This window comes from Anopheles coustani, chromosome 2 (assembly GCF_943734705.1).
Source record: "Anopheles coustani chromosome 2, idAnoCousDA_361_x.2, whole genome shotgun sequence".
NCBI classification, from domain to species: Eukaryota; Metazoa; Arthropoda; class Insecta; order Diptera; family Culicidae; genus Anopheles; species Anopheles coustani.
This window is the reverse complement of record NC_071289.1, coordinates 78,619,057-78,740,952: the sequence shown is the minus strand read 5'-3', so window position 1 is coordinate 78,740,952 and position 121,896 is coordinate 78,619,057. Positions and strand designations below refer to the sequence as shown.

At 44.6% G+C, this 121,896-nt stretch overlaps 6 protein-coding genes and 15 non-coding genes across 22 annotated transcripts; 19 read left to right on the top strand and 2 right to left on the bottom strand.

Annotated features, from left to right (window-relative positions):
• The first annotated feature begins 10,252 nt into the window (after positions 1–10,252).
• Positions 10,253–12,881, top strand: LOC131265105 (intraflagellar transport protein 88 homolog). The gene is made up of 4 exons (XM_058267366.1): positions 10,253–11,215; positions 11,291–11,635; positions 11,692–12,520; positions 12,586–12,881. The coding sequence occupies exons 1-4, from the start codon at positions 10,253–10,255 to the stop codon at positions 12,879–12,881; spliced, it is 2,433 nt and encodes an 810-aa protein (XP_058123349.1).
• On the bottom strand, positions 12,879–15,210 carry LOC131262750 (uncharacterized). Of its 2 annotated transcripts, XM_058264818.1 has the most exons (4): positions 14,144–15,210; positions 13,901–14,075; positions 13,301–13,829; positions 12,879–13,246 (listed from the first exon to the last, which is right to left on the bottom strand). In XM_058264818.1, the coding sequence occupies exons 1-4, from the start codon at positions 15,124–15,126 to the stop codon at positions 12,978–12,980; spliced, it is 1,956 nt and encodes a 651-aa protein (XP_058120801.1). In that variant the 5' UTR covers positions 15,127–15,210; the 3' UTR covers positions 12,879–12,977. The 2 variants fall into 2 exon arrangements, with proteins under 2 accessions (XP_058120801.1, XP_058120800.1); XM_058264817.1 differs by having other exon boundaries at positions 12,879–13,829.
• Positions 15,211–19,080: 3,870 nt separating this feature from the next.
• LOC131266178 (adult-specific cuticular protein ACP-20) lies at positions 19,081–20,014 on the top strand. Its single transcript, XM_058268556.1, has 2 exons — positions 19,081–19,098; positions 19,421–20,014. The coding sequence occupies exons 1-2, from the start codon at positions 19,081–19,083 to the stop codon at positions 20,012–20,014; spliced, it is 612 nt and encodes a 203-aa protein (XP_058124539.1).
• Positions 20,015–21,130: 1,116 nt separating this feature from the next.
• Positions 21,131–21,203, top strand: Trnav-cac (transfer RNA valine (anticodon CAC)). Its single transcript has one exon. It is a non-coding gene; the product is annotated as a tRNA-Val (tRNA).
• Positions 21,204–21,879: 676 nt separating this feature from the next.
• Positions 21,880–21,952, top strand: Trnav-aac (transfer RNA valine (anticodon AAC)). The gene has a single exon. It is a non-coding gene; the product is annotated as a tRNA-Val (tRNA).
• Positions 21,953–22,079: 127 nt separating this feature from the next.
• Trnav-aac (transfer RNA valine (anticodon AAC)) lies at positions 22,080–22,152 on the top strand. Its single transcript has one exon. It is a non-coding gene; the product is annotated as a tRNA-Val (tRNA).
• A 78-nt stretch (positions 22,153–22,230) lies between these two features.
• Trnav-cac (transfer RNA valine (anticodon CAC)) lies at positions 22,231–22,303 on the top strand. Its single transcript has one exon. It is a non-coding gene; the product is annotated as a tRNA-Val (tRNA).
• Positions 22,304–22,719: 416 nt separating this feature from the next.
• On the top strand, positions 22,720–22,792 carry Trnav-aac (transfer RNA valine (anticodon AAC)). The gene has a single exon. It is a non-coding gene; the product is annotated as a tRNA-Val (tRNA).
• Positions 22,793–22,919: 127 nt separating this feature from the next.
• Trnav-aac (transfer RNA valine (anticodon AAC)) lies at positions 22,920–22,992 on the top strand. The gene has a single exon. It is a non-coding gene; the product is annotated as a tRNA-Val (tRNA).
• Positions 22,993–23,070: 78 nt separating this feature from the next.
• Trnav-cac (transfer RNA valine (anticodon CAC)) lies at positions 23,071–23,143 on the top strand. Its single transcript has one exon. It is a non-coding gene; the product is annotated as a tRNA-Val (tRNA).
• Positions 23,144–23,359: 216 nt separating this feature from the next.
• On the top strand, positions 23,360–23,432 carry Trnav-aac (transfer RNA valine (anticodon AAC)). The gene has a single exon. It is a non-coding gene; the product is annotated as a tRNA-Val (tRNA).
• A 79-nt stretch (positions 23,433–23,511) lies between these two features.
• Positions 23,512–23,584, top strand: Trnav-cac (transfer RNA valine (anticodon CAC)). The gene has a single exon. It is a non-coding gene; the product is annotated as a tRNA-Val (tRNA).
• A 138-nt stretch (positions 23,585–23,722) lies between these two features.
• Trnav-aac (transfer RNA valine (anticodon AAC)) lies at positions 23,723–23,795 on the top strand. The gene has a single exon. It is a non-coding gene; the product is annotated as a tRNA-Val (tRNA).
• A 79-nt stretch (positions 23,796–23,874) lies between these two features.
• On the top strand, positions 23,875–23,947 carry Trnav-cac (transfer RNA valine (anticodon CAC)). The gene has a single exon. It is a non-coding gene; the product is annotated as a tRNA-Val (tRNA).
• Positions 23,948–24,026: 79 nt separating this feature from the next.
• On the top strand, positions 24,027–24,099 carry Trnav-cac (transfer RNA valine (anticodon CAC)). Its single transcript has one exon. It is a non-coding gene; the product is annotated as a tRNA-Val (tRNA).
• A 234-nt stretch (positions 24,100–24,333) lies between these two features.
• On the top strand, positions 24,334–24,406 carry Trnav-aac (transfer RNA valine (anticodon AAC)). Its single transcript has one exon. It is a non-coding gene; the product is annotated as a tRNA-Val (tRNA).
• A 78-nt stretch (positions 24,407–24,484) lies between these two features.
• Positions 24,485–24,557, top strand: Trnav-cac (transfer RNA valine (anticodon CAC)). Its single transcript has one exon. It is a non-coding gene; the product is annotated as a tRNA-Val (tRNA).
• Positions 24,558–24,791: 234 nt separating this feature from the next.
• Positions 24,792–24,864, top strand: Trnav-aac (transfer RNA valine (anticodon AAC)). The gene has a single exon. It is a non-coding gene; the product is annotated as a tRNA-Val (tRNA).
• A 24,837-nt stretch (positions 24,865–49,701) lies between these two features.
• LOC131265104 (cuticle protein 8) lies at positions 49,702–50,508 on the top strand. The gene is made up of 3 exons (XM_058267365.1): positions 49,702–49,707; positions 49,999–50,142; positions 50,236–50,508. Exons 1-3 carry the CDS (start codon positions 49,702–49,704, stop codon positions 50,506–50,508), a joined length of 423 nt encoding a protein of 140 aa, XP_058123348.1.
• A 3,179-nt stretch (positions 50,509–53,687) lies between these two features.
• On the top strand, positions 53,688–57,284 carry LOC131265103 (uncharacterized). The gene is made up of 3 exons (XM_058267364.1): positions 53,688–53,708; positions 55,850–56,018; positions 56,089–57,284. The coding sequence occupies exons 1-3, from the start codon at positions 53,688–53,690 to the stop codon at positions 57,282–57,284; spliced, it is 1,386 nt and encodes a 461-aa protein (XP_058123347.1).
• Positions 57,285–60,136: 2,852 nt separating this feature from the next.
• LOC131265101 (uncharacterized) lies at positions 60,137–118,237 on the bottom strand. The gene is made up of 7 exons (XM_058267363.1): positions 117,640–118,237; positions 90,504–90,695; positions 88,488–89,587; positions 86,969–87,101; positions 83,667–83,894; positions 61,782–61,903; positions 60,137–60,313 (listed from the first exon to the last, which is right to left on the bottom strand). Exons 1-7 carry the CDS (start codon positions 118,235–118,237, stop codon positions 60,137–60,139), a joined length of 2,550 nt encoding a protein of 849 aa, XP_058123346.1.
• Between the last annotated feature and the right edge of the window lie 3,659 nt (positions 118,238–121,896).

Sequence of the window (121,896 nt, the reverse complement as noted above, 5' to 3'; positions counted from 1 at the left end):
ATGCATGGTAGTATTTGAAATATCGACTTCCTTAGCCAATATCCGGATCGATCTGATACGATTTTGCCTCACTTAATCTCTCATTGATCCAATGACACACACACACGACCACGGTAAAATTAATGTTTGTAAAGGTACCCCGCATTTTTTTATGGGACATACTGTAGAGTGGTTTAGACAAGGAGTCTAAACTTTAAACGACGAAGAAAAACCAAAGGGACCGGGAGTCCTCCAACATGACGCACGAAGCATGCAAATCAATGACATACGAAACCACTCGTTACGCACGATCCTTGTTTATTGCATCGATCGAGGAAGCGCAGCAAGTGCAGATACGACGCATGCACACAAACCGGCGTGCATCGAACGTCTCGACGCTAACGCCACACAAGATAAAGGACACCGGAACAATCTGGAACGTAGGAAATTAGTGAGTGGAAAAGCAAGGAAAAACCCATCCAGAATGGTGTCCCGATACTGTCAGTCAAACGTCGTCGTCCGGAAACACAATACAGGGCGAGTGCACTGGAAACCGCAGGGATCGACTATCGACTCGCCTCCGGTTTTCCTTAACCCCTCCCCAACCCCCACCCCCCAATCTTGATCCATCGAACTGCGTGTAGGGTTCGTTCGATCGGATGATTCATACACATGTCCGGGCCTGGCAGGGGGTGGTTTCGAAAAATGCCGCTCTAGAGGGGTTTATCCCTTCCGTAGCTTGGGGCAGGCGGTTGAATGTTGAATGTGAAAAAGTTAATTAGAAAAGAAAGCATAGGCTGTCAAACCGGAACCAACACCATCGTTTGGAGGGGGGTTCGGTTAAAAGAAAAATGCGGGAATGTGGGGTCCTGTTGACGAAAAGTGCAATAAAACCTCACATCACATAGGACGGGGGGCTTCGAGAAAATGGGAGCTTGGCACGACATCGCCCAAAAGGACCAAAGGGAACAACAAACACACACATACTGCAGTTGCTGCACAAAAACGTACCGGCTGGCTTGCCGACTATTTTCCGAACTGGGCCAGGGCCTCACCGCTGCACGGTTTATTATATTTTTTCTTTTGTTGTGTTTTTCCACTCGTCACACCCCAATCATAACGCTGCTCCCTGTTTTCCGGATCCCTGTTTTTTATCCACCCGAACGCCTTGTATATTACTCCCCCACCGCTATTTCCATTTTTCCCTCCTCCATGGAATGCAAAAGTCGAAAGATTGTCTAGCGCACGTGGCAAGGAAAATGTCCCCTCCGGGGAAGCGCTCTTTTTTCCATTTAATAACCAACCTTCGTCAGAAGCGCCTTCGCCAACCCTTCTCCTGCCGTCCGTGGAGGAGGACAGGAGGATATCGGGAGGCACAAATCTTTTCGGATCGATAAAACTATATCCATAAATTGATTGGCGAATGCCACGTAAACGAGCCGAAAACGTGTCCCCCACTTTTTCCTTGTGAGGTGAGCTCACGAACCGGACGGATGTCAAAGAGGGAGCATAAAAAAAGAAGGCGCGCTCGGTTGTGATCGAAGAAAACCGAAAAGCCCCGACCGGAAGCATCCACCCCCAAGGATTGTGAACTAGAACATGCGACAGAAGGGAGGAAAAAAGGACATAATAATAGAGACAAGGTAAGGGCACCGAAAATCTCCTCGGCCGAGCCCTTTTGGTGCGGCTTGCGACGTAAAGAACAACAACACATAAGTAGGACCCTCGCGGTCGGTACCACCTCTCCTTCCCGCGCGCGAAGAATTTTCTTATCCACCTTTCGCAATAAAATATTTAATCGATTCCCACACCAACCAGTTTCGATGTACACGTCCTAAGGGGCTTTATGTGTGTATAGTAGTGATGAGAATAACAAGTCTTTTTAAAGATTTGAATCAGAGTGAACAATCATCACGATGATTCGAATCTTTAGTGCACTCTTTTGTGATTTAAAACCTGTAAAATGATTTATTAATCGTCTAGAAGATTTGAATCCTTAACAGGAACACAGGAATCTCAAAAGAGTGAATGAGTGACTAAAGGAGTTGCTAGTCGTCATAGAGATTTGAATCCCAAATAAGGATTCGAATCCCAAGAGTGAGTCCCAATTAGGGACTCGAATCTAAAATAGGGATTCGAATCCCAAAATTGTATGTTCAATTATATACAGTTCGTATATCAAGTCCCAGTTTGAGATTCGAATCTCCATGGCGACTAGCAACTCTTTTACTCACTCTTGGGATTCGAATCCTTATTTGGGATTCAAATCTCCACTTGGGATTTGAATATTCACTTAGAATTCGAATCTCTCTGACGACAAGCTACTCTTCTACTCACTCATTCTCTCTTCAAGGATTCGAGTCCCTGTTAAGAATTCAAATAAAAAAGAGTAACAAAAACTCTCTGTTAGGATTTAAATCAATCTTTCATTAGTAAGATTCAACTCAATCATTCATTCTTACTCAGTACGCACATCACTAGTGTGTAGGTGTTTGGGTCACGAAAACCCCCTTAAGAAAGTGTGCCAGGCGACGGTCGAGGCGAAGCGAGAAAAATGGTTCCACCGCCCCGGGGCATTGGCCGCTCGGAAAATGACCTAATGGGGGAGCATCATTTCTGCTGCATGGACAAAATCTATTACCCAAGAATAGAACACCCCGTCGGCCATTTCTTGTCGCACCAAGCGCGTACTTACCGACCTTTTTTTTACTTTTTGTTTCTAGGCGATTCGCACTCCCCAAAATTCGGTTCAAGATGGTAGGGAGAGAAATTCTACATGCCTAAGGAAAAACAAGCCTGCCACCGAAGAGTAGTAAACGCTCGTTGGAGCCGAGCATTTGGGATCAATTTCGCCATCGATCGAAAAGCAGACTACCTTGGAGCGATTGCGGGGGAAGTGGGCTTTTCAAGGGAAACTGTGGCTAGGAAGGGGGAAGCTTGTCGTACACGGTGACTACGAGTTAATAAACCGTGGCCCGGTCTGTGGGCCTTCCGGAGAGAGCCAACAAACCGACACACGATGTAGCTTTCAATTTCTGCCCTGCATAAATCATGCGGGCGACCTCTTCTAGAGTGTTTTGCTTTCGGGGTGGCAAGTTTATGAGTTCACTGTCACACCGGAATCCTGGGCAATTCGATCGAACCGGCGCGGCCACAGGACGTCGTCCTCGTCGTCGTCGTCGTCGTGGATGGCAGGTGGCTTTGGTACCATCTTTGGCACCGGCCCACCTTCTGCTTCACTCGAAACACTTACTTCCACCCGATGCGAGGGGCTTGACGTTCGATAATTTGCCCCGGTCCCGGTCGTACGGGAGCGCATACAATCGGAACATGGGAACAAGGCCCGCACACGTTACGCAGCGTTATAGCGCGGGCCACAAATTGCTAGCGGCACGCACGACGGCCAAGCCAAACTGGCGTACGCTGTTGTGTTCGGAAACCTCCACCTCGTAGGCCTGGCAAATGTTCACAGGGTTCGCAGGCACGCATAAATTGCTCGCCTAACGCACCCAACCCCCCACCCCCCCTCCGAACCGAACCCAAGCCTACTCCGACAGCGACAGACCAGTTCCATGTTCGGGCCGGAGCCAAAATGTAAATCAGCTTATGGTGATTAACTTAGCAGGAAACAACGACGCTTTTCGGCGCTCGGCCGGTTTCCGCCACGGTTTGGGTCCACGTGTGCGTGTGCGTCCACACGAAAGTAGAAGTGGCATTCGATGGCCACAGCCGGAACCGGAGAAGTTTGCCTAGCCCGCAAGCAAAACCCCCGAAGCTCCGAGCAAAACCATCAAGCCCGATTGCAATCGACGGGGCGAAATGTGTGAAGTTCTCGTGCGCAGATTCCCTGATAGCGGGTGATCCGCGCGGCTCGTATCATCCAATCCGGTTCCGGGCTCCGGAGATTATAACAACGCAGGGCAAAAATCGGGAGTCATTTGTCGTTGAAAAGCAACGAGTTGTGTTTATCTTTCACATGCGAACCGGTACAGTAATACACACACCATCGATCGTGGGAGGCACACGAGGCGCACGGTTTTTGCACGACCGAAGTAAACCGATTAATTTATTGACTTTGTTCCTAGCGCTTTGATTTATAAGTATTATTAATCCAATGTTTTACCATCGCAAATGCGGTTCGATAAGAGGAAAACAAACTGCTTTCAAAAAGGGTGCTGGAGTGTGAAGACCAACCTTAGAACGTGATTCTGAAGCAGGTTAAAATACTAAAAAAGAAGAAGAAGCAAATTAAAACAAGGAAACATGATTTAGAAGTAGCTTAAAATACCAAAAGCGACCAGCATACCGAACACTTTATCAACAGCGAGACAATTCGCCGAGCGCGCGAAGGTCAAATGCACTTGACTCGCAGGCAATTCGGTCTGATTAGCAAACTCCTACGTTGAAATGTTCTAGCGAAAAAAAAAGCTCATGAATTATTAGTCTGTGGGCACATTCCATCTGAACGTCGAAATAGTAAGGAGGAGAGTGTATCAACATCAAAAGATACATAGAACGAGACATGATACAGGGTGTCGATCCATATAATGGAATGTGTCAATAAGTAGAGGGAATATGTCAAAAGCATAGGTCATATTTTCAACCGGTAGAGAGAACGTAGCAAGCATATAGGAGAAAGTGTCAGACAGCTAAGGGAAATGTGCAAACCAAACCGCGCCGGTGCGTTCACACAGGAAAAATACATTATTTACTGTGTATTTTTACTCATCTTTTAATGCAATTAAAATTAGTACCTTCGAATGTTTCACCTACTTATTTATACTCGTTCATCAAGAATATCGATAGAAACATCATTGTCTTGCAAAAAACGATGAGCTTTGCGAAGTTTATCGCTTGCTCCCCTAATTGATTGCAATGTTCCAAGATGCATTTGCACGACTCCCCTGGCTGTTTGTTATATTCCCTTGTACGATTGCACAGTTTCCAGATACGTCTGTAAACATCCCTTTTGTCGATGAAACCTTTCCTTTACCACTTGTAACACTCCATTATTTAGCTCGAAACCCTGTCAATGAAACACGATCACACGTTGCCGTTTCTCATACAAAATACACTAATTGATTTAAATTAAATGGATCGACTTAAATGCGTCAGCATGCTTAATTTAAAACAAATTAACATGACTAGCGTTATATAATGCGACTGACTTTTTTCCATACATTCTTGCAAATATCACCTCGAAAAAACCCCCACTTGAAGATCAACGCCAGGGGGTGGGGTTTGACGTGTTGCCTCATTTTTGTAAGTAAACAATTTGCCCTCCCACTGTTACGGTAATAACTGTCGGATTTGTGATAAAACAGAATTCAAAAAAACGCAACCGTGCCGATCTCATCTCCGCTGTGAAGTGGCAAAATAAAACCTCTCACCGCTTTGTGTATTGGGTCATCGCGGGTTCCGTATGCAAAAAAATCTCTCAATATCACTTCGCTGAGGCATATTTGTGGCAAACACATCTATTTTTACCCAACATAGCATCCCGGCCGCTTCGGGGAGGCCGGCAAAAGGAAGCCGACCACGCGGTGTTGTTGGTCAGTGGTGGCCAGTATCAAGGTGCGTTTCACGATCGACTTCGAAACCAAGTGGTAGAAAGTAGTAAAAGTAAGAAGAATTTGCATAAGAGGTCGACCCTGGCGAAGCGCGTGGTTTTCAGACCAACAGATTGCGCTCTACATAACTTCTCGCGCTCATCTTGAGCTAAAAATGTTTCACAAAAAGTCAAGCTAATCCACTCGCTGATGAGTTCCGCGGACCTGGTCGACGATTTATAGGCTCTACTCGTTTCCAAAAACCACACAAACGCTGCCGTGGGGTAAATATGTTTAATCGAGTTGTTCGAAGCTCTTCCCGAACCCTTAAGCCAATCGGTTCTATGAACAAAACTGACTATTTTATAAAACAACCCCGTGGGTGGAGTTTAATTAAAGGCTCTATTGCTTTCTTTTCGTAGAAAGATAGATTTAGAGACAGCGGCTTTCCAGTGAAATAGCTACGAAAATTTAATTAATCAACCGTTTTCATAAGGCAAAAGAAAAAGAAACAAGTAATTATTATTTTTATATACCTAAAATAAATTTCCTTAAACAAAAATAAGAAAATTGCGATAAAGTTCACGAACATTAAGAACATTTACCTTTTTATAAAAGGTAACTTTTCCATCATCCATTCGTAACCATTTGCTTTCCAAATCGAAATCTAGGCATAATTGACAATTCTCAAGTGGAAAGCTTACACAACATCATCCAACATTACACCAGCATGGTATACCAAAGTTACCGAAATGAAATAATGGGATTCGGTGAGATTTGGGTCTAACTTTCCCTACGACCGGCCGGTGACCTTTGCCCATGGCGCCGCCCCAAGCAAAGATGAACTTATTTCCATCTTCGAGGACATTTTCCATCGTTACCAGCCAGCCGGTAGGTCCAAACTTCTGCGCATCGCTGTCGTTGGAGGAAATCACTTTTCGCTGTAAACACTTGAGGCATACTTGGGGCATTGTTTGTTTTCCGTAAGTGTATGTGAAAGAAGTAACAGTATTTTCGAACAGGCAGCGACAAACACTGAAAATGAAATAACAACATAATCCGCTTTTGGAAGCTTTTGCACAGCAAAATCGGACAGGTTTGTTCCATTGTTTGGTCTCGGGTTTGCGCAATATTTTTACAGCACATAATAAGGTTCTTACAACCCATAGGAATGTGTTTGCCAATTGCTTCGAAGCAGAAGAGACTACACGTCAAAAATAAATAAAAGTAAAATGATAATACATTTCGTTTTCAGCTTCATTCAACCTTCAGCACGGCACAGAACCCGGCTGATAAGTGGACTCACGGAGCAGGGACACAACAAAGTCAACAAGCACAAAACCAGAACGGGTCACGTTTTGCAGAAGCTCCCAATTGAATCATCCGGAGAGAACGTAAATACACGTAAGTAACGTGCGGTGTGTTATCATTACGACGAGCACACAGAACGCTCGCGATACGCTGCAGCATAACATATTTGTTTGCCCGTTCTAAATGCTGCAAATTCGCCTCTGTTCGTCGCGTGAACCACATTCATATTCTTTCAGCGAAATGTTCACCCCACGGAAAGCGGCCTGCGCGTGGGGGTTTACGAAAACAAAACCTGCTGTGGTGTGGTGAACGGAAATGACATTAGTCCAACGTCACAACAAATTCGTGGTTCCCGCGAGTTGGAGTTTGAATTTGCTTCTGTTTTTTTTGCATACTGCTTTTTTGTTATTTATTAAACACAAGCTGCTGGGTTTCGACCAACGCGAGGAACACAGGCCAACGCCAGACACAGCGACCAACATGTGCGGAATGGTACGACTCGGATCAACCCCGCGGGGTCGTGCAATCATAAATCGTGTTTAAGCGACCGTTTCACGAAAACGCTCTGATAACACACACACATACATACAAAAGGATGCAGCGCAGCGGACCGCTGGGGCCGTTGGAAATCTTCGATGAATTATTCCATGGGGCATCTAAAATAGAAGAAACACCACCAAGACGATAACCTTGACCACATCAGCGTATTTAAACCTTGATGAAGCTTGCTTATCAGTGGTCGTTTTAAATTAAGTTACGGTGATTCAAATCGAAACACCCCAAAATCTTGTAACAATAAAACATGCTTAAGTTGAGCTATAAAAATAGAACGATATGCAAAAATCAGAAAAAAAACCAGAGATTGCAAAATCAAGCTGCTGAAACAGAACCGGCTCTCAGCGTTTCTCAATACCCCAATACTTCCAACACTGTACCCTTTTCTGAAAAAAGGCATAATTGATCGAGGCGGATCGGCGAGTATGTTAGAAAACTCGGATTAAAAACATATGTTTCTTTTGCGTTCCAACGGCAAACTACTGGCCTGGCAAGATGATGAATGTGTGGCAAATGGAAATCCGTCTTTCAAACTCAGTCGCAAAAAGGCGCTTTATTGATATTTTTTTCTTTTGTGACCGACTTCCTTCCAAAAGCGACTGAGTTTGATAAGGAAAAGGTTTATAACCTACGCACACGTGGTGATTATTTCCTCAATGTGACATAACCAGTTCTAACGATATACCAAAATAGGATAAAAATAAACTTTCAAAGTCCAGATGTCCCGTTTAAAGTATGGATCATGGGGAGCATAAATTCCACCGATCAAAAGTTGAAGCGGTATCTTGGGTAATCTGCGTGAATCCACGATAAATCCGTCTACACTCCGTCCGCAAGAGAAGGGCTCTTGAAAACGGTACCGGCTAATCGCGCTTCGAGGACACGGCCCGGTCATCGGGCAGGGACCATCATCGTGGGTTGGCCGGGTGCCGGCGCGGGAGCCAGAAATCACATAGCACACAGGGCGCCTCCCACGGAAATTTCACCCCGTTCCGATGGCCACCAGGGTGGAGGCGTGGGAGGCGGTTAATACGCCGTGCGCTGCCCGAGAAGTGGAAACCTAAGCCGGTCCCTTTCGAAAAATAAGTGGCGCAAAGGTATGCGAAGGCGGTACTCGCGGAGGCGGCGCTTTCGGTCACCTGGACCGGCCCGATGGCGGTGGAAACCTACCTACGCAAAACGGGGCGAGTTTTCTCATCCCGCTCGACTTAGAAGCCCTGTTTTCGGCACAAGTGGCCTGGGAAAAGGGCACATTTTCCTTCCATTTCCGGCGCCGGCGGAAGGACGGTGGCAGTGAAAACCGATCATTTTCAACGCCATCGACCGGCCCGCGAAAAGCGCCCCCCACTAGCGGTCCGGAAATGACCTTAAATACTTACATAAACATGCAGCCGTCGAATTTCGTGGCCGTCATACGACGACGCGCCGCCGATTGCGTTCCCCTGCACCCGCACACACGTCCGCCACCGACAAGGGGGCAATGAACGAACGGGAGAAACATAAACTGACGCGCTCTGGCACACTTACACGACCTATCACTCCGTTTCACTCACTCCACCGCTCACTCGCGCACGAAGATGCCGACTTATGCTTTTGTTTACCTTCCTTTCGTTTGCTTCTGGCGGAAAAGGGAAAAAAATAAACAAACCAGTCGATGACGACTTCGGCTGTCACTTGCGCATCGCGAAATTGCGATGGATGATTGCAGGGAAGGGCTTGCTAAAACATCACTACCTACCGTTCTACAAGGACCAATGGAATTTTCTAACAAGCACTGGATCGAAACTGGCCATTTCGGTACAACGCTGCAAGTCGGGTGACTTCGAACGGAACGATTGATAAACAACACTGTTCCACGAACGATGCGAACAACATAAACAAACCTTAGTATTTGCAAACCCAAAGTGAACAATCACGTTAGCACTGGCTCAACAACGAGTACACAGGTGCACTGAACACGATGGTACACTGCACGGTAAAATCAGTAAATCACGAATTTCGATGCCTTTCCGGCAATTATCAGAAACATTCTAGTTGAGAACGCGCACGATACTCCGCTTCGGCAAATTGACACTTGTCACGTACCATAACAATTCACATCGATTGATTCTAGATGCTGCATCGGAATGCAGGCAAATCGAACAGGACGCGCATCAACACTGGCAAATAGACCATCGAAAGACACCCGCACTCCAGGTCAGCGTTCAATAACAGACTTGCATTAAATCTACAGACCGCTTCGAAAAGCACGTTCCCGCACAGCTACTGCATGTGCGTCTCGATTGACGGTTCGAACGATACAACATCGCTTCGCGAATTTGTTGATGCTAGTGTGGGCAGAATCGGGATTTGGAAGACTTGAAGATTCGATCCCTGACGGATTCCAAAGATACGAATCCAATTTTCGTATCGAAAGTCGCCGAATTTGACGTTTCTTGTGTTCAATGTAAGCATCTTGACAGATTTTTCCACTAGCTACCTTGGTATTTGGTATTTCGCTGCATTTTTCTAAACAATATCGCTTTCCTGCTCTCACATGGAGTACTGCTATCTCGTTTGGCGGGCGAAAACTGTACCTGTCGGGCGAAAATTTAAAACAATCGTTGTGAATTAACCTTTCGATAGATAAGATATTTAATTATTCGGCAGAAAACAAACAAGATGGCCTAAATTCCTCTAAATAAAGAAAAAAAGTCCTGCACAAAAGTGTGTTTTCATATTTTCTAACAACATCAACAAATTTGATTACTTGTTCTGATGGTTGCCAAGGAAACGTGAAGTATCAACAAAAGTTCATCGTAGACAAATTTTTGATACATTCTCGTGTAAAAGATTAAAATATTGTGTTGAACTACGATATGGCTAATTTCGACGATGATATTTACGGTGGTTTTAGTGGTGTAACGAACAAACTGTTCAACTACGATCCGAAAGAGGATCAGGCATTTCAAAATGCGATTCGCACCTCCAGCTACGGCAAAAAGGCGACGACACCAAAGTTCTTTTGGAATGGCGATAAAATCGGCTCCGCGGAACCGGCCACAGCAATGGCGAGGCCATCGACCGCTATCCGACCGGTCGGCTATTCGTCGCACAATTCCAAACTCTTCGATCCGTTGAATCAGGCCTCGAAGAAGATTGTCGTGATGGAAAGCAAGAAGGAAGAGACCCCCGAGCAGCGTTACAAGAATCTAGAGACCAAGATATTCTCGTTGCTGGAGGAATCGATCATTGCTAGCACCGGTGCGAAGCCGGACATGGCCACCGGATTGGCGAAGGCAAAGGAAGCCTCATCGTTGGACCGGACACTACTTCGGATGCGCGATCAGGACGGCGGCACGTACACGCACAATTTTGACCTAACGTTCTTCGTGCTGTTCAATCTGGCCAACGTGTACGCCAAGAATGAAATGTACATCGAGGCGCTCAACACCTACACGCTGATGACGAAAAATAAAATGTTCCCAAACGTGAACAGGCTGAAGATCAATATGGGCAACATTTACTTTCAGCTTGGCCTCTACACGAAGGCCATCAAGATGTACCGGATGGCGCTGGATCAAGTGCCGGGTAATCAGAAGGAACTGCGGCTCAAGATAACGCACAACATTGGGATACTTTTCATAAAAATGGGCCAATATTCCGATGCAGCGACGAGCTTTGAGTTCATCATGTCGGAGAAAGGTGACCTGAAGACGGGACTGCACTTGATTCTGTGCTACTACGCGCTGGGTGACGTGGAGAAGATTAAACATGCATTCCAGCTGCTGTTGGACATCCAAATTGATTACAATGAAGACGAAAAGGTTTACCAGACGAATGTAAGTAATGAAATAATGTAATTGTATCAAATCTTTCCTTACTTTACCTCCGCTCCATTTGTGAAAATATTCTAGTCCAATCCATCGTATGAATACATCTACGAGCTTATCAAAACGGACGAGTTGCACAACTACGAACGAAAGCTTCGCCATTTGGCGGAGAAAAATATCCTCATTTCGGCCAACTTGATTTCGACCATAATCGACGATTACTTCAACGATGGCTACAGTTGGTGTGTGGAAACGATTAAAAATTCCTACTTTTCATCGCTCGCTACCGATTTGGAGTTGAAGAAGGCCGTGATCTATCTGAAACAGGATGATTTCCAACAAGCGATCGACACGTTGAAGTACTTCGAGAAGAAGGAATCGAACGTTGCCATTAATGCGGCAATTAATTTGAGTTTCATTTACATTTTGGTAAGGACGTGTCGAATGACCTTCGTATGGTCTGGCTAATTATTTTTCTCTTGTAGAAAAGGGATGTGGCTGCGGCGGAAAACTATACCGAAGTGGCCAAGAAGATCGACAGCTATTGTCCAGCCGCATTCATAAATAGTGGAGTTTGCTACTATATGAAGAATGACTACGAAACGGCAAAGTTGATGTTCACCAGTGCGCTCGACATCGATTCTACCTCATTTGAGGCCCTCTACAACATGGGGCTGATATTTAAGAAGCTCGGGGACTACAACAACGCCCTGCTGTACTTTCGCAAGATCATTTCGAGCCTCGGCCACGAGCAACATCCGGAGGTGCTGTACCAGATCGCCAATCTATACGATCTGCTCGGAGACGTTAGTACGGCGCTGGAATACTACCTCCAGCTGTTGAGCTTGGTCCAGCAGGACAACAGAATCATACAGAAGATCGGCGAGCTGTACGAGGCGGACAACGAGCGACAGCAGGCGTACCACTATCACCATGAATCGTACCGCATCTATCCGATCGAATCGACCGTCGTCAACTGGCTCTGCTCGCACTACATCGAGCTGCAGGTGGTCGAGAAAGCGATCGGGTTCTACGAGAAAGCGGTCTTGCGCAACCCGCAAGACCCGTACTATTTGTTGCGCATTGCAGGCTGCTACCGGCGTATCGGTAATCAGCAGAAGTCGATGAACCTGTTCAAGATGATACATGAAATCTACCCGGAGAACACGGACTGCTTGCGGGCACTGATGCATCTCAGTCAGTCGCAAGGGAACGGTGAGCTGTACGAAAAGTATAGTGCCGAGTTGCAGAAGCTAGAAAAACAGAAAGAAGTACGACAACGCATTGGTACGAGTCGTCCGCCAACTTCGGGGAGTAAGTGTCCGATAGCGATTCGAAGGGGAAACAAATTTTGCAATTAAACTTACACAAACTTCCAGATTCACGGATTTCCAGTGGCGACTACAGTGTGCGCTCGGGCAGTGGAGGACTTGCACACGAGGGATATCATCCTTCCGGCAGCGGTTCGGCACATTCCTCCTCCGGTCTGGGAGGAACGAAAAGTGCCGATGTGTCACCGGACTACAGCAACAACTTTACCCACACGGGAGGATATGGCTATGCGGATCCGCTAGGACCACCACAGGAACGTCCCCGAACGGGTGTGCGAAAAAACCTTACATTCGAGGATGATTCGGATGAAGAAATTAATACCATCGATCTACTACCGGCATAATGATGATTAAATACTTTTTTGAATTGACATTAAAGACATTTACAGTGCATACGATGCAGCTTAAAATAACAACTTTTGTGTATAAAATCACGCTGTTCAGTTAATGTTTATCTTTAACGACGGATCAACTTCCGAGAGGAACGTGATCCACTTTCGGAATAGTCCCATCTCTTCGGGAGATTTCAGTTTTTTTAGCTGCTGTTCGATCAGCATCAGGTACTTGATGTCTTCGCGGTACTCCAGAACTAGCTCTCCGTTGACGGCGACCCCTTGGAAAATCATCCGCTCATCGGTTACATCTTCTGACACAATACGCGTACTACCGGGAAACCTGGACACATGTTTGCGGAGGTGCTTTTCCAATCCTTTCGGCGTCGTTGGTAAGTTGGCCGGAAGTAAATCGGATGCCAAATTTTCACCTGATGCTACCTGATTGTCATTCGGAGACTGTACCATGATCGCCCGGAAATACGCTGGAATCTGATACACATCACAGTAGGCACGCAGTCCAACAAAAAGCAAATCAACGTATTCCTGTTGCGTTATTTCGCTAGTTTTTGTCCGGATTTTCTGACGATTTAATACCGGATAAGGATTGTTGGACTGATCTCCAGCGACGGTTTTCGTGGCCCGTTTTCCCAACCCACATTCAAGCCAGTTGCTCGAGAGAAGGTGTTGAAAGAAGCCGCGAACGTTCGTCGGATGATTGTGGCGGTGGAGCTTCCGGATTAATTCTTCCGATAGGGACAGCAGCACATAAGGTGTTCGCGTATGGTGGATTGTTTCAAGGCAAACGTTCACACTGTAGTACGGTGAGGTTTCCACCGTTTTCCACAGTTGCTTCGCAAAGTACTCGCTATTGGTCTTCAAGCAAGGATACTGAAGCATACCATCGTTGTGTTGAAACTCGCTCAAATTTACGCAAACCGCAACGAGATTTAACAAACGCTGAAAAGAAACATACGCACAGGTAAGTTTTAGTATTTTCAAAATGATCAGTTGATCTCTCACTGACTCACCGAAAGGATAGCGATATTCTCCTCAGGATACTGTAGAGCAATGACGTGGATAAACATCTGGAATAGTTTTTTGACGAACAGGTTAACACTACCGTAGTCTCCGTCCCACACGAGTTGGGCCACCAGTGGACATCGTGAGGAAAGGCAGAGGTTTTGTCTGGTTTTGGTCGGGTTTCTAAAAATGAAACAATTCAAATAATTAGTAGCTTATCAGCAGGACACTCCCTATTAGTCCATCTTTACCTAAAAATCCACATCGCAAGATCCATTTCGAGCATCGTTACTATAATTCGTAAAGATGTAAATAGCCTCTCGAATCGCTCTGCTCTGGACAACTTGTCAAAATCATAGATTTGGCTGTTCTGAGTCATCCATGAGTTGTAGTTCGAGAAGAAAATATCCTCCTCGTGGTCAGCTTTTTTCGTCCCTTTACGATGCTTGGACCGACTGCTTGATTGCTCCGGATCACCGCTTTCGATGCAAAACTCGAGAAGGTGAATAATGTTCCGAAAGAGACCCTCCTTTCGGTCGCACTTTTTAAAACAATCCGCGTCCAGGTGAGCGAATAAAATGTCCTGATACGCAGCACGCAAATCCCAACGACAAGGAGGAAACCGCTCCAGGCACTTCAACAGCGCATCGGTGGTTCCACTCACGATGTTCAGCACATCGTAATCGACCTGGAGCTCCGTCGACGGTCGATTGATGGTAAGAATCAGCTGCAACCCGGCCCCGAACAGCTCACTGTCGATGAATTCGTTTCGCATCAGCGCTTGGTAGAGGAATTCAACAAACTGGTCCGGTCGTTGTTCCGGAATTTGCTCGAGCGTGTGGTTCTGCCGCATCAAACCGACGCGTTTCGTCCGGGGGCTACGTTTGTTGGCATGGAGCTGCGCACATTCCGTCACCTTCTTAACGCACCGCGGCACGTAATCCAGCACAAGCCGCTGGCAAACATCGAAATAGTGACGGCCCAGCACCACTCGAAGCTTTTCGAATGCTACCAATTCCGGTTGGCTGGTGCTCTGTCCTGCGATCGAGTTTGGTCTTTTCTTTTTGCGAGGCGGTTCACTCGGGTGTTTACTGGTTGGTTCGTCCGCCTGTTCGGTTGACATCCTTACCGTGTTGGTAATGTTCTTCAATTTTCCGGAAGCTTTGACCGCTTTGTTTTGCGTCACAGGGCTCGGCTGTTGATCTTTGGTAGAGGATCGAGTGCGACGTAACATTTTGAATCAATTCAATCTGTATGTTTTATTACTTCAACAGACTAACAAACTTACACGAATGTTTGAACATGTTTGCTACGATTAAAACTGGATTTCACTTTCCGAGAACTGCACTTTGTTCCGTTTGTTTATAAAATGACCGCGCTGTCAAACAAGCTGTCACTTGAATGACAGTTGGAAGTTGAATTTGAATTTCTTAGGTTTTGAGCAAACGGTTACATGATTGTTAAAAAAATTATTTTTTATTTGAATTCCTCACCGTATATTATGAATAATTTGGCTTACAATTAAATCCCAAATTATATTAAACAGCCTTCAGGTTTTGGTGGCATGTGCGTTGTACTGAAAAGTGCGAATTCGTAGGCAAGCAATCAAGATTTTTTCCAATCGTGTCAGTGTACCGGAAATAGGACAAACCACATAAATTACTTCATGGAGTGCCATTGAAGATTTGCTGCTCCCCTTCGAATCCTCAACTGGTGGCGTAACGCGGGCGTGTTGACACCTGACCGATGTTAATTTACCGAAACTGTTTCGATTTACCGTACGCAGCATAACTTTTGCAACTCCGTTCGTCATACGCCAATTTTACTTACCGCGTGGCAACGACCATGGTTAGTTGTAGTTTGTTTATTATAATTAATAATGCAACCATTCGGAGCAACGGACCATTTGCACTCGTGGCGCCATTGCATATTGCGCTTGAATGCTGTCCATTTTGCGTCTCAGTGCGCAACAACAATTGCACCTCGGTGCTACTAGTGCCGGGTCGGCCGGTTGTACCGGGGCGAATGGAAAACCGGTGGTACTGTTGCCTAGCGGGAAACAAGAAAAACAAAGTAAGAAATAAACAAGGAAAATAGGCTGAACCGCGAACGCATTTATTACGCAAGCGTCGATCAAATGTCGAGATCAAGATTCGTACGAATGATCATCAAAGTAGCATGATGAAGCTTGTGCAAAACACTCCCAAACATTCTCTCCAGCGGGCGTCCCGTCCCGAACGTCGTCGTATGAGGTGGCGTGATTTGCAGTTTTATTCGAGGCTTTTTTTTCTCTTTTTGAAATTGCAACGGGCGGCTGTCGCCTCTCGGGACGTGAAATGGGGGAAAATTGAGTTGAGAAACTGGCAGCATCATGTGGTCGGGTTCGTTGGATGTGCTCCAGATTGACAGAAATCAATTTCCCCAGTATCGTGGACACGGGTGATTGGCTGCAACCCACCACCATCGTACGAACACTTCACGAGGTTGATTGGATCATCGTTCGAATCTTTCCGGGAATGAAGTATAATTTTCAAATTTGACAAATCTTCAAAGTGTTTGTTTTTATAAATATTTAAACAACAAAACTGCTTGCATACATCCAAAACATATTACCACAGAAAATGAAAACACAAATCTTAGATTGATTAACAGCCCTTGCGCATCGTTCATGCTCATCCGGGAAAATTGTCTTAATTATATCAGGATGTACTTTACTTGGTAACTTCACGGTCAACGATTTGAAAGGAAATTCAAAAGAGCATAGAGAAAAATTAATTAGCAAAGTTAGCGTTTCCTCCGCAAAACAGATTCCAAATTTCTTTTTCGATCAATTTCCCGATACACTACGGTACTCTTTCCAGCGGTAACGACCCCATCGAACGATCTCGTAGCGAGCGGTGATTAATGCACGTTGTCTGGAAAATGTGTCTGGAAAATTGCAACCTACAAAATGGCACAGGCTGCCGCAAACCTCATTGCACAATCCCACACAATTCGCTGCGATTCATTATCGCAAAAAATGGTAGCAATAAGATTTCCGCTTCACGCACCTACACGCTACATAGAAAAATATCGACCCAATGTACGACCATAGACGCCGAACCGCATACCGCACGGCGATGCAATGACCAAAAGGCTGATTATGTTCATGATCGATTGGCTACCCGATTGTCCCAAAGGCAACCGTCGTTTCCCTTGAGTGGTTCTGCGTAATGGTCCGTGCTTCACAGCTTTACGGCCCTGTTCGCGCTGAAACAATAACATATTTTCAATTAACTTTGTTGCTAATGCAGAGTTATGTTTTGAAATGGGGCTTTACCAGAGACATACGGATGATTTTTTATTTTGAGTCTAGTCTAAAGCATTTGCTTCCTTGCGGAGGATTATACACCTTCCCGGTTAGATTATTTTAATGAGTTCATATATCGATGGAAAAAATAATATGAATACGGATAACAGTCTGCTCACAAGTGCATCCATCGCGGCTAACGGTAAAGTCATAAAGAAAAATCATAAACCATAGACGCTCCTGAACTACCGATCAACGATGATCGTGTAACAACCGACAACGATTACTGCCATCTTATGTACATACATTAACCGCGTGGCGCCAAAAGAAGGAGTACATCGTCCCCGTTGATGAATGATAATTAATTTTAGTCAAGTTTATGCTACTGCTAATGATGTGCATTGTTGCGCTGTGCTGCTGATGAATCTTTATACTCACAAGGAAGTCTGTACGTTACTTCCGAAGCGTGTTCGGGGCGAATGGGTTTGCGGTAAAGCGGGAACACTGTTTACTGCTTTTACTTTCAAAAATAGGCGATTTTCGAGTTATTACAGCCATCTTTCTGCGATGGTATGATTTATGGTGTCTTCTTCTTCAAAATTAGGAACGCATAATCAGAGCTTCGCCAGTTCAAATATACACCTTTACGTGGGGCAATTATTTGGCCCGACGCACATTACGTGTCGCAGGGCATTAGCTGGACGTGCCCCAAACAAGCAAGAAAAAAATGGCACATGCGTTAATGGTTTGTAATCGTTTAAATCAAGGCCTTAACGTCTACACCTACTTTGTTGGAAAATTGTAATTTTTTGTCCAAACTGGAAAATGAACTCACATTTTGTTCAAAGCTTGCTGCCAGTGTTAGAGATTTTAATGTTTTGCAAAATCAAATATTTATTTTCTTTCTATCTTATTTACAGGAATTGGAATGCTTACTAGAGGTGCTATTTACTTTTTTTTCTTTTCCCCAAAATTACCCTTTCTAGCCGCTAGGCCTAATTTATAGTATCGTCAGTTTGATCGACCAACGCTCAATGAACAGTCCCCGATCATTTTGGGCAATTTTTCTTTCTCCTCCTTGAAGAAACGCCAACCCGCCGGTGGTAAACTTTGTATTGTGTGTTTGCTTCATGCTCACATGCCCCAACCTCCCCGTTTGGCTCCCTGTCTTATCCACCGATGGGCCATCATTTCACCGATTCACACCGCTCGTCACAACGTCACACCGGTTCGATTTTCCTTATGCTTTTCCACATTAAATAACCAAAACTCGACATCGATATGCACCGGCCCTTTGTGTGCCCTTCCCCAACTGTCCCTCCGCCCTGGCCACCCGAATCCGATGCCTAAATGTTTCACGGGTAATTCGCGGCTTTTCTTAAATAACTTTTTTTCCCCTCTTTTTTGATATTATTATTTCACGCCCGTAACAACGCGACTGCGTCCCCGGGGTTCGTCGTCTGGCCGTCGATCGGCTTTTCGTGCGAGCGCGAAATCACCGCCCGATGTTCTTCGCGCGGTGTGGAGAAATTTCGTGCCGGTGGTTCGGCGGCGTGGGGCCGGAGGGAAGGGTTGTTTTTCTTTTCGCTACCATTTTCAGGAGGTAGAAGCGCCACATTTTCGGCACACGGTTCGTTCCCCGCCGATTGGCCGTGGCCCTTTCCCTTTCCCGGTGTGGCGCGGGAAGCGCTGGAGGGTATAAATATTGTTGTTCGCCAACGGCAAAGGCACAGTCGAGCAGCGTTTTCCATCGAGTGAGAAGCAATAGTCAGCCAGTCGAGCCTGTCGTTGCATTGTGTGTGCGAGTGTGTGTCCGCAGTTCAAACCAAGTTTCAAAGTTGCAGCCGTTGGGAGAGTTTTGAATCGAGAAGAAAAGACAAACAAACTACATCGAACAAAATGGCTTTCCTTTTCAAGGTGGGTTTTGTTTTTCTATTGTTCAGTGCTAAGAAGGGGCGAGGGACTGTTCGACGCAGAGTGGCTGATTATGGGAGTGAAAGTGGGAGGATATGTGTACGGGACTGATTATGAAGTGTACAGTGTTAAAGAAGCCACCATTGTTGGGCCATACAAGTCCATTCTGTTATGCATTACCGTGTTACGTAAATGTTACGGCGATCGACTCGTTCGACGCCTGATTCAGGATGAAATAGGACGCGTCATGCCGTTGTTGATGGCATGCATGAGCAGTGGAATGTGCCCTTATCGTGGTTGTTTTCTCTATCTTCACCCCTTGCAGACCTTCGCCTGCCTGGCAATGGTGTCCCTGGCGGTGTGCGAGTACGGTGGTGAGGACGATCACCATCACGGCGTCGGCTACTCGTACGCCAAGTTCAGCGGCCCGGTCAGCGGTCCGGCGCACGAGGTGCACGTCGAGGACAAGCACGGCCACGGGCACAAGATCGACTACGTCGCGAAGCCCGACTACCTGTTCGAGTACGGCGTCGAGGACCCGAAGAGCAAGGTCTCGCAGAGCCGCAAGGAGCACCGGCACGAGGACGAACTGCACGGCGAGTACAGCCTGCACCAGCCCGACGGCAAGCTGCGCACGGTCAAGTACAGCTCGAGCAAGCACAGCGGCTTCCAGGCTGAAGTGTTGATCGATGGAAAACCACTGCACGAGGAGGAGCTGGCGAAACTGGCGCACGAGGCGGCCACCCAGAGCGCCCACGGTGCCCAGCAGCAGCACCAGCACCAGCATCAGTTCCACCACCATCACCCGCAGGACGAGCACAAGGCGTACGGTGGCGCCGAGCAGCAGACCTACGGCGGTGAATCGTCCTACGGTGGCGGAGAGGGTGCCGAGGAAGGACAGGAAGAGTACTACCACTAGGATCCTCTCAGTGTCCGCCCGCTGGCAAGCTGCCAGCAGTTATACGATAGGAGCCCCAGGAGGACATAAATCACCTACGAACTATACAGCATAACCATGCTACCCCGCACTGGAAAAACGGAAAACTCATTCCGAGATGAAGAGAGCGAGAGAGAACTTCTCCGATGCGGGCTCGAAATAGAACTGATCACATATCTTTTCCTACACGTGACACTCTCGGATCAGGGCATACTTTATCCTCGAGGCGTCAGTTAATGTTCCTATCTTACTTTTATAATTTCTTTTAATTAGTAGGAAAACCTCAAATCCTTCCTTGCCTGAACGATATGTTTCGAAGCGAAAACTATCTGATTATTGCTAGCAAGCTTTCCTTTAGTTTACTACTTTTCCGCCTTTTGATTTTGAAATGATCGATTTCTGCAAATCACAAACACTGCGTAAAGTCGGATGCGAATCCCGACGCGCCTGTTATGTGCACCTCAATGCACACTTAGCTGAAACAAAATGTTAACTAGTGTAGTAAAACCGTGTCAAACCAAAAGCAGAACAATCTTCCTCGAAGGGAGAGGTCGATGCAAAAAATGAAGTCAATAAAAACATCAAATGTACTGAAACTACCACAGAGTTCTATTGATTCTGTCGTGTATTTCATTGTGAAAGCTACTCACAAACACTTACAGTTTCCGTAGTGTACACGAAGAAAGTCCCCGGTTCGAACCCGAGGGGAAACAGAGAGACACAATTTACATCCAAGAGATTTTTTAGAACGACCCTCATGACGATCACCCCAAATAAGATCGATGTTGCATAACAATAGAAAAAGAAGGACAACAAGCACACAAGTTCAATGGGCTTCAAAGTAAATGTGTAGGTTTAGGAATTTCCAAAAACCAACAGGTTTAATTTTGGGGATCGATGTGACATGTGAGAGGACACAGTGGTGATTACTAACCAAAACAATAGAAGTTTCCGTGGTGTAGCGGTTATCACATCCGCCTAACACGCGGAAGGCCCCCGGTTCGATCCCGGGCGGAAACAATTGTTTTGATCTACGTTTTTGGAACTGAGCTGGTTTGAAGCTTTGGCAAAAGGCTGGAACGAGCCAAAACAATAGACGTTTCCGTAGTGTAGCGGTTATCACGTCTGCTTCACACGCAGAAGGTCCCCGGTTCGAGCCCGGGCGGAAACAGATAGACACAATTTACATCCAAGAGATTTTTTAGAACGATCCTCATGATGATCACCCCAAACAAGATCGTTGTTGTATAACAAAAGAAAAAGAAGGACAACAAGCACACCAGTTCAATGGGCTTCAAAGTAAACGTGTAGGTTTTGGAATTTCTAAAAACCAACAGGTTTAATTTTGGGGATCAATATTACATTTGAAAGGACACAGTGATGATTACAAACCGAAACAATAGAAGTTTCCGTGGTGTAGTGGTTATCATATCCGCCTAACACGCGGAAGGCCCCCGGTTCGATCCCGGGCGGAAACAATTGTTTTGATCTATGTTTTTGGAACTGAGCTGGTTTGAAGCTTTGCAAAAGGCTGGAACGAGGCAAGTAAACGAGGCGGTTATCACGTCTGCTTCACACGCAGAAGGTCCCCGGTTCGAGCCCGGGCGGAAACAGATAGACACAATTTACATCCAAGAGATTTTTTAGAACGATCCTCGTGATGATCACCCCAAAGAAGATCGTTGTTGCTTAACAATAGAAAAAGAAGGACAACAAGCACACAAGTTCAATGGGCTTCAAAGTAAACGTGTAGGTTTTGGAATTTCCAAAAACCAACAGGTTTAATTTTGGGGATCGATGTGACATTTCAGGGGACACATTGATGATTACAAACCAAAACAATAGAAGTTTCCGTGGTGTAGTGGTTATCACATCCGCCTAACACGCGGAAGGCCCCCGGTTCGATCCCGGGCGGAAACAAATATTTCAATGGGCTTCAAAGTAAACGTGTAGGTTTTGGAAATTCCAAAAACCAACAGGTTTAATTTTGAGGATCGATATGACATTTGAGAGGACACATTGATGATTACAAACCGAAACAATAGAAGTTTCCGTGGTGTAGTGGTTATCACATCCGCCTAACACGCGGAAGGCCCCCGGTTCGATCCCGGGCGGAAACAATTGTTTTGATCTACGTTTTTGGAACTGACCTGGTTTGAAGCTTTGGCATAAGGCTGGAACGAGCCAAAACAATAGACGTTTCCGTGGTGTAGCGGTTATCACGTCTGCTTCACACGCAGAAGGTCCCCGGTTCGAGCCCGGGCGGAAACAGATAGACACAATTTACATCCAAGAGATTTTTTAGGACCCCAAAGAAGATCGTGGTTGCTTAACAATAGAAAAAGAAGGACAACAAGCACACAAGTTCAATGGGCTTCAAAGTAAACGTGTAGGTTTTGGAATTTCCAAAAACCAACAGGTTTAATTTTGGGGATCGATGTGACATTTCAGGGGACACATTGATGATTACAAACCAAAACAATAGAAGTTTCCGTGGTGTAGTGGTTATCACATCCGCCTAACACGCGGAAGGCCCCCGGTTCGACCCCGGGCGGAAACAAATATTTCAATGGGCTTCAAAGTAAACGTGTAGGTTTTGGAAATTCCAAAAACCAACAGGTTTAATTTTGAGGATCGATATGACATTTGAGAGGACACATTGATGATTACAAACCGAAACAATAGAAGTTTCCGTGGTGTAGTGGTTATCACATCCGCCTAACACGCGGAAGGCCCCCGGTTCGATCCCGGGCGGAAACAAATATTTCAATGGGCTTCAAAGTAAACGTGTAGGTTTTGGAAATTCCAAAAACCAACAGGTTTAATTTTGGGGTTCGATATGACATTTGAGAGGACACATTGATGATTACAAACCGAAACAATAGAAGTTTCCGTGGTGTAGTGGTTATCACATCCGCCTAACACGCGGAAGGCCCCCGGTTCGATCCCGGGCGGAAACAATTGTTTTGATCTACGTGTTTGGAACTGACCTGGTTTGAAGCTTTGGCATAAGGCTGGAACGAGCCAAAACAATAGACGTTTCCGTAGTGTAGCGGTTATCACGTCTGCTTCACACGCAGAAGGTCCCCGGTTCGAGCCCGGGCGGAAACAGATAGACACAATTTACATCCAAGAGATTTTTTAGGACCCCAAAGAAGATCGTTGTTGCTTAACAATAGAAAAAGAAGGACAACAAGCACACAAGTTCAATGGGCTTCAAAGTAAACGTGTAGGTTTTGGAATTTCCAAAAACCAACAGGTTTAATTTTGGGGATCGATGTGACATTTCAGGGGACACAGTGATGATTACTAACCAAAACAATAGAAGTTTCCGTGGTGTAGCGGTTATCACATCCGCCTAACACGCGGAAGGCCCCCGGTTCGATCCCGGGCGGAAACAAATGTTTTGATCTACGTGTTTGGAACTGAGCTGGTTTGAAGCTTTGGTAAAATGACTGAAACGAGGCAAAACAATAGACGTTTCCGTAGTGTAGCGGTTATCACGTCTGCTTCACACGCAGAAGGTCCCCGGTTCGAGCCCGGGCGGAAACAGATAGACACAATTTACATCCTAGAGCGTTTTTGAAATGATCCTTATTTCGATTATCCGAAAGATAATCTAGTTTAATTTCTGGGATCAATATGACATTTGAAAGGACTCATTGATGATTACAAACCAAAACAATAGAAGTTTCCGTGGTGTAGTGGTTATCACATCCGCCTAACACGCGGAAGGCCCCCGGTTCGATCCCGGGCGGAAACAAATGTTTTGATCTACGTGTTTGGAACTGAGCTGGTTTGAAGCTTTGGTAAAATGACTGAAACGAGGCAAAACAATAGACGTTTCCGTAGTGTAGCGGTTATCACGTCTGCTTCACACGCAGAAGGCCCCCGGTTCGATCCCGGGCGGAAACAAATGTTTTGATCTACGTTTGTGGAACTGATCTGGTTTGAAGCTTTGGTAAAATGACTGAAACGAGGCAAAACAATAGACGTTTCCGTAGTGTAGCGGTTATCACGTCTGCTTCACACGCAGAAGGTCCCCGGTTCGAGCCCGGGCGGAAACAGATAGACACAATTTACATCCAAGAGATTTTTTAGAACGATCCTCGTGATGATTACCCCAAAGAAGATCGTGGTTGCTTAACAATAGAAAAAGAAGGGCAACAAGCACACAACTTCAATGGGCTTCAAAGTAAACGTATGGGTTTTGGAATTTCCAAAAACCAACAGGTTTAATTTTGGGGATCAATATGACATTTGAAAGGACACAGTGATGATTACAAACCAAAACAATAGAAGTTTCCGTGGTGTAGTGGTTATCACATCCGCCTAACACGCGGAAGGCCCCCGGTTCGATCCCGGGCGGAAACAATTGTTTTGATCTACGTTTTTAGAACTGACCTGGTTTGAAGCTTTGGCAAAAGGCTGGAACGAGCCAAAACAATAGACGTTTCCGTAGTGTAGCGGTTATCACGTCTGCTTCACACGCAGAAGGTCCCCGGTTCGAGCCCGGGCGGAAACAGATAGACACAATTTACATCCAAGAAATTTTTTACAATGATCCTCATGATGATCACCCTAAAGAAGATCGTTGTTGCTAAACAATAGAAAAAGAAGGACAACAAGCACACAAGTTCAATGGGCTTGAAAGTAAACGTATGGGTTTAGGAATTTCCAAAAACCAACAGGTTTAATTTTGGGGATCGATGTGACACTTGAAAGGACACATAGATGATTACAAACCAAAACAATAGAAGTTTCCGTGGTGTAGCGGTTATCACATCCGCCTAACACGCGGAAGGCCCCCGGTTCGATCCCGGGCGGAAACAGGTGTTTTTTTTCATGAAGCAAAGTATTTCGCTGGTGTAATCTTTTGTGGTGGTTGTAAACGTTTTGTTCAGGTACGGCCTAAACATGAATGCAAACGGATAGAGTACATTCATGGTTTGGTTGGTCGCCTAAATGTATGCTCACGAAGCTTTTGCAGTTTCCAGCTTTTTAGCGTACAACTTGCATTCGGTTTATGTGGTAGCGCCAGCATAAAACATCGCTTGCATAAAAGCAACATATTGGGTATGCAAAAAGTACGATGGGGATTTTTATTTATGAGTGATTCAAGCAACTCGCTAAGGTTTTTTGAGGTTTTTGTTTGTGTAAACGAATTTTTTTACTCGATCGGTCATTTAAATAAGAAAGGTTAGTCATCAGCGGTTTGTTTTCGTTTGGTATACTCACTTAAAAAAAGGGTTCAGTTCCAAATTCTTCCAAAAAGCACCCATCACGGTGTCCCGCTTCAACCCGCATCTAATTGCCGGTTGTTGTATGCCATCTCATTGGGGAAAACGGTTAGGTAAATAGCATTGCTTGTCAAACTAATTAAGTGAACGATAATCAGACGATTGCGACGAAAGGTAGACCTGCCACCCAACAGATAAGGGCAGATCCTTAGGAAAGTAATGCCGAGCAGTAAACGATTTGAGCAGGAGTTATGCAGCTGATTTGAAATTCAGGCGATAATTAACGGTCCCAACGGTAGCAAAATTGACAGCCGGCTCTGAGCAGGAATGTTAATCGATATTTCCATCTGCATGTGATCTCACCATGTTTGTTAATTAATTTAAATGATCGAATGCATCCAAGCACATACGAATCAGATTAAGTAGAACTCAAATAGGAAAACACGTCGGCAAAAGATTACCGTACATAACATAAGCTACAGTTTTAAGCAAGCTGTAAAAGACCCTCAGAACCGAACGGTAGAAGATTGCCACCGGTTTGCTCGAGAATTAGCTGGCCGACCATTTTGGCACGTTACAATTTAGTGATCTATAGCCGAGAGCATCGCGACGTTTGAAGCATTCTCACCAACACCGGTGGAGGCATTCGCAAATCAAGCTGATCGCGTATCGACCGACGAATAAGGTAGTAATTAGTGTTTGACTGGTCGCTTATTATTATTTCGCAACTGCCGCTACCATTCAATAGCTGTTCGGCTTCGATCTTTGTAGTATCGGAGTGGTTTTTGCCTTCCTTTTCCCTGTCCAGCTTGCCGAAGGCATCACAAGATGGACGCAATACCATTGCTTACAACACGCTTCCAAATAAGTTTGCTGAGTAGATCAACGACTGTTTGTGATATATCCAAAGGGTTTGTTTAATAAAATATGTGCTAAAAATATAAAACTACAGAAAAGAAATGCGAACCATACTAAATGTGTTCTAAGGAAATCCGTGATGGTTGAATAATTTTATTTGGTACGATATTTACATGTAAACTGTCGGACAAATACCTCCACTTGGATGCGTTGGCATGCAGACTCACGCACTGCTGGCTGATTTATTATGACTTAATTAGAGCAAAATCTGCAACCCGCTCTCGATGCGTGGCGTGCGGTAAAGTTTTGGTACCGCTCGGCGGACAATTTCTTTCCATTACTATAATTAGTAAAAGCTGTCACTCGCGCGGTCAGTGTGCTCATGCAAGGCGACACATTCCGGGCGCAATCGAGCGTAGGGCCGTCGAAGAAAAGCTGTCCACAACTGTGCGTTGCCATCACCTTCTCCGCTGGACTGAAAAACTTCTCCAACGAAACCGAACGATTCGTTAAACTAAACCACTAACCTGGTTGCTGAACTAGCTAACTAAACCAAGCCGGTTTTTGTGCGCGGGGAAAAATGTGAAAAAAGAATTGAAAAGAAAATTAAACGGGACCAAACCCAGACCCCATTGCTTGGCGACCGACCCGATCCGGCCCACGAAGAACTAAAGCCGCTGGTGGGCTCGGGCGCAAGGAGCAAATCTCAGAATGCAATGGGTGCCGGGTTGTTATTTGTTCACGTTTTTCGCGTCGCGCTCGTGTGATGGGGTGGTTATGTAATTTCACTACAGCACATGGGTCACCGTTTTGGCCGGTGCTGTGGTGGGCCGATCGGTTGTTTAGAGTCACCATCGACACCGTGTGGAATCTTAGCAATGAGCTTCGGCATGTTTCTGTCGGCAGAGGGCAACGGGACGGCGAGCGTCAGATTCTTCTGTCGATGGTGAGATAATTCATTGGACATGAGACATTTTGCCTATCGGTTCGATGCTGCGATCGTTGTTATCTTTCGGTTAATAAATGCATGTAAATGACTTCGTTTGAAAATTTTCCGTCTATCTGATACCAGGTCGGAATTTAAGAAAATCACTCTTTAATAATTGGTTGTAAGGCTTGAGAATCAAAAAAAGTTTTTAAATTTAAGAATAAAATAAGATTTAAAAAATAAATAAATAAAACAACACATATTATCATCAATATAAATCGCGGGGGGTCCGCGACAGCCGAGCGGTAGCGCCGGTTAGAAAATCGGCCCATGAGCGCCGAGGCTCACCACCTCGACGGCGTGGGTTCGAATCCCAACCGAGACCGGACCCTCCCCTGTACGAGAGGACTGACTATCCACGTACGTACAACAGGGAAACAAGTCTCGTAAGCCCTTAACGGGCAGGCATGACCAAGAGGTCGTTTACGCCAAGAAGAAGAAGAAGAAGATATTATCATTAATTAACATAACATTAAAACATTATTATCTTGGAAACAAAGTGTAATTACAACAATTGAAAAATTTACTCAAAATAAAATGCTTGAAAAATTTACTCAAATTTGAAAATTAAGGTATGGTAATTGAGGATTTCGTTTTTTATAATGTAAATTAATGTGATGATTAATTCATGTTAGTAAAAAAATCTCTAAAATCCAAAGAAGCTCAATTAGAAGAACTAGAAGATCGCCAAATGGGCACCACGGGAAATGGGCGATGTCGGAAGAGAAACAATTGAATAGAAATCGCTATTGCTGCTTCTGTCTTTTTCTATACTGGGAGTCGTCAGAATAACATTTTATGGAATAGGAATTCAAAGTTTTCCGGAAATATAGTTGTTAAGAATTAAACAGACACCAATTTGAACAAACATATTTTGAAGTTTTCTTCGTTGGAAAAAAACGAACTGATTTAATTGCCACACCAGGTCCTATTCAACAAAAACGTGATGATCTTCACAGCACTATCACACTAGGGCTGATTAATGATACACACTGTCAGCACGATAAATACCTAAGCCACAACAACGCGATGAAAAATTATGTCCCATCCCACTATCTTATTCTTCGCCTCGGCGTGGGTTGCAATTTTGTAGCAGATTTCGATGCAGACCCAGTGGCTCGCGGTTCGCCAACAGAAGGCCATCGGAATCTCGCAGGGCGGTACGTTTTTGATGATGATTATGATGAACGTTGGAGCGGACAGAGGTGGTAGCGTTTGGGTAGATGCAACCCCGGCCCCCGATCGCGCTCCGATTGCTCTCGTTTCCATCTCGCCTAATGGTCATTAGTCGATACCTTTTAAGTGTCTTGGCTCGGAAGCCGCCCGGGTGATGCTTTTCCGCTGGCAAAAAGGCTGAATGTGCGGAGCGAAAGAAATGCTGCGTCGCTTAAAGACGCACGAGGATCGGTGTGCATCGTGTGAGTGCACAGTGCGAAGTAAGAAAAAATGGATTCCGACAGTGCAATGTTCCATTTAAGTACTGCTGTTCCGAGACGATTCGTTGCTCTCTCGCTCCAATCGTTCGCTGGCTGCCTCGGATCATATGATTTCCATTTACCGATTCATTAACCTGATTTTTCCCAATCGCATGATGTCAGTGGTGCACTTTCGTTGCAACCGAAACCGGGTAGACGGTTGACCGACCGCAACGAGATGGCTTCACCGGACGGGCTGTCTGGCGAACCCGCGTGAGACAGGCCAAGCCGTTTGACGGCTGTCTAGAAGCAGATCACCACCGCTACCCCCAGTCCTCGCCGTTGCGATTGTGATCGTTGGGTGAGTTTTTCATTTGCTTTCTGCCTCGGATCGGATCGGACCGATAGCGGGAGAGAACGCGACTTTGTGACACTCCACTGCTGCTCCACTGACCGACTCCGGCACGGACAAGCACACGCGGTGGGAAACCTGACCCATTTTCCCCGCAGTTTCGTTCGTTAAAGTTCGACCCCGCCGCGTGCGTTCACCGGCTCTCGCACGACGTATACGATGTAGTATATTTATACGACGGCACCCAACGCCGTTCGCTGGTTCCCCTTCAATCGATCGCTCATCGCGTGCGCTCGGATGCGGATTATGCAATGTCCGCCCGCGTGACACTGTCACACGCGGCCTCATACTGCGGGCCCTTTTTCCCTCCCCCCCCCCCGCCATCCCCTGCTCTGGTGCCCTCCGGCACGCTTGCCACGCTGGACCGTCTGGAGCCACCGAAGCGGGGACCTTTGCGGAACGTAAAATCAAACACGGCAGTCGATTCGCATTGTTTTCCTTCTAGACTCCAGGCTCGTTCTTTTGCGTTCATGGAATGGAAAGTGCTTTTACAACGAGGAAACATTTCGAGAAATTTCCTGATTCGATACAAAAGTAAATTAAAAAGGATCATTATTGTGTAAAAATATAAAACATTCTTATTGATCAGTAATGTATTTTTTAAAAACTTGTTAATTTATGAAACGCCATGATGGCAATCGATCAAAATTAAAGAATAATAAAAAGGTAACAGTAACAAAAAACCTCCAACTTTTTTACAAATGATTTCGATTTGCAAATAATAGGAATCGATAAAAACAACCAAACTTTCTGCCAACAGTAGATTGACTTCGTCCCATAGTGAACTGTCCGGAGGCAAATGGACGATTTCATGAATTTATTTTTAACGTTCATCTGTTCTCGCACAGGCTTGGTAATAGTAAACAGAATGGACTAGGAATTCACGCCCACCCGGTGAGTGTTCGAATTGTCATAAACTGGAAAATTATAGATCATCCTGCCCGAGGGACTCTTGCGCATACGGTCTCTTGGTCATTCGAAGTCCGCCCGCCCGTCGGTGGTCGAGGTCGTGCATCGCTCGACCAAAAAGACATCCCAACATCCAGCCTAGCATTCCGTTTGACGCATGCTGGCGCGTTTGGAGTGCGCGTCTCTTGCCGGCGACATTGCGACATCTCGCGTCTGTCTGACGGTGTCTATCATTGATTGGATGGCGTGTTTCGTACCGTGAGTTATTATTTTCCGATCATTTGCAATAATTAGAATCAAGATCTGACGCTGCTGCTCTTGTGGTGCTGCTTGGGTTCGCTACGACGAGAAAAATCAAAGCAGGGGGTGGAATCGGAACGCCTAACGTCGCCGCATCAATTATCAAATGTTCAGAGGCATGGTTGAGTAATTTGCTGAACACCGCTGCACCCAGCTCGCTTTTCGCGGACAGATTCCGTTGCCGGAATGTTTATGAAACGTTGTGTATGACTGTTTCTCAAGATATTTTATAATAAATATCTTGTTTAAATTATTTAGAACTAGCATGTTGGATCTTTTCGACAAGTTGCGTTCGTGAAAACTTGTAGGATTAAATGCTATTTAGTAAAACCATCCTTATAATACTCAATTCATTCTAAATATGATGGCATAACTAAGCATTCCATGTAACCTTAGAAAATAAATAACTAGCTGACAAGCCTTTTGGTAAGGTCAGGTAATAAACGCAATGCCGATGTTTATGAACTGCATTGACCGATTGCATAACTCACGGGAACATGTTCAGTGGTTCTCGTGTTGCAAAACGGTGCAGCGGAGGTTCGCATGGTTTTGCCCCGACGATCATCGGCTCGAAATGGCCGGAGGTGCACGATCAAGCATCATCTCTGGTGCAGGTGAATATGAGTCACGATTTTCACCAGGCAAAGGCAGTTCCAACGCCAACCCCTTTGTCGGGGAAGAACCACGCAGAGGGGGAGGGTTACAAAGAGAGCCTCGGTTCTGGGTGCGAGTTTCCCACAACCTTTTTGTACACAGGAGACCCACGCTAATGGTTCGATGTCTCGTGGGGGTCTTAGTCGCGTTTCGCGTAGGAAAGAGTCGATAGACGAGAATAAGATGCATTGAAATGAAGTAATTAGACACTTTATACGGACAATTATTGAGTTAAAAACACATCAAGCCCTAGGGTAGCGGATCCGTTTTATGATGTGTTAATGCAAAAAATTTCCTTGTTAGTTTGAATACTTCCAATGAATGTCTTCGGTTGCCCAAAGAAAACCAACATTTGTTCGACATACCGCTCGGGTGGCCACGGTGTCAGTTTCAGTGACACATCGCCACACATCGTTTCGTATGACACTAGAACGGACGATAAAAAAATCTAATCATGCTCGACAACGGTTCAAGAGCGCCTGCCTGCCCCATGCCCCCTGCCATAAAAGACGCCACCTGGCCAAGGTTAGTCGTTCACGGGCATGGGAACCGACGTGCGGCGTGCCCAAACCGATCGTGGACCCTTATTCCGTGGCTCGGATTCCTCGGATCTCTCCGCCGGGCGTCCTCCGTTTGTCGGGGTAGTGGTGGTGATTATACCAGCAAATGCGTGTTTATGTATTTCCTCCCCCTTCGCGCCTTCTTCAGCCCGTTTTCAGATGGTTTTCAACTCCCCTCGAAGCCGTTTGCGCACGGACCTTGTTAGCCGTTGCGCGTGTCCGTTGCGTAATGAGGCATCCCTTTGGGCCGAACGAAAACCCCAGGGCTCCGTCGTTCGATGATGCTGGTCGATGGCAAACGGGACGTGACCATCGAACTCGAACGGTGGGCAGATAAAAAATCTTATAATAAACATCAATCAGCGCGTGTCGGTTCTAGTCGTTAGATGTTGCGCGTTGAAGTGTCGCTGGTCCCCGAGAGCGAAATGATGCAAAAGGCAAGCTTCTCCGAAACTATTTAAAAATATATTAGAGGTATTAAATTGGTACAGTTTATTTTAAATTACCTTATCGATTTTGTAAAATTATGCTTGATGATTTCACGTTCAATAGAAGTAAAAATATCGTTAAAATAGGAAGCCTAAGACATCAAAAATGATATAGTATTCAAACGTGTAAACCTGGATCATTGAGTCCTTCACATTCCGAGTGCAGCAGTTCAAATTTAATGCTTAAGCCATGAAGAAAAAACATTGTTCTACCCCATGCCATCCGCAGAGACGACTACCGTACTCCTTTATGCTAATTCATGTTTCGATCTGCTTTGTCCCGTATTTCACTTTGATTGCTTACTTACTACCCTAAGCTCTTTAAGCTGGTTGTGGGAAAATAATGTTTCCATGCGCGTTGCAAAGAGATTTTTGCTCCCTTGCCAATTTCGAATGTTATGTATCGATTGTTTCTGCACCTGAGCAGCATCGTTAGTGAAACCAGGGGATCGTATACCATGTCGTTGCATTCGATGAGATGCAAATGATGTTGCGGTGCATCGAGTCGGTTTGTCGGTCGGTATGAATAAATCGATAAATTTTGCTACCCTGTCGGTTTGTTGATGTGTAGTTTTTCCTTGTATGCGCCTCCGTTTGCTTTTCGTTTGGTCTCTCGATTTTATTTCTACAAACAAGCCACCAAATGACTTCATTCTAGGAGCTAGCTTATAGTTGGGTAGTTTGAATTACTCAAAATACTGCGGGAGGAAAGCAGAACATACCGAAGCCGTTACGAACGCTCTGCTGTCGAGAATTGATGACAACTGATCGAACTCAAGAGCCGTCACGACTGTCAAACTGTTTGCTCGATCACGCTCGTAGATTGATCGGTGGAATGATCGGTGGTTTCCCAATACGCGAGAGAAACCTTTCAAACGGCGCAGTGAAAACTAAGATGTTCGAAGCTATTAAGTACTATTTTTCTGCGTTCGATGATTTGTTTTTCGATATATCATATTAGTTCTTAGGCAATGTGGAAAATAATAATCAAAATGCTAGTAAAATTAAAGGCATACAAAGAAGTTGCACCATGCAACAGATTATTATTACTGATCTAGATTTGCCACAAGAAATCGTTCACTCGGTTCAAGGATACAAATGAGCGAACCACAGTTTGCTTGCCATTTGAGGTGGTTAGCGATACTGGTTCTATCTAATTACACCATTTCCTTCGTTTCCGGCGTCCGCTGGGGGTTGAAAAACTGATCCAACCGCCACGGAAAGGGTAGCATAGAACATACGAACTTCGGAAGGAAAAATACTGTTGTATCTGTGATGGAAATGTTTTCAGGCTTGTCATCATGTGGTTGTTTTCTTTTCTTTTTCTCCACTCTAATACATAAATGCCACACTGTGAATCGCACGTTGCGGTGTTGGTAATGGTGCCGATGATGGTCTTTTGGTACCGGGTCACAAAGATCCTACCCGAATCTCACGTAGCCTTGTTTTCAGCGGTTGATGATTAATAATCAAAATCGTAATGCAGTCACGATTATGATTATTGCGAGCGCGCTTACTGGCGACCCAGCGGGGAACGCTGTGCTGAACGTCGCTCAGTCCACTCCGAGGAGACGCTCCTCCGAGCCCGAACCGTTGCGATGGGGTTGCGGGAGGGCAGCCATTTTCCGCTAGTACTTGTAGCTTTAAATTACGGCAGATCTTACGGTCCCCGAAAGGTACAAGTCATTCGATGAAGCGATTTGCTCGTACCGGCAAAGTAATTATGTCAACGCGAACCTTGAACCGGTGAACGACTAACGGGGAGGCGCGGCAAATGCCGGGGTGGAACATTTACCCGATGGGGTTATTGTTTCGTGTCGGGGAGATTTATTATCGTGTACTCCCATTCGGAGGCTACCATTTTGCCGCGGGCAAGTTTTGGTTGGTTTTAGCGGGGTTTGGTTCGAGTTTGTTTTGTTAGATAGTTCAAACAATAGATAAAAAATGTGTTGACATAGTATTTTTAGATATCGGGGACGCATTAATTCCTATTTTGCTTGATTAAAAATAAATATTTCTAAATGTCGAGGAATTTGAAATTCAAAGCAAGAATAATGACATTTGCTTGTATTTATAAACAGGGTTCGTCGCTTAGAAATAGAACCTAAAACCAAACGGTAGAGTCTTTTGTTTTACAGCCTCCTCCAGCAGAGTGTAAACCGTTCCCAACTTGTAAACCGCTGTAAGAATCGAAATACCGTAATCATTGATATTATGTTTTTAGATATCAACGACTCATTAAAAATTAAAGAATTTTTCGTGTGTTAAACGAAAATCAAATATTACTAAACGTCGAAGAATTTGAGATGCAAAGCATAATTTTGACATTTGCTTGTTTTTGTAGGCAGGGTTCGTCGCTTGGAAATAGAAGTGAAAAACAAACGGTAGAGTCTTTTGTTTTACAGCCTCCTCCAGGGCAGCAGGGTCTAAACCGTTCCCCACTCGTACACCGTTTTAGGAGCGAAATAAAACTAGATGCCAACCCTCGCGGAGCCCGAAATATTTCGCCAAAAGAGTGGGATGGGCAACCAGTTAGTTGGCAGCGTGGCTACAAACGGTTTGACTTGAGTTGCTCACTTGCTTTACATGTTTGCATCCTTGTTGATGCACAAGCTTTAAACCGGGTGCAGCAAAAGAGAGCAATGCCAGTGCCAACCGAAGTGCGGTTCCGTGCACGATCATGCGGCCGTACATGCAAATCGGCTCGCATGCACGATTCGCCGAAACCGTTTTGCCAGTTGCAGTACGAAAGCGCAGTTTCGAAATGCCATAAATCTTCTCATTCCTCCCCGGGTGTCGGCGCGAATGGAAGAGGCCGAGGGGAAGCCTCTCGGTACACCAAATCGTCGGGTTAGATGCAGCCTATGCGCTGAGGCTGCACTCGGGAAAGAGGCGGGAAAGTGCACGCAGCGACGAGTTGGCGGCGGCGCGGGATGAAAGCTGCCTAGCCGAAGTAGCACACTTTTGATGAATGCGCGAAGGCTGACCGCAGTAAGTCATTCTGCCAGTCCACAAATCTTCAGCGCTTGAAGTTGACAAATTCTGCCCACGGACAAGATAAACATACCCACGCCGGCCGTCCGGAGGAGGGCAAAAATCTGCGAAACCTTCGAAAGATGTGTTCGCCGTTTTGGAGTGATTAAAGGTTGGAGGAGCGTTTAAATAAATTAGTCGAAGTAATATGCTAAAATCGTGGCAATTACTGCCACGGTGGATTGCTTTCCTAGTCGTCCGAGGGTCGCTGGGTGCAAAACGGGTCCAGTTACCTGAAGTTGTTTGCGGAATTCATGCTGGCTATCGGCTCCGCAAGGCGCGTGGATGTTTTCAGCCGGTCTCTGGCCGGGGTTTTGGGTTAAATACCATTAAATGCGAATCTTTCCTAGCGTATGCGGGTCGAAAAAATGTAATTAAAATTAAGCAAGGTGTCACTTGTATCACGCTCGTCGTGAGGGATGATCGCCCCGGGGTAAACTCTTCACTCGAAGTACTGATGCAAGTTGTACCCCTCAACATAAACGTCGGTAATTGATTCCTTCTGTTCGGTATGGCATTTCAGTGCAATAAAACAGGACTAACATAAGAGTCGACCGGTGACTGCACGGCATGGCACACGAAATGCCGGCCAAACCGACCAGAGGGGTCAATGAGACGACGGTTGCTCGTCGGTGATCGAGGCAATTTGTACGGAATTGTTCGTGTAATGGCGTGCGCATAATTCACGAGAGTGCAGCGCTGCCTTAGACCGCACTCGGTGTACCGTAATGGACACCGTAATGTTCGTTTGGTTTTTGGGCACGGGCAACTCGGGGATCAATCGGGTCGGTTGTTCACGGTTCAATCTACATCGGAGCAGGTTGGTGGTGTGGATTCGCGGAAGGACACATTCGCTGGCGTATGGACCGTGTCGAGCAACCGTGCTGCTGCACCTGAGAAAACCCGCTGTAGGTTTGGACAAACTAATTGTTGCTTCCCTCGGTGAGGAAAAATGTCCCTCGCATAGGCCAATTTACATTGTTTCGAATGTTAATGTGCTCGTTGGTGTACAAAGTCATTTGGAGAGGTTGGTGTCACGAATTCGTTTTGACATTTATTTGAATGCTGTATGTAATTGTGCCCAAATTGAGGTAATGTCCTATATACTATATAGAGTATTTGTTTGTGATTGCATTTAATACAAAAATATCGCACTGAAGATAAATAAAACACACATAGTAATGCTTTTGCTGGAACATTTAAATGAAAAGACGACAATTCTTAACATTTTATTTGGAGCCTAACTGAACAAGGAATTTGCCTTTTAATGGACCTCTTCCTATTATGTAAAGCACGACTGGAAAACAATTTTATTTTTAAATCCTTTTACCTTATGCTCTGGTTACAAAACGATCAGCGTGCTAGGATGAATATAAAACAATGGCAAACAATAATGATCGGTCGCATATGAACCCACAACCATATGGCAGAGATTCGCGTCACTTGACTAATGTCAGCGCTCATGAATGCAACTCAGCAACAATGTTGTTGGCGATGCACTTCCATAAGTTACGCCGACCGGCGACAGCGTCTGGCCGGCGCGACTCAACTCCGGGTGATGAAGTGAAGCGATGACAACTCGGTGATTCGCGCCACACTCGCGACGATGCGCGCGTCAAGTGAAATGTCAACGTTAGGAAGCGTAGAAACGGAGGCGGAGCAGAAGAAAACGAAATAAAGTCATGCGAAATGCGATGGTGAAGAGGGAAAAAGCATTTGAAGTGCCAGCGTTCATTGGCATCGGAGGTGGTTCAAGAGTGATTAAGAGACACTGCAGCTCTTCCAGCGGGTTGATATCTGTATTTTATGCCACATGCACAATCCTGATGAGCTGTGTGTCAACTTCGGAAGCTCAGCCATGTGATTCGCGCGACGTGATAAGATGTCGGTCCGATGGAGAGAAAAGACAGATTGATTGGATTTGACAACCTGTATGGAATATATAGGCACCAGGGGTGGGTGTAGGCACAGTGGGTGGCGGGTAAATATGGCACAAGTTTTGATTGATTGATTGAGGAGATGAATGGTGCGATTCTGCGATGGCGATTGGAGTTGCGATGAAAATGAATACTATCTATTACATCATTTTTCTTCACTAGAAGTTGATTCGAAATGTCGTGTGGTTGCATATTGTTGCGTAAATGTGTTCAATTTATCAATTGTAGGTGAAAATTATTCTTCTTCTATTGTAAAATGTACTAAAACACAAACTGAACTATCTTACACCTTGCCTAAATGTAAAAAAATACATCCACTTTTCAGATCCAATTATGTATCCAATTATAAACTCACAACACTTGGTTCAAAGGCATAAGATGCGTCTACAATCCTTTGCCCGAGCTGCAAAAGTTCTCCATATTCTCCCTACCCAAGCCTGTTGTCAGCAGCTTACCTATTAGGAGTGGCTAAAATCACCTTACTAATTGACAGGAGCGATACATTTATGATTACATAAAAATATGGCATTACCCGTTTGATAATTACAACGAAAATCACCCACCCGAGCTTCACGAAGCAACGCTGCAACTGGAGGATTATTAAACTGTGCTGCGCAGACCCAGTCCGAGCGGCTCCCAGCGGTGGCTGGATGCCGTACTAAACCGGTGCAAAGTGCAGCAATCTACTATTTTCGTTCGTACCACGCGAATGTTCGGATAACAGGTTTACCTGCCCCGATTAAGCGTGTCTAGGAAGAGAATGAGTAGAGTGTGTATATATACAAGGTGTGTATATGTATTTTCCGAAGGGGGTGGGATGCTGGAACCATCGTGTAGGCCTTCGGGGTTTCGGTTTTATGGAGCAGAGTGTTGCAATCGTGGAACGTACCGTGGTCGCGCCGTTGGATTTGGCGACCCCGGTGTACAAAAACTTGTATGCAATCACTGAACGCCATACATTAGAATTACTGAACGCCATATGCTTGAATTACTGAACGCCAAGCAATAGGAGTCTTTTTGATATATGGCGTTCAGTAATTCGAAAAATGAGAGGAAAGAACTCACTCTCCTTCTTTTATGGGTTACCCCTCCTCGTTTCTCCCTTCCCACATTTTTCCCCATACCCTCCGGGACTCTCAATGCCCACGAGGGAAATGTCATCCGAAAATGTAAACAACAACTATTTTGGAATTTACCTTTAGGTTATGCTACCGTTTTATTAATTTAATTTCTCTTTTTACACTTCACTGGCACTACTCCTAGGTCTACTTCTGGCAAAACCTGCAAAAGAAGAAAGACTATATCACTTATTATGTACAATTATGCACAATATAAAGATGGAATACTTATCTTCTTTCCATTGCCAGCATCAAGTGGAAGAGCGTTGACAATACTGAAGCACGATCGATTTTCATCTGCTTTACATGTTTAAATGAAAGCAAACACTTTATTAACCAATCTTATCTATTAACGAGCTTGGTTAGATTGAAAACACAACTATTTTTCACACTTATATTTTTACTGCACACGACGCACGCCAAGTGCTGCTGGCAGCTATCAACACTGAACTAGAGTTGGAACGTTGGAGCTGGATCGTATGTATTCATTTGCTCCATATAAGAAATTTTTCATTCCAACCGTAAATTAAGTTTTATTGGCTCCTCATATTGCATTATGAAGATTCATTGTGCTTAAAGATTGACCCACTCGTTGGTAAGTGGCAAATGACTGGCATGCAGACAATTTGACGAAAGCTGTTCGCTCCGGAGCAATCATTTACCGGTAACAAATTGTTTGAAAGCTTGTAATTACATAAGCTGTGAAATCATATAGCCACCTGAATACCAGCTCCTTGCTCACACGGAACAGGTAGACTAGCATTAACCACTTGCCAATTTCAGGCTTTACTGCGTACTTGCCTGAGCAATCAAGTTATCTTTTCGACGCACGAGTCAACTATAAAAAGCAGTATTTGATCGAGCAGCGAATATAATTCTAATATTCGTTTTGTCCGTGACTTAATCAGTAGCATAAAATAATGAATAAATGAATAAAGATTATGGTGTGATAATACCATATTTTTTTATCTACGAAAGGACTCGCTCCTTTGCTGGATCGGATGCGAAGATGTCGTTCTTTTCTGGAGCTGTCCCATCACTACACTGATTTGTCTTTAGACAGCAGGAATGCTGACGGCTACTATGGAAAAATACGATGGTCAAAAATAAATCTAATTGGTGAGCAAAAAACGTGTTTGCGAAGAAATAAACCATAAAAAAATATGTTTGATTGGATACTATTTATTTGTAAGTGCGTCCGGTTGTATATATTAATCAATCGCACTAAAAATCGGCAGTAACATTGTAGAAAAATATCCGGAATAAAACTTTGACCAGATGTAAATCAAACCTTCCTACTGTGGCAAATGTAGTTAGGTTTCGAGGAGAGTGAGAGATATTTGAACCATGGACCCCATAGGGGGTGAAGCAGGAAGGCGGTGGGTGAAGAGTAGCTAGCGGTTGTGTGCAAGCAGCAGTTTGTAGGGTAGGGTGGGTAAAACAGTCAGTGAAACGGGTGGAAATTGTGTGCAAGCACTCATTTTGTACCGCGGGGGACAAAGTTTACGAGTCCCATTTCTCCACTCGATGGTGTGTGGATTTTCTGTCTCGAGTGAGAGGTCGGTGGCGCTCGTCAATCGATCTGGACAAGATGCTATTTTAATAAGCCACAAAGTCGGAGCCAGAGCTCCACCGGTGACCCACTGACATCCCCGGTTGAAATCCAGTGCACTTAGTGGAGAGCGTGTCAGGGCCAGACGCGCGTTGGTTCGCGTTCGCATGGTTGACATGTTGTCTATACCATTGCTGAATATTTGCCGGCATGGATAGGATGGTTTTTCTGTTTCACTTTTGAGTGTTGTATATTTTAATAAGAAGTTTAGCTTAAAGGCTCCTAACGTAAGCTTAGAGGCGGATGAAGCGTTCTAGGGGCACTAAGGAGCTATATGTTAAAGGCCCCAAAAACATGTAAAACATTTTCCATGCAGTTTTTTATTTCAAAATTTATAAAATTTCAATTTAGGTTATATTTGTGCGATATATTTGAGTGATGTTATAGTATATTTTTTAGTTTTGCCTGATTTGCAAAGCCTTATTTCTTGAGGAATCATCTATAGCGTTCCAAGTTTAATTTTTCACGAATATCATTTTCTATGAGCAAAACTCACAAATAGTTTATGTTGTAATTTTTTAATTTAATATATTTTTAGCTGATTTTAAATTTACAATTTACAATTACAATACAATTGTTTTAAAAAGAAAAAAGTAAGAGTACTATTTAAAAAAATGGCTATATTTGGAAATGGGTAGGACATTTTTTTTGCTTATCCAATTTTATCTCTTTATACTAATCTATTAATTTACGTTAGTGCATCAATCTCATATTTATTTTCATCCAAAAACCACTCCACCTTTTATGCATCAGAACACAATTCAGATAAGATCGATCATTCGCGCATTTTCATATTCGTCATTTACTTTCTTGCAAAAGTAAATTCACAGACTGAGATAAAATAAGTAACGTTGTTGTAAAATAATAAAAATTATTTCAACATACCAATTTTAATAAATATGGACCAAAAGGACGGTTCCTTTAAAAATTTGAGTCCCTAAGCAGCTGGTTAGTTTGTTTACTCTACGATGCGCCTTTGCAAAAGCTTGAAAAAATGTTTTATTTAAATCGCAAAAATTGTATTGGAGTTTTATGGGATTGCTTTGATGCAATATAATTCTAGGTCTTTAAAAATTCTTTATATTTTATCTTACATCTCTTGCTTGAATCGCTTTTTATATGACTTGGTTACCTTCAGCCAGCTAAGCTTAAGTTTGTCGACAAGTAAAGCATGCCGACTGCATCTAAAAATGTTACATGTTTCAGGTTGGCAAGTGCTCAACCGACCCCATCAAAGAGATGCAAAGTCTCACGGGGAATCGCGCGCGCCGGCATAACACTGGCGAGACCTGAATCCTGGGGTCAACCGGTGTCGGGACCGGCGCGATTAATGCGAACACCAACAGCCGTCTGGGAAGGTTGCAATGTTAATAGTGGCCGATACATTAACTATCATCCAAAGCGATCATTCATTCTGTGCCCTAAGCTTCGGGGTCGGCTGCGGGGACGAGGGACCCATCGGAAGGGTCGAGAGGCCGAGTACCCATCCGTGTCCTGTCCCGGTGGGTGATGATCTGGGACTCTCGTACCGTCGGCTCGAGTGTCGACAAGCAAACCACGCGGATGATCGGTATCGGTTCGTTCGGTCTCAGTCCTTTTCGACGCCGGTGTGTTGGTAGGCAGTCACGGTGTTAACCTTTTGCCGGTTCCTCGCACACCTCCAACACGTTGCTCCGGGGGAAGGTTTATTGATTTGAGTGCCGACCGGCGAGTATCTTCATTACGGGCAGGGAAAAGCATCGGCGCACGGGGGGGGGGGGAGGAAGAAGTTGGCACTACGCTACGGGTGGCCCTCCGGGCGTACTTTAGGCTGCAGAACTGCAAGCCTCCTAACGCTTGTCAAGGGACGGCCGTCGTCGCCTTTGTAGCAACCCATTGAAGCGAGAGTAGTTGAGAAAATTCGCGGAAAAGCTCACCTGGAACCGGGTCGTTGATTCATGCCGTAAGTTAGTTCAAGCTATGGTGGCCCTTTTTGCAAGGAATTCGCATGTAGCAAGAGCACCTAGACACACACACAATAACAAACACACGTATGCACCTGGTGAGAGTGGCCGGGCCGCGGTTCGGTTTGGAGTTATGTAATCCCATTTAATTGTGCACGGAGTTCAAATGGTTCAGAATTTGCATACACCCGGCAAAACACCGATCGATCCGGTGGCGTTCGATCGACGGTCGGTAAGCCTTTACCCCCTTCATCCCTTCCTTGCCCACTCTATTGAAACGCCTGAACAGCGAGTACAATAAGGCGGGTCGAAATGAAACCTTTATTTTCTTCACCAACCTCCCAGCCGAACGCTTTTCAGAGGCCCGTCAAACGGGTGGGCAATTTAGCGTGACACTTTCGGTAAGGGCGTAATTGAGTGGCCTATATAAAGAGGCAACCGCAGCGCAGTTTGACCCGACGCCGTAAATGCAGGGCCTTACGCCAAAAAAAAAATCACCCGTGGTCCTTTGTGCAGGACAAATGGAACCTTTTTGTAATGGGAAATTGTGCCACTGAAATTGCTTCCTTCGGTTGGCCTTTCAATGATCGACAAGAAATGGTTTAGTAGAGTTCTTAAGGTTTGCAGACAGAAGCAGAGAAAACAGTGACTTAAGAGAAAGGATGAGATATTTTTTTTTCGAAAATGTTTATTATTAGCAGTATTGTTTTCTCTCTATTTTATTAATCTCAAAAGTATCAGCAAATCAAACAACTACCAAGTCAGGCCTTGGCAGATCCCACGCCTTTGGGGTATCTAAAACTATCTGTCAACCGCGACGGTCAGTGCAAAAATCACGCGAAATTTTTTCCCGCATTTCTTATGCCTCACTTTGCCGATTCCGACACGCAATGGTTGTTTTTGGGGGTTGGGTCTCCCGAGCTGGAGTTGCGCCATACACTCCGCAGTTGCGTGTCGATCCCATGAGATCGCGAGGGACGCGAAAGATATTATTAATTTGTATAAATCGTCGAGCCGCAACCGTAAATCGGTGTGCAGTGACGTGTACTGGGCTTGGCTTTGGCTTTAATTTGGACGCGACTGTAGTGAAGGTGAGTAACGATTAGTAGAAGGTATTTCAAATATTTGGGGGAAGTATTTATGGTATCGAAAAACTTGCGGTATTTAGAAAAATTTCTAAAAATCTTGAATTTGTTAATACTAATATTTGACAACTTATGGATCAATTCAATTCTTCCGAAATTCATTCCAAATCGGAGCTCTACCAACTTGGCTGGTAACGCACTTCGGTACCTTCGACTCGACCTTTCCAGCTGTCAACCGGATGGAGGCGTTCTTCGCAAAACTAACCCCAAACAAACGGCTAAGATTTCGCAAAGATTTGATGGACGAACGCTCCGAACCGACGCTCAGACAGATAAGCTACTGGAAACACCTTGCGTCTAGCACGGTTTTCGTGCGCGGCTTGCTTTCCTTGGGTTTTTTTGGTGTTCAACTCAGCCGTCTCCCTCCCATTAGTCAGCGCTAGCGTACAAAATTATGTCTCTAGCGTCAAATTTTAATGATACGCAGGATGGTGATGACGGGGTGGAGAAAAAAAAAAGAAATTTGATTTTTTCCTCCTCCTGCCTACTCGCTTCGCTTGACAATCGACAAGGAAACCGGAGAAGAAAAAACAACTCGATTCCAGTAGCACCGGCGCACCATTGTACGCAGCGGCGCAGGAAGTGAACCTCCTCAATAAATCATTGGAAAAAGATATTGCCAAATAAAGGCAATGCCACGCTCGGTTAGATGCAGCGATTATGATCGACTTCTGGAGGGCAACCGTTCTGCTCGGTGGTTGGAATTAGTTTTCAAGGCCGCACGAAGATTGATCACGCTGCATTATTCTTTCACGTAAGCATTGGAGATGTAGGATTGATGGATTGGATTTAGGAAATAGCGCGCTTCCTGTTGAAAAAAAAACCCTCCGATGAGGTACAGCAAAGATTTGGTTACGGAAGTGTATACCTCTTTACAACTGCATGTTGAATATTTTAATATATTTTTTCAATGTTGAATTTTGTTCGATGATTTTTGTTGAATGTCATTCAATTCTGCAACCTTTGACAAATTTCTTCACACTTTTTCAAGGATCGTACGTGAACAAAATCTCGGTTTTATTTTTAACTAAATCGAGGACACGCGTGTTTGAACCTTCACAGCGCCGTTCGGAAAGCGAGCAAAAAAATAAAAAAAATAACCCGAACTAGGTTTATGTCTCGCACCGTCGAGCTAGGCTAATGCAGTGCAATATCTTATGGCGCATTAAGATATCAAACGGTAACGAAAACCGCGCTGATGGCAACCTGTCACCTCGTTGTGGATTTTATATACCCTCCGATGTCGTGCTTTGGGAGTTTGGCACGGTACGGAACTCACGCACCTAACGGCGGCGGGGGGTGGGAATGTATTTTACAAGATTGAAATGACATCCATGTGTGGTTTGGCGAGAATTTGCTATTTTTCTTTTTTGGTTTTGAAAACACACCACTTTCGCAAAAAAAACCCCCTCGTTAGGTGCAAAATCGGCGTCGCCCGGGAATGTGCAAACGAGACGCAATAACCATCTCGGCGGCTTTACGCAAATTGACCTCCCATTGACCCTGAGTGCGGTCGGCCGATTTTCATTGCTTTCGTCCGCGTGCGGGGCAAGATCGATTTTTCTTGCGCCAATGGTAAGATGTGATCTTTTTTTCCCTTTTATTTTTGACTTTGTGCGTCCTCGCGCGATCGTAAGCCACGGTTGCGCACGGAATGGGATCAGTACTGGAGTGGCGTTTTTGGTTTTGTGGCAATCGAAACGAAACACATCAGCCTCACCAAGAGAAGAAAAAATCTCTTAAACCGTGTGTGGATGTGCCGCGAATGGCCGGGGGTGGAGCGAAAATAAAACAACGAAAACATAAAAAAAACTACACACCCGAATCCGACGAGAAACAAGAGAACCAGAGGATGGATTGATTACGAAATTAATTTTTTCCTTCTTCCATTTCAATAATAGTGCACGGTAAGAGCAAAGCCCGGGCCGGCCGTGCGTTGTTTGGCGGGGACCTCGCGAGCTCGGCGGCTAGACGGCGTCGTGCACGTCGGACTGCAGCGCAGTTGGAGTGGCGCAGTTTCACATGGATTGGGAAATTTCGCTGCAAGCACTGCACACCGGCGGTGGCGATTGCCCCGACCACCGGAGATTGGGCACCACCGGAGATGACGGTGGCGGCGGCGGCCAACGGAACCCACGTCCCGGCAGCCTCTGGGGACATAAATAAATCTCTGTTCGGGCCGCCTCACGTACTGCGATTGTTGTGGACCCAGCGGCCCACCAAGTGCCGCTCCGTCGCATTGCATCCGTCGAAAAGCACACGCACGCAAAGGGAGTAGTGCTTGGTGAGGTTGAGGGTCGTAGTGCGTTTTGCATCATGCTTCCTTGTTGCGCCCTTACGGTTCGTTTCATTTTGTTTATTTTCCCCTGTTTTTTTTTTGCCTCTCTCCAAAGCCCTTGACCCAAATTCGATCAATCTTTCGAACGAATCAAACGGGCACAACCGAAAGGAGGTTCGTCGCTTGCCCTAACGCACAAATCTTTCGTCCGTTCTTTCCGTCGGACGACAATGGCGTTTGGCTTTGCGAGCGGAGGGTGTTCGTTTTCCGTAACTCCCGTGCCATAAATGGAGATGGAACGTTAATCGATGGGTTTTTGAGGTGCATGTTTTCTCCACACCCCCACCTCCTCCCATCATCCAGCTCTAGCGCCCGCTTCAAGTTCTCCGCCTCCATTTTAAGCACACCTTTTTTAATGACACCCTGATTCGGGAAAAACGAGAGAGAAAGAGAACTGAACTAAAATAAAAGGGCAGCAAACATGAAAGCCACCGTGAGGTGAACTTGGTCGGCGACGGTATTGCGTCGATTTGGAACGATTAATTATCGAAAAATAACCAGATTTTCGACACCGATACAGTAGCGACCGGGCACCAGCAGCCGACGCATTGTAAAGGCGTGATCAATTACAGCACAAATAATTGGAATATGGGGATTCGTTTTACACAAACATAAACAAACTATTTATTAATTTTGGAGGCGAGATTGTTTCTTCCTTTTACGGGCACATAAGGGTCGATTGAAGGAAAGAAATTAACAAATATTTCAACAAAGATTAACAAATTCATCTACAAAGTGTACAGTACCAGTATAAACACATAATTTGACATCAGTAATCATTAGAACAACAAATAGAGCCCCTCGGAACATTACCCGAAGATAAAATAGCATTGAGCGACACTTACAAACGACGATAAACCTCCCTGCAGCAGATGACTGTGCCGGCAAAAGAAAGACGTTTCGCTGGAAAACGTGACTGAAATTATGCTCGATTCTAGAGAGCCCGTGCAGCCTTCCTCCACGCTCGGCCAATTTACATGCTTGCCCTTGCGCGTTCGACGGTGCCATTTCCTCGGGCCATTTACCGAGCGTTGTTCGTTCAGCCATCAAGATCAAGATCAATCGTGTGGCGGTGGCTTCAATCTGCTCGGGACATCCTTCCGTCCCTTCCGTCCACTTTAGGGTGGCTCGATCCTCCCAAAATCACCGCCAGGCGCTAGCAATCCGACACGTCATTGCGCGCTCCTAATCAACCGTACACTCCTATTAAGTTCCGCTTCAATGTCACCTCGCCGACGAGATGCGTCCCTGGGCGCTCGGTGTGTGACACGTCGGACTGAGGCGACTGCGAGGCGTGCAGAACGCTGCGACCGCCCGGACGTAATTGCCGCACCGGACGCGACGCGCTCGGAATGACGCATCCATTTTGGCCCGGGGAGGGCGCAAAAAAGCGTTTTTTGCTCGAGCTACACACTCATAAACCGTTTATGAGGCTGCGAGGTGATCACAAAAGATCGATCTACGGGAGCATAACTGCTAAAGGTGAAGAAAAAAGAGCAAGCTATTTGAAATCGATACAATGCGCACGAGTGGACCGGGGAAGTCACAACGTCTTGAGTCGTTTATGACACCGATTGCACCGCATTGCATTGGTCCCCCCCTCTGCAAAACCCGCGATGAAGTTCTCACAGTGATGTGTGGCCGTGATGTGTGCGCCAGCGCTTACGGGGAAGTGGTTCACAGCTTCATCTGGTTCGTCGTGCGGAGCTCTTTTTCGGTCGCCTCCGGGGCGCTTGGGCAATCATGCTGCGCGAACGCTCGGACTCGGTAGTTTTGGGCACAATTATGAGCGTTCTAGTGTGCGGGAAGGGAAGCGCGCCGGGTGTTTCGGGCTCGTAATTGAAACCTTGTAGAGTGTGTCTGTGTGGTAAACGCTACACTGGCCAGGCTGGAAGCCGGTACGATGGCATTTGTTATGGGAACTTTTTACGATCGGTCGTGTTTGCGGTGACCAATCGAACGACTTCTAGCCTGGGATGCTGCTTTTTTTACCGATCAAACGACCATCATTAATTATGTTGTTGGTAGATTGAACAAACAGTAGAACGGTTTTTTGTTTGTGGATTCTTCAAAATTCGCTTTTATTATTATCTTTTTGTACTTTAATAGACCAGTATCATTTTTTAATGATTGGAGTATTTATGAAAAAAAAAAACTTAATACATGTATGAATTAATGAAAATGTACCAATTTTTTTGTTTTTTTTTTTGTTTTTTTTTTAGAGCTTTCATTCAGGAACAAACACTATAAATAACAGTTTATATTTGAACAGAGAATTTGAACAAAATGAAAAAGTATGTCTTGAAGAAGTTGAAGAATTATCTTTTAAAATAAATGCGGTTTCCTGATACTTTTATCATTTTTAATCGTTATTAACTACAATCAAGGGGTCCGCGACAGCCGAGCGGTAGCGCCGGTTAGAAAAATCGGCCCATGAGCGCCGGGGCTCACCACCTCGACGGCGTGAGTTCGAATCCCAACCGAGACCGGACCCTCCCCTGTACGAGAGGACTGACTATCCACGTACAACAGGGAAACAAGTCTCGTAAGCCCTTAACGGGGCAGGCATGACCAAGAGGTCGTTACGCCAAGAAGAAGAAGAAGAAGTAACTACAATCAAATACTTAATTACATTAAATTATATAAAACTTGGAATTAGCTAAGTGTGGATATATTTCCATCATCGAAGCTGATTTTGTATTGATGGTTTATATTTTAGCAACCGCTATTTAACACGTTTTTCATGAGGTTTGTAAGGTCAGAGGGTCAATTAAATCAGAAAGGTCAATTAAATCAGAACTTTGTATGATCATTGTTTATGTTTGTAATATTGCTACTTCACAAAATAATAAATTTTCAGAGTATGACATAAAATAGATTATTTGTTAGTATCGCTGCTGATAGATCAAACTATGATTGTAGAATAATTCTCGAGAGACGAATCGTTAAACTAATTTGTCCATCCAAATCTACTTGTTTAAAATAAACTTGTTATGAAATGTGGCCAAACTAATATAACTGTAAAGTTATTGTAAACTATGTATTTGAATTAAGCTCCCTAACAGAGCTTGCAAGAATTCGATTTTAAAACTAAACCATAACACTAAAAAGGTAAACTTAATTTGTCAACCAATACTAACATTTTAGGTACAATTTTGTTTTACCCAAATGCGCACCATTTAAAATGTTTCACTTCAAACGGATAATTCTGATGCAAAAACTTTGGTGCACTTTATTTGGTGTAGTTGGTATTTTTCAAGAGAGAAAACTTTAATAAAACCAATCTAATGAGGCACATAAACCTTTGTTAAAAAATATGTAGAGTTCACTACGCACTTAGCAAATTGCTTCAAACGACGATTGTCTGCTAAACTGCATGGTTTGAGGTAAAGAAATTAAGCCATTCTTTATTGCACACTTCAAACTAACGACCGTGTCCCATTTATCAGCCTAACGATCGAGTAAACGAGGGTCTGATCGTTCCTTCCATTCGGCACCGAAACCTTCCAAACGACCGCCGACGGTGGAGTGTGGACTCCAGCGCGCGACCAAGTGGTCCAGAACGGTCCGCTGGCGGATCGGCTAGAAGATCGTCGCGCTGGAAACCCGCGATCGCATCGTGAAGCGAAGCAGCTCGTGAATCGAAGCTGTTGATGGTGGGGTGACTGTAACACGAACCGCGTCGCCGATCGTTTGGCTGTTCTACGCCTCCCGGCGGGCTTCTCGTCCGCGGACACGCTGCACTACCAGCTGCAGCATCGGGTGTTCGGCGTCTCGGACTCTTCTTTTTCTGCTGCCCCGTGCGCCATTACTCTCACTTTTAATCGCGTTAAGTGCTGTGTGCATGTATGAGCGCGTGTGTGTCTCCGTGGCCCAGCGAGCCTTCTGTGCGCCCCGCGAACTCTAGCTTCGCCGATGGAGGTGCGTGTTTGATTTGCGATTCCCTTCCGCGCGCGGCATGGCAACCGTCTTGAGACGCTCTCACTTTCGCTCTCTATGTCGGCATCTTCCCTTTCTCGCACACGTTTGCGTAGTTGACCGTCTGGTGCCTACCACTCGCTGACTCGCGGTTCTGGTATGGAAAATCTCTGGGGGGGTTTTAAGGAGATTTTCATTGAAAACTCCTGTTTTCACGAAGCTTCGTGCTTGCAGAAAAGAAGAAAACCCCGGCCCACTCCACACACCCTGGCATGTGCGGATTGCGTTGTGGGAGTGTTTGGGTTTTGCGTTTGTTCAATGGGTCCCCACGTTCACACAATCCCCCCCCCCCCCCTCTCTTCTCCCCTTCTCCGCCTGCCTTCTCCACAGACCAGCAACCATCTCCACAGACGCAGTTCGTGTCAGTGACGGAGTAGGAGCGTTTGCAGGCGCAGTTAACCCCGCCGGCACAGGTTCGAATCAAGGTGGCCGAAGATCACCACCACCCGGGGTCCCCCTCTCCACCCTCATCTCTCACCTTCTCTTTCTGGCCTGCACTGAAAAAACCCCCCTCTGGGGACCGTCCTTTTCGGGTTCCGGTGGCATTCTAGTCCCCGGTCTAGGATCGGTTTTCTGCCGCAGGTTAGCGTTTTTCGGTATAAAAGACGTTTTGGCCATTGCAGTAGACATCAGTTTCAGTTGTTGGTTCTCACCTGAAGTGTCACAGCACAGCACACAGCCGAAACAGCGTTAAAAGCGTGTTTGCACGGTTCGAAACAACAGACAAATCCACACACCAAAATGAAGGTACGAAGCGTGAAATGGCGTTCTGAGTTGGAAGTTTAAACAAGTAGAAAATAATAGAACAGTGAACTAGAAGTTTCAAAGTAGTTAAAGTAATGTTTCAAAACGTTCTAGTGCTTGAAACATAGGTGATACTAAGTGACTTAATGGTTGATCATGTGGTTGATGTGTGGATAAAACCTATGGTTCCCTTGAATTGTGCTTCAGAAGATGCCACTATGGCCCCACAAATATTCAGTGAACCAGGAGTCAAACGCTAAATCGTTCGTTTTACCATCTTTCCGCCTCTTGCAGTGCTTCGTTGCCATTGCTCTGCTCGCCGTCGCCGTCAGTGCGTCGCCGGTCGAATACGGCCACTATGGTGCCCCCGCTCTGGTTCACGCCGCCCCGCTGGTGCATGCCGCCCCCGTCCTGAAGCACGTCGTTGCCGAGCCGGTGGTAAGAACAATGCTCTCCCTCGCTGAACCTGGCGTCCAAACTAGTTCATGGTGACTTATGCGTGCTTCTTTGCTTTCGTGTTCCGTGCTGCAGGCCTACCCGAAGTACTCGTTCAACTACGGCATCAAGGACCCGCATACCGGAGACATCAAGTCGCAGGCCGAGGAGCGCGACGGTGATGTCGTCAAGGGTCAGTACTCGCTGGTCGAGCCCGATGGTTCGGTGCGCACCGTCGACTACACCGCCGATGACCACAACGGATTCAACGCCGTCGTCCACAAGTCGGCCCCGGCCGTCCAGAAGGTCGTCGCCGCCCCGGTCGCCCACTACGCCCACGCCCCGGTCCTGAGCCACTACGTGCACTAAGGAGACCGAGCAGCCGACACCATTCGCCCAACTACACAAGCTCACAAAGCCAATTTATCCACTCTTCAAAACTTAGAATCGTAGTCACATCTCTCACTGTCTCCGCGTAGAACGACGAAGTCCGCGAAACGCCCGCGGAAAGGAAGGATCTTGCTAGACGACGACGACGACGCCACGTGGGAAACAAACACACAAACACGTGTGTAGCGCAAGGAACAAACAAACAAACGTACCACGTTACCGAAGGTAGAATCCCAGCTAAGCAATAAGGGCAACGAGTGGAACTGGATATAAATGAACGCTTTGTGGCTTCTCTTCTCGGCCCTTCCCGTCCCGTTCCGTTTCCGCCTGTAACCTTTCCTTGCTTTCTGCCCATCGCCCCTCGCGCCCTTCGATCGCACCGGCTAACAGCGGTAACGCCATGTAACGCCATCAGACGGCGTGTGCTGTGTATACGCCTGAATCGCTACTATCATCCATCCACCTTTGGTGCGCGGCGGTCCTCCTCTCCTCGGGCGATGGACGATCGCCCAACACTCGATCTTTCCGTTCCGTTTTATGTGCGGGTGTCATTTTCCAATGATCTTTAAAAAAAACCCGGCTCCGGGTCCTTGTTACCTCCTTGCGTACGTCGGCGCTCTATGTACACGGCGCGTGAAAAACACACCATCACACAAACACACACTCTATCGCTCTGTGATCACTATCTATTACTACCTACTACTGTTAATGCTACTTCTACTACTACCATTACTATTGCCTTTTGGTTGTTCGTCCCGGTCGGCGCGCTGAGGCCGTGTTGCTCTCTCATATGCGGCCCAGCCGTCCAGGGATGGCAGCCAGTCTGCAAATGTAAATGAAAAACCGTGCTCCCTTGGCTCACGAGCGGAGGCAATCGTGGCGAGTGAGGCAACGGGAGTGCAGAGCCAAAAAAACAAAACACATTACGAAGCAATCATTTACATCCATGTGAAACCAGATGCAAGTATCAGAACTGTAAATAATGAATAAAAACCATGAATTTTTATATAAAACTTATATGACGGCCGATTGTTCGATTGGATTAATGAGAAAGAAAATAAGTTTGCAACAGCATGGTAGAATGGTTTCTTGCGATTCAAATTCAGCCTGAATTCAAAAAGCCTGCCCGATTTGGGGCAAACTGAAAGAGAAAATAAATGGAAAAGACTAAAAGTAATGAATGCGCTGGCATTCAATTAATCAAAAAACAGATAAAGCTGTTCTTGGTTGACAACCTTGAAACAAGATCATGATCCCAGAGAAAGCTTAAGTCACCAGTGGAAGCAAAAGAGTAGATTAAGAAAAAAACCAGTGAAAGTGAAATACCTTTATATTTGAATTGGGCAGGGCTTAGGAATGTTTGGAAAAACCAAACATGTTTTTTTTTATAAATTTTTGGAAACGGTCCATTTCTTCAAAGCACGCTGCACCGCACCTTCTTCACATGAAAAAAGAAAGATAAGTGTAAATTGAACATGAATCATGGTAAGGCATGAAAGTTTCTAGTCCCAAGGTGTAGCAAAGTGTAATGGTTAGCCACAAGAGAAACTCATGCCAGACGAGATTATTGTTTGTCCTCAATTTACAGAGATCTTGTTGAACGTAGTGGAGAGTTTAAGGAAGTAGCCAACGGTTAATTATTCCCTCAATAATAAGCATTGTTTTCCACTCTGTACCTGGCGGGACAGGTAAAATTTATGAATATTTTTTCCGTTGCGAACCACGTGACTCACGACCTCAACGGTAGATATGACTGTTACAAAACGCTTCAAAAGTTTAATCCCGGTTCCGGCGATGGTAATTCGCTCTTTCATTCTGCCGCACTAAATCTCTCGACCGTTTAACGCATCATCAGTTAGCATTGTTCTGGTGGTCGCAGAAAAAGGCACACGCATCGTTTACATTTGTCAAGCTGTCGCCTAAATCTTTGTGCCGTACGCGCAAAAAGCACCGCTTAAAACGGAACCGCCACCGCAGCGTAACGTGGTTTTTCGCCGATCCGTTCTGGGATGATGCAAGCAACGGTAGGAAGATGCAATGTCCGGTTGGGTTATGGCCATAGTACGCCCACCCACCCCCCTTCTGCGAGGTGCCATTGATCGTGATCAGTTACCAGTATTGGTGGAATTATTTTTTTATGAGAGAGATTTATAACAGTCAGGTTATTTGCAAGAGGCGCCACCATCGTGGGAATAAGCAATAATTTAACAAGCTTTAATATGTGTCACCGAAAAAGGAATAATCTAACTTATCCTATGGATTCTATAAATGTCTAACTTTATGGAAAATTCATAAATTACATGACACCAACTTTCTCATGCGTCTGATCCTTCGTAACAAATTTAATGCTTTGCCGCGAGAGCAACATAAACTTGGTCTAGCGTTCAAAGTTCAAAACTGTTGAGTGGTTTATTGTACCGGGAAGAACATTTTCAAAATGCCATCACTCATCCAGATACACGTGCTACTTTTGAATTCTCACACATAGCTTCGGTGCGGTCTGGGCCATTTCACGCCATAAAAATAAAATTAAAAAAAAATATGACAGCAGAAAGTTTGGCAATTTGTCTTCGGCGCAATTTCTTTTTCCATTTGGAGCCCTCCCGCTGCCCAGCTTAGCGGAAGATGCGAACGGAGAAGAATGCTTTCTTTTAATCACACCCTTTTTTGCGGGGTGCGTGAGCGAGCAAATAGTAGAAAGAGATCGCGGCCCGCGAGAAATAAAGAACGTGCGCTTTCGTTTCCGGGAGTTACCGTCCAGAGGGGGCGGATTGGTGAAGCTGGGACGGGTGGTTGACGGACTGCCAAAAACTTTTATAAATACACACGCGAAATGCTGGCCACCGATCAGTCCGACAGTGGGTGAATATCCGAGAGGAACTTGGAAAAACATCGAAGCGCCATCGCGAGGGTGTGTTTTATGTGTGCGTTCCCGGGAATATGCCGGTGTGATTGTCCGAGCACTGTTGGTGTGAAAAAAGTGACCTAGAGGTGACGCGGTTTTTACTCTTGTGCACGATAGATGGATAGTGGAAAAGTTTAGGAGGAAAAAAAAGAAGCGGTGTCCAAACAAGCCGGAAAACAAGCGTAATTTTCTACTAAATTGACCATAGCAGCGCTAAGCAAATAAATAAACAAGAGAACAAGCTTCAGCAACTATGAGGAGTTGGAAATATCAGGTGAGTCACGTTAAAACCACAAACGGAATATTTAAAAAATTATAAACTTTTCTGACATAACTTTGGGGTTCGTAAGTGCATGGAACATGCACAAAACCAGTAAAATTAAGCAGATCATTTACAACTTACTTTAAATGATTAAAATTTAAAACACATTTAGAAAACATTTTTAAACATTGATTATCAATATCAATAACCATAAAAACTATCTAAAAAACATTAATGACTAGATCGCTACAAAAGGGATTCAAGTGTATGGTAACTCAATGTGTGTCTGTGACAAAACCTATGAAGACATTAAATGATGAATTTTTAAATAAAACAACACAAACTTAATCTTATCGTAAACATTCAGCAGATACTACGTGATTGAGCTGCCCACAGAAGGCAAATCGAAACGAACTAACATCTCGTAAAATTTCGACTGCGTTTGGGACAGATTTCCTCCCCCGGGGAAGGTGTGTCAGGCAATAAAATCAGTGATCTTTGTGGCCCCGGATTATGACTTATTTTCAACACGAAAAGAGTTCAATAACACGGGAAATGCGAGAATAAGGAAGGAGAATTATTTTCGGGGCTTGAAGAATGAATGAAAAATTCCATTAGAGAACGGGTGAACGATGTGATCGGCTACTAAGTCGAAAATAATTGCGGATTAGATCGACCTAATGATCGTAGGAAAAGACATTTGTGCGGATTTGTCTAATTCCGATGTGTCGAAAGCGTGGATGTTTTTTCTTTCACGATGGACCCCATCGTTCTGGGTTTGAAGATGTTTGCACACATAAACCCCGCGACCACACCCGCGCTCCCCCGCCGTTCTAAAGTGGTAAGGCCCATTTTGGGGAAGCTGGCCTATATTGAGCTCATAGAACAGGTTTGCCTTACGACGATCTACCTACTACCGAACCGGCAGCTAAGTCAACGAACAACAGCGCCGTTCGCGATTTAGTTCTCGTTTTTTTTTCGTGTGTGCTGCCTTTCGGATTCAGTAACCCACATCACTCGGGGCGGAAGTCTAACGTCTTCCTCTGGAGCTGTGCGGTTCATCGACCCTCGCTTGAGTCAGCGAAGCAGTATGTCGCCGCTTTGGACGAGCGACAAAATTTAATTAAGAATTGAGCGATCAAGAAGCCCCGAATCGTGGAGGTGTAGCGATCTCGCACCGGCTACCAATTAACGGGCATGCAGCTTCACCTTTCGCATTCGGGGCCCCATCGGGTGCAGTTTGATCCTGCTGTGAAAGTGCGCCGTTACGGGGGCCCCGAAACGGAAACAGAGGTGTGTACAAGTTCTATCAAATGGATGCGAATTTCTCGCAATGGCTTCTCGCTGCATCAGCTTTCACGGGTTTGATGGTTTCAAAAGCGGTTTGGTGTTCCCACTCTGAAGCACAACGGTTCACGGGGTTGTTTTTCGGTGGGAAACAAACGAAACCGAGCAGGACCTGTGGGAGGACTCTCCCGATGGATGCGACGTGACAACCTACACGCGACCGCGATCACTTGAGGGGCTGAGGATGAGATGTCGGTAAATTGACTCTCGAGTGTTCAAGTGTTACTTTTTACTGTTCCTGAGCCGGTGGTTGAGTGCACTTTCGAGTCGCATTCGGCGATGATGATTGCCACAGGGGAGGGGGTGAGATCGAATGATACTATAATTGCAATGCGAAGCCGATGTCATCAATCGCAGAGGAATTATAGTGTTATAAAACATTTCTCGATAATTGACGGGTGTTCCATTAGTCAAATCTTCAATTGCTGTTGTTGCTCTTCTTGGAGGGAAGATCATTAATTCAAAAGACTAATGATTGAACAATGAGTTTAAACAATTTGTGCAAACATCAATAAATATATTGAGAATTTTTTAATGCGAAGAATGAGATTTTTAATGTTTCATATGTTAAAAAAACGCTCGATTGGGATTTGAGTATTGTGCACAACATGAAATTTCAAAGTAACAGTTTTCTTTCTCGCCAGTTGATTTAATCGAACGATTTATTTACTTAGCATTCATTATCGTTACTTAAGCAGCATGATGTCTGTTATGTGTGCTTCGATAGTTAATGTTTCTCCACCGGCGATGGGAGTACCATTGATCATGTAGTTTTGATTTATTTTTATTTATTTTTCCTCCCCCAGTTACTGTTGCTAGCAACATTGGCTTGCGCCTTTGTTTATGCAACCGACGAAACATCGCCCGGACGGCATCGGACGGCGAAACTTGTTCGCAACTTTCCACAGTTTCCGCAAGCCGAACAACGGATACAATCGCTTGAAAATCCAATGTACAACTTTGTCGATCCTTACGGTAAGTTAACGTTCGATTCGGGATGAAAACATCGGTAGCTATACGCTCGTTTCGTTTGATCTCTTTGAAGGTCCTGGTACGTACGCTTTTGGGTACGAAATTGAGGATCCGCAGAGTGGAAACCTGCAGTTCCGGGACGAAGAGAAGCTGAAGAACGGGACGGTCCGCGGTTCGTACGGGTACATGCAGCCGGACGGTTCGGTGATCATCACCAACTTCGTCGCCGACGACGGAGGCTACCGGGCAAAGACGGAGATACGCCGTGCGAACGGTCAAACGGTGGCCTCCTTCCCGACGCAGATGCCCTCCAGATCGCCGCAGGATCGCTACTTCCCCGCGTACGATCAGCAGGCGAGTACGAACAACCCGGCGATAGTGGCAGCCCTGCAGCAGCAGCACCACATCAACCTCAACCCCACGTACAATCCCATCCTCGATGCGGGAGTCATCGATCCGCAGTATGCAGCCGCCATCATGGGGCACATCCGCGACCAGCAGTACAGCCCCGCCCAAGGTCTGGTACAGTATCCCTACGGTATTCCACCACAGCATGCACCGTTTGCACCGCAACAGCACCTCAACGCACCCCTTCCACCTCCGGGACACCCTAACTCAGCACCTCTGTACGACGCACCCGGTGCGGGCGGAAACCCGTTCGTCAACTTCGCCAACCAGTTCCCGGCCAGTTTGAGCCCGAACAATCTCTACCAGAACCTGCAGTCCAGCTTCCCGCAGCTGCTGCCTCAGCAGAACCCACTCGATCAGCTGGCCAACGGCGTGCGGCCCCAGAACGGCCTGCCGTTCGGAAACATTCTCAATAACGTGCAAAGTTCTTTCCAGCAGCTCCTGCCAGCGCAGAACACGGGCAATCCCTTCGCTAGCTGGTTCGGGCAGAACCGATACCCACCGGGGGTGCAGATACCGGTGCCGTTCAACGCCAACTACGGTCTTCCGCAACAGGACTATCCGCATCAGCAGATTCTCTCCTCCAATCGACCGACGAATGTGCTCGGGGACATGCCGATCGGTGGGATGATGATGGGACAGCAGCAGCACCAGCAGCAGTACCACGTACCAACAACGAGACGCCACAAGCTGACGCGACCCACCAAAAAGCGCAACAAGCTGAAGACGGGCGACGGACTCGAGTGGTTTGACGATTTCCTCGAAAACCGCAAGCGCCAGGTCATGTACAACGCGGCGAGCGCTACCACACCGGAAACGATGACCGAAACGACGCTCAAGGATGGGCAGGATGTGGAGTAATAGCGTCACGGGCTCGAAGTATTTATTATTAATTTATTGTCAAAGTATTTATTTACGCCTAATATATAGTTACCTACTCAAACAGGAAGGAAGAAGTTTAAAAAAGACAGATCGAATAACAAGATCCAAAGCTTACAATAAAAGAAATATCAGGTACATAATAAGCAAAAGCATGAGAGAAGCAATTCGGTTTCCACTAATCGATTAGTAAAGCCAAACACCGTTTCTAATTTGCACCAATACACAACAGTCTTTGAACAGTGCGTTATTTATTTATTTATGGATTCGTTCAAACCCTCCCCCATTCACGGGGTGCGGTGCAGCCCGAATCACAATCCACTACGTAAAATTATGCTACGCTCTACGTGGTGTATCAACATGAATAAACATTTATTTTTTACTAGAATTTTGCCGTCTCCCGGGCCGTCTTCGTCACGCGTTGGTTGAGCATCTGCGTAGACTTGCAAGATACTCACAGCCATGGTCTGATGATATAGATCGTTTTTCAATTTTATTGTTTAATGTGTGTTGCCGGGTGAAGGTAATTCAAGGTAGGACAATTGACGAGTTAACAGTTCAGTGTGCTTTTTTTTGTTAAATTTGGTTGCTTTCTTCAAGTCGAAATAGTTAAGTTTTACGAGTAAAATTCTTTGTATTCATTTGGATTTTTCTTGTATAATATATATATAAGTTCTACGCAAACTCTAATCAGACTGATTCGTAACATGGGTACCACGTCAATTTTGTTAGTAGATAGTTTTTTGCTAATACAACCGTACCGACAACTGTTTGAAAACCATTTCCTCCCATTTCCGTTACAGATTGAACTGAAACGCTCTGTTCAAACGTTATGAATTATTGTATCTACAGCACAACTTGCACGTCGACGTTCATGAATGTTCATAGTTTTATAGCGGTGCTCTTTTTTTGTTTGTTTGCAGATTTCGCTCCGTGAAAATCAGTCAATTGTTAATACCGCTTCGATCTCCAATCGTATTTGCTAGCCCCAAACTCCAACGGAACGTTGCGGATACATATTGTCTATCGTTTGTTTTTGCATTTATGTATCCATTAGTCTTAAACTACACCATTGACATTCGGCTAAGAATTGCTCTAGAAAGGGGGATTATTAAAACTTTTTTTAAAAAGTCTCACAATATATGAGTGCTTGGTTGTGGTGATAAGTTTTTCTCTTTTGTTTGCCATTTATTTTACTTAATTTTCAACGTCAGAAGAGTTTTGACTTGCAATTGATATATTTGTGTAATGTTTTCATATATACTGATCGTTCGATCTGTCGCAACAAAAACCCAAAATGCTGCTAACCCCCAACGACCCCATTAGATTGTGTGTGTGTTCAGCACCTACAGTTACATTTTATTTAATTATTTTTCTTCCATACTTTGCATTCGTTTCCATAATCCTTTTGGTCTTTTACGGGTCTTCAGAAGTACTGTTCCTTTCTCCTTCTATCTTTTACTCCTTTTCTTTTCCCCCTCCGTTTGGTTTGTCTTTTCAAATAATCCCTCTTGCTGGTATTAATTAACGTACATTCATTATTGTTTTTCCTCAAGTGTTTGTTTTGTATTGGTTTTTGGTTTCGATTCCGATGAAATCCTAGTCGAACGGTCCCGCGCCACTTCTTACTCATACGTTCCTTTTTATCCATCTACTTAGAAGAAACGATGTGATCTTACTGATAGGTACAATAAATAGTGCTCGAAGTTGGAAACAATTACTTAACCTGAAATCATAACCCATCGTTTGCGTGGTGGTTTGTTTGTTTGTTTGTTTGTTTGTTTGTTTGTGTTGCCGATTTGCATTGAAGATAAAATACATATCCGTATCACATCTGCAAGAAAGTATGTACACGCACAGATACCTCTAACCTCTGTATGTTACATTCAATTATCGCTACACGGACGTAATACAAAAATAAATAAGTTAACAATGGTGTAGGGAAAAGGGATTTACATAAATAAAATGCACATCAATGGACGATCTTTGCACTTACAGTAACGGCCAAAAATTTAGCAACGAGAACGTTTTGTCGCTCGCCAAAGTTTGTTATGTTTATTTCGATTTTAGAGGAGAGAAAACCTGCTCAAAAGACTAACCGGGTAGTGGGAATCACGTGGAACGTGGGACCGCACCTAATACATGCCTCTTCAGGACACCACTCTTTGCCAGGAAGAGTCGGCGCAATGCGATGGCGTTAGTATCCATTGGGACGTTCTATGCTTCTGAAATCATCAACACGGATCTCTATGACAGTCAACCAGATTGTTTATAGTACAATTTGTAAATTTATAATTAGTCTAGATTGGATAAAATCATAACCAGTTGATTTGAGTACCAAAGGGGTAAAATTTTCTTTACGTGAATATGAACATATTCATTTAATTTAACCATAAAATTAAAAAATAAAATAAAATGTTATTGTTTGTGGTTTCAAGCAAGGCGACACTTGACGATGTTTCATTCTTGGCCGGTACCGTAAACATGATGCCGTGCAAAGTAAAGGGTATTCTTAATTGTTTGTGTGTGTTTGTTTGATCTGTTTTTTTACAAGTCCTTCCACGCAGGTCTCCTCATCAACAAGTCGCATTTGTAACACTGATCTATTACCATTTGAATCGCAATGTTTGCATATTGGTGATCCTCTCCTTCAATTGGTTAAAATAAGAAATAATACATTCAGCGCTATATACGCTATAGCTTTTCGACAGACGTTCGAACGCACCAGGGGCGGCTCTGTTTATCTAGAGGAAAAAGGGTGGAAAGAAAAAGAGAATAACTTATAGTAACATCGTAATGGCAGCGGCGTTCAATATTTCGACAGTATCACTAACTTACCTTCCATAAGGACACGATCCGCTGTGCTGCACGTCGATGTAGAATCCCGTGTTGCAGGAATCCTTCTGCATGTGGCACCAGGAGTGATATGTCCGGTTGTTGGTGCCGCACAGCTTAACGCTCTGCTCACCGTAGGGGTTGTTTTTCGTTTTGCGAAACGGTTTACCATTGCCCTGAAAAGTTACACAATAAAATATTAGCAGAGTGTCAAAAACTCGTTCAAACGAAAACTAATTCTATAAACAAAATAATACATTTTTCATCCATAAAATCTAGTCTCAGACGTGATTTAAAAACCTTGCCAAGCACAAAAAACAAAAACCCGATAAATACCCAAAAATCAAAGTCGAAGCATAAATCTTCGCCCTGATTTTGGGAGCCTTCCAATATTTCCATCAATGTCGCCGTCTTTCAGCGTCCTTCGACGTTTATATATGGCTGGGAAAAGGCCCCACTCCGCGCGGAAACGGGTGGGTGGTTTTTGGGACGGATGCGCCTGGGCGGTTCTTAAGGCGCAATCGAATGGCAACGCGCCGGTTCGACGCGCCACCGCAGCAGGTGTCTTGACGAGCCTCGCGCAGCTCTCAATTTTCGGCCATAAATTTCGTATGACGAGTGAAGAAATAAAGCAGAAAAAAATCACCCAATCGACGCTGGAAAGAGATGGCATTTTGGCAATGCACATTGCACTTTACTTAGGCGGGGACGACAGCAGCGATGTTCCAGGTGGCGCGCGACGCTGCGCACACGAATAATGTTACGTTCCCTTCAGCGAACAGCGAAAGAAAAAGGAAAGGCGGATGAAGAGTTCCACTGGAATGCAAATGCAGTTTCCCAAAATCGGCAACAAAGGGACCAAACATGGGAGGGGTGTGGGCTAGGAGGGCGAGCGGCATGAGTTATGATCACGCCCCGTTGCACTGACTGGGAGCCTCCTTCAATTGGGCTTCGGTAAGCATATTTTCTTCGTCCGCGCTCGCAGGGATTGATTTGCGTTCGCATGCACTTACAGCAAACGACGAAGATAAGATTCCCGTGGTGGGTAAAAATAAATAAAACCTAGCGAAAGAGGGGGACAGCCGGTCGGCCGGGGGGGCTGGAGGAACCAAAATTCGATTGAAAGCATAATGGAGGCCCATTGGAAGGCCGGGCCAGACAAATCGATGCGCGAGCCACGACCCACGGACGTGTGGGAATAATGTATCCGATTCGATCCATCGATCGATCCGATCGATTCGCGGCGAATATTTCTATTTGCATTACGGAATCGAGCCACGATTTGGAGGGAGCGCACAATTTGCATTCGTGCACAATCCCTCGGAGTCTGGCCCGGGGCGTGCAAGGGTGAACCCGTGAGGGGCTTTAGGCGGTTTGTGTTTCGTTTAAAATGTTCTCCCTCCCTCCACCCATCTTTATCACCTTTTGCTGGGCTATTGAAACGCGCTCAGAGAGCTCGCGGACAGACAGACACGGATATGGATTGGCTGCAACTGCCGCAACAGTTCGCCGCCGTTGCAGACAGAATGCATCAATCACGGCGCATTCGTCGATAGAACGTCGATCGGTACACACACGCACAGAGTCGGGGGGGCAGACAACATAGGCAGGACCTGTAGAGGGGTGGATTGCTGGAGTGCTTACCTGCCGGCGTTTCATGCGGGGACACTTGTAGCTGCAGCTGACGCAGCGCGGCTTATGCGTCTTCAGGTCCGTTAGACAGTGCTGCCGATCCTTGCACTTGATCGTCTCGCAAGTGGCGGTTTCTGTGCGCGAATGTGTTTTCGTTTCGTTGAATTTGGCCACCAGGATGAAGATGAAAAGAAAGACGAAAAATAAGATGGAAAGCATTGAAATAATATGCATTTTGAGTTCCTGTGTGTGTCTGCTTTTTTTTCCTTCCTCTCTCTTCCCGCGCCGGAACAGAAGCGCCCCTGTTTTCTTTTGCAAGAAAATTTGTGAACAAAAGAAAAAAAAACTACCAGCAATCGAGACAGCGGGACAACGGCCACGAGAAAGATCGCACGAATCCCAATTAAAAGGCAATTTGGTTGCGGTTGGAAGTTTATGGCACATCCATTCGATTAGGAGGGACAGAACGGGATAAGGTGGGGAGGAGAGTTTATTCCAGTGCGGGAAATCGTTTGAAAACGGCGCGTTGAAGATCTACCATGCGCCATGGCCACTCCATGCCGATTACCCGGCGCGCGGAAATTCGGTGCATTTCGTCGTTCCGCCCGGGAATGCGACTGAGGCCGGATTTTTACGGCACGATCATTTAATTTATGCTCGCACCGTAGATTGTAGACATAATTTCGGACTCTTCGGAGCCCTTTCCGGTCCGGGTGGGGCTGACGGGTGTGTGTGTGTGTTTGTGGTTTGTTTTTTTATTATTATTATTATTGCATATTCTTTCCTGGGCAAACCTCAGCAAGAACGTCTGCGAATGTCAGTGTGCACCGAGGGTGCATATCTCTACGCCATTTGTTTTATTTTGTTTTTTTCACTTGCCGACGGCTTCCTTCGCCTCAAAGTTTAGAGCGCGATCGCGATCGCGAAGGCGATGGCGTACCGGTTGGTGTATGCGAGCGGCATGGAACTGCTTCCTATTGCCCCCGGAACGTGCTGTCAATATTTTTACGACCAATTTTATATTTACCGTAGACACTTTGGCCATTAAATCGGCCTTAATGGCCGCTTTTTTCTGGGTTCTGCATTTTCTTTTTGTTTTCTGCTTTTCAATTCAAATCTCCTTTCGGTGAACTCTTTAGACCTGACTAAATTTTATTTTACGACTCGATTTTATCGTAATGCATTTTTTGTACGTCTGTTAGAAAAAAAACTGCAATATTTAACAGCTGCTACGGCTCGCAAATGCGATCTGGAATTCTTAAAGGCGATCTGGATGGTTCAAGGTTTGAGCATGATTCGGATCTACACTCAATAACAATAGAACCCGTAAATATCTTCTTCGTAGAGGAACGGAGTATGAAGGAAAGGCAATATTTTTGAGTGAAATCTATGTGTAAAAGATCAACAAGATTTATGCTGCATAAAAAAAAATGGAAAACTTGTATGATTTTTGCTGTGGAAAAATGGTTTTTCTGCTCGTGATTATCCAACAAAGAATAATTTTTAAAATTGTATCTATAGGGATTAGTCATTATTATAGCCAAAAATCTATGTTACGTCACTTGGACATCAAGCATACAAAATTATATGAACGTTCTGTTACATTTATTTCAGAGTCATCTTTCCGGATGCATATTATTCTGTGTCTGATTGCATCTGGTTTTTACTCCAGCAATCGGCAAAGTTCATTTAATTTTTTGTTTTCTGTTAATCTAAAAAGTCAAAGTTAAATTTATGTAGGTCTTGCCATAAAGTTCGGAGGACTTCGACACTGATACGACTAATCTTGTGAAATGGAAAAGTTACGACTTCGTTGCAGTTTAATTTATGGTTACACTCAAAAACCGTATATAAATGTACTGCAATTTCTTACAGAGACTTTGAGAGGCAACTTTGTTTGCGTTCATATTCTCGCCGGAATCCTGTTTGCTGCCCATGGTCCACCCATGCGACATAGGATGGAATGTCTTTTCGAAACAGCTGTAAGATGTCGCTGCAGGATGACGGTTTGTCATTGCCAAAAGTTAAATCGCAACATATTTACAACCGTGCCTTAAACCAGCACCAGTCCTCCAGTGTTCCACACCAGCAGCTGTTCCAAGGGGCCCGCATTTCTTCCGTACGCTGTGGTACAGGACAAATAAAACGTTTGTAAGTTAGTTGTGGAATTCTTCCCCACGTCCCCGAAAGCTATCGGTGGATTGAGTTTTGGGAAGGAGGTAACGCAAATGTGACCGAAAGCAGGAAGAAATAAACCGGTCATGTTCGCTACATTGTTGCGGTCCGATTTGAGTAGCGAATCATGTACATGACTATCGCAATCAATTCATCGAGTGGAGCTGGAATGCCAGACAAAATGTCTTATAAGTTCTTAGCCGAAGCTGAGTACGAAATGGGATAGCTGGTGATGAAGTACATAGAATGCTATAAATATGATAGATCTGTTCATTTAGAAACTTTCAAATTACCAAGAAGAAATCGATATTAAATAAATCTGCAGAATAAATCTGGTACACTCGTAAAATAAATTTGAAACACTTATTCAATATCGACTTACGAAAGAAAAGGTTTTTCAATTTAATAGATCCTTGATACTTAAATCAAATAAAGATCATTTGGAATACAATATAAGTTTTACTTTATCTCATTATTTTTCATGTTTAAAACGATATTCAACTGGTTATCATATGTCGTTTTAATTACATTATTCTTGCTGGTGTTTTAAGGAATTGAAAGGAGCAATCAACCATTCTGTTCTTATGATAACTATTGAAGCATAGATTTTGCGCCTTCTTCCGGTACACACATCTTGTATAGTAAAAAGGCTAGCTGTAGACTACCAATGCAAGTTCTTTTTATTCCATGTGCTTTCCCAATCGAAATATATTCGTTCTTGCCGGAATATGTCGTTTCTGTAGGTTTTTGAAATATGTTTCAGCACTAGAAGAGATACCATCAAGTGCTCAAATAATTTAATTACGGTCAGTTGTTATAAATAAATATAATATAAATAATATATATATTTAATTACAGTCAGTTGTTATAAATAAATTTAATTATAAATAAATTAAAAAACATCAACTTTCGCGAAACCTGCCTGCGTCAACATGAATAATGAAAATCTAATCGACCATTGGCCGATGCAGATTATCAACACGCAAATGTTTTCAGTAGCTTAAGGCATGATTAAAATCACCTTACTGGCCCACTCAACAGCCTCGCCGGATCTGCGGCCGGCACCACTGACGGGCTCTGATCGACACGTGGCGGACATGTGAACAAGCATCCGGCTGCGGTGTGGTCGATGATAATGTCGTTCGCAAAACCCTGTCGTCTGCCGTCCGGTGACGGGTGATGTGGACACCTGCGGCAGTGACAGGCGACGAACCCGCGACCAACTGACAGCACTCTGATTTGCTGTGTCGATGCAACCGTCAATAAAGTTGTCGTGTGTCGACTGAGGGGAAAACCGTTCCGATGTGGTGGTGCACGTACACGTCTTGGTAGTAACTTGATTTAAATTATTAGTATTATATAGTAGAGTAGCTGCTTCGAGGTGATTGCATTTCGATAGAAGATATCAGATGCTTGTATTTTACACAGCTATCCTAAAAATTGTAAATGATAAAACCATTTTCTTGCATTATTTTTGATATCGCAGAAAACGTTTTGTTCTCCTAGCATTCGAAACCCTCTTGCGTTCCGCTAGTAAACCCATAATTAACATAATTATGTTAATCATCATCCGCCGCAGCATTAGTCTAGTAAACATTGCCTCGAACAAGCGATGGCGTCCGTTACAATTGCTACCCTTGTGCACCGGGGTGTTGAAGAAATACCGACTAATTAACACGCTTAATGCAGCACCAACCACCATGCTCTGCAGCCTTAATGTTTTGTTTTTTTTTGTTTACAAGAACTGCCCACAGTGTCAAGTGCGTGCGAAAAACCAACTTGCGGCGGTTGACGGTGGTAAGTTATGCAAAGCTATTCCGCGCGCTGTCACTTTCAATAACCATCCAAGGGGCACCGGTGCCCGCGCCGATAGTGACACTAATTTTCCCGAGCCACACGAAGCGACAGCGCCATCAACTGCCAGCAATTAACGAATCAATGATCGTTTCACAGTGTTCCACGGGGCCCTTACATTCGGGCGAAGGGAGGAGGGGACAAAATATGGCGTCTTGAAAAACGATTCCACCGAAGGCGATTGCCTGTTTCGAAATGGAAACCTTCCGGTTCGAACAGAACCCACCGGCGGTGCACTGCCCGCTGTACGGTTGCATCCGGTTGGGCTGACCTGGTTTGGAATGGCCAGAAAAGTATTGAAAAGAAAGAAAAATGGAGCACACACACACAGGCAAGTGCAGCTCCACATCCTTCAGGCTAGCAGGATGGAGCGTGAATAATTACCCAGCTGTAAATCAATTTAGAAAGGCGAGCGAGTGCAAGTGCAAAGTGCAGCGAAGCCTTGTTGCGGCCCGGGCAGGTGAGTGAACTGAGAGTGAAATCAATTATGCAAATCTCGGGAAACTCTACGGTAGCTACCGTGGGAGCGGCGCACGGGCATCAGCAACGGGATGGAATGGTCCTCCGGGCCGTCTCCGGGGGAAGTAAGTAGAATTGATGATTATTGCCTGCGACGGAGTGATGTCGATTTCGTCGTTTACACATCGGAAACGGGAGGAAATTGCCTTATAACTGGGGCGAGATGAGATGAGTTTATTTATGCTGCTCGATGCAGTCAGTCTGATGGAGTCAACATGAAGATATCAGATTAATTGCTTTATTAAAGTAAATAGTACGCCATGTTTAAGAAAGTTTATTGATTCGAAGGCACTCAAATAAAATTGCCAATTATAGAAAATCTTATCCTTTACTCTGATTTTGAGGAAAGAAATAAAAATGGTTGTGGCAATTAGTAAATGCCTTAAGATAATTTAATAAACCACAAGAGCCCGTTCTACGTAAGCGTCCGCAAAAGCCGCCCAGGATTTATCTTTCGAACGGGAAGAAAAACGGACAAAAACAGAAGAGATCGGACCCGGTTTGAGTTCAACTTGACCTACCTCACCGGAAGGCGACCGGATGGTAGTAACTTCGGTTTCGTTCCGGCACGGTACGGGACCCCCCGGCAACCTTCACCGTGCGCTTCGGTCGGTGAGGAGTTTTCCTCTCGCATTGCAGTATCCTTGATCCGGCCGGTTCTCGAACGCCGGCCAAGTCGAACAATGCCAAATGCATTGACTGTGGCCATGGTCTCTGGCAGCATCGGAGACGCATCTTGCTCGGGCCACCTCTGTGACTATGTGACTGTGTTTGTGTTTGTGTGTGCTTGTTTGTGGTGCGTGGAAGCTCCGCTGACGTGATGCATTATTCACGAGCCTTTCGGGCGAATTCGAATTGCAAAACTTAGAAAACCCTGCGGCCCAGGCGGGAGATGATTTAATGCCTCGGTAACTAAACCACGAGAAGGAGCCACAATGTCGTCGTCCTCCTGGAGAGACGGGGCCTAACCGAGCAACCCCGCCCTTCATCCCTCTCTCGCATCTCTGGGAGACCTTTGGTAAACAATTGAATGTGATTTATTGTCTACAAACCCCTGGCAGAAACGTCGATCGACCCTTGGTGGGGTTATGAAATTGATGAAAATCGTTTGTATTCCTGTTGTGTAAAGGGCAGGAAAATTACAATTACCACCCATTTCCGTGCGCTTTTGATATTCAAACGATGCGAGGCCCAGTGTTTCGTTCGCTCAAAAGAGAATAGGTGCGCCACAAAGCTATCGATTTGTTGCTTCTAACGGGTTCGGAAAGCGTACATACCAACGATTGAGTTATGTGAGAAAGTTTTCTACCTCGGAAAGGACCTTCTTGCAAGAAGTATAGTTATTTTGGAGTATTCTTAAGCCAGTTAGTCAAGGTTGTAATTAGATCAGATGATGAAACGATGGTTTTATGTTTGAAAAGTAAACAAGTTTTAAATGTAGTGTCCATTTTCTTAAAGCAGTAAAGTTACATCAAAAAGTGATATAAGGTAAGATTTTTAAAATATTTACTTTTTACTATTCTATGTTATATAAGGTTTTGTTCGTTGTACTGTAAATTTCTTTTTTTAATTATACTTGAGATTAACCCTCTACTCAAATTATTTTACCACAACGAGGTTTTATTGGCAAACTCCCAGTAACAAAAATATCTCAACTAAAAAACGCTTTGCATATTGTGAGCCATAATTGATTAGGCAATGTAAAGAGTATTTCTTTGATGGAAGTAAAGTAAATATGTTATTTTACCTCTGGCTATCAGGTATTGAACTCCTCGTTTAACAATTTCAACGTACATTTTAGGGAAAAAAACACGATTAGTATTGTGGAAAAATCCGATAATTATATGTTTGGTTTTATGTTACGGGCTGCACTTTGCAAACCGCGAATCGTTATAACCCGTTAACTGAGTATGATGGAGAAAGATCATACTTAACCAAATGATTAATTATCTTTGTTTAGAAATTTTAACTGCAGAAGTCATTTATAGCATAATGACATAAATTATGGTTCAAATTAATAGCATTCGATGGAAAATCAATCACGCTCTAATTGTCCCACGATAACAAGCGGTTCGCAATACAAAATGGTAGGCAAAGATCCCCGGGCTCTTCTACGCAACGGCCAATCGGTTCCATCACTTCTAAAGCACCATTCGCAACCAATCTCCCGCGGAATCAAAGCCTAATGTGCCGCGGCTCATTACATCCATCCCATCGGCAAGGGCGTGTTCGGGGCGGTGGGAAACGGTTGTTTGTAGTGCGTTTACTGATTTGCATAATGGTGCACTCGATCATAACTGGCTGTAAGTGGAGCCCGGAGACAGCCACCCGGAGTGAGTGACGTTTGGGAGCGCAAAACAATCGAGCCGAATCTCATCCCGGGCCAAGGGGTGGTGGTAATGTGTTATGACTGCGCGACGGAGGGCTACTCCTACCGTTCGGCGAACCATAACCTAGGAGACAAATTGTCGGCGGCTGGCCGTTCCTCCGGCTCCGACAAGAGCAAATCTTTATGATAATGAGACAATTTGCAATAAAAATAATGATAATAATGATAAGTTGACCCAACCCATGCCCCCAGCAAGCGGTAAGGTTGGGAGCCGGGCGAGAAGGATCAAAAGGCGATGTAGCTTCAAGCCTCGAGCCGCACGAGGGACGCACGGTGACGCCGGCACGGCAGCTCGGACATGTCTCGAGGTCCCCCGACACGACGAGGTGCAAATTATAGCGTGGCTTCTAATGAAAGTCAAGTGTCGACTGCAACCGAACTGGCTGGGATTGCGGTGCGGCGCGATGCGGTCATCTTTAATCCCCTCAGGAATGCGAATGTGTTCCATCGAGCGCAATTTATGCAATATCGCATGGGTTGCTGGAGCTAACTGCAACTGAACTGAAGCCCTAGCCTCAAGATATCGATAGTACGGTAAGAAAAATTCCGTTTGCTCATTTTCTACGGCTCTGTTACTAAACGCAAGGCGGGGCAAAAACGGCGCCACTAATGTTTTGATAGCGAAATCTAATCGAAGAAAATTAGCCAGATGGTATTTTTTCAATAAAGAAACACAATAATTCTCAAAGAAGTTAAATACCTAAGAAGTTAAGAAACAACACATGAGATAGGATAGAAAACAAAAAAATCATTTAATGCATACTCGATTGTGCAGAAGTAAGCACGCACGAACAGTCTTAAGTTGAACCAAACATATCAACCCAACACGGATCTTTGAGGAACGTGATGCATTTCAGCATTATTATATTGATCAATTCATTAAACATATTTTGAATTATATATAGATCGGCAAATTTTCTCTTTCTTGTTCAAATTGCCATCGACACCCTCGCCTGCTTGTGAATATTATCATCATCATAATTGTCATTATTGATGATCACTTGTTCATCCGTTTCTTTTAACAATTTGTTATTCAAATGAGGTGTTTCGGACAAAATTTAGAAGCTTTTGTAGTCCATCCAAAATACGAATGTTTTTGATTATTTATGTTTCTAGCTTGTCACCACGGCGATGCTCGGTGAAGAAGGGATTGAGAAAAGAGTTATGGCAAAGAGTAAATACTCTTTTCTTGAAAATAGTGATTGAATTTAATGGCATATTTAAAATGGTTGATATTTAATCGATTTCCCCGTTTTTTATAAACCTTGTTGTACAACTTTGGTAGATACATCTTGACATATGTGTACATGTTTGTTTTTTTTTGCGTTAGTAAGACTGTGCTCCAATTGTAAAATTTAGATGATTTTATAAAAAAAATAGTGGTCAAACAAGTTTTTTACAACTTCTACAGTGATTAAATTTAATATGTGAAAAGTTTAATAATCGACGGTTCATCATTGATCGAGTTTTTAGTATACACTAAAGCTAAAATATAAAATATATAATTGAAAATCCCTCTGTTAACGTGTACTACTCCATTTTCAATGCTTTAACACACTTTTGTCAATTCAGTAAAATAAATATTTTCCGCAAAATTCTAATCCAAAACTTTGCTGAAGTATTGAAGGCTGAGGTGTCTACCGAATGTAATTTTATGCAATGTCAAAATTTAAATATCGACCAATGCAAAATTGCACCACACCATACTTTATAGCACTTATCAAGTTTATAGTAATTATCAAGTACTGATCTTTTCTTGCGAAGGACATGTTTCATTTACATAGCTTTTCATCGTTATTCATACACTTTACGCCGTTTTGAACTACAAATGCTGTTCTGCCATAAAAAGCAGATTTTAGCTCGTTAGAAGTTTGTAGTATAGAAGTTTCATTTGAAACAGAATCGGTCCAGTTAGGTATCCTGTCGCACTCAGGGTGATAATTATCCGTATCATCTTGTCACACCTCGGCCACACCGATGGAAAACCACCTCTAGCGAACGCAACAGACACGATCGAGCAACAAGCGGGAGCGGGGAAACGATTGATCGTAAGATGAGCCCTAGTCGACAGCCAGCCCAAGGTACGAGCGGTCCCGCCAAGGGCACGCAATCCACGCGCAAACAACATCCGCCGCCGGCGCAGAGGTGTGTGCGTGATGCGGCAACGGGTTCGGTGTGCAGGCGATCGAGTTCCCGAGTCGGTCGTGTCGCGAAGATGCAGTTACACCGGCCCGGGCTCGACCTCGTCAGGGCCACGAGTCGCTGCGGAATCGGTAATCCAATCCACGGTGGAGATGTCTGAACCATTTGCGGCGCCGCTCGAGAGGCTAATTACAATTTTATGAGCCCGTTCTGCGGTGCATGATCGGCCAATCGGGCGAGGGTAATTTGTTTCCTAATAAGTGCAATTAATTCAACCCCCATTTAGATCACAAAAGACACGGTGTGGAGCACTAAAACCGTACACACTTGCACGTCACGCAAATCGTGTCGCGGTCAACGCGGGATTATCCAACGAAGTGTCCCGACACGGCACTGAAACATAGTACTGTCCGGATGAGAAATTGCCGATCTCGAGCGAAGGTGTTGAAAAGGCTGCGACCAAATCTTACGATCAACCCCTTCCCCCCTCCCCTTGGTAAGCGTATCGGGGGGCAATCGTACAAAATGTGCAATTTGTATCAGTTTGTCCGTTTCGCAAAGTAGTTCTAGATTGGTGTGTTACGGGCGAAATTGCCCTGTCTCCGCTCGGTGGATGCAATATAGTTGCTGCATCCACCCCGAACGCTCCCGGCATAGACAATCCACACCGGCAGGCCGGCGAAACATGAAGGAAAAACTCACCATCCGTGTCCGATGGGGCAGAACATTTTTACACTCGATAGCCGGCTTACCGGCGCAATTACTGTTATTATCATTTGTGCATTTGCGCTTGTTTGCCGGTAATGGTGGACCGGACCGGATGTGGCACCGGGCTCTCGGGCGATGTGGGTTTAAGGTTCCATTTAGTAGCTCCCTCAATCACGCACGATCGTGTCTATCCTTGATGCCGGCGAAAGCTGCATTTAAATCTCGGCAAATGCCAGCCGAGTCTATTTGCAATCAACAACATTCGTACACAGTGTCCACAGATGATGCGATGAGCTTTGAACCAGGCTTCTGCATCGTTGAAGGGATGCTGAACATTCCTAAGGAAAAGAGTCACCGGGTTCACTAATGCTTACCTTATAGTCTTTCCTTATATTTCCATCGGCCACAAGGGGGAGTCCAACACAACCAAGACAGTGTGGCGTTTCCTTCACCACAACATGATTGGCCCGGACGTCTGACCAGCCGTGAGTGTTTGGTCGTTTTCCGTTTTGTTCTCCCACAAAAGAAACCAATTATGGTCGTGCCATTCAAAGCACGCGCGATGACCCCAGGCTATGCCACTATGTTGCCTCCATTATGCACCGAAACACATAGTCGTAGGTTTTGGTTTTCCCTTTTCCCTTACTTTTGTTTTGTCATCCCGGTTGTCTCAAAGCTGGAAGCTTTTGGATTTCCCATCATCCCGTAACTAGTGTTGAGAAAAGGAGCGAAAGAGTTGCTAACCTCGCTCCGCTCCTCGAAAGGAGAGCAAAGCTAGCACAAAAAAGTATTGCATGACATTCTCGCTCTTCGCTCCTTTCACTCGTTAGGCTTCTTTCGCTCCTTTCGCTCCTTTCGCTCCTTTCGTTCCTTTCGCTCCTTTCGCTCCTTTCGCTCTTTTCGCTCCTTTCGCTCCTTCCGCTTCCTTCACTCCTTTCGCTCCTTTCAATCCGTTCAATCCTTTTGCTCCTTTCGCTCCTTTCAATCCTTTCAATCGTTTTGCTCCTTTCGCTCCTTTCGCTTCTTTCACTTCCTTCGCTCCTTTCGCTCCTTTCAATCCTTTCGCTCCTTTCGCTCCTTTTTGCTCCTTTTGTTCCTTTCGCTCCTTTCGGTCCTTTTCGCTCCTTTTGTTCCTTTCGCTTTCTTCACTCCTTTCGCTCCTTTCAATCCTTTCACTCCTTTCGGTACTTTTCGCTCCTTTTGTTCCTTTCGCTCCTTTCGCTCCTATCGGTCTTTTCGCTCCTTTCGCTCCTTTCGCTCCTTTCGCTCCTTTCGCTCCTTTCGCTCCTTTCGCTCCTTTCGCTCCTTTCGCTCCTTTTGCTCCCTTCGCTCCTTTCGCTCCTTTTGCTCCTTTCGCTCCTTTCGCTCCTTTCTGCTCCTTTCGCTCCTTTCGCTCCTTTTGCTCCTTTCGCTCCATTCGCTCCTTTCATCGTGCTCCCTCATTCCCTCATCCTCATATGGGCAAATTTTAGTCCGGTTCCGAGTTCTATTGTTTTGTATGGACGTCCGTGCTGTATCGCTTTTTTAATACTTTTCTACTTTATTGTTCTACATATTCTTGACAACCAATCTCACCAGTGTCGGGTCAATATTGTGCGCTTAAATGCTTTGTTTTATTCTTTTGCATGATTGTTTTTCTTCAATGTGTTACAGTTATTGTGTTTCATAAATTATGACTTTGCTCACTTAGTTCGAAAGGCGTTGTTTCTACACGCTCTTGGTGTAGTCTCGGTATCGACACTGGTACCGGTTTTACTTGTTATTGGGTTTCACACATTCAGCCTGCACTCTGCAACCAGCTCATAACAGAGCGAAGCGGAGCGAAAGGAGTTAAAGAACCAAACAGAAGCGGAAAAGAGCTCAACGCCCACACAACACACTTGTACGTAAATCGAAATACAACTTCCAATAATCGTATATCTATGCAATATGATTGAATCGTAAATTATGCTAAAATAATGCTTATACGTACAAAAGTGGAGGCGCTAACCGTACGTAGTTTTTTGAACAATTTCGCTTGAGCACATAAACGATTCTTTTTATCCATCATTCGACGTTACGAAGCGACTCCATATGACTTAATTTATGGTAACTGTGACTCGTTTTCATACTTGTTTTCTGTTTATAGTGAATAGTTTATTTCTCTTATCCTATATAGCGCGGTACATGTTTTTTCTTGTTGATTTAAATTTGAGTGTATGCCCGGGTGACATAGTCGTTACTATGCCAACAATCGTGGTCATCGGCCTTATTCGAAATCTTCAATCAGTGCTAGTTCTTTACTCGTATCTGTCAATTTTCTCCAGTGTATCAGTTCGTTTACAAAGGTAGCTGCCGAAATAAAAAGGTGAGTTACAATGAAAGAATTGAATTAATTCGATTGGCCATAGAAATATACCGTGTCTTCCTCGGCTACAACACGGCAAATTTTATGAAATGCTGGTTGAATCATATTGTATGGTTCGATGTACTTATTATTATAGCATCATATATGTCGTTTTAGATGTTCACTGTCGTAGAATTTTTTGAAGATCAACAGCTACGTGTGTTAGCCGTTCCCCTTTCGTGGGTACGTGATGGCTTCCTCATGTGGCCCAAGCTGGGAAATGAGGCAGCGAATGTGTTACGTAAATCAGGCACGGCTTACTACGGCGCAACAAAACAATATCCAGCCATTAGTCACCGCAAATTTAAGCACCTGAGTGCAGCAGAAGCTGTCGTGGAAGAGATGCTGCATCGAGACATCTCAGATGTAGAAGCAAAGCGCCAGTTATTGAAGCGCCGCAATCCTCCAACGAATAACTCAGTGGATTACAATAACCGGCTCGAAGGTAATATAGATGTAAAAGTATCGGTAAACAAAATTTAATTATTATTCTGAATTTTCTAGAAATCACTGGCACTTCTTCAAAATTATCTAAAAATATTTCATCAACTATGCCAAGTCACGAGAAATCCAACACCCGTAAGACGCAAAATGAGATAACCAAATTTCAATCAACTTTTATGCCATATCATTCCTATTTCTTACTTTTAGAAAAACGAACAATGCAATGGAACAATACGGATGTAGTGGATGTAAAGAACGAGATTTCCAATCTAAACTGTTCAATTATTAATATGAAAAAAGATATTCTCGATGCCGTACAAGTAGAAAATTCAATTAAGTTTGAGGCAGCTTTCGCAACATTTAAAAAAGATCTGCTTACTTCGGTCAAAACGACTATAGAAGAAGCAGTACAAAACTACTTTGAAGCGAATATTCCTCGCCTTGCCTCAATTTTGAATGTGAACTCTTCAAAAGTAGCTGAACCACCGCAACAACAAAATTCTAATGTAGCCGAAACACACGATCTTATCAATGATGAGCAGGATGTGGCGAATTTTAATTTGTTGTTATCGCGCAAAGAAATATTCACAGATTACGTAAGTGAATAATTTATTTTTATCTGAATGCGCCATTAATATTCACTTACATTCTATTTTACAGATAAATTATTTCAAAAAAATAATTCCTACCGACACATACGCGGAAACTGGTGATTCAGCTTGTTATGTGGTGACAGATTGCTTGTTCAAAAGGAAGTTTTGGACATTGTTAACATATACGGGAATTAACAAAGGGAGCAAATCCACCAAAGGTTTCCGCGAGTATGGGAATGTGCTCCAACTAATGTTTGAAGTTGTTCGTAATGGCGACCCATCATATACGAACAAAAAACTTGAAAATTTTCTAAAAAAAAAAATTTTCCGATATAGCAAACAGCGAGCCTTAAGCTATCAATTACGGAAGTCGACGTGTCGACCAAATAGATCAAGTGGAATAAAAAAAATAGCTACCTTAAATGAAACAGAAATCACAGAAGAGAACGAGGACAGTACATCTGGATTTTTAATGGACTACGATGAAGTAAGCGATAACGAGATCACAAAATTGAATTACATGGAAGATACTGAAAGCAACGATGAAAGTTGTTAAAATCAATTAATTAAATAATATGAAATAAAATGTTTCATCTACAATTATAAGGCATTAATAAACGGGTTTACAATATTTATTTTACAGTATGTATGAGAGGAACAAAAACAATTTCATCTCTTCGTTTAACTGCTACTAGCTTACATATTATGCAATCGGGAGCTAAACCTTGCATCGTAGAATAATTAAATTTCTCATCGTGACTGGCAAAAATATGTATAAAAGAGGATTTAAATGGCTTTGAGAAAAAATCATATATGTTAAGTAGGAAACGGCCTTCAATTTGCCAATTGCAATTAATTTCTTGGATCTTTTCCATAAAAAATATGCGAAGATCCTTTGTTAGGATCCATTTATCCTCAAAGTTTGTACTCAAAACAAAATCTGAGAAAATTACAGTCGTTTTTGTTTCTGTTTTTTCTACAGACACTAATGATCTAGTATTATTTATGCAAGTATTTCTAAAATTTTTTGCTCCTTCATAACTAAGTTCGGTGAGTCTTTTTGCTATCTGACTCAAAGGAAGTGGTCCATGACGAAGCATTTTTTTAATACTATGTAGATAATTTTCAAACGGATATGCAGATAAGGTAGATAACGGACCAAACCTGTTCACTTCATCTACTACGTGACAGAGATTATGCATGTTGCTTGTAATGTATTCTATGCCATACAAAATCTTGAAATCCGTTATAAAATGATTGAAGAGATCCCTAGCAACCGGGAGGAATTTTCTATACATTTCAACAGAACAAATTCTTACGCTACAAAAAAGTAAAAGGAAGTGCTGATAATATTTTTCTGACAAATGGTCTTTTAGTAGAACAAATCCAATGTAATTCAAAAAATTTCGGTATTCTAGACCTTTCCATAGGGATATGTCATTTAATGAACGTATTCCTCTATGAACTTCCTGAGGGAAGCGAATTTCAGAAAACTTATTTGAAATTTCTGATTTTTCTGTACTACTCCACTTTGCTCGCTTAGTCATGGATCCTGTCCTCCAACTGTTTAGCAATTTACGCATTACACCCAGCTCTAAAAGGTGGAGTGAATCTGAAATAACGATATCCTTAATCATGTCGATCGGTAAACGAACCAAAGGTGAATCGCCGATTTGATGTTCTAAATATTCTTTCATTCGAAATTTTTCATTTGTGCGAGCTATTGCATCTACTTGCGGAAAAACCACTGTACCAGTTATGTGACTATAATGTCCCTTTGTTGTACATTTGAGGCACCCATGTTTGCCGTTGAAATTCATCACTCCTTTTATAAATGATCGAGCAGGAGAATCGCACACAAAACAACGAATCTTGACCGCAACATGAAAGCTATTTATCTCTAATCCTTTTTCTAAAATTGGTAATAACTCCTCAATAAACGGACTTAGAAATTCAACCGCATTGTTCGGTTTCGACGATCCACAATATATGCCTATTGCCATAGGCGAAATAGCGGGCAATTCATAAATATTGCATAGAATAGGCCAAAAATTTTTAGAGCTGCTTTTGTGGAGAGGCAAACCGTCAATGTTGAAATTTAATGAAATAGTTAAAGAGCGATCGATCTGAGCCAATGATTTTCTTAGGCAAGCCTCAACGCCTTGATGCCAATAGTGTCCATCTCCCATTTTTAACATTTTTAAAACCCTTGGAGTCCTCATTATCGTACGAGGATCATTAGGCAGATTTAGATCCAGGGTGGTATTTAAAAGTTCTACCAAGGATTTTAATGCGGCCTGAGTTATACGGAACTCATTTGTCCAGCTTCGCAATCCATTGGTAAGATGCTGACGGCCGCCTGAAATATTATTCGAAATTTAGATTGTCAACTTTAGAATCAACTCTTTTAGTATAATTAACTACAAACTTACTGGGTTGGGAAGTTGGTCGTTCTTCAACCAAATTCGGATCATCTGAAAACAATATTCGGTTTTAAGTTTTAAGATATTCGCTTTTAAATTTCTCCAATGTAACTTACTAAATTGTTCTATTTGATTCAACAATATTGCTTCATTTTCTTCTTCGTCTTGGCAGACATCGACATTTATGATCTCCACTAAAAAAATTCAATGCTATCACGGTGAAGTTATTTATAACCTATAATAACATACTTGTATCGTCTGGTTGGCATATTTCTTCCACCTGTTGGTACGCAGCGTTTGTTTCCGATTTCGAATGCCACCACTTCTTTCTATATCGCTGAAGCAAACGGCTGTATGTCCCACTTTTTCGGGCGCTTATTAATTTGCGTTTAAGTAAATATTCTTTCATTCTTCACTGTTTGTTTCAATGTCAAATATGCCGATAATTCTTTAACCCTTTCGTATTTTAGCGCAGAATAACAAACGGTAGTGAGCCGGCCGAGTGAAATTAAGCCTCCACCGAAAAGGCCATGTCTTGAAACATAGCTTACTTGATTCACACTGAAGTATACGCAAGCATTTACATACGACTCAATATGTGCATTGGTCATACGTTTTTTATCTTTTCAAAAGATGTATATGTTTTATCGTATCTAATTTTTATTCGGTATAATATGCGACACAATTTATTCATGTCTCGTACATCACTTGCCCCTTTATACGCATGTTTATGTTTAGTCGTATATTTTTCGTAGTCGGCATCATATACGACTTACGATATACATAAGCCGTACATTCCTCGTTCATTTATACGTATGCATAAAGCAAATCGTATTATATTCTTAACCGGCATCATATGCAACAAAGAATATACATTGCTCGTTCATTGTCTATGCAGATCTACGATTCCGATTCGAGGTATACTGATATGGGATTAAATTCATACAACTTTATACGACTTCGTGTTGTGTGGGCGGAGCGAAAGGAGCGAAAAGGAGGAGTCAGCTTGCTCTGCTCCTCTAGGTGAGCGAAATATGCCGATCCGCTCCCAAAAAAAGAACCGATTTTCACAACACTACCCGTAACCGTGTCGTGCGTAAACCGTGTCCGCCCGTGTCTCCCACGGCATTCCCATACGGGCGGGTGGCTTACCATCTTAATCTTCGCAAACCCTTTTGGGCAGTAGGCAAATTATGCTCGTCTCGTGCGGTTGCAACAGCGAGTTTCGTTTCGCAAAATTGTATTACATTTTATTGCATTTTCCCGGTGGTTGAAGTCACGGATTCCCCCCCGGGGGTCGGAGCGAACTGGACTTTTGTTCGGGCCGCACGTTTCGTTGGCCCGCTTGCCTTTGTCTTATTTGGCAGGATACACCCTAATTGAATTGGGACGGGGATTGCGGTCTCGTAGAACTCGCCGAATGCAGCTGCTGCCTGTTGCAGTGTCCATCGGCTATCCCTCCCGTTCCGGAAGGGTGGATAATTTTCTTCCGATTACACTGTTACCGAACCTCACCGAACACCGTCCCGCGTTGGCCTTTTTCCGCCACAGAACATGGTCCGGTCAGCAAACGGTGAATCTGTTTCCCTTACGGTACCGAAGCAAAAGGGCAACAAGTAAAACGCGACGGCACGGAATGAGCACTTGGAAAGGGGGAAAAGAATCATCTGAAGCTTGCAGAGAGCTTCACACACACACACATTCACACACACTCGCTCATACACGAAGGTCACCGGGTGGATTATGCACCGTGCGTTTGCAACACGAGCCATCTCGCGCCGGGACCGTCGGGATCCCGGTTTGCAATTAAAAACCCACAGCAGAACGATCCATCATTCCCATCTTCTCCATCCGGACCCGTCCGCCGATGCCGTGGCGTGTGAGACGTTTGCGGACCGCTTTTGCGTAGGACCCACTCCTCCCGTCGCGGTGGTGTGTCCGGAGGGTTGCATCGATCTGCTGCCCGTCGAATGCACTTCTTTTTTGCATCTGCACCGAATGTGCATCGAGCTCCAGCAAAACCAACCCGACTCCCTTCGCGGCGTAAGGGAGAGCGCAAGGGGCGTAGCAAAGGGGGGGAAAGAAATAGCGTTCCCGCGCGGAACATGCGAACCGTCTAGACTTCTTAATGATTTCGTTGTTGTTATATAATTTTTATTATTACACACCAACTCGGCGCGGCTATCGAAAACAATTTGTTCATGCCAAAACTCGCCTGCCATGCCACGGAAGAGCAGAGAACGAACGCCACCGCCTTGGCAATGGGTCGGAAAAGGAAATAGTTCCCACAAGCCCGGGGGAAGAAAGAGAGAGATAGATAGATGGAAGAAGCTTTTCCCGACCGAGCTTTCCACCGCACGTGGGAAGCGAGATTGAAATGCATCGTAGTCGGCGCGTCGGCGAAGAAATGCCAACCAGTCAGCCACCGAACGAACGAACGAGCGGCCTCTCCTCGACGTGCACGTGTGGTTTTTCCGAAGGCTGCGGGAAGGTGCATGCGAAATTAGTTTAAAAACTTCGTACGGCTCGGTGCGGACTCGGTGGATCCCCACCCGTCCGGTAGGAGGGCGGAATGTTGCACGTTCATGGATGAACGACGGAGATGCACTTTACGGTGCAACGCGCTGTCCGCCGCCGGGGCTCGAATAGGATTGATATCGACCTCTCTCCCTCTCTCTCTCTCTCGCTCCCCCCCCCCCTTTTGGCGGATCCTTTCGATTTTTATTTCCCGACTCCCGTGCCCGAACTGAGACATGCCTTTTGATGTAACAATTAAATGCATCTTTTATCATTCAGCGCTGCATTGCTCGCCGTCTGCCGAAGTGTGTGTTAGGTATCTTCAGCTTCGGTTCTTCAACTTCGCTTGGTGCGCTAGGAATGTGAATGGTGCTAGTCTTCGAGGGTTCCGTTCAGGGGCCGTATCAATTTTACAGCAGCATCTGATTGTGCCTCAATATTAATTATTATGATTTTATTCTACCACCGCAAAATAATAGAAAACTTAAATTTTGAAATTAATTATTAAATTGAACGAAGGAAAAACTGTAGTAATTACGAACTGTAAATAATTAATTATTAAAACAGAAACTGTTTCTGCTTCATCGAATGTCTCAATTTACACCCGAACGAGCGTTCTTTGAAAGCGAAAACTAGACGCTCCATCGCTGTAATTAATTACCATCATCAACACATGATGTTGATGGCGCACCCGCCGAAGACCAAACCAAAATTAGGGCCATCATCGGCCAATCCCCAGCCCCAGTTGGAGAATCGCACGGTGCAACGGAACCCATTCGACCCAATTCTGTCCATCTATGTTTACGTCGACACGGCAGGCCAGTGAGTGGAATGGGAAACCCTGCGCATGCACCGAGCATTCTCGGTTACGATCAAAACCTCCAACTGATCAAAGTTTGATTGCACTTTGAAACGCAATCGGTTCTAATTGATAGGCATGTCGACCGACAGTTGTTTTTGTTGCAGCTACCCTTTAAAAGGTGTTTGTTTGTTAGGGAGATGGGTTCATAGAGAAGTTTTTTTTCCCTGTAACCCATTCACAACTCTCGTCTTTCGCGAAGCATGGAGAGGCTATGCTATTACTTCACCGTGGAAAGTTTCCTTGCGAAGTACGATAGTTCGATCACTACAAACGCTCCTCAGCCGTGTTTCATGACGTCGTTCTAGATCAGGGGTTGGCACACGTTTCCAGAAAGGGGCCACATGATGAAAAAGATCCTAAAATCGCTGACCAGTAACCATAAATGATGTTTTAATGTTGTTAATGTGATTTTTAGCCCTTTTTGCATGGAGTATTAATTTTCTTTTCAAAATGAATCAGAAACGGAACATTTTATTTTATTTTATAACTCATTCTCATAAATTTTGATATTTTTTTCGATGAATTTGGTACTTTTCGACATGTTCTTCGTTTGTCGTACTGCAAACTTATTTCGTTATTATATTTCGAATCAATCATTGACTTAAATTATGTCACCATATCAATGCTTCTAAAAAAAAAATAAAAGTAAATAAATCAATGTTTCTTCTGACATACCCTCAGTTATTTAAATGAATCTTTTTACAGAAGGTAAAATTGACTATTGTGAACAATAATTTGTTTCCAAATGGTGCCAAAAAATGTTTTCTTGAAGTAGTTATAGTGGAAGCAAATGTAAACTTGTTGTTTTTCCGCTGGGTTCTTAACGAGGTACGCGAGAGGGAGCCATTTTAAAACAATAAATAGTAAAATTAGATCGAACAATCTATAAAAGTATGCAGGTTTGTCACCTGGTATTGATTTTCGTGTTCAACCGTTTCAACCAACTTTTTTTAGGAAGAAATAATCGTGATAACGTTAACAAATTCTATAAGAATTATTTTTTGTTTGTTCTAAACAATTCTTACGGATCGGATAAAATCTGCTGGCGGGCTGGACTTTGCCGACCCCTGCTCTAGATGCTCGTTCCGATGGTGGATAGAATCGTAAACAACCACGCCAGGAACAAAACACACCGTTTCACAGGGCGTCAAGAAGAAACCCACCACCAACGGGAATACGAGTGTGCGAATGTAATTAACTCCTTCGTTCGAAGGTAGTCGCAGCATGGTGGCAACACCATTCACCTATCGGATTTCGCAACGAAAACGGTTGTTATCTAACACCCGACCACCCCATTTGGCGGGGGGGTTTGTTCCGATACCCAACGGGGATGGCACTAAAATTTATTGCGGAAGTAACCTTATTCGCAAAAACACTAAATCGATGCATTCGTGCTCGCTGGCCGCTAGGGGTGCATAAGTTGGTGGGCTTTTGATTTTTGTTTTGCTATACGAATAAAAGTCGTGATGATGATGATAAATCGGTATCAAATGATAGAGAACTCTAAACCTTTTGGAAATTTATTTACGGCGTGTTTAGATTGCTAATCTTTTCATTTATGCAGGCGGGTGTTTCGAATATAAAAATGCCAAAAAGATGTGAAAATGACTCAAAACATTAATAGTTAATTCGAAAAGATATATTAAAGCCACTCCTATCTCCTGATTAAGCAACCCAAGCATTATTACCACCAGCGCACGTTGTAATGAATGTACATGTCTTATTAAATCTGCATCAACTTTCCGCTCATATGCTACCGTTGGGGACACGCATAAATCGGTCTGCCTCCAAAAATAACGACAGCGGAGTGGAACATACATAAATAAAAAATGCCCAGTAGCAGCCAACAAGCCAATTACACAACCTGCTGCGAACCTGCCCTCACACACGCTCTGGGCCGCCTTAATGGTCCTTTTTCGGGCCATTTTGTGTGCTCGACGACGAGCGCCGATTCCGGCGGAAGGAAATCGTCTTGCGAGGAGGGTGCTGCTGCACTTCCCGCGGGCGTTTGCATCGCGCGGTGTGAATCATCAGCGCCGATCCCGAACCCGCGCGCGCGCGCGTGTGTGTGTGTGTGCAGCGAACGGACGGTTTGGGTCGCCCATTTAAAAATTGGAGACCCCGGGTGGGTCAATGTCGGTGGCGCACGCCGCAAGACAAATAATGCCAAAAGGCACAAGAAAATGAAACCGCCCTTTTGCAGCCACTTCCATCCCCCCTGCTTGACCAACCCGTCTTCCAGGCCGAGCCACTTTCCGCCGGCCGAGTGTCGTCGCGAACCGGAGCCGGCCAAGTCGGTGCTCGTTGGAGTAATTTAAAATCTTGTTTTGACACTTTGCGCTTCGCGTGCGTGTAGTGGCCCATTATTTACGGGTGGGAAGCGAGGGAAGAAGAAGAAGAAGAAGAAGAAGAAAAAGTATACGAAGGAATAACGTAAACGATTTGCTTTACCACGCTCTCTGCCCGCGTAAAGGGCGGGCGCCAGTTTGGTCAGTTTTTGTTTTGTTTTTGTTTACTTGTTTTTCTGCCGGTTTCGACGACGGGGATCGCCAGGATTCCGGCGGCGTTCGGATGCGCCCGGTGCGCGAGTGGGGCGTGAAACCGTTTAAATATGGGTCGCGCCCGGGGTGGAAAGATCATTCAATTTTAAATCCAGTCCCAGAGGGAAACCGGAGGGGGTGGGAAGGATAATTTATTGTTCAGGCCAATTTAGTCGCCTCGGTTAGGGTGATTCCGTTTTTTTTTTACCCCAAACACCGTTTTTAAATTGATCCGATCCGTTAGGGTGTTTGTTTGTTTTTCGAGAAACCAGTTCGTTGAGTTACAAATTGTAACTTTTCTTGCTACCTTCAAAATGTTTCTGCTAATCACCGGTGGCTACTTACCGATGCAGCGTCCACGGTACGCCACCGGGATGGCCCGGCCGGTCAGACAGGCTTGGCGCTTCAGCTCGCAGACGCTCGGGTACGTGTTGCCGTCCGCACCGCAAACGACCGACTTCGGCGACCGGTCCGGGCGGCACTCGGTGCCACCGCAGGTGACGCAGTGGGGCGTCGCGTTCTGGTCCTCGATGCAGCGCTTCCCGTCCGAGCACTTGACAAACTTACAGGACGCTGAAAGTGGGGACGAGAAAGAAATGGAGGTTGAAAGAGGAATGACACTGAGATGAAGGAACGTGCGAGGCAATTACAACGGGATTTTCTTCGGTGTAGCTTAAAGTGAGTGACGATTGCAGTGGGGATGGTATGAAGGTTAGGTTAAAGCAAGATCGATTAAAAAACAGGTCGGGTCAAAGCTATTTTCTGCTCCGCCATTGCTGTGACAGTTGGTTTGAAAAGTGTCTACAAACATCACTTCCTGCATGTGGAAGAGCAAAAAACTCTTAAAAGAAACCGGTAATTTAAAATTCTGATAATGCTCTGTTCTAATGTGTGAACTCATGGGATACGGATCCTGTTGGTTGCCATGATTGGCGAAATTAATTCGATCTTCCTCAACCCCTGGTCACAGCTTTACGCAAGGTCATGCGTTTGCGTTTTTCATCCGTCAAACGAGTACAGTTTTCTGACACCAATAATATTTTAATGTTTGAATATACCACTTATATGAGCATACAATCACATTAAAATCTATTAGGAACAATATTTACTATTGACACATAACAACGCAATAGTTTGAGACAAGAATCAAGGCAAGGCTTTCCTATAGAACATATACCAAACGCCTCAATTAATGAAACCTACCAAATTTGAAGTTTTACCTCCTTTCCTGGCTGCTCGTAAGAGGTAAACAAAATTCAAACCAACTGTCAAAAATATTCCCACGGTTTCTGGCTCGTTACGTGGTATGCTGCGACCTCTTTTTTCATCGATTTTGGGCTAAAGCCACTAATTTTGTAAATTTTTGCATATGTATTTTAAAATATTTATATTTTACTTATGCAAAAGAGGGATCTCAGAGAGCAGCCATCGTAGAAAACTGTTCTTAAACACTTTTAAAAATTATAAAGAGACCCCTTCTGACTTTCCCGTTGGTTTCCAATCGTCCACTTCCATCCCTGGCCACGCTGAACAAGTGAGAAATGTTTTCCTTGCCAAACCAAGCGTGACCGTTAAACACATTTCATTGCAGACGCGTGCTGCATCGGGCCGAAGTAGACGATCTGCATTAACGCCTGCACTAACCCCGCGGTGAAGCTGAGCCTACGCTTCCTCTACCCGTCATGTATACGTATGACGGTGATAGATAACTGTTAAGTGTTTATTTTCCACCCCCTTGTGTGGCGGGGTGTTCCTTTTCTTTTGCATCCCTGCGCCGACCGAACCGGCGCTCCTTAATCACCTGGCCTCGGGCCATCGTGCGGGCGTGTGCCAAAAGTCGCCGACACGCCACGACCGGCACGGCTGATGGGTGGCATCCCCTCGGGGCGGCGTCTTCACCTTGCGAGGTGAGCGCAAACCCAAACCTTAAGACCACGAACGCACGCACCCATGCGAGCCGCGTGCCATCCATCGTCGACTCCGGCGGTTTCGAACAAGAGGAGGTGTTTCTCGTGTTTTGTGAAAGGAAGGACCGATGGTCAGTTGCAAAAATTGCTTTTTTTCTTTTCAACCGTTTTTGGATCGTTTGGTGCATTGTGCTGCGCATGTAACGAAAGTAAGGTGACACTTGCCGTACAGGAAAAGGAAGAGTGAACCACTCCGCAAAGGAGAGAAATGAGATAAAGGGTAGTTTCTTCGAATCAACTTCGCGCCAACATATTTAAGTCTTTTGCAATCATGCTCCCCGAGGTACATTGCTGGCAGTGAAGGGGAAAACGGTCCACCAGACACGATTAAGATAGGCGATCCCGAACGGGGCAGAATGAGGGTTAATTGATCTTATGCAAGAAGTATCGCTTCGGGGTTTGTGAAGTTGGCGAAATATGAGATTGATAAGTGATCCACGCTTGTATAATCGCAATAAGGGATTGGAAATCATTTCTGAGTATAACCTTCGCTTTTGAGCGGAAATGTAATGCCATGTAAATTTAAATACTTGCACAGTTCCATTTTATTTCAATAACCTGCGAACAAACTATGATTGAGAATTTACTATTTTTATTTTACTATTTACTTCTGTTTCCTTTTTTAATTGTACTTTTTAGTGCTGTAATTTAAGCAATAATCCTCGTGATGCACCATGCGGTGTAGAAAACTAAAGCAACAGTGCTCAAAGATCAGCAGAAAGATCGTTAAACTATACTCGCTGTGCAATTACAACCTATCAATCCGTACACGTAAATATTTCACCGCCTGAAGCTACCCAGATGGAAGAACTACCATTTTCTGGGGGGAAAGAACAATAATCTACCGGAAATGGCATTCTTACACAGCAACAAGCCAACCTCAAGACACGAGGTCTCTTGATGGACACCATTACCGCACGAACACGGTGAAGTTTCCCTGGACAAATAAACGTAACGCAAACCATCTCCGGGGCGATCATCAAAGCCACAATAATTGAAGGATGCAGCCTGCACTTGGAAGATCGCTCGTGGAAATGCTCGTTGCCATCGACAGAAAAAGCCGCCCCAATCCATCCGGTGCTGAGCGGTCCCGGGAATGGACGGTGCAAAAATAAATTAGTGCAAAATTTACGAGCATCGCGTGGCGATTGGACGTCTTCCGTGAAAGTCTCCGCTTCCGTGAGATTGTGCAGATATTTTTACACACACCCCGCCCACGACTCCATCGACCTTAGGCCCGGTCGGAATGCTAGCGTTTATACTCCTTTGGTCCGCCATTTGCCTAGAAGTGCTGATGCGTCCTGTCATCAAAGCAAACGCTAGTTGATCGAGCGGCGGTCGGTCGGCTGTACGGTTTGTTTGATGTGCTTCGGTAGGTGCTGTTTTTCGGGAGGCCACACGTTATTGGCGTCGACAGGTCGTTGAGCAAGTGCGTTGGCGAAAAGGCGAGCAGTTAGGGAAATCAGATCGCTCTAATTAGCTTTTATATGAAGTCTATAAATTTGAAGGAAGCGAGTGTTTTTTCCAACAACATATTGCCTTCAAAGCAAAGCTGGAAAATTCAACAGATGTGCAAGTATTGAAATCTGTAACTTTAACGACGCTCCAGGTGGTTTAGATTACCCGCTTTAATATTTAAATTTCACAGATACTTTTTTAATCCTCGCTTCGATTACTTACTTTGACAGTGTCCCTTGTAGGCGACCACCAGCGATGTGATTTCCTGTCGGCAAGCACGCTTCTTCAGCTGACATTCGGTTTTGTACGTCCTTCCGTCGGTGCCACAGACGGGGTTGTAGAAGTTGGCACGCTGCTGTAAGAAGAGTTAAAAAGCTTCGTTAGAAGATAACATAATCTTCATTCGTTGATGATGTTGTGATTTTACTTCTAGTTATTGTTTATTGTTTGTAGAGTACATGGGAATGTTGGGTGCATAATATCCTTATTAGACGAGGAATGTATCTGTCATATTTTGCCAGAAGTTTTCTGCCAAACGCGTTTGACATATGCATTCCTTCCTCAAAATCGGAATCGGACACGACTGGTTCCGATTTTCTTTCGACTGGAATTTATATGTAAAAGTGACGATTTGTTTACTTTTTGCTCTTTTGTTAGCAATAGATTTTGTTCATTACTCTAGGATGAACAATACACCAAATTCAAACATGAAAATGATCAAATTACTGCAAAACCTATTTTGTGGAACTTTGCGTTATTACACGAGCGGACATCATTTTATGTCAAATGCCCTGCCAGAGCCTACTTTGATAGTAAAAATCTGGGCAAAGATGACAGATAAATTCCTCGTCTAATAAGAGCATAAATGATTTTAGCAGGTATTTGCATTGTCAAACATTTCTTAAGAGGTACGTTTACGCAGATCGAAACTGATGCGAAAATAAACAAAAAAAAAATTAATGTTTTGTGAAAAAGATTTTTTTTAACAAACGTTTGCTCGTACGTGGTGGAAAGAAAATACTTTCCCATTTTATTCAAATTTATGACAAACATCTGAATCACATCCCGTTCCCGTAATGCACAGCCTTTTCCGATCATTCTAGATATCTTTTCTCAGAAAAGCCTAGGCTACCAAAAGAAACGTAAAGCCGTTCCAAATCGGTTCCACTCGCGTATGTTTGTTCAGCTGAAGCTCATGCAAGAACCTCCAGATAGAACGTAGGTTGAAACCAATCCCACAAGCGAGTGACAATTCAACACGTGTCTTAATGTGCAAACGACGAAACAGTCTAGCAGTGGAAGCTTACGCCCGAGCTTGTTGTTCGGAGTTCTTTCTGGTGTTGTAAAGACGTGCTTGTCAAGATGCAATTCTTCGGTCCTCAGCTGGTCGTGGTGGTGCTGCTGGTGATTACGCTTCTTGTGGTAAGTACTGAGTGACTAATACATGGTGAGCGATCGAAGGAAAGAAACAGATTCCTGACAAATCTTTCGCCTCCTGCAGGGATCGAGCTCTGCCGGCCAATGCGGATCCAAACGTGTTAAGAAAGAGCTGTAGCAGGGGTTTCCAGGGACGTGAAAGTGAATGCAGTGTTCGATAAAGGCAGTTAAATAAATGAAGCTCTAACTGAACGAATGTGTAAGGCATTTTTTCTTGCATCAATACTTTGATACGCAGGAGGAATAGGTTACAAGGTTCGTTAAGGATGGTTTTTGGTTTCGGTGGCTTCCCTGATCCACTTACCATTATTTCATTCCCCAAGTAATCATCCATCGCCGGCCCCGGACGGTGCGAGTCCCTCCGATGGTGGTAGTTTTCCACGAAGAAAATATCGTCCTGATAGTGCGGCTGACGGCGAGGCACCCGCACCGTCCCGTTGTGTCTTCCACCGTCGTGTTTCGGGTTCGGGCGCAACAATTTCGGCTTCCCGAAGGCGGCGAACGGTGCCACGGTGGTCATCTTGTCCTTCAGGTGGGTCATCGTTTGGTTGGCGGCCGGGAGCATCTTCCGGTGATGTCGACCGGTGACCGAAGGGCCGACGGTCGTAGGGGCCGGGTGACCCTTCAGCCTGCCGGATCCTTTGCCAGCCGGCGCGTGATTTAAAGCTAAGCCATTCGGTGCCACCGGAGCGTCCTGCAAGAGCACCATCCGTTCGCCACCGGTCCACCCGGGACTGGAGGCCGATGGGGATGTGACGGACGGGGGACATCCGGCGGTGGGAGCGTCGGCCGGTGCGGAACAGTTTACCGTCGGCGGAGACCGTGGCGGAGGATGCGGTCGGTGGGTGCCTTTGGACATGCTGGTGCTACTATTACTACTTCTACCACTACTACTGCTATCACTGCCTACGCTACTCCTGCCGCTGTCACCGTTACCACTACCTTTACTCACTAATGTCACAGATTCCAATAAATTATGCTGCTTATCCGTGCGCTCCTTGACGCTATCCTGCGCGCCATGCTTCGCACTCGCTCTTTGGCTGGCCGGGGACGGCCGGGATTTCCTCCCATTCCTCCGCTGGGCGTCGGCGTCTCCGGGCGTGGCGTCGCCCGCCGCCGGGTCCATGTACCGGACCTGCCGGGCCCGCGGAACCCGCCCATCGTCGGCAAAATACTGTCTACGGTTTCGCTGGCTTTCGCTCAGGTTGATCACCTTTATGTTCTGCGGGTGGTAGTGCTTCTGGGACTTCGGTACGCGGCGTCCGTACAGCTGGTTGTTGCGCTTCGAGGATCGACCGCCGCCGCCGCCGCCACCGCTGCACGTCGGTGCACAGATGCACTTTGGCCGATTGTGACGCATCACGCAGCGCTTGTTTGGACCGCACTTTGCCCGATCGCAGGTCGCTGTGGAAAAACAAACGTGAGATGTAAAATTTAATTATTATTATTATTATTATTATTATTATTATTATTATTATTACTATTAATAATAATCTGCTTCTTCTTCCTACTATTGATATTATTATTAATATTACTTTTATTAGTAAGATTTATTTATTTCGATTTTTTTCAAGGAACTATTCTGTCTGATCGATCTTAAAATTAGTTTTCAATTCTAAGTTTACAATCTTCAAGAAAAACAAAAATCACAAACTGAACAAAATTGTATTTAATTAGTGCCAAACTTCCATCTTAATAGTATGTAACTTTTAAAACTTGTCGTGCTAACGTTAAAGTCATGGTGGATACATTAAACATTTCGGCCATTGATATAATCGGTGGGTTACTTGCATATACCGCACGTGCTTGTTAAATGGTTTCCCTGAATCTAAGCTTCCGTTTTTAAGGAATAAATATTTAGTTTTTCTAACAGTAATGGAGCGTCAATTTCGTTATTCAATACTTTGGCTATGAACGTTGCTTAGGCAACATTTTGTCTCTGGGATAGAGGTTGCAAACCCGATAGTGTACAACGGTAACATATGTGAATAGTAAGCCTATACCATGACGCTTAAAATAGTGCTAATTCAATAAATTAAAGCTGAATTGATTCTAGTCTATTTATCCAAACTGCGAAATGTGGTGTCCAAGTAACAGAATTACATTCTAGTATCGAGGTATAGGAAGCTTTTAGCCACATTGAATTCTTTAAGTCATTAGCCTTTTTTACCATAAAGAGCAGTATACAATTTCCTTAGTCTATAACAGTTTTCTAGTGCTCATTAAATGTAAATTTATAGTCATGAAAGGTTCTCGAAACAACATTAATTGTCTGTTTCTTTTTAGATGGTAATTTCCGTGAAGGAAACGATTGACTCACCAACGCAGGACGCACACTCCATGCCGTCGTTGAACGCGTTGATGAAGAACAGGCCGACGTCGGTGATGTCCTTCTCGCTGAAACCCTTCGCGCCGGAACCGGCCGCACAGCAGCTTTCCCGGGTCACGTTTCGTGCGAACAGCTGGTTGCACTTTCCCGTCGACTCGAAGCGCCGCAACCAGCACGTACCGGCTGTGAAGGAAGGAAAGGAATCTCATAAAATAACGATACTGCTGCAGCTCCCGCCGTTCATCGGTCGTAAAATGTGTCGCACACACGCATACGTAAAAAGTGCAACAGGTTGAGGTTTATTGCTCCACCTAGCGAGGTTTCACACGGATCCAATCGGACCGGGTGACCCGGTGCTTGATTGGAAAATAGTGAAATCATAAATTAAATATAATAGATATTGCGATCAATTAGACCGAACGCCCCGGCGAACTGCGACGCGAAGCGGAACGGACCGCAAAACCGCAGTATTCGCGTTCGGATACCGGGTTGGGGCTAGGTGGCCAAAAGGCCGCCGAAAGGTGACGCGCTGAGCGAGGAACGAACGCCGCGTGTGAACTGCTCTGAGCTGCTGGATGCGGCTGGCGTTTGAGTGCGGGTGACACTCACCCGCACGTGGTGCATATATGCAACCGATGCAACGTGGTGCATGCAATGTATCGGCAACGGTTTGATTGAAATCGGAGTACATTGAGATACGTTGAGTGTTGATTACGTGGCTTGTCAGTTGGGAATATGTTTTCATTTCAGGGCACCACACTTAATGTTAGGTATTTTTCTTACTAAAAGCTATCCTCTGTATGGATAGTAAAATTTTAATCATTCGATAGAAAACTATTTTTCCGATGATTTTCTTTCCCTACCAATTATCCCATCTGGAACACTCGCTCGATCGACAGCTTTCCTTGCGTTGAAAACCTCTGCACTGCAATTGCAGCCCATCTCGTAATGGCATTATTAAACCTCCTTCCAAAGAAGCAGTCGATTAACGTAAATATCGATCCGAACCGTGTGCCTTCCGACGTTGTTGGTCGATTTTGCGATCGTCTTTGGTGGACGGCTTTCCGCATGCGATCTACCTTCACCCCGAGATCCCCGCGTGGGTCAATTACGGTAAATATATAGACGGACGAAATGTCTCATTCGATCACACGGCCATTGGACGTGTTTTGCCGCACAATGGCTCATTAATCTTGCGACCGGCGCATGGGAAGAGTGCGATCAGGCGGGATCCAAGATAAACTCCTGGATCGACCGGGTGTGTGTGTGTATTCCTATTTAGTGGATTTCTCCTATGTACCACGATCGGGAAGCTGCCCGTTCCAATTGCGGTGCAACGGAATGCCGCCATTAAACTGCTCTCGATTTATGAAACGATCCACGATGGGATGGCTAACGCTGTGGGAAAACAAACGCTACGGATCGGATCAGTTACGGGGCGACGCTAGAAAATGCATTGTTGGTAAAAAGCGATCAAGCAGGCCAGCAGGAATCAAGCGATGCACCTCAATTTGAATGGTTCGTTGTTGCATAGTTTAGACCAGGGGTCGGCTTGCATTTCCTAAAAAGGATCAGATGATTGAAACGATAATGAAAGCGTGGGCCGGATACGTAAAACGATGATTAAATATTTTCAAAGTAATACTTAATCCTTATGAATAGAGTATCATTTTTTTTAATCCTAAACTTACATTAAAAATCGGTGTTAGATAAAATATAAGAAATTTTATCATCAAACTTTCTGTAACATTTTCATGCTTGAAATTTGATTGTTTTTGATAAACACATTTTGGTTCGTTGTACTGTTAATTAATTTCTTTAATAATACTTGAAATAAATTCGCTTCTAGGGGGTCTGCGACAGCCGAGCGGTAGCGTCGGTTAGAAAATCGGCCCATGAGCGCCGGGGCTCACCACCTCGACGGCGTTGGTTCGAATCCCAACCGACACCGAAATTCGCTTCTTAAATTATTTATGCATTTTGGTTTTACTAGCTTACTTTCAGTAGTAAAATAACTCAGCTACGAGAAGTTTTCAATGTTACGAGTTTTATTTTACATCGTAATGATTATGAAAATTGTATTTCTTAAATGTAGCTGTTTTGGATGCAAAGTAAACGAGTTTTTGCCTACGGATTTTGGACGAGACTCATGAGACTTTAGCACGGTCAGTGATGCAAATACGATAGAAAGAAGTCTTTTAAAAAGTATAGCAGAAATTCACGTTAAAACTGACATCTTTACAACAAACAAACAAATCCCATTAAAATTTTACATGGATTTTTGTTTGATGCACTAACATTTTCTTACAAGCTGGATAAAATCAGTTGACGGGCCGGACTTTGCCGACCCCTGGGTTAGACGAGTAGAATACACGAACCTATTAATGGTTTGTTTTGGAAATGGGTTTAAAAAGCGAATTATTTTAAACCAATGGAAATACATTCGTTCGATGTATTGGAAAAGACCTAAATGTTTAGACCTGATAAATATTTAGATCAAACTCATTCCAATAGAGACCACCCGTCAAGAAGCATCCCTTTCGTCCGGAAACCCTCCGTCGGGTTCCATCGGGTGTAAGGGACTTCACTTTCAATTAATTTGATCATCCGATCGCAAACATACCTCACATATGGCGGCTGAAACTGGATGCAGCTGTCCATTGCCATCCCTGAACTTGCATCTTGCGGTTCGTGTTTTGCCGGCCAATCTCTCAAGCGTCCAGCGCCACCGATGGAGACGCACGGTCCCCGTCAAGGTTAATTGTTTGAAAAATGGATTTTTATCCGAACCGAACGATGTCAATTAACGGTAAACTAATGATGACCGTGCGCGATGGGTTGGCTCAGATGTGTCTCGGAAGCCAACATCAGCGGCCGCCACCAACGTCGCTAGCGCATTTGGATGCCGCTAAGGCAGCGGGTCGCGGTGGGGTTTGTAAGGGGTTCAATTAATAGAAGACAACCCGGCCGGCCACGAAAGAAGAAGACGTGCTCAGGCACACCCATGATTTGGGTTTCGCTAACATACGCCAGATCGTGAGCGGACTTGGTCATATTTGATTTTCGATTCGTGCAATCACTACTCCCTCCCTGCAAAACTAGATCGGCGAGTGATTTGTGCCATAGTGATTATCTTGTGAACTGCAAATGTACTGCGGCAGTTGATTCGCAAGACATACAATGTAGACGGTACTCTTACAGTACAGTTTACGACCGTTTGCAATGTGAAACATAAACATCAAATGTTTAGCATGTCTCAATGTGGGTCATAACGTTTGATATTTGCATACTAATGTTTTAATTGGAGTGATTAGACTGTACCTGCACGATATAACGTTATAACGGTACTTGATCTCCGTCCGGGTATAATTACATCGATACAAAATTATCATGTTAGACCCATGATTAAGAAGCTGCAGTTATCGTCGAAACGAATTGTCAGTAGATTTGCTGTAACGTTTTAATCAACTTTTACTTTTTTTGATGTTTAGAATTGAATGAATATCATCAAAGTCAACGAACAAGCCTTATCATATTAGATCAATCAATTTTTATTTTCTTTTATGTCAGACTCCAATGAATATCATCAAAGTCTGTGAACAAGCCTTACCAAATCAGATCAAACTGTATGGTTTAAAGTCAAAATGTTAAATTCATATTTGAAAAATTGATTGAAAATGGAAAAATCAATAACGTCAAGTTTTGGAATGCAACAGGTGATGCACATCCAGCAAACTTTCTTAAATTAGAACATTCCCATTCCGACGCACTCACCACAAAGTAGCGTACTATTTTCGTCACCGTTTATTGGCGAACTGAATCATGCCAACGTATCTTGTTAAACGTGTCATTCGCTTCGCTTGATCGATTGGCGGATATTTTTGGTGGTTAATTCCACGCTAATGTGCCGACATTAATGTGAAGGCAGGGATATATTTAAATGTTTCATCGCTTCCAGGAGGGAGGGAACACAGCAACAAAAGAGGAAAACGAAAGCTAACTACGAAACGCGCCTCCCCGAAATGAAGGCAACATAAAAAGTAACAAGACGACATGCATCATTCAAAGTGCGAATCGTCATCAATCATATTTAATGTGGCTTCCCCCACCAGTCAGCCACCCATCAGCAGCATCCACGACAGCCACCGGCAGACACACGCATTCATGGCGCACGGGGCCGTTTTTCTCAGTGTGACGTTTTAAGAAATAGTAAGCAAACAGAACAAGAGGGAGAAAGGCAAAGAGAGAAACAAAAATAAGAACGTCTTGGGATAACACGAGACGGCCACGAGGAGGATACCAGTTAAAATTTCAATCTGCCTGTGGACGAAATTTTGTTCCCTGGCCAGACCCATTCCGTACCTGAACCGAACGCTGGAAAACGGTCACAAATTAATGATCTGAAATGTGTCAAAATTCATGGGCACCATTTGTTGATAAATTGTTGTTCGCTCGGACTACTCGACACAAGTTAGTAAGAGAAGGAAAAAGTATGACAGAAGTAACGAATGAAGAAACGGTTGGCCGAAGTGAAACGAAAAAAACACACACACACACACACGTACACATACACACCAAGGAATGTAGAGAAACCATAGAACACGGCACATTTTACATCTCCCTCCGCGTGGCTGGGATGAGTTTAAAGGGAAAAGTTTTACGACGGAAAATTGCTCTTTGCGTAAAAGAAAGTAGTAGAAGAAGGTGCTTCTCGATTGCCATTGCCTTACGTTGGACGGGCATTTTTTCTAGCACCGAACCAGAAAAGAGACAGGGCTCTTATGAATCCCCATCGAAGAAACGAAGGAAAACATCCAATCCACAACCATGTAGTCGAGCTTTCGGGAAGGCCTGATAATGTAGGCAAGTTTGATGAAAAGATTTCCGCTTCGAAAAGAAAACCGCACGGAACAAGGGGAACTCGGGATACGCAGGGCAGGAGTTGCCGGTGGAAACGAACCATTTCAATTAGAAGCCGACGGTTGTGCGCTAAAACTTCGCAGACGTTCAGGGAAAACAAATTTCCCAAGCGCCCTTGCCCCTCCCGCTGCAGAAACTAAGCTTCCGCCTGCTTGGGAGTGTTTTCCGCCTGCGAAAGTCGACTGCTTGCCCCAGTTGCGCTCACGTGCTCGCATGGCATCAGAATCCATGCAAGCTGTTGTGTAAAAGGAAGGATGCAAAGTGCATCGTCGATAGCATGCTAGCTGATTCCCTTTCGTTCGGTGCCGCCGTCAGGGACCGTGACGTAACATAACTTTCTACTCAATTGTCCTCCTTGTGCGTTCTGGTGCTGCTAGCAAACTGGAGCGTTTTGATTCCGGGCAGCATTTCGTATTGTTGCTTTTCCTGCCGATTGTTTGTGGCATTTGGTTCAATAGGCTATCCTGTTGCTTTTGATGTTTCTTGCTTACCAAGTTCCTTGCGGAAGGAAGCCACTTTTGAATGTCATCCATCACAATGGAGGCGCCTGGCACTTTTCTTCGTTTAGAGAAAGTTACATTGAGTGTGAAAAAATGAGTTCACAGTGAAAAAAGAAGGAAATTGTCCTGACAAACAAATAAAAATCCGTTCCAAGCTAATATGAAAAGTAAACAGGTTTTGACAAAACAAAAGTTGATTAAGACCATTTTCTCTTTGACTTCTTCCTCTCACTGCTAATAAATTTCGATCGCCTCCCTTTTGGGAGTTTCTTCGGTTGGAAGCCAGCGTCAAAATGATGCATTCGGTGTGACATCCATCGCAACGCGTTTGCGACCCGCTGCCGAATTCCTGTCACGCTTCGCACTCGAACACCAATCACGCGTGGAAGGTTGATTTTTTCAATTTTGATTTTTTTGAGCCGACGGCATCTTCGTTAACCTCTTAGTTTTCGTACGGATGTTTCGGACTCTTTCTGGTGAGCCTTTCGTTTGGTTTTTATGTCCATTGGTCCGCGGTTTGTTTTGACGAAGGTTATGCTTCCTGCTTCGCGGTCGTTTCGATCGATCGTGTTTATGCGCTTTGTTATGATATGTGCGTATCTTTTATTTTTTTTTCGAGAGTGATTTGCTTTCGCCATTTCATGGCAGCTTGCTTTGCATTTCGTTTCGTTCCTTTGGCTTTTATGCGCCTCTTTTAAGCTGCATGTGCATCGTATTCTGGGTGCGCCGCTCGTTCGGTTGGCCACAAGTTCATTAAAATTGAATTTAAATTCATCATCGCTACATTAGCGACGTTCCAGTGTAGTGTCATAAATTAATTGAAAATTGCTCCATCCCATCGTAACCCCGCCTCGGTTGGTGCGCTGTTCGACGCTGTTCCTCCGACGTCGGCAGAGTGCCGTAAAGAACGATGTTTATGCTACCTAAAACATTTCAAGCTCCCCCATTTATGGCGATCTTCGGCTGGCAATAAAACATAAAGAAATCCTTGCGGATGTGGATGTGTTAGAGGGGTTTGATTATATGTTTGTAAACCCAGGGAGGCCCCGAGACAATGGACAATAATGGCGCCAACGGCCATTGCAAGACGATGCACCACCGTATGTTTGTACAATTGCAATCGGCATGTGTCAGTTGTTTCTTTCGAACTGCGGGTAAATGCGTTCACTCCATACGATTGATTGAGCCGGTGGCCAATTTGTCTAGTCCGATCGGATACGATCGGGGAAGCCGGTGGAAACCGAAAGAAAACCCGCACCTTTCTATGCTGCCGCGTCACCTGGAGCGCAAATTGAGGTGCAAGATTTACGAGCTAATCGACAAATCAACGATTGTTATTGGAATTTTAATGCAGGTTAGAAGTTTGAAGCCAATCCGAGCTGCATTTAGCGCCGCTCGGTCATACCCGTTCGTCGTGAGCATGTTAAGTTTATTGATATGCCACGGGTGTGGCTGCACGATACGATCGACTGTACGAAGCGAGGAGGGATAAAAACCCAAGTTTTATTGATCATAAACGCCTTTCGGTATGGCCCAGAGCGCCTGTCTGCTACGTGCGGTGGGTACGATCCTGCGGTATCTGTATTACGGCAGCAGATACTCTCGACGTTGAATCACCGGGGCGTCTTCAGCGATCGCCAACTCCGGGAACGGCTTTTCAAAACGCCACGTAAAGTCATCGAGACCACGTGAAATCGTTCAAAAGTGCATCTTTATCGATGCCACATGTGGGAATGGTGTTTTACTTTCCAAACTTTTACGATTCCAATGAAAATTAACCTGATGGAATATCATTTGGCAGTTTATTGTACAATGGTGTATAATCATTAAAAAATAACAACGTGAAGCTGGCAGTTGGAATGTAAAATCTGGTCGTTATTTTTTCCAAAACTATAACAATCGGTTTTTGGCTCTTACCACGTTGACTGCCGACATTTTTAGCACACTTTTTATACAATTTTTATACAATTTATTAAACCAATTGTTTTCATAGGCTAAGCTTAGAGCTTAGACTTAGCTTCCCGAAGAATTAGTTATTATCATAACTAAAGATTGTATGTTGCCTTTTCATTTATTTATGAGGTTAAAAATTTTTAGAACTAATAATAGTTGCCTATCGTTGACTGCCAAGCGTTTTTAGCACAATTTTTTAATACATTCTTTTTTAATAAAATGAGTTTATAACATTTATCATATTATACCCTACGGTTTTGGAAGGGCTAAGCAAAGACTTAGCTTCCTAAAGAATTGATATTAAATATTATAATAATTTTTATGTTGCATTTTCATTTATTTCTGGTGCAAAAACTTTTTAGAGCTTATGACAGATGGCTATGAAAAATGATAGCCGTGGCAGTCAACGTGTTAATGGACAATTTGAAGAAACACATCTGTTTATTCAAGTCAAGATGGCATTCAAAGTATTTGAATTTCTACGAGGCTTGTTTATACCTGGAAAATGATAACAATTTATGTTCCTAATCACCAAGTAATAATTTAATAACATTGCGTGCGACATGATTCAGTTTCATCCACGTGTATAAACAGTAGCACTGCAAAACAAGCCCCTAGGTGGAAAGTAAACCAGTACGGCTCCGTTGGAAAACATCTTAAATTGCAGTGCCCATTCCCAGCCTAGACAGATCCGGTCCGGGGCCCTAGAGTACGCTCCAGACTCCAAGCCGGCTTCCAAGAACGCCCTTTTGCCCAGCAACGCCGCGCAAATATCGCTTTCTCGCGCGGTTTTGCACGATGGAATTGGTTTTAATTAAGTTCCACCAATTGCCCGACAATGATGTAAACTGATACCGGAGCCCCATTACTATTCCATCTTGTCCCTCCCCCCACCCCTCTCCACGGTATCATTCTTGCTTACATTGCTTACAACCACCGGGCGTCGGCCAGTTTGGAGAAAAGGGTTCGCTTCCAATCTGTGTAATCAACATGAACAACATAATCATTATCATCAACTTCACCGTCATCACCCTCCGTGAGCTTATTCGCCTATCCTTGCGATTGCTGGGTTGCCGGGTTCCTTTGCCATCCCTTTTGTTGGTTATTATAGACGATCATAATTGAAAAAGTACAACTCAATAATAATCAGCGACCGTTCGTTCGAAGCGCCCCGATTCGCTCGCCACGTGAGGCACCGTGAGGTGCAACAGCGAATGCCACTGTCAACCAACTGGTCGGAACGGGGGCTTCCCTAGGGCTCCACACCCCCCCCCCCTCCCCCCCTCCCGGAAGAATGACAACAAGCATCCGTAAACAGCACTCTAAATTGTCTCCCGCCGCGCCATGTCTGCGATCTTCATCAGCAGTGAGCGCAATTGAGTTGCATGTTGGCACCACCGGACATGCATCGGTTCGACAGATTGAAAAGTGCATTTCAAAGGCGCTGCCCGGTCGCGAACGATTGCTTAGTGCGCATCGCGTTGGAGGCAGCTGGCAAGTAGTGCGCAATAGTGCATAATTTAAACTGCATCTACCCATTGTGACCCGTCCCATGGAAATAACTCAATCTAGCTCAAAGGGGCATAAAAGATTTGCTATTGTATCCCTCGTAGAAGAGAACTAGCTACGGAATACATCGAATGTCCTAGCTGATGCGAAATACACGTGCAAGTTCATTTATACCAAGCAGTTGGAAACATTTTCGCGCAAATGTTACTTAACAATTAAAACATGCAATTCCCGTGCAAGGATTTCCCAAAGCATCAAGAACATATTTCAACCCAGCAAAAATACTTTATCCTTCATTTTCTCCACTTGCCTAAGGACGATTGCTTCCATCGAGATGCATTAGTGCAAACACGGCGCGCTGTAATGGAAGTTCCGTTGCAATCACTCCGTGTTTCTATTTTCAACATTTGATTTGATTTCCAAACAGAACCACGAGAGAATGCGAAACACCACTCGAACCGAGGAAAAACCGCGCCACTCTCTAGCTGGAGGTGGAATTCTGAGTGAAAGCTTACACAATATTGCATTAGCTTTCGATCGATCTCGTTCTGCAATCGCTCTGCTCGCCTTCCTTTTGCCATTGCCCCTTGCTTATGCCGAATTGTGTCAACCCTGTCCACCGTCGTGAAGTGTAAAGTGTATTTTAGTGCTCGTGCGCCAAATTGACTAGTCGTTCATTCGCTGTTACCCGATTCCAAATTTATATTTAGAATTTTAGAAGGTTGGGAAGCTAGTAAGGATTGCGAAACATAAAGTTTAGTAAATGATAAAATAGTATTACAAGGTAAACAAATAATAGATAGGTAAGTTGTAAACTTCTATAGATACGATTAATAAATACAAATAAATGGAAATAAATCGAAATAACTTTTTTGTTGTCGAATATATCATTTTTCAAGCTATAGACCAAACTTTACAATTAAAAGTTTCCCAGCGAACCAAGAAATAATACGAGATGCAACTTTCAAACTGGTTCAACAACCCAATCCACGTCTCAGTGCACCAACGCAGGACTGATTTGTTCTATTTTCCATCGCCTTCTAACGCAAATCACTTTAAAGTTTTATCACCAGAATCCCAAAGGGAACTGACGGAAAATGGAGTCTGCATTTGTTCCTCCGGAGACAACCAATGATGGATGCACTTTTTCTGCAAGCTACCGTTGACGTCGCTGGCGAGTTGAACGAACGTTGGTGGGGTAGATTGAGACTTGTGGCCGCTCACTTTCACTCACCGGTCACTAGCACGTGCCGCTGGTTCGGGGAATCGGAACGGGAAAATCGATCGAAACCGCCCGGCCAGGAGACAGGCGAGCAACTTTGCAGTAAGTCAATGGTTTCATCTTCTACCACTCCGAACCACAATTTATGCCACCTTCTCTTTCTCTGCCCGGTTGCCCTGGTGCTGATGATGGAGGATTGCGCTCGTGTTCGCTAGACTACTGACTGTGTAAACATTATGTAGAAATACGCACAAACACACGTACAAGCTGCTCGTAGTAAATTTACTTCGGAGAATTACTACGATAGCAACAGGTGGCTAGGCTACGGTTGGTTCTGCCATCGATCCGTTTCCCGCACTCGGTTCCGGCGCTTGACTTTTGACGTTTTACCCTTAGCTGGAACGCCATCGCTTTGATCCTTTCCGATCGCTCCCGGTCTTGCGTTGAAGTGAGAAATTAATTAAACTTGATTGACGTAATTGAAACAGGCAGCTATGAATAAAGATACAGTGTTTTGAAAATGTCGGCGAAATGTGATTCTTGTAAACATAAGGAATGGTCAGTTTTTATCTGGACAAACATATTTTTATGGGCGGTCCACTTCAAATAAAATTAGATGTGAAATTATCCTTTCTTGTTCCGCTTTTTAAAGAACAAACTAAAAACGAAAAGAAACTCCAACTTTGTTGCTGATTGCATGTTATAATGTTCCTTTTAACACTAAAAACGATTGAAACACATGGTTGTCTCGCACGTAAAACGAAACGAACTTTGTATGTTGATTTGTAACTTCTTACCCGAGTCTGGAAAGTACAAACCATCAACTTCTTTCCGTCCTTTGCCAACTCATTATCTCACGTTTCTTTATGTTTTGTCCAGCAGCCCATTCTACATCTACGGTGCAAAGAAGAAGGACATTTTATGTTCTACTTGAGGCAAAAAAACAGGATACCACAATCCTGTTTTTATCTGGCTACCAGTCGACGCATTCAGCTTCCGTTCCGTTCTAAGGAAGATGAAAGTTTGCGTAGGGTCGGTTTGAAGCGGGCTTATCACAGAAAACCATCATCGTCATCATCTCTGGGGAAGCAAAAACCACCTTGCAAGCCAAATAAAGATGTGTATCGTGACGTGATGAACGATTTCCGTGCACAGAGACACGAAATTGTGCCCTTGACCGACGGTACACGTACCGAAACTGTCGCCCGTGTTTGTCGTGCACGCTGGGGCAAACATATGTTCGCTGGTGTGAAGAGGCATTAATTAGCTATTAATTCACGTACCAGCGATTCAGTTCAGCCAGTCAGCGCAGAGTGCTAATCGGATACGTGTTTTCTTTCGTTAAATTAAATGATGAAATATTACTTCTCTTTCCGCACCGACAACGACACTTACAACCCTCGGATGGTGGAGTTGAGAGAAAAAAAAACTTATCATTGCCTGACCTCGAACTTCGCCGCCGGCCCAGACTAATGACGAGCGCAATGACAAGCGCTGGATGCATTTTTTTCCCACGTCTGCCGTTGTTGCCTTTTTCTTCTTCCACTCTCATTTGCATACTGCATTCGTGTCCGGCAGAGATGCATAAGGTGATCTAATCGTGTGTTAATCGTTAGCGCCAATAAACGCAAACGCTTCTCGGTGCCACCAACCAGACTGTAAGGGGCGGCTCGAAATCATTAGAATAATTGTTTAGCCAGTTCGCTTAAAACCGGTACCACCTGCACTGACACTGATACTGCTGGGGGAAACTGTTTTTCCAACCGCCTTTAATTGTCTGCCGTTCGGTTTTCCCTTTTTCCCTCTCCGAACAGATTCCGAACGGTAATTGATAGGACAGCATTCTCCTGTAATTATATAACACATGTACAGCGATATGGGATTTGTCATTACAAATTCCTGGCATTCTTTTCCCCGGCCTCGCACCGGACTGTACGCACCGTGGTCTGACATGGAGGCGGCTAATTTGTGGCGTTTCGATTTCTTCCACCACAAACTGGTTGACAAATGTCCAACCACACCGGGGCGAGTTTTCCACCGAAGTCAATTTGTCACGCCAGTGAAAGCGATTGATTCGTTCACATTACTCACATAAAATTAATAAATACATAAATACATACGAACACAACGGTACTGGTACCCCGTTCGTTCGGTGTTAGAAATCATGTTTGATCGCTGCCACTGCCGGGATGCCATTTAAGAGTTATTTACTGCGAACGTTTAATGTACCAGCAACAAGATTTAATTAGTCCTATTTCCGGAATGAATCGGAATGATTTAATTATCAGCTTGTTAAGTTTTCTACCACACCAAGCACCATAGGAATTTATACAAGAGAGTAATATTTATTACTGTAAACGGATTCTTGTTTCATAAACACACAATTTTAGTTAAGCACAAAATACTCAAGGTACAAAAGAGAAAAACAAAATAAAAACCACCGAAATATCAAGAGATAAACCAACCAGACAAATATCCTTACACGACCGCCAAACTTCCGTCGAAGCAAATTCGATAAAATAAATAAAATAACTCCACAGTCCCCCACAATGGAATATCTTCCTTCGCAAGATAATGACCCACCGACGAGGGGCACGGGCCCAGAGTAAACCATGTCACGTCAATGTCATTTGAAATTTGCCATTTTTGTTTGAATTTTGTTCTTTTTTTGTCTGGAAGCTCCGCGGGTTCGATGGAGGGAAGAAACCCAACTTCAAGGTCACAGGTCGGTGAAACGACTTACGTTACCCTATATTGTTTGCTCGGCTGCTATCAATGCATTAGCTTACGTAGTTTTTTCCACGTAATGCTGCACTTTTTTTTTGGTTATGTAAAACGCATCAGACACATCAAAGTGTGGTTTTACTATTTTTTAAAAATAAGCGTATATTGATTCTTCTCCCCACACGACAAGGTAACCGCAAACATTGCCAAACAAATGTCACGTGGCTCAGACGGAGACTTCTTTATCGGTCGGTCGAAGGAGCGGTTTTTTTACGGATGGGTTGGATTTTATTTTATTCCACTTTTTTCTTCTTCTATTCGTACAGCTCCAACCATATCACACCTTGGTTTTGATTTTGGCATTCATCTTCCACCAGCGGGACCGTGCTGATCTGAAAGCTTCGATCCGCGACAATCGACGTCGTTGTCGATACTGTCGGGGGCTTTTTTTTAAACTTATTGTAAGGCGACGAAAAAATAAAACCAACCATTTACCGTGGGCGACAAAATAATCCTCCGAAAGAAAAAAAACGGTTCGTGATGGAACAAACGAAGAATTATGGTCCAAGTGTGGAGCATGGCCATCATAAACAACGCCAATTTGCAAAAACAAAGTGCGCACACTGGGAGCTATCGTGAATGAAAAACCCTCGAAATAGTTTAAAATATTAAACAGTGGCTTTGCGAAAACTCTGCACTCAAAATTTTGCTGATAACACATATTTTGGACGGTATTGCGAAGAAAATATTTTACTTAGCTTCATATATAATATAAGATGATAAACATCCGTACGAAAACAAACGCGCGCCACACTGTAAAAGGTGCATTCATTCGAATGAAAACGCGACAAGTAACATTATTTGTGGTCAGATCACAACAAAAACGATGTTTTGTCTGGTAGCGTCGTATACGACGGGTGCATACTGTCTAAAGGTGGCAACAGCAGTAAAATCAAATAATTTAAGAACCGTGGCTTCTGAACAAGCATACCACTAGGAGGAGAAATCAAAGGGAATACTTTCACGAAGATTGTGAAAAGCACAGCATGTGAGAATACTTTAAGTTTACTTGAAAAAGCAGGCAACCAAATATTCAAATGCAATAAAGTTATTTCCAATCTCACAACTCTCAGTGGCATGAAACAAATATTATACAAATGAATAAAATCAAACCCACGCATTGTAAGGCTGTCATTTCCTTTTCCCACCTTTCAGCACAATTTATTACCGCACGTCAAGTAGAAGACACACTAAATAGCCAGTACAATGGAAGAAAATAATAAAATAAAACCGTAACACATAAACCGTCACCCCTAAAGCGGGCGGAAATAATCTCGAAAAATGATCTTGACGGCGAATCCCGCCGTTTCCCCCTGTACCGTTGGAAGGGGTGATGGCGACCTTGAAAATGCATCCAACCAACCCCCTTGCCGTGCGTGTCCTCCGACCGCTTCCCGACCCGTTCGAGGATTACACGACATGCATACCACGTTGGTGGAACATTACCGGCGCGGTGCGGCTTCGTAATCGACCACGACGGAACGGGGAATAAAAAACTCAACTGAAGCAAAAAGGAGAAAAATGGGCAAGATGCATCACCAATACTGATGCTGCGTGAGGCAAACAAATTCAACCGTACCGCACTTGGCTTCCAAATTCACACAAACGTTTTCTTGATGCCTCGAGGGGCAGGAAAAAAAGGGCAGTTTGCCACTTCACAACAATAATGACGAAAAAACACGCTTCGCGTTTGCGTGCGGCTTTCGACTTGGGCGTAGGAGGAGGTATCGTAAAAATACCGAGCCGAGTATAGTGTTTGTTGAGTACACACCTGCAGTGTAATAAGAGGAGGAAAACCATGCTTAAGTGGCATGTACATTGCATGCATATTTAAAAAAAATTAGTTATATCAAATTTAAAAGATTTTTAAATTAATGAAAACGATTGACAAACAAAAATGTGATGCTCTACTCAGTAAATTGTATATTCATATCCACGAAAATCCATTAGAGATAGAAGATATTGCAAGGTGAAGTATGGAATATTTGTTTATCAAATTGATTTTTTTTAAAGTTTCTTACTAATTGTATTAGCTCTCAAATCCTCTAACCAGGAGTTTTGAGGAACTCAAATTCTGTTCCCAGGTTGCGCTGACAGCCGTCAGCGTAGAAACTGCAAGAGTGACGACGTTGATAGGCGCGCGTTGGTGTTTATTCGTCAAGCGAAAACAGCAACAAAAACCCCTCCAAAAAGATTCAGAAACGCATCAAGAAACACACCCCACACAGCACAGGCAGAGCGGGCGTGTAAAATTTTGGCTTCGTGAAAACAAAACAACATCCCCGTGCCAGTCATAACATTGGGCCGTCGTGGAGATGTTGCGGGAGTTAGAAAGGCGCATGCAGGAAGGAAGCGCATAAAATAACGCACATAACACTCGGAAATCGGTAAGGTGGCGAGACGATTCGTGAGGCGTCTCCCATCCAGTAACTGTCCGTCGCAGCGCCGATTTCGCGAGTTTTGGAACGCGTGGTTCAGCCGGACAGGAAAAAAAAACGAAATGCACCGAGCGGTCTGAGTTTATTTGGACAAGGTTTCTTTTTTTTATTTTCTGCCTTAACCGTCTGAGCCAAAATTGCAATAGTACCGGTTGCGGTCGAGGTGTTGACTGTTGCCGGGTTTGTTGGGGGGGCAGCAGTCTCTTTGAAGCAGTCTGCCAGACAGGTTTACGGCGACGAGAAGGAACGGTGGATCGAAAGCTTGCCGGACGATGGCTACATCATCGCGAAACGTTACACAATCCATGCGTTTGTTCCTGTGTTTTCTTTATTCTTTTACTTGCCATCTTTTTTCGACTGTCTGGAGCTTGCATTTAAGCTGTTTAATACGTAACGAGTGACTGATTTGATGGCCCGTGTACAATCGCGGCTCAAAAGTGAAGAGATGGTAGTATATAGCTAGTATTTAGTTAGCATAGTTTTGAATGTTTTGCAAAATATCTTACTTTTCAAACGGATCGTTAAACGAAAGACTAAACCAAATAAACGTCAAAAGATTTCTGTCAATCTATGAATTACATAATTTAAGAAACAAATCGGACTGAAAAGCCAAAATTCTAGTAAAAGATCAAAATGCTCAAATATACGCATGAAAAATAGTGAAATTAGAACTCAAATTCTAATTTTGTTTATGTCATCTTTTCCTTCGTGTAACATTATTCAGATTTCTGATTTTACAATAGTTTCATAGCACCTTATGCAATGAAAATAAAGATGCGTTTAACGTTTGTGGTCCGTGGACTCAGGCTTTTAACAAAATGAGATTTGTTTAAGGATATGATATAGATTATAGGGAAATACATAGGAAACACATTCTTAACCACAACGAATGAAAAACAAACTAATGTTTACATGTGTTTTCAAAGTAATACATTTCAAACAGGACATGTTTGCCATAAAATTAATAACAATTCGATTGCGACGACAAGTGCAGAAGAAAAGAACGATGTACCAAGATGTGTCTAACAAATTGAAAAATGCGCCAAGACGCCGGGAAATGGCCAAGAACCGATTACTTATTCCGAATAGTATGTAAAAGCACTAAAAAAATCCAGTAGATTGCGAAAGCTCGCTGCTTTCGAAAGATTAATATAAGAACAGCGCTGCACTTGTGCGGTGGGTGTAAATTCGATGTCGTAAAGCGAAAGTAGATAGGCAGCCTGTAGACAGGGCGGGCTAAAAGCAGCGAGCAACGGGACGGATTTCTGTGTTCGCGATTAAAGCGACACCCGAAGACAAGTCCTTCCTGTGAAACCGGAAGAGATTATGCCAGCAAAGAGCCGTGGGAAGGATTCTTGCGCCAATTCTTGCCACCGAAAAGACATTGCTAGGTTTTCACGCCCGTTGAGGTGTAAAATGGTACGAGGCAGTCGGCGGAGGGGAAGAAAAACACCCCCCGGGGAAGTTGACGACATCGTCCTCGTTGACGCCACACTGGGGGTGGTGAGTATGGTGGAGGTTTTTCATTTCCTGTAACTGCCTTGCGTTCACTCTTTCTCTCTTTCTCTTTCGTTCGCTAGTCCTTGTTTGACAAGACAAGATGCACCACAGAACGATGGAAGGCAGGATTTTCAATCTGCATTCGAACTAATATGAAACCCCGCTTCGGGCGCACCCTCGCTTACGGGAAAAATACACACACACATACACACACCGACAGAGACCTCGGTTACAATCCTGTGGAAAACCGGTGCGCACGAACGCTTATCGTTTTTCCCCACTGAACTAGTTTTTCCTCGGGACAGGTTCGTGACACTATACGGAGGGCGTACCTCGCTTCGTTCTCCAAAACAACCACCGACTCCGGAACACATACACACACACAAACACACCGGCCAGGGTTGTTCGGCTTCATGCGACTTGCTCGAGGACGCCCTCTAATGATGCTGGCGATATGTGAGAAAGTCGAAATTGGGGCAATATTTCACCGGCACCCCGCACGGGTTTGCGTTCGTCCCCCGGACAAAGAAAAGTAAAAAAACAGAAAAACAAAACCACCCGCGCTCATATCAAACGCTCCACGGGGCGCTTGGGGTAGGTTATGGTTTCGTGTCTAAGTGCAGAAAATCACGTAGATTGGCGCCGGTTGAACTTTCGGTGTCCGTGGGCGATCGGCGTTGAGAAGGGGCGTGCAAGTGATGGTACTTGAAATATCCATGGCCAGCAACTTTGTCGGGATGCATTTTCCGAAAAACAACAGGGGTGTGCAATATACACAACCTTCAGCTCTTTGGTCGTTTGGTTTGGGGGTTGACTGAAATGTGTGTTGTATTACTTCAAGTTAGTAAGAACTTTATTAGAAATGAAAACGAAAGAAAGCTATAAAAGTAACGAACGAAAAACTAAGGGTATAAACAAAACGGTAAGACCTGCTTCCGAGCATCGCTTCATCGAGAGCAGTTAAAAATGCAAGCAACAGAATAAACAAACAAAACTTGAAAAACAAACCTACCACCATGACGAAACGGTCGTAAACCGGTGCCGGCAGTTAGCATCAAACTAGTCGAAATGAAACAATGATTCAACTCGCAATAAAGTGCTGTAAAAAATAGCTCCACTGACAAGCCGTCCCTCCCACGCCACGTATCCCTCTTCCCCCACAGCACTACCACCGGTGGACACACCGGTTAACGATATTTCTTGGCCACGGCGTACCTTCGCACTCGGCTGCCGATGGCGTCGGTGCATTCCGACGTCGCGTTGACACTAAATAATACGATGCGAAACATCTTGTAGCTACAGAAAGTCGTAATAATAAAAACAAAATAAACGCTCGTGTGCTCACAAACCAACCAGGAAAGAAGGGAAAAGACACAAAACAACTGCAAGCGTAAGAGTCCTACTCACTCGGCGGGATGAAACCTACGCCACGGTTCAACGCGTTAACGTTCCGTAGCGGGACGTTGCATTCGCGCAATGAGAAGAAGTCCTCTGGACGCGTGCCACATTGGCCGTGGATCGCTGCCGGACTCGGTTGGCCACAAGTCGATGCACCGTTGTCCGGCGTACAGCGGTGATGCAGTTTACCGTTTCTTGCACTTTTTGTTTATGTTAAGTGGAAGGGTAAGTAATAGCTGGCAAAACCCCGCGACGGTAACCAAAAGTAAGGGCCGAACAACGACAACAGATATAATTAATATCATAATCTACCGGACATGGCCGCTGTTGGAGTAAAAATGCAACAAACGATGCGAACGTTGAATCTTCGAAGGATATGTATCGATATTTCTCAGGGAGCACTTGGCTAAAGCCGTCTAATTTTCCTTTTCTTAAAATGGATCAACAGCTTGCTGAACCATATATCGCAAGTAAGGGTTTTTTAAGTTCATACAGATGTTCAAAAAGTAATCAAACATTAAAAATGCTTCTAGCAGACAGACCAACGCACTACAATCAATGTTAAGTTTTATGTTTTTTACAAAACATGTTATTCAACACTAATAGTTTTCGAAGAGTTCATGAAATTCAGTATGGTGGCGCATTAACATTCGTCAAACTGCGCTGTAGCAATAAAATCTACCGTGTGTCTAAAATTTTCTACTTTCCATAAAATTGAATAAGAAATAGTAAGTTTCTCTGAATATGACTATTACAAACAACATCCAACAATTATTCTCGGTTCAAACAACAGTTGAAAACAGTTATTGATCAATTCTAAGACTGAATTTGCACCGCCAAACATCTTCAAAAAGTATTTTTAAGGTGAAAAAAAGCAGCAAAACACTTTTATCTTGGAAAAAAACCATTATTTTTGTAAAAATAATTTGAATTATAATGGAACTAGTATGTTCTTTAAACTCCATTCCAGATCTGGTTTACAGAAAACTTTACTTTGCATGGGAGCAAACATTCTCTTGAAGACGTGCTTGCTAAATAATGGTGGATGAAAAGAAATTTACCTTTGATTAATAATCGGACATGATAGCAGACTTTCCCGTGGAAGAAAAATTTCATCAATATAAAATCAACTCGTTCCCGCTGAGATTCTTGGGCAGAAACAAAAAAAAAAGAAACACATCGCCATTACCCCGAGTGCAATTGCATTTTCACACCAGCACGAGAACGATTCCCACGAAAAGAAAATAAGAATAAAACCGCACTTCAACAAAAAAACTACAACCTCCCAGCAGAAGATTGAACGAATATTAAATATTCATCAATAACACGATATTTATAATACGCGTCGGGATCGCCGAATCTGCCCGGCATACCAGACGGTGGAGTAAATATTTAAATTACGTCTTTCGGGATTTTCCTAGCTCGCCGGCGCTGCCCCTCGGCCGACCCCGACAGCTCCGTGCCATTTTCCGTCCAGACAACGTTAACAGCCGTAACCGTAATATGCGATAACAGCCGCCGGGGCGCGAGGTGAAACGAGGATGGGACGGTTCAAAGCCAAAAATCCGAGAGGGATGGGGAAAACAAAAAAGAATTTTCCCAAAATCCCACCGTCTTTCGGTTCCGAAAATAAAAATGAAAAAGAGAAAAGAGAGGGAGAGCGAGGCAGGGGGATGGCAGAACGGGCAAAGACAAACAGTGCGAGCGTAAGTAAGTGAAAAAACACAAGAACAAACACAAATACGCAACACACAGCACAGCAAGTGTATTAAAGTCGCACGGTCGCGTGGTCTTACGGAGCGAGCGGAGGCAAACGTCGGCGACGCCATGGATGACGTGGTGCGTACGTAACCTTCACCCAGACGAGTGACCGTGAAATCATCCCCATCATCAGCTGCCCTTTTCGTCCGATGCCGCCTTTCCGCCCCCCAGGCCAACCACCGAGCTCGGAAAAAACCTCCAGTCTGCCTGCAAGGAGCGAGGAGTGGCGGGTTGATGGGGTTTCTCCCAGCACACTGCTGTCCGTTGCTTCTCCTTTATTCGCCTTTTCCTCCGACGAATTTTCCTACCCCCCAACCGTACACTCCTCCCTCCAATCCACCCCCGCCGTCCCGCGAGCCGGGTTCGATCGCGTAATTGTATTAGCGACTCACGGGGTCTGGCTTTTCCCGCGGCGCTCCACCGCACGCATTGACGAGCGGCTGTCATCACCAGCGCACCGTCCTGGGCCGCACCTTTTCCGGCCATCGGATTTCCGGCGTGTGCCCTTTTTTTTCGTCCGTCATCGATGTTGTCTTATTTTCCACACGGTTTTGTGGAGTGCGTTGGATGATGGAATAAAATGCCGAGACGGCGAGGGAGCGGAACACCGCCAACCATTCAGCCACGTTTTGGAACCAGAGGAATTTTATGGCCGGATCTACCCCCCCCCCCCCCCCCCCTCCTAAGGCCCAGGGCCGGTCAGCAGACGAGGGGGGCTTCCGAAATATTTTGGTCCGACAACCGGCAGGCAAAGACAAAACTGGACAAAAAATAAAGCCGAAAAATTGAAACCGTGTTTTTGAGAAAATCCTTCCCGCCGGGGGAGGGTGCGAAGTTTTCCGGCCCGGACAGGAAAAAGGCACATTATGCTGCACAAGGCTGGGAACAAAATATGGGTCCTTCGCACAATCCATCCTTTATGGACGACGATCGGACTGGGTTTTGTGGGAAAAGTGTTTATTTTTTCCTTAATGGCCTGGCGAGTCGGGAAAGGTAAACAATTAAAAAAAGGCTCATAAAAGGGATGGGAAAGATCGTAGACAAAAATATAAAGTTAAAGATGGTTTGTCTCGGATGGTATCCTACTGGGTTTTTTGGAGTTTTTGGGTTTCCACTACATTCAGTGACATTTGTTTTCTGGTTTAAACTACAATGAAGTGCTTTACATAATACTTATACATTGGTAAGACGAAATGCTTGAGAGATGAAATAGATTTTTTCCAATCTTGAATATTTGTTTGTACAGCAACTTGAACTTGAAAAGTAAGTAATCATTTTAATCGTGCAATAATCTGCAACCAACCACGTGCGGGTCGCTTGGTTGAGAAGCCCTGCGTAAGAAAACCATCCATCGTCTGTTGCGCAAGACGCCGGGTTTCCCGCGGGTCGGGTCGGGTTCGAGGTTTGTTGCATTCCGGTTCGTCTCGCCGGTTTGGGTCCGCTTTCCATTCATGTCGGCCGGTCGAAATTTCGCAGACGATTTATTTACAACCCAAAACCCAACCGGTACCGCGATGCGGGAGGGAGAGGTTGGTTACAAACGCTGGAACCAACGGAGGGGACCGGCACGCCAGGTTGAGTTCTTTAAATATTTAGCCTGGACGTGATGTTGGCTCGGTGAGCAGCCGAGATTTGCGCCGAACCGTGAAGATTCCTAATGGCTGTTGACGTTTGAGACGAGATTGCTTCTAGTCTTGAGGCTACGAGGTCGAGCACGAGAATGGCGTCAGGTGAAGGTTCTGCGATTTGTAAGGTACTGATTTGTGTTTTGAAGTTTGAGAGTTTAAACAGACACCTTACAAGTTTATAGTAAACTGAAAGTACCGGAAAATGTCATCGATGTGCCGATAAATCTATATCCAACCCAGCTGCATGTCGGTAGATTCCTTCCGGCAAAGGTTCCAACATCCTTTTCGCGCAACTTACGAAATGGCACGAAATGACCACCTAATGCACCGTCGAATGATGGATCGATGCCATTAAACTTCCGACTCCGGTAGTTGGCCTATATTTTTGCTTCACGTGTTCCCCGTCCTTACTTCGGGTGGAAGATGCCGCCCGCACGATCGATGACTTCCATCTCGACGACCAGAGTAGGCCGCGCGCTAGTACTCATCAAATATTCGGCGAGCCACCTCGGGGCGTCCACTCGTTGGTTGGTTTGCCGGATCGTTTTGCGTACACCGGCGTTATTTCGAATGCTTGCCATGCTCATTATGGTGCGCGCGTCGGCAATGGGCCGTAAGATTTTGCAATAAATTCAGTGCAAGTAGTGCCGGATGCGGCCAGATCTTTCTAGCACACGCCGGGTCTTAATGCACCACCGACCGTGAGGTGTGAATGTTACGCTAGAACTAGAACTCTTAATGGCAGTGAGTGAAAAAAAGGAATATTTTATTCAAGTGGACGAGTTGACGAGTTGACGAGAGCCGGTTTCTGAAACGTTGGCCAAGTCTAAGAGGTGAGGTTGAATAATTTTGGTGAGTTCCCAATGTCTGGCAAAGTTTCGGGACTCGCAAATTTGTCAGATCTTGATGCCGAGACGAGTTGACTGAGAGCCGGTTACTTAAACGTTGGTCAAGTCTAAATTTAGATGGAAGTATAATAATTTTGGTGAGTTCCCAATGTCTGTCAAAGTTTGGGGACTCTCGAATTCGTCAGATCTTGATGCCGAGACGAATTGACTGATGACGAGGCCGGTTACTTAAACGTTGGTCAAGTCTAAGAGATGAGGTAGAATAATTTTGGTGAGTTCCCAATTTGTGGCAAAGTTTGGCGACTCGCGAATTTGTCAGATCTTGATGCCAAGACAAGTTGACTAATGACGAGAGCCGGTTATTTAAACGTTGGTCAAGTCTAAATGGTTAAGTAGAATAATTTTGGTGAGTTCCAGCTTTCTGACAAAGTTTTGGGACTCCCGAATTCGTCAGATCTTGATACCGAGACGAGTTGACTGATGACTAGAGTCGGTAACGTAAACGTTGATCAAGTCTAAATGGTTAAGTAGAATAATTTTGGTGAGTTCCCAATGTCTGTCAAAGTTTGGGGACTCACGAATTCGTCAGATCTTGATGCATTGCTAGTCCCTAGTACGCATTCGTAATACTTCTTCCTCGTCCACGATCCAGTGCATCACCACGCACCGGTCACCGCCGAAAGTGACCGCATTTTATTCGGACCGCCTTTGATGGCGGGTCGGATTTTTGCGTCCGCATTGTGCTCCAGGGCCGGTGCAGGCGCGACCCTTCACCGGTGCGCGTTAATCTTGCGCAAATCGCTACAACAAACCGTCGTCGTCGTCGTCGTCGCTTTGCATGTAATTTTGTGCGGCCGGCCACATTCTTCCCTCACGACGGTGTCCGTCGCGTTCGAGCCGTTCCATTCCAAGCCGGAGGGCGGAAGGTAGTTGGCTTATGTTTTCTTCATGCTCGTATGCGTACATGCGCCACCCAGCCTAGACGCGCATTGGACCGACCGACCCCGTCTCTTCCTCGGCTTCCGCTCTCGCGCGACTCCAGGGATTTTTGACGTCGGCGGGACGGTCGGCGAAATTATCAACCCGGTCGCATCTTGACACGCCGTCGCGCAGAGGTAATTTGCTGCTGCCCCGCCGCTGGCCCCCGCTCCGGTCGGGAAATTCCTCCACACCCGGCATATGCAAGTGCACGGTCGTACCCGGTCGGGATCGCCACTTAAGCGGGAAGGAAAAGATAAAATAAAGTTCTCGACGCTGGAGCTGTGTGTGCCGGCGGGCAGGAAACAAGAAGAAAAACCCAGCTCCCAGAATCTGATACAGGCTAAATGGTGGTCGAGTGGGGCCTTTACTTTGTGCCCGGAGGGTGCATTCACGTTCCACAATGCAAGTTCGATGATCTTCCATGCACCTTGGCGTATTCCTCCTCATTATTTAGGGCACGGGATTCGCGGTAGTTCATATTATTATTATTATAGTACAAGCAAAAATAAAATATTTTGACAAAATCCTTTTTTCAAAACTGCAACCAACTGGTCGAAGTTTTTAATCAAGTTTAATCTTATTTGTGAGATTTAATCTTACTGTTCTAGTGGTTCTCTTACAAACGCCAATCTCTTGATCTCTGAACGCGCGGTAATTTTGCCAACAATTTATTTCCCTGCTAAATGTATCCGACATCCTTCGAAACGCACGGAGCTAATTACCGAAACAGTTTTGCCTCGTATTTTCCCTCGATTTACACACCGGACGTGTGCCACGGTTATGGCATCCGGCCCGGACCGGGAGATTCATATTTCACTTTACGTGCATCATCCTCGCATGGACGCACCAAGCCGTCACCTTCAACGGGTTGGTCCGAATTCGGCTTGCGAAAAAAGGACTACCACTAGGTGGCCCTCCTCTTAGCACGGCTTTGTCAAGGTTGGTGACAAGAGATGGACGGATCGATCGCCCAAGCTTACGGCCGAAGGTCGACGGCTGGACTCACGGAGCAGCAGCGGCAGCCATGTTCCAGTGCCAAACGCGCTTAATCCGCGTGGGCCAACGCGAACATTTGTCGGGCAATTTGTCGCTGCCATGTCGAGGTGGGGGTTGCTAGCAAATGGTGAAACATGACATGGTATGATCCGAAAAATGCATCCGCCAACCGCAGTTTACTTCCACTCGGTGGGTGAGCCGGGGGCTGGAGGTGGGGCAGGGAGCCAAAGTAAAAAGTAAAACAAAACCAGCACGAAACGAGAGTAACGCTGTGGACGCCATACTCCGGCCGAGGCGAGGGTGCGCATCCTGTGTGCAAGTAAACAACCACAACCCCGTCACGCCAATCGCAATCACCCGGAGGGACGTTTGGCACAGTGTCAAGGTCGCGCAACTGCACAACTCCACCGGACCCGGGCTCTCCCTCCCGTTGCCGGTGCGTTTCGGTTGAGTTCTCGAGAAAAACATGGATTGGTCTCCCGAATGGAAGAACCGCTCGGGACATGGGGTGAAGGTTAGAAAAGGAACAGGACACTTCGGGAAAGGCAGGCAGCTCCCCCTTCACACACACACACGCAACCATCCAACCATAGGCCAGCTGGCGTGCGGGTGGTGTTTGCATAAGCGAAGCGAAAGGGGAAGCGCGTTCGGAAGGGTTCTGCAACGCGTTCGGAGGTTAGATTGCTAAAGCGCTAAAAATAAGTATTATTGCAAACGACTTTGCAAGCAAATGCACGCGCAAACAAACGGATGCAGCTGTTTTCGTACAACAAAATATGTGTGTGTTTTTGTGAGATTTGGTATTTTTTCTTCGGTTTTCTTGCCGAAAGGCAAATAGCGAGTACAGGTTTGCTTCCAAACCTCCGACCAGCGTTTGCAAACGTAATGGCCTTGAAAATAAATCGACGAGGGAAATTAAAAAACATGCTTCTCATAATGTGATCTAACATGGAACGAATGATCGTACGGAGTTTCAGTAACAACGATGTTTATGTTAACGATCTGCAGAACTAAAACTTCACCCAGGACATTATTTCTTGGCGTAACGACCATCTTGGTCTTGCCTGTCCATTAAGGGCTTAGTAGAATTGTTTCCTTTTTAAGTACGGGGATAGTCAGTTCAGAGGAGGGTCCGGTCTCGATTGGGATTCGACCCCCATTCTTGTTCTTTGTCCTGAATACATAAATTAAACTATTTTTATCGACGTGGAGGAAATCAAACTGTACACATTTTTTATATAAATTGAGTATGATTTTCGGTACATTTATAGCTATCATTTTTAGAATCATTTGAATTTAACCTTACATGCGGTAATAATTAACAGAAATCAAAATGAAATACAACATTAAACAAAAAACCCTTTAGTCTATTGACCCTATTCAAGTAAACCCTATTTCAATGAGTTCAATACAACCCAGTGTTCCAGTCGTTGGACTTCTTTTGCATACCATTACATGAATAAAGATCATTCTTAGCGATAAATTTTTCCTCACTTCAACAATTGCGCTTCGTATTGGTGAGTATTAGTTTTGAATATGAAGAGTTTTAAATTAAACGATTGCTTGCATAGAAATTTACGTATTCATCTGTGAAATTCAATTAAAATGAGAAGCCCAAAAGTTTTCCAATTGTTGACTTCTTTTTACTTAGGAACTGGGAAGCAAAATATGAACTTTTTTAATTGATCCCGTATATGAATGTCGGTGTACAACATTTAGCTTGATAGACATATTTTTGATTTGTAAATAATTTCTTCGATATCAAATTGTTGATTATTTGCGACATAAAAAACTGGCAGCAAAATGAGCTGCTAATTATCTAACATTGTCGTCGTCATCAAATCAAAGTGCTTTTAAATGATACCCTTTAGCGAAAATAAGTCCATTTAAAGTGCAATTCTTCGACTTTTTTAGCGTTCAAGTATGGGTTCTTAGCGTCAGGCAATTGTCACTTTATTAACCAATTGGTATGTGTCGATCGGAGCAGTAATCCACAGCGACCGGGCGCACTAAATGGGTCCACTCGGCTTGGCAAGCGCACCGACCACGCCTTCGCCATGCTAACGGTGCCTCTGGCCAAAGCCAGAACCCGACACGAACGTCGCCATGATGGAGTGCGTGTCCTACGCGGCCAGAACCCACCGGGCCAGCCGCGGTTCCGAACTCGAACAAATCAATTTAACCTCCAGCAACCAGGTGTCGATAGCTGGGAAATTAATTAAACCTCAATTTGTCCGACGCGGTCGCTGCCATGTTGGGCCGCTCGCCGGTGTAAAGGAGTGGCTGGAGTTTGTCGTTGCGTGTGCCGATCACCTGCAGCAGCCGGCCCGTTCCTGGCGCCTCCGGTTGGGACGGTGAGAAACTCGGCCCGCGCTGGTATGCCGAAGCCGAAGTGACACGCACCTCGAACGTGCACGCGGCTCAACCCTCGGCACACCGCACTCAATCAAAACTCAGATCACGCACGAGAATCCCTCCCTCGATCGACTCGCTTCCAAACTCCACTAACGCCATGTACACACTCCTTAGGAGAAGTAATTACTTTCACCCAATCAATCCGGCAGGTTGTTTATTTCCCTTTTTCCACGCCGCAGCAGTTCATTCGGTCTCTAATTGATCGCAAATGACTAGGTCCAGCGTGGTCTGATAACTGAACAGCGACAAACAAAAAGGCGAAAATCTTAATTACCTTCAGTACGGCCGACGACGGCAATTAGTGCCATAATCAGCAGCACCAGCTTCGTCGTCCCGTGGATGGTCGGGAGGAGGTGGATGCTTTTGCGGGGATACTGCGTGGCGGTTGGGGAGGGTTGAGGCCCTGGAGGAGGTGCTAATGGAGGCGCCTGCTCCGTTGGCCACGACCGTTGACATTGTAGCTGCCCTCGTTGGCGTCGCCGTCGTCGTCGTCGCTGTCGCCGCTCGTTCTGGCCACGGTTATGATGATGATGCTGGAAAATGGCGCCTTGGGAGCGACCCAGTGCCAGTGTGAGATGGAAATACACCGTGCTACACCAAGCGACCGATCGCGAAAGGATGCGGGAACCGGAATGATCCGAAGCGAGTGGATCGCGATCGATATCCTCCGCGAGCGAACCGCTTTCGTTCACGATCGCTCGATCCTCGTCCCAGGCAGGAAGCAAGCACCATGAGGCTTCCACCGTCGGAGCCATCGATTGCTTAGTATCGGGCAGTGTCGGGACGAGTTGGTGCGATGCCACATGGCTGGTGCCGGTGTTTGAAGGCTTGCCAGCGTTTCGATGCACGATTTCCTCCGTTTGGATGCACATTTTTCGCCGCCGGTTTGTGGAAGGGCATCTTTTGCTCGCGAGTCAATCCCGGCCGCGCAAGGTGTCGTCGTTCGGTACCATTCGGCTGGCGGAGGAAATTCGTTTTAACAACCGGCAATGTACCGCCGACAAAGGGGCGGATTGTCTTAACGACGGTTACACACAAATTTCACTTCCAACACTTCAAGTTTTCGACTCAATCCTGAAAAATAAAAATAATAGATGCAATCAGACAACAGTTTAATTGTAAAGCTTAAAAAAACAATCTTGATCAGGGGTCGGCATACATTTCCTAAAAAGGACCAGATGATTAAAAATAAAAAAGAAGCGTAGGCCGAATATCTTAGTAGTACTAAAAACCTTCGAAAAGGGTATCATTCAAATATTCAGTAAAGTTACATAAAAAAGGGCATAGGATAAAATATTTGAAATTTTATCGCTTAACCGTTTCAAACATTTTCATACTTATTTTTGTTTAAATATTATCGTTTAACTATTTCAAACAAATTCGTATTTATGTTCATTGAATTTTGATCTTTTTTAACATGTAAATTTTTGTTTGTTGTACTGTTGATTACTTTCTTTAATTATACTTCAAAATTATCTCCTACTTTAATTATTTTTAAATATCCTGTTTTACGGGCGCACTCTCAGTGATTAAAATAACTCAGCTTCGAGAAGTTCTCTATATTTCGAGCACTATTTTATTTCACATGAAAGTTTTATTCCTTGTATGTGACTGTTTTGCATGCAAAGCAAACTTGTAATTTCCGCTGGATTTTGGACTCGTGAGTCTTAATATGTCTCAAGAAAATTATATAACGATAAATAAAGTACGTTTCAAACAGTCTAACAAAAAGTATACGAGGAAGTTTCCTTGTCTAACAAAAGTATACGAGGAAGAAGCTCTACTCTCGGCGCGAGGAATTGTTGTTGTTGTTGTTGTTGTTGTATTTTTCTGCTCTGTCGCGGCGCAGGTGGTACCTGGTCGCGATCTTCTGCTTTTTTTATTTGTTTTTGTTGTGGTTTGAGTTCCAAGCCGAGGGGTTATGTGAGAGTTTGTCCCGGTCCTAGCGAGTGAGCTAATCCGGGCACGTGTGACATCCCAAGTAACATTTCCAAGACCTAATAGACTTTTACAAGTTTTATCAATGTTTTAACATGGGTGTACCCAGTCCAATTGGTTTTATAGAGGTTTCTCAGCAGGTAAAATAGTTTTAATAATATTGACATCCTTAAAACCTTTTGAGGATAGCTATAAAACCGCTCATTAAGTCTAAAATCTTAGTAGACTTGAAGAGTCTGTAAATACGCTGTTAAGTCCTTCTTAAAACCTTCTCTTAAAACCAATCAGTGATTTTTGGTCTTGAAAAGGTTTTAAGGGATGGTTTTGACAACGTTCTGTAGAGTGGGCCCTCTTACACCTAAAACGGGTTTATGAAGGTTTTATCACAGCCTTTAAGATATTTTACTCTTAAAATGAGACTTAATGATGAGCATGAACAACATCGATAGAACCATGATAAAACTTAAAATGTTACTTGGGATATATGGGAGGACATTTATGGACACACTATGGAAGTAGGTGGGGTGAAGAGAGGGCTTGTATGATTTTCTTACGGGCCAAATAAAATCACACTGTAGCCCGGACTTTGCGATCCCTGATCTTGATAAACAGAGGAAAACCAGGGAAGAAAAATATAATTAGGAATTTGGAGTATAAGAATTGGACAACAACATCGTGCATTAACCCATCCAACGGACGACACCTAAGATCGGTCGTTTCTACTTCGCTAAAAATAATCGAACAATTCCCCCAACCGACGTGTGCGAGGTGACAAGTGTGTGTTAATATGCGACAATGCAGCGCCACGTCGGGCGGTTTCAACACGGCCATAAATCATTTTTTTCCCCACTGCAAGTAGAAACTGTCCCAACCACTGGGTAAAACGGTCTCGTGTCCATTTCCTTCGCGAGTAGGCCGGCCCCGGGGTGCGTACTTCTTGGGAGTGCATCTTAAGCGCACGCCGTTTGACACGATCGGTTGCAGTGCAGCATGAACGTTTTGCACGGTTTTACTGCATTTCTCCGCGGGGCGTACGCACGATTGCGAAACCGTTCTTGCACCTCTTGTGGCAAGGGCGCCGCAGAGGTGTCGCAGTTTCGAAAAATAAAACGATCCGAGGAAAAACCGAACCGTTGACCCTGTGTGCAACAGTGCACTTGGATACTGCTCGTGTGAAAATGGTTGCAGCTTTTATTTGCACCTCAGTTTGGCCCGGTGGAAATGTGTACGTTTTTACGCAAGCGTAAAACGAGGATGAGAACAGCACACACACACACACACACACACACACTGGAAGAGGAAACGGTATGAAGGAGCTCAAAAGCAAAAATGGTTGGTACAGATTAAAATTAATAGGATCGCGGTGGAACGGACTTCTGATAACTGTGATGCAATCCCCGAAAGGAAGAGAATGATGTCGTTCGAGTGCACAAATCGCCAAACTGACCACAAAAACAAATACGAGGAAAAGCGAAAAATCCGGCAGCTACAACGAGCGCATTCCAGCACATCTTGCAAACCCCCTCAATCACCTTCAACCCCGCGGTGTAACTTGATTCCGGCCTACGAGATCAGGGGAAGGAATTTTTCTGCGGTACATTTGCTTCCCCATTCGTCGTGATGCAATTGCTGCGGCAATGTCGCGCTGTGCATTTGTGTTTCCGTCCCGTTCGGATTAGTTGTTGTTTAGCCTTTTGGTCGTCGCACGGTGCACGACTTCATTCATCGCGAATTACGCCACGAGCGTGTTCGGGGCATAACTCTCCGACGACGAATCGGACGACTGTCGTCGAGGTCGTCGTCATCGTCAGCGTCATCTTCGCCGTTGTTTACAGCGGAATGGGCGGCTTAACTGTAATCTAATACACAAATCTGGCTTAAACCGTCTTGGCCAACTTCGAGCCCCCCTCGCTCACGGGTGGGAACGGAGGGCAGGCGAGCTGGTTTAAATGAAAAACAAATAAAGTCGGACCATAAAATACGCCGTGCGCTCCCGAATTGCGAATGCCATCAGTGCAATTGCAGTACAGCATAAGCCCCTTCCGACCCCCACACACAAACATACCCCCCGGAGGCTGGTGAATGGAAGGTGGAATGTCGCCCGCCGGTTTATGTGCTGTTTTGCGCTCGTGTGTACAATACGGGAGCGTGCGTGTGTGTGTGTGCTGTGTACGTCCGCTTGGATCGGTGGGTGTGCTCAGCATGCAGCCCGTCGGTGGCATGCCGTCGGATCATGCTGAATGGCTGGCCCAGAATGAAGACAAAAACAAAACAGTGCGGAACGGGAAACCCGTAAACCAGAAACCTACATTCTACGGGGTTTCTTCTTCATCGCGCCAGCAGCGTGCGGGAGCTTTTGTGTCCCATTCTATGTCGTTCTAACGATGCTGCCGCGACCAAATATGGCGTTGACCGATGCGATCGCTGCCCATAATGGAAGTTGCATCGAGGGAAAAACGAATGCTGATCTTCTCCGAACAGAAAACAACGGAAGTTTGTCAATTTTGTACCTAAAAGAATTACTTCGATGGAAGGTTTGAAGGTTTAAAGTCTTGATCGAAAATATAGAAGGTGCAAGATCATACGCAACATA

Bases quoted from the DNA above. Each gene is read 5' to 3' on its own strand.
- LOC131265103 (XM_058267364.1), top strand. From the start codon at position 53,688: ATGAGGAGTTGGAAATATCAG. The intron at 53,709-55,849 runs GTGAGTCACGTT...TTCCTCCCCCAG, and splicing joins TGAGGAGTTGGAAATATCAG to TTACTGTTGCTAGCAACATT. The intron at 56,019-56,088 runs GTAAGTTAACGT...ATCTCTTTGAAG, and splicing joins CAACTTTGTCGATCCTTACG to GTCCTGGTACGTACGCTTTT.
- LOC131262750 (XM_058264817.1), bottom strand. From the start codon at position 15,126: ATGTTACGTCGCACTCGATCCTCTACCAAAGATCAACAGCCGAGCCCT. The intron at 14,076-14,143 runs GTAAAGATGGAC...TTTCATTTTTAG, and splicing joins CTTGCGATGTGGATTTTTAG to AAACCCGACCAAAACCAGAC. The intron at 13,830-13,900 runs GTGAGTCAGTGA...GTTTCTTTTCAG, and splicing joins AGAATATCGCTATCCTTTCG to CGTTTGTTAAATCTCGTTGC.
- LOC131265105 (XM_058267366.1), top strand. From the start codon at position 10,253: ATGGCTAATTTCGACGATGATATTTACGGTGGTTTTAGTGGTGTAACG. The intron at 11,636-11,691 runs GTAAGGACGTGT...TTTCTCTTGTAG, and splicing joins TGAGTTTCATTTACATTTTG to AAAAGGGATGTGGCTGCGGC. The intron at 12,521-12,585 runs GTAAGTGTCCGA...ACAAACTTCCAG, and splicing joins TCGTCCGCCAACTTCGGGGA to ATTCACGGATTTCCAGTGGC.
- LOC131265104 (XM_058267365.1), top strand. The intron at 50,143-50,235 runs GTAAGAACAATG...TCCGTGCTGCAG, and splicing joins ACGTCGTTGCCGAGCCGGTG to GCCTACCCGAAGTACTCGTT.
- LOC131265101 (XM_058267363.1), bottom strand. From the start codon at position 118,237: ATGTGCATCCAAACGGAGGAAATCGTGCATCGAAACGCTGGCAAGCCT. The intron at 61,904-83,666 runs GTAAGTAGCCAC...ATTCGCGCACAG, and splicing joins GTACCGTGGACGCTGCATCG to AAACCGCCACTTGCGAGACG. The intron at 60,314-61,781 runs GTAAGCACTCCA...GTAACTTTTCAG, and splicing joins CCCGCATGAAACGCCGGCAG to GGCAATGGTAAACCGTTTCG.